Source organism: Quercus lobata, chromosome 3, assembly GCF_001633185.2.
Source record: "Quercus lobata isolate SW786 chromosome 3, ValleyOak3.0 Primary Assembly, whole genome shotgun sequence".
Classification (NCBI taxonomy): Eukaryota; Viridiplantae; Streptophyta; class Magnoliopsida; order Fagales; family Fagaceae; genus Quercus; species Quercus lobata.
In genome coordinates this window covers 29,792,450-29,904,998 of record NC_044906.1, presented here as the reverse complement: position 1 = coordinate 29,904,998, position 112,549 = coordinate 29,792,450, and the positions used below count along the sequence as shown (strand labels likewise).

At 34.1% G+C, this 112,549-nt stretch overlaps 7 protein-coding genes and 1 non-coding gene across 17 annotated transcripts in view; 5 read left to right on the top strand and 3 right to left on the bottom strand.

Moving 5' to 3' along the window:
• Nucleotides 1-6,255, top strand: part of LOC115981311 (serine/threonine protein phosphatase 2A regulatory subunit B''beta-like) — a 22,514-nt gene extending 16,259 nt beyond the window's left edge. Inside the window, exons 7-14 of one of the 2 annotated variants that reach the window (XR_004089354.1) lie at nt 1,326-1,467; nt 1,840-1,987; nt 2,170-2,279; nt 3,481-3,637; nt 4,528-4,653; nt 4,767-4,917; nt 5,606-5,689; nt 5,783-6,255. Coding sequence is in view for 1 of the 2 variants with exons in the window: in XM_031103464.1 (XP_030959324.1) it covers nt 1,326-1,467; nt 1,840-1,987; nt 2,170-2,279; nt 3,481-3,637; nt 4,528-4,653; nt 4,767-4,907 (824 nt within the window). In the remaining variant the exon portion in view is untranslated. The remainder of the gene's footprint in view (nt 1-1,325; nt 1,468-1,839; nt 1,988-2,169; nt 2,280-3,480; nt 3,638-4,527; nt 4,654-4,766; nt 4,918-5,605; nt 5,690-5,782) is intronic. The other variant, XM_031103464.1, reaches the window with a different exon arrangement.
• Nucleotides 6,256-36,745: 30,490 nt separating this feature from the next.
• Nucleotides 36,746-43,865, top strand: LOC115981243. Its single transcript, XM_031103405.1, has 3 exons — nt 36,746-37,196; nt 37,606-39,516; nt 43,064-43,865. The coding sequence occupies exons 2-3, from the start codon at nt 37,945-37,947 to the stop codon at nt 43,448-43,450; spliced, it is 1,959 nt and encodes a 652-aa protein (XP_030959265.1). The 5' UTR covers nt 36,746-37,196; nt 37,606-37,944; the 3' UTR covers nt 43,451-43,865.
• A 778-nt stretch (nt 43,866-44,643) lies between these two features.
• Nucleotides 44,644-51,564, bottom strand: LOC115981507. 4 transcript variants are annotated; one of them, XM_031103699.1, is made up of 9 exons: nt 51,397-51,564; nt 50,158-50,678; nt 49,124-49,518; nt 47,339-47,588; nt 46,170-46,335; nt 45,984-46,086; nt 45,695-45,823; nt 45,218-45,433; nt 44,644-45,123 (listed from the first exon to the last, which is right to left on the bottom strand). In XM_031103699.1, exons 2-9 carry the CDS (start codon nt 50,387-50,389, stop codon nt 44,845-44,847), a joined length of 1,770 nt encoding a protein of 589 aa, XP_030959559.1. In that variant the 5' UTR covers nt 50,390-50,678; nt 51,397-51,564; the 3' UTR covers nt 44,644-44,844. The 4 variants fall into 4 exon arrangements, with proteins under 4 accessions (XP_030959559.1, XP_030959557.1, XP_030959558.1 ...); XM_031103697.1 differs by having other exon boundaries at nt 51,401-51,564; XM_031103698.1 differs by lacking the exon at nt 51,397-51,564 and adding an exon at nt 51,199-51,294.
• Nucleotides 51,565-66,171: 14,607 nt separating this feature from the next.
• On the top strand, nt 66,172-74,424 carry LOC115981687 (phosphoribosylglycinamide formyltransferase, chloroplastic-like). Of its 5 annotated transcripts, none has more exons than XM_031103995.1 (7): nt 66,172-66,507; nt 66,786-66,906; nt 68,462-69,228; nt 71,280-71,391; nt 72,626-72,802; nt 72,958-73,084; nt 73,930-74,424. In XM_031103995.1, exons 3-7 carry the CDS (start codon nt 68,862-68,864, stop codon nt 74,041-74,043), a joined length of 897 nt encoding a protein of 298 aa, XP_030959855.1. In that variant the 5' UTR covers nt 66,172-66,507; nt 66,786-66,906; nt 68,462-68,861; the 3' UTR covers nt 74,044-74,424. The 5 variants fall into 5 exon arrangements, with proteins under 5 accessions (XP_030959855.1, XP_030959854.1, XP_030959856.1 ...); XM_031103994.1 differs by having other exon boundaries at nt 66,172-66,523; XM_031103996.1 differs by lacking the exon at nt 66,786-66,906.
• Nucleotides 74,425-77,664: 3,240 nt separating this feature from the next.
• Nucleotides 77,665-77,771, top strand: LOC115983025. The gene has a single exon (XR_004089840.1). It is a non-coding gene; the product is annotated as a small nucleolar RNA snoR109 (small nucleolar RNA).
• Nucleotides 77,772-84,892: 7,121 nt separating this feature from the next.
• Nucleotides 84,893-86,960, top strand: LOC115979363. 2 transcript variants are annotated; one of them, XM_031101386.1, is made up of 5 exons: nt 84,894-85,206; nt 85,313-85,389; nt 85,558-86,177; nt 86,214-86,635; nt 86,715-86,960. In XM_031101386.1, exons 1-5 carry the CDS (start codon nt 85,123-85,125, stop codon nt 86,793-86,795), a joined length of 1,284 nt encoding a protein of 427 aa, XP_030957246.1. In that variant the 5' UTR covers nt 84,894-85,122; the 3' UTR covers nt 86,796-86,960. The 2 variants fall into 2 exon arrangements, with proteins under 2 accessions (XP_030957245.1, XP_030957246.1); XM_031101385.1 differs by having other exon boundaries at nt 84,893-85,206; nt 85,558-86,635.
• A 904-nt stretch (nt 86,961-87,864) lies between these two features.
• Nucleotides 87,865-94,871, bottom strand: LOC115980702 (G-type lectin S-receptor-like serine/threonine-protein kinase LECRK1). Its single transcript, XM_031102925.1, has 2 exons — nt 94,868-94,871; nt 87,865-90,455 (listed from the first exon to the last, which is right to left on the bottom strand). The coding sequence occupies exons 1-2, from the start codon at nt 94,869-94,871 to the stop codon at nt 88,060-88,062; spliced, it is 2,400 nt and encodes a 799-aa protein (XP_030958785.1). The 3' UTR covers nt 87,865-88,059.
• Nucleotides 94,872-104,261: 9,390 nt separating this feature from the next.
• LOC115980700 (probable polygalacturonase At3g15720) lies at nt 104,262-110,150 on the bottom strand. Its single transcript, XM_031102924.1, has 11 exons — nt 110,146-110,150; nt 109,960-110,044; nt 109,087-109,248; nt 108,800-108,943; nt 108,553-108,711; nt 107,333-107,359; nt 106,813-107,020; nt 105,263-105,344; nt 104,860-104,968; nt 104,625-104,741; nt 104,262-104,510 (listed from the first exon to the last, which is right to left on the bottom strand). Exons 1-11 carry the CDS (start codon nt 110,148-110,150, stop codon nt 104,262-104,264), a joined length of 1,347 nt encoding a protein of 448 aa, XP_030958784.1.
• Nucleotides 110,151-112,549: the final 2,399 nt, after the last annotated feature.

The following is a 112,549-nucleotide window of genomic DNA, read 5'->3' as shown; positions in this document are numbered from 1 at the left end:
TTGACCTTTTTTTTTTTTGGGGGGGGGGGGGGATTGGTTTATGAAACCCTATTAGAGTCACTCATGGCTGTAGTTTATTAGGATGGGATGAGATTGATTTGTGCAACACATTAACTCTGATATTGGCTATGATTTTGGCATGATGGTGGGTGTGGAGATCTGTCTTTAAGGGTGGCTTTTCTTGTTTTGTATGCTAGCTCCACTGATAGAGATTCTTAAGTGGAATCCTCATTGGTGAGATGGGGAGGGGTGTGGGGGACAAAGAAGTTAGGACATAAGATTCAACTGGGACTAATGACTAGGCATTAGAGTTAGTGGATTCATTCCTTCATCTTTTAGATTCTCATACCCCTGTAAAAAGGGTGGTGACCAAGTGAAATGGAGGTTAAAGAGGAGTGAGAGTTTAGTGTTTGTTCATATTAAGGGGATCAAGTGCTGTCCTTTTTCCTTGGAAAGGCATTTGGGGTGTTAAGGCTCCATGGAGGGTATCCTTTTATGTTTGGACAATGGCATGGGGGAAGATTCTTACTTGTGAAAACCTTATCAAGAGGGTATATGATTGTGAGTTGGTGGTGTTTGTGTCGGTGTAGTGGGAAGGTGGTGTATCATCTATTGATACACTGCACGATTACTTTGGAGTTATGGAGCGTTGTTTTTAGGTCATTTGGGATTTAGTGGGTTTATTGGAAGAGGTCATAGATCTATATTCGGTTGGAATAATTGGTTTGGAAAGCATTTGTTGGATATATGGAATATAGTTCCATTATGTCTGATGTGGACTGTATGGAGGGAATGAAATTTGCGAGCTTTTGAAGATATGGAAAGTACAAGGATGCAATTGTTAGCATCTTTCACCGCTTCTTTATATGAGTGGTCTTGCACTTGGGGCTTCACAACTAGCCATTCTATTGTCTTTTATACGAGGAGTCATTATCATTGTATATGTAATTCTTTCGTGATGTAATTTTTTAGGAGTTCTTGTTCATGAAGTAGTCTCTTTTTTATAAAGTTATTCTTACTTATAAAAGAAAGTATGATGCTGATAGAAAAAAAAACAGTTACATAGGCTGAGATAGAATCTTTGCATGAGGCTGACTGTTAGACTAGTCCACTTGAAGTCCTGTGCCTAAATTATTTTTGATAAGAAAATGTATTTATTCCACCTTAAGTTTAATGTCCCAATAGCAAGCTCATGCTGCTAAACTCGGTTCCTAAATTATTTTGGTGTCTAAATTTGAGTTCTATTTGCTCTAGTGCTATTAAAGATGTGATTGTTTCTTACTTGATGCAACTTTTTAACTTAAAATATTATTGCAATGGGCCAGCTGAAACTGTAATATACAGAATATTTTACTACATAAATAGATCGGGGAATGGTCAACTTACACTCAGGGAGCTGAAACGTGGAAACTTAATTGATGCAATGCAACACGCAGATGAGGAAGAAGACATCAATAAAGTTTTGAGGTATACCAATTGAAGGCCTGTCTTAGTTTGTCATCAAATAACTTATGGATAAATACAAATATTAATCATAGGACCAAACTTATGTACAATACTTTAGGTGTTGTTCCTTAGGTTCTCCTCTTATGATTTTGCCACGTAACCACTTAACTAAAAAATACATTTTTATCTCATGAGAAAAAGGCTACATGGCAGAATTTTAGGAGGGAAACTTAAGGAATAGTATCTAAGTACTGTCCCTAAGTTTTTCCCTTAATCATAAATTACATTTCACAAAATTAAGAATATATTTTTGGAATCATTTAGTGCACAATATTAGATAAATTTTTAAACCTTTTTTGCCCTTTTTTTTCTTTCTTATCTCATCCTTTACAGGTACTTCTCGTATGAACATTTTTATGTTATATACTGCAAGTTTTGGGAGCTGGATACGGATCATGATTTTTTGATCGACAAAGAGAACCTTATCAGATATGGTAACCATGCGCTTACCTACCGGATTGTTGATAGAATATTTTCTCAGGTTTGTGTCAATTGGTGTTCTTGCTTTACATCACTTTACCTGCTGTTTATGGGAAGAAAAGTTTTCTTCCATTGAATGCTTCCGGTTTCTCTCTTATTCTCTTTGTTTATTTTTTTCAATTATCTCATTTTGTTGAAGCTCTGACTAGTCTCTTTTGCTTATTTCTTTTAATACCTTCTCAGGTTTCAAGGAAGTTCACTAGTAAGGTTGAGGGGAAGATGGGGTATGAAGATTTTGTGTACTTCATACTGTCAGAGGAGGATAAATCATCTGAACCTAGTCTCGAGTATTGGTAGGTTTGCACTTCTTATTTGCACCAGTCACTAGTTTGCATGCTCAAATTTTATATCTAGGCAAGTGTAATCATGAGTAAGGAAGCAAATATGAAATGGGACATCTATGTGGAGCATATAATGCTGATTTGCATGATTGGCAGCGAAAGGAAAGTTTGGTTGAATTCTTGCAATGTTAAGAAAGTCCTTGAATCAAGTATATCAGTACAAAGTTTGATTTCCCAAGGGCTAAATTTAACTTATGTATGAAAAAGGTTATAAAGAGCTATGACGAAAGTTCATACTATCAGTTTGAAGTTCAATTTTGTAAGCATTTGGTCTTTTCTTCTTAGAGAATGGAAAAAGACAAATTGAGTGTGCAAGATGGGATGGAAAATTAATTACGATACTGTGAACAGCACATTAGTCACTGCTTACCCAGACTATGCGAATGTTATCTAATGCAATTTTGTTTGAACTTTTCTGTTAAAATATATGTTGTAGAGTTCTAGTGGAGATTTTTGTGTTATTTAGCCTAAAATCTTAGCATTTTTTTTTTATTATAAAAAAGAACCTTTATCAGACTTCAGTTTTAAAATGCAGAAATATGAGTTCTGTAAGCTATGATTATTACCCATCTTCCAAAGAATGGGAGAGGCAGCTATAGTGCTTGAATGTTAGAGCAACCTGAGTGGCATCCCTTCTTCCTCTTTTATAGAGTTTCTAGACTTTTTGAATCTTTGTTTGTATTGGGAGTAGCTAAGATGACACATTGTGTATTTGAACTCTCTCCTTTTTTGAATAAAATTATCTCACTTATTGATAAAAAATTTTAATTCCTGGTTCTCATGTTATCCTGAATTTGCATTGTACTTGCCAAAAGCAGTTTGGAAATTATTGCTTTTTGGTGCCATATTTAAGTCAATTTTCTTTTTAAATTTGCTTCTAATAGAAGTTGCTTCAGAACTAATTTTTTATGCAATAAAACCTGTCTTTACATTGTCTTAAAGATATACATTTTCTTCATGTTTGCTCAGAATCACCTATACAATATATATCTTTTTGGAGGGGATAGGTAGAGAAAGAGATCTTTTGATTTCTTTTTGAACCTTCAAAACATTTTCTTTCATGGATGACCACTCTGAAATTTTTTGATATCTTTACAGAGTTTATTATGCTATCTGCTGCGATGTATTTGTGACATTAAATTGTCTTTTACAGGTTCAAATGCATAGACCTGGATGGAAATGGGATTCTGACACGGAATGAGCTGCAATTCTTCTATGAGGAGCAGTTGCATCGAATGGAATGCATGGCCCAAGAGCCTGTGCTCTTTGAGGATATATTGTGCCAAATAATTGACATGATTGGACCTGAGGTTCACTTTTTCCTCTTTTCTTCTTTTACTGATGGTTTTGTTTCCCTTTCTTGAATGTTAGGGTTTGTGTGGGAACATTTTCTAAGAGAAACAACTTCTAATAACCATTAATATTTTATTGCAAACCAATGCCCTGATTTCTAACATCCTTCTTATAGAGTACATGTGATGCTCCACAATGTCCCAGAACTCTCTCTCCTGTCCCTTTATTTGGGCCTGGGGCTTTTGGGAAATTAATGCAATTACAATTTTTGTAAAAATAGTGCAGATTTCTTTTGAAATCATGTCTTGAAGACTTGATTCTTGAGCTTGAAACCGTGTCTTGAAGACATGATTTTAAGGCTGATCTGACTAAGTCGTGTTAAGAAAAAAATAAAATAAAATAAAAGCTCGAACAGTTTTTGTCCTCCCAAACACAAACCTACATGTACCCCTTATCTTCCTCATCATGAGACCCATTCTATTTCTTTCCCAAACACAAATCTACCCCTGCCCACCACTGTTGGATTGCCCCCAGCTAAATGAATTAAGGGGCAAATGAGGTTGCCATTACCATGGGTTCTTCTCGAACTGCTTCACATCGCAGTAGAGAGCAAATTATAAATACAATACTGTACTTGTACCGGCCAGTTATATGGTGCATGTAACCACTTGGAATGTACTGCTTTAAACACTGGTTTGTTTCAGCCACTACTAGCTGTTTCTGTCGATTTCCACTGATGTACAATCATATCTTTCTCTTTTTCTCTTTTTGTTTGTTTTTGGGATATGATAGCTTATAGTGGACTCAGTTTGCCATTAGTAGCCAATGTTCCTTGAATATATCTACAAAGGCATCATTAACTAGAGATTATTTTACTGTGCCTGACATGAAATTCTCATCACTGCAGAATGAGAGCTATATCACACTGCATGACCTGAAAGGTTGTAGACTTTCGGGAAGCGTATTCAATATCCTTTTCAACCTTAATAAATTTATGGCCTTTGAAACTCGTGATCCATTTCTCATTCGTCAGGTACTTGAAATGTTTCTAGTTTTTAATCATTGCTTGATGATACATTAGGATAAAAGTGTGATTCTGTATTGCTTGTCATTTGTTGTGATAGAAAGATGTTGTGATGTGAACAGGAACGAGAAAATCCAACATTGACAGAGTGGGATCGCTTTGCACATAGAGAATACATCAGGCTTTCAATGGAGGAAGATGTTGAAGATGCCTCTAATGGAAGTGCAGAAGTTTGGGATGAATCACTTGAGGCTCCTTTCTGAGTTTAATTAGGTAGGCTATGTCAGTTTCTATGACGATTCCTTTATATATATTTAAAGAGGTGTGCACATGAGATAATTTTAACATTAGTGTTAAGTCAGGTGAATTTTAAATTAAAATTTCTGGCGTGCAGATATACATGTAAACATGCATAAATGCATGCGTGTGATTATTCAAGTTGGCTATTGTATATGTCATGGTTTCTTGCTGGTAGGGTTTAGAATCCTGGTGATGGAAATATGTAATCCACTATATATATGAAATATTATGTACTGCTTATTTCATGCCCTCGTAGCATGGAAAGTAATTTGGGTACCGACACATAGTTGGTTCTCCACAACCAGTGGTAAGACTTTATCATGTTGGATGACTTGACTGGTCTCATTTTCCTCAGTTCTCTCTCTCACTGTAATCTTGAGTTCTGTAGTGTAGATTCGTTGGTGGAATACAAATATTGCTGATTTAAGAACTGACGCTAAAAATATTGCTAATGGTGCTGATTTTTCTGGCCTATACAAATTGTTAAGTAACTGTTATTCTAATGGTGGTGCTTTACTCTGTACACGTGACAACTTGCATAAGGTTTTTTCATTACTGAGATGCTAGTATGGCATGTGTGTAATATTGCTCACCTTAAGTAAATAGGTAATAATAAGGGTAATATAGTAATAATGTCCTCACTATGCGCTCTCCCATGTAGCTATTGCTTTCTTTGCACTTAAAGGTGGACTCAGAAAGTTAAAAGTGGAGTGCAAATTCTGGAGTTGTGTGGCCCTCATAACAAGTTATGCCTTTATTATTACTCTTATTTTTCCCTGTTTTTCCAATTACTTAAATAGAAGTTAACCCTAAATGTATTTGTTCTTGTTAACTACAGGTTCTAACAAGGAAGCTCCGAATTCTTCTTAAACTGGCCATCCATCAAAGAAACTGTTTTACTCAGGATTATTTCTTAAATGGACTATGCAGACACTCGACCTTATCAGATGGACATTCTGGGCTTGGCTGTGTGGAATGAATTTTTGTTGTGCTGGAGTTGAAAATATTCAGATCTTTGTGTGCATTGAACTGACAAACATTGGGGAGAGTTAAAAGGAAAATTCCTTTACATCATACCAAGATGTCTCATGGAGGTGATTATATAATCCCAGGTTGACGTAGTTCAGAACATTAAGTGTATTTGATTATTTTCCTTATTTTAATTATGTTAAGTTGTAAGTTATCATTCATGTCTTTCCTCCCAAGTTAGTGGATGGTTCTTTCAATACTTCATTTGTATGGTAATGTGCTGGTCAGTGTCATAGCAATTTTGGCTTTCACTCTGGTTATTTTTAAATTTGATTCAGTCAATTTCTGTGTGTTTGCTAATCTATGATATGTGTATAAGAAAAAGGAATCACCTAGTAGTTTAATGATCATTTATTAATTAATGGCACAAAAAAAAAAAAAAAAAAGGAGAGAGACTGTCTTCTATGATGGCCATCTCCAAACGAGTTCAAGATCATTTGTACAAGGAGCAGCAGCTTAAGAGCAGCAGTTTGTGTAGATTTTGACTATCATTTGATTGAACAAAATCTCAGGATTTGATTTGACTTGATTGATCGAAAGATGTTTGACTGCCCTTCGACATTGACTCGATCAATTGAGGATCAGGTTGATGTGTTTTAATTTCCAGAAATTGGTTGTACTTGAAATTTTGTACCCTATTTGCGTAAGTATACCGTTTATATTGTTATGCACAACTTCCAAGAGGCTGGTGAGGCTATTTATCGTGAACCTTGGAAAGAAAATCTAAGCCTAATAGTCTCGTGCAAGGCAGTGAGTTCCAGAGTGAAAAATTAAGCGAAAGTTTTTTTAACATGGTGTTTGTTGCCTTAGAGCTTATCAAGCTTGAAATCATAGCACCTAGCGTGTTATTAAACCTCTAGAAGTCAGAGGTTTTGGTCATGGACTTGAATACATCATCTGTGAAGGTGTTCGTGTATAAAAGAAAGGTTTTAGAGTTGTAGAGGGTTTTTGCAGTAAGTTTATCTACATGGTAGAGTCTAGGATTAAAGCTTTTAATTTAGATGGTAAAACTTCTCTTGATATAATGGATTGTTTCATTGGGGTTTGTTACCCTCGTAGTGGTTTTTTCTTTGAAAACATTTTCAACTGTTTACTTTGTCTCCGTATCACTGTTTCTTGATTATTGTTTAGCTTATCTGTTTTACAGTTTTGGTGCCTTGCTGGTTTTGTTCATTAAATTAATATAATTGGAATCACATAACTAAGTTAATTGATTAACTCGCTGCTGCTTAATCGTTTTGGGGTCAAAATTGTTCTTTTCACTTTATGCTATCTCAATATAATTTTGTAGCCTAAAACTTCAAAGGTAAGTTGAAAGCAAGAATCTCAAACAATTTCACCTGCCAGAATGAACTCCCAATTGGAGAAGCTGAACCCTCGTCCTTTATATGCAACAACCAATCCTAGCAATCAACCATATGTTCTTTACCAAAATTTACTGAATCTATAGACTGAAAGAACATAGGGCCTAACTTTACCACAAACATTTTCTTACCTGTTAGTTATCTAACCACATTAAGGGTGTGTTTGTTTGGAGATATTTTAGAGTGGATGGAGAATTTAGGAGAGAAAAGTGGAGAGAGAAGTTTTAATGGGTGTTTGGTTGGAAGGGAGAGTGGGAAAAAATGTGATGGAGCCCAGGTGTTTTCTCCCTGAGCCACCAAAAAGTTCTCTCCAAAATAGGGAGAAAACTAGGGGGAGAAGCTCACTAACATGAGCTAACCAAAATGCCCCTACACGTTCTTCTTTGCTAACATTTTTTGTTTCTTCTTTGTCACTAATCTATGCACATTCATGTTGTTTTGGATTTTTTGTTTTATCTCACTTTTTTTCTGTCTTTCTTTTGTTTTTATTACTTTTCTTCCATAGTTCCTTTCTCCCTTTGTTTTTCTTTCTCTGTTACTAATCTGTACACGTTCATGTTATTTTGGGCTTTTTTTTCATCTCATTTTTTCTTTTTTCTTTCTTTTGTTTTTATCACTTTCTTCTATAGATCCTTGCTTCTTGTTGTTGTGTTGTGTTGTGTTTTTTTTTTTTACCAGTTATTGGATCTAGGCTGTGCCTTTGAAATAATAATTAAAAAAAGAAGAAGTTAAATGTCCATACATAATTTTTTAAATAAATAAATATGTATAAAAAATTGTATTGCCTTTTGTTTTATTTAATAGGGACATAATTGTAAATTTATACCAATTTCATTTTTCATAGTTTTTTATCTCTCATCTTTTCCATCCTCTCAACCAAACACATATGAGAGAAAACTAAATATTTTCTATCCTCTCACTTTTCCAACCCTCCAACCAAACGGACCCTAAATGTCAAAATCACCTTTTTGTGTGTGTGTGTGTGTTGCATTGAACCGATTCAAATGAACTCCAAATGGGATTGAAGAACTCGGTTTGAAAGAACAACTTGCTAGGAGGGTAGCTCAACTTGTTGACACTTCTTGGTGTTCCCAACAAAGACATCCATGGTTCAAATCCTTCATTCCCCATTATAACTATCAATTTATCAAAAGAATTAGGTTCTAAAGTAATACAGATCCAAAGAAGCAAATGTTCCCCAGAAGCACCACCACATCAATCCCAAAATCAGACCCAATTCTTGATTTTTTTTAATATCAAACACAAAATTAGATGTATTTGAGTAGAAACCAATTCTAGGTCAACCTTGGTCCCTTAATTGTGCTTTCATATTACTTAAGGTGAATCTCAAGATGCTTCAACTAATTTGAAGTGATTGCCTAACTTTGCAGACTAGGTTTGTGATCTGGAAATACTTACTTAATAGGACTTTGAGAAATACGCGAGTTAACAATGATCTTTGAAAAATACGCGAGTTAACAATGATAATGAGAAATCCTAAATAATTAAGTTCCTAAATAATTAAGTTATAAGCCTAAATTATCGAGCTTAAGTTATCAGGCCTAAGTTAATAGAAATCATTCAAAGTGCATCAACTTGAAATCAATCATCTCAAAGTAAACTATTCTAGAGGAAATCATCTCCAAATAAAGTAAATTGTAGGAAATGTAAATGGTTTAAATCAAAGTGATAACTCCAACAATATATTGATTCAAAATAAGCAGTAACTCAGAAAACAACTAATGATTGCATCAAACTACTTTAATACTTGATTGAATAATAAAATGAGTACAAAGGAAATACACTTTAATATACACTAGTTTGATTTGCTTACAAACTACTTGATCTCTAATTCAGTGATCTTAGACTTGCTCGGTGTCTTCTATTGTAGAATGAGCCTCCTTTTATAGGCATGGATGATAGTTATTTTTAGCTCACAACTACTCCACAAAATAGATGGGGGGTGGTTATTTGTAGTAATTAATTACCAGATTTTTCATTTATTGACAGGTGTCTTCTAGTTGCTATATCCTTTGACAAGTGTTCCAGTCTTCTCATATGATACACGAGTGTCTTTCCACATGGCATAACTCATAAGCAAGAGAAAGGGTGGTTACTTCTAAATGCTAATAACGTCGTGTAACTCTTTGTGGTTAGGGGAAATATCAATGGGTTTTTATCTCTGATCAAATCCCACAACATTTCTTTTGAGCTTGTTAGTTAATTTGGAACCCCGTGCAACAGATTTGGCTGGGAAATGAGAATGAAAGAGGTTGATAAAGGATAGAGAAGAGTAGAGAGGGGAGCCAAGGAAAAATAAATAAAATTATAGAGGGTAAATTACATTTTTAACCCTATAGTTTTAAGGGTGTAACAGATTAAACCCTTTAATTTCAAAAGCAATAAATTAAACATTAATAGTTTTCAAAAATTAACAAAGTAATTCTTGAAGTTTCCAATGGTAAGAAACTTAACCTCACCCTTTTGAGTGGAATTATATTGTATTTAGAATTTAATATAAGGTTTAATTTGTTACACCAATAAATTAAAGGGTTTAAGATGTAATTTTTCCAAAAAAAAAGAAAAAAAGAAAAAGAAGAAGAAGAAGAAGATAAGTGGCTATGTGTCCAAATGAATTAGCGCATTATATTAAAACTACCTTAGCACCGACAGTCAAGTAAGACATAAATAACGGAAGTTATGCTAACAAATTAAGCTGCTTCCTTTCAAAAATTTGAGGGATTGAAATCAAACATTTTAAATTTTGAGGGACTAATTTCAAACTAAATTCAAATTTTAGGCTCCCAAATTATAATTTACTCTAAAATCAAATTACACTCCATATACTACCATTCATGGGCATCAATTTGAAATCTGATACACCCATACACACACGTCACCATTATGTGTTCTCAAATCAACTAAAATATGCAGCGGTTGCTGCAGCCGTGTGCACAAAGTTGGTACTTTGAATTTTTATTTAAATATAGAATTATTTTAAAATGGTGACTTATGATATTGATAGATTATAACTTAAAAACGAATTTATTTCTTAATGCTAGGGTCATATTTTATATGTATTGGCTCTTCCTTTGACAAAATACACTTTACTTGTAATTGGGTAAATTTAAGTTAGGTTTAATATATCAACAAGTGTGTGGAGTTTACTTTAGAAGTGGTACAATTAAAGACATGAAAATTAATCTAAGAAACAAATGAAGAAAAGTTGTTTCATAAAAGCTAGACACTAGAGGTTGGGGGGGGGGGGGGGGGTGCACAAGCTCAATTTATCAAGACTTATGAATCCAGAATTCTTAAATTTGAATTTTGGCCCATGATGACTTGAATGATTAGGGTTTCTCTCTTTACAACTCTAGTCATATAAAAGACTCATTTTGAAAGTCATCAAGTACGAAACTTGAGACTTAGAACTCATATACTCTATGAAAAGTTACTGTGTTTATGCGCCTTAGTGTTTTGTAATCAAGTACTTCCTAATCTTCAACTTCTTGAAGTGGAAAAATTTGCAACTAACAACAATCAATCAAGTTGCTGGAGTTAGTCACATATTGGGATCCATGCATGAGAAGAAGTCTACTACAAGATCAAGTTCGATTGGGTATTGGAGCAAAAATTCAACTGTAGGTTGGTATTTTGGGATAGGCTAAGGTAGTGGTAAGATTTCTCATACTTGTAACCGCTTGATTGTTGATAATAGATTCTTGAGAGTGGTGACCTAAAATTCACCTGGTGGGGTTTTTGCCTTTTAAGAGGTTTTCCACATTCGTCAACAAATTACCGTGTCAATTTAATTTCCACTACATTTAGTTTATTTGGTTATTTGTTGGTGCCTCCATAATTTGCATGTAATTTAACTTAATTAATCAATTTGGTTAATTGAATTAATTAACCGAGGTCAATCTATAACCAAACAAGTGGTCTAAGAGTGGGCACACTCTAATTAGATTTTAATCTTTGCTGTGTGATCCATTGACCCTCGTTGTCATGGAAACTATTGATTTTTTTGATTTGCATGATCTTGTGTTGAATGATGATGATATTCAAGATGCCTGTTGTAAGCTTTATAAATTTTGTTTGAAATTTCTTAAAAGTTCTACAAAATTAAAAGCTAAATTTAAAAAGGTAAAACTTGAAAAAGATGAGTTGATTGCAAAATTGGATGAAGCCAATAATTTGAATGAGAATTAAAAAAAATCAATTTTCATATCAGGTAGACAAAATTAAGAGTTTGGAAGAGGACCTAGTTGAATCTAAAACTGAGGTTGAAAATTTATATTTTTATATTCCTCCATTTAAAAGGAAATAATGAAGAGTTGAAGGCTAATTCTACTAGGATAGACAAAGGCAAAAAACCTGATGTTGACATTGAAGTTTCTAAACCTGTCTAAAACTTCTCTTAGGTTGAATGAAAAATATGAATTTGTCTCCACTTGTCATATTGTCATATTGTTGGTCATATTAGGCCAAATTGTCCTAAGTTAAGGTCTCTGTCAACCTCCAAGATTAGACCTCCTTCTAGGAAGCCTAGTAGTTCTAAAACCACTCATGTTTGTCACCATTGCGTTGCTTCTGATCACACTAGCCCTAACTGTTTTAAACTATTTCCTCATAAACGAGTCTCTAACAGATCTCATCCTTTGTCTAAAGGCTATATAATTATTCTTGGTGAGTTATTAAAAATTTTGAGCTTTTTAACTCAATTTCAAGAGTGGTCAAACTAGGACATATGTCTTTTTATCTTCACGATCAAAGACTAGTGCTGTATAGGTGATAAAGAATCTTAAGACTTAATTGTCTTTTTGTTTATCCTCTACTTTAATTCTTTCTATCTAAAGTATGACTTTCATGCTTGATTTCTTATATGTTTTTGGAATCATGCTTTCATGTATTGCATTGTTTTTGTATTTATTTATTTTTGCACATGCATTTTTTATTTCTTTTATTGCTTTCAAGAAAAGAAGAATAAAAAAAAATTGAAAAAATACAAAAACAGTGTGTGTTTGTGTATATTGGTACTTGTGTACCTTGAATGGCCAATGAAACTAGGTTTCTTAAACTTTGTATTTTTTGTAGTTTAGATGAGCATCTTCATGTACAACTAAGCAATGTGAGCTTTGTGGCTCGTTGTGATTTGTATGATTTGGTTAATCTTTAATCATTCGTATCTATATCACTCTTTTTTACAGGAATGACAAAAAAAATTCTATGAGAAAAGCATAAATAACCATCTCACCACTAAAACTCATCGTTTATAAAACATATGTGTGCAATTCATAAAAGCCGTGCTCAATAAGGTGTAACACTTGTACAACAAGAAAAAAAATGTTTGGCAAACATAAATGGGTATTTCTTTTTTCTCTCTTATATGCCCAGACATGATATGCCTTTTTATACTTAAAAGAAAAATGTGCAAAGAACATGAAAAAACAAAAAGAATCAAAATGCTTTTATATAAGTTTACAAGCGTGTTTTTAGGAGATGTGAGAGTTATATAATGTACCTTAAAGGTAATGGTCTCCATCTAACAATTATAATCATGTGTTAATTATTCTTGATTCTCTTATATCATTATTTTCATATGATGAAAAACTTGTTCTTTCTTGCAAAAGTTTCACACACAACATGCAACTCTTTACCACTTTTGATACTATTGTACAGGTACAATGTGATTTGGCCATCATAAGGAATACATGTGGTAGTATAAGCTTACTAAACTGTCTTAACTTGTTTTTGAAAATAAAATTGGTTAGACTTGTTTAGTGCTTCGAATCCTAGAATGCTTTGCATCAGTTTTGTTATGTTTGAATGCTTAACATGCTTCTATGATGGTTTGGTATGGTATTTATCTTGTTTGCATTCATATCATGATGTCTTTTCTCCCTTAAAAATTCATGTTTCTGTGCTTCTCAGTACCAGCTCGATAGCAGTCTCAACACCTCTCGATACCTCTCGACACAAGTCTCTTCTATTGATGTTTTCTGGGTTTTTCTCAATACCTCTCGACACATAGCCCGATAAATTGAGCAAACTTCTATGAGAGTGCCTTTTTTCGTGACACTCAGGCCCAAGGATCCCGAGCCTAATAAGTGGTTTGGTGGACCGGGCCTTGATTTACCGCAACTAACAGGCTGTTTAAGAATCAAGGAATGCACAGGGCATGCTTCCTACAATACACGTAAATGACAAGCAAAGATATTTGTATTGAAAGACATGTCAAAACAGCAAAACAAATTACAGAGAATAGAATCAACAAAGAACACAAAACAAATGTTATGAGGATCCTTAAATCAGTGAGACATATTTGATTAGGATTTCCTTTGTTATGGTTACAGTATGCTCACTAAGACATGATACAAGGTTCAAGCAAGCTCAAAAATTACAGTCTTGAATGGTTATTTCAACTTTCAAGACTTGCAAAGTTCGATTCTTTTTGAATCCGAGTATATGCAATAGTGGTTTTCACAGGATACCGGTAAAAAAGTGTTACTAATTTCCCTTAGTTTTCTCTTCTTTTACAATACTTTGTTGATGTTTTTTTTTCTCTTTAAAAATATACCCCCTTTCTTCGTAACCTGCCCCTCCTTTTATAGTGAAATTCTGGTATCCCAGGGGAACCATTGGTTCCCCTGTTTCGTCTTATGGTTAACAAAGCCTGTTCTGTGCCCATCACTCGACAGGTTCTATTTCTTGTTTTTTCATTCTTTTCTTCTCTTCAGCTTTAATTCCTTTAAAAGTCCATGGCTGGTTACCTACTTCGGGATGTGCTGAGGTATGCCCTTCTCGATATCAACGTTTGGCAGTTCTCCCTTTTTGCCTTTTTTCCCATCCAGGCGGAATCCCAGTCTGCCATTTTGAAAGTCGCCTGTTGCCATTCCACTTTTTGTAATTCTCTATTCTGAATCCCCGAGATGCTTCCCACTTGCACCATGAGAGGTCGCTGGTTATTTCCTCTTTCTTTGCTGGGTCTTTTGGCACTGGTGACTTCTGCTCTGTTTCTTATTTTCTTTTCTTGTCCTTTTCTTTCAAACGGTCTTAATCTTCCTTTTGACCATGCTTATGCGCTTGGAAGGATCAGCGCCTCCTGGTAGTTGCGAGGATCCCAGCTATTTTTCTTTAATCTCTCACTGTGGACCTCTTTTCCTTCTTGATGCTTTTTCTTTTGGGCTTTCAAGCCTCTTGGGCTTGCTATTTCTTTTTCTTTCGTGGTCCCTTGCAACTGCTTCCTTGGACTTGGCTTATTTTCTTTTTGCGCTTGGCTCACTTCTTTGGGCTTGGGCACTATGATCTTTTCTAGCGAAAAACACATCTTGGTCCCTACATTTTCAGCCGATTTCCGTTTTAGTCCCTAAGTTTTTTTTTACCGCTTTTAGTCCCTCTCCTGAAAAACGCTTCTATTTTAGTCTCTGCCGTTACATCAGAAACGGATACTACAGACGTGGCAAACAGCAAAGTTAAATAATAATAAACTAATGTCCACGTGGCCTAAATTAATAATAAAAAATATTTTTAATGCCACATCAGCATCTAAATTAAAAAAATTAATTTATTAATTTTAACTAAATAAAAAAATTAAAAACAGAATTAAAAACTAAAAATCTTATGAATTGAGATCTAAGTGTGCCTTGAACAAGAACAACAAGAACACAAACCCAGATCCAAGAACACAAACCCAGAAATTATTTAAAAAAAAAAAAAAACTAATCAAAGCCAGAAATTCAGATCTCAAAGCCAACCCACAACCACCAAAATAAAACCCACAACAACCCAGGCCAAGAAAATCAACCCACAGCCACAAACCCACTAATCACTTTAATAAGCTCACCAAACAAAACAGTAACCCTGGTTAGAGATCAGAGAGACACAACAAATTCTACAAAACAAACAAACAAATGGAAAATAGAAAATAGAAAAAGCACGAAGAAAACGAGAGAGAGATCACGGAGAGATAGACACTTTTTTTAAAAGTTAAAACTGTTGTTCACGCTTCCATTGTAGAGATCGATCGAAGACCACCAAGATGGCGTGTTTAGCGGCAGGGATAGGGGTCGTTGGTTGTTGTCCTCTCACAGTACGAGGAGGAGGCTCGTCGTTGTCGCCGAGATCAGAGGCTTTGTTGTTTTCGAAGGTATCAGTACTGGTACGAATGGGTGAGGCTAAGAAGGGTTTGACGGTGAAGGCGATGGCGGTGGCGTCAAAATTCATAGGGACGCAGAGGAAAGAGCAGCAAAGCCGATCTGAGGCTCAGGTTGGAGAAACAAGATCCTCTCGAGTTCTTTTGCCTGGGTTGTTGTGGGTTGATTTTCTTGGCCTAGGTTGTTGTGGGTTTTATTTTGGTGGTTGTGGGTTGGCTTTGAGATCGGAATTTTTGGCTTTAGCTAGTTTTTTTTTTTTTTTTTTTAAATAATTTCTGGGTTTGTGTTCTTGGATCTGGGTTTGTATTCTTGTTGTTCTTGTTCAAGGCACACTTAGATCTCAATTCATAAGATTTTTAGTTTTTAATTCTGTTTTTAATTTTTTTTATTTAGTTAAAATTAATAAATTAATTTTTTTTAATTTAGATGCTGATGTGGCATTAAAAAATATTTTTTATTATTAATTTAGGCCACGTGGACATTAGTTTATTATTATTTAACTTTGCCGTTTGCCACGTCTGCAATATCCGTTTCTGATGTAACGGCAGGGACTAAAATGGAAGCGTTTTTCAGGAGAGGGACTAAAAGTGGTAAAAAAAAAAACTTAGGGACTAAAACCGAAATCGGCTGAAAATGTAGGGACCAAAATGTGTTTTTCGCCATCTTTTTTTAGACCTCAACAACTTCTAAACTCACTGTCTACTCAACACCTACCTCAATACATCGAATTTTTTAGCCGCCAACACCTTATCGATACCTCTCGATATGTCGAGCTTTTATTCTCAGCAGTTCCTCGATACCTTCTCGATCTATCGAGATGCCTGTTTTTATAAATACTCAAGTGTCAACCCAGTTTTGTTCAAACTCAAACATCTCAACAGTTCTCTCTTCTTTCTCAATCCAAAACCTTATTTCTCTCTAAAATCCTTCTTTCCTTCAAGTTTTCTACCTATTTCAAGCTCAAATCAGTTGGTGTAATATGACCCTTTGGTTCCTTATTTACCAAAATGGAGTAAGTCACTAAATCAATGCATTCCATAATCCAGCCAATCCAAGTAGGATGAAAACCCTTTTTTTCCATAGTTCGTTGGAGAAAAATCCATTCCAAACTGTCATATACCTTTCTTATATCTAGCTTCAGCGCCATATGTCCTATCTTCCCAGTTTTCTTCATCTTCATATGATGAAGAGTCTCAAAGGCCACCAAAATGTTGTCTGAAATAGTTTTATCGGATTGGAAAGCACTTTGATATTCAGAAATAATCTGAGGTAACGCTTTTTTTAATCTGTTAGCTAAAATTTTAGAAACAAGTTTATAGAGAATATTACACAAAGCTATAGGGCAAAACTCAGTAACATATTCTAGACTTTTGACTTTAGGAATAAGAGTGATAAAAGTATGGTTCAAACCTGGCAAAATTGTTTTGGAATTTAGGCAAGAGAGAACTGCCTTAACAATATCATCTCCAATGTTATCCCAATAATGTTGGAAAAAAATAGGAGACATGCCGTCTGGACTAGGAGCCTTTAAAGAGGCCATCTGTTTCAAAGCCAGTTCCACATCGACCTTGGTAAATTTCCCAATCAGATTTGAATTCATATCATCATTCACCTTGATAAATTCCCCATTTGTTTTACATGTGGCATGTATCTTAATAGTACTTTGTTATAATAAAAATTTAATTATTTACTTTTTAGAGTAATAGTTTACTTTAGTTGTTGTTGTTAGTATTATTCTCATTGAGTAATGCTACAGACACAAACTATTTCACAACATTTTTACAAAATATTGATGTGATCAATATCTTATTGGTTTTCATCTAGACCCACCATTAATAACATTTTTTCATTTACTAATAATCATTCACCACATCAAGAGTTAGTAAAAAATTTTGTAAAATAGTTTGTATTTCTAACATTATTCTATTCCTATTATTATACATGAGCAATTCCAATATCATTAACTGTATTTGTATTATACTCCTGTTATTAAGTTATTAAATGAAAGTAACTATAGGATAGGAAGAAAACTTTTTTTTTTAAAAAAAAGAGATGATTCAATTAGGGGTGACAATATTTGATATGGCCCACAAACACTGCATGGAATTAACAGGTTAGTGTTTAATGCTAACGAGTTTCATGTCAAATTTATGTCAATCCAAAACTGATCCAATAAATAAACAGATCCAATTCATGTTTACACACGAAACACACAATAACTCATCGTCTAACCCGAATTGCTAGTGACCAATTTTGCCAATATGCCCTTTCTAACCCTATTATATAATCCTCACTTTCTCCCTCTCTTCTATTTGGCCTTTGGGGGAGAGATGATACATGTCTTAGCAGACTATACTGATTATTTAGTGGACTGGGCCATCAATATTGTACAGAACAAAAACTTGGGATATACTAAGCCACAGTTGGGCCCTGTTAGAAAGGACCCAGCACAAACAGTTTTTTCATAGTAATTTCACTTTCTGTTTTTTTTTTTTCTTTTCCCTGCGGTCTGTGAACATTGAAAATGACTCGCATGTATTCCTTAGTTAATTTTCTTCACACATATGGCAATGGCATATATGTTTCGCATTGACACCCTACAACCCCACCAATGTGACCGCTAAATATCCCATCATTCATAATAAATCCTTGACTCAGGAGAGTGATGTTATTATGAAAATCTTATAAAAGTCACATCCTTTCAATGTCTTTAGGCTTCTAATGCAGTTTATTGCAGTTATATGTAATTTTCATTGCACCGGTGTCATTGAAAGAGATGACTATGTTTTCCTTGCCGACAATAACTACGTATATAAAGATGAATTTTGAATAACTCTTTTTTTTTTTCTTTTTTCTTTTTTTAGTTTATGTTATTTATTTATATATTGTGCGGGGTTTATCTTTTTGTTGAAAACTTATTTGTTTAATTGTTGAAAATTAATAGAATTATTATAGTTCAATTTAGAAGAAGTAAGGTTTTGAAAACTTTTATATGGTCAAATAACTTAGAAAGCTAATAATCCTATATATCAAGATGTTTAGCAAACAAAATATGGGAACCATCTTAATAAAATTTTGGATAACCAATTATTTATTTTCTTTTATTTTTTTGGCCAAAATAATCCTTTTTTTATTTCCTATATTTTCAAAGAAATTGAATCATTTTTTTTTATAAGAAGTAATGGAATCATTTAGTAGCTTAATTCGCTACAGTCTTTCTAATTTTTATTATCTTTTTGTTTTTTTGAGAGTCTATGACATGAACTAAGGGATTTCAACTATTGAAAAATATAGAATCGGTAAATGTACAACTTTTTACTGCTTTATTTATAATAATAATAATAATAATAATAATAAACATGAGAGTAGATTTAACAAAAGGACATCAAATACTTACCATCATATATGATCCACATTAAAAGCTATTTTCAATTGTGTTTTCTTCAATTCTTTTCATAAAAATAATCACTGTGCCCTCTGTAAGAAGAACCTAGATTTAAATCTTCACTATTTGTAAGACAACAGAATATGAAAGAGATAAGTTATTCCAATTGACCCAATAGGAAGTAGCTCTATATTGTTTTGAAGATTTGCAATTACCCATTGTTCCCCACCTACAAGAATTGTCATCACTTCATGTGGATCTCAATCTTATGATAAATGGTGACAGTTCCCATCGTACCTAGCTCCATAGATGTAATTGGTTAGAAATATTTGATAGTGACTTTGTACTGAAAATATATTACAAGAAAAATTTGAACCACCAGTACCACCAAAGATCTTTACGGAGGAGATACAGAGCAAAATGCCATTTTATAAGTGTTGGGGTTTTCACTCTGAGAACGCAAAAACAAAAGGTTGTGACTTTTGTGAGCCACAGCCACATGGGGCGTGGGGACCATTGACTGATCAAGAGTTCAATGCGTGCGTTAGCCACGCAAAAAGGGTCAGCCCACATAGGTATAGTAAGCCAAAAGAGACAGAATATCAGCATATACTGATCACTTCCAATCAAATCATATGGGCCTCAATACTGGTCCACTGACAAAATCCAGTAAACAGGAAAGAATCAAGGAAGAATTTGTAAAATATGGCATTAACCATGTATGTACGTACCGGGACCTACTTTACAATTACATCAATACTTAAAATAAATTGGTACAATCACATACATAGTCCACGTCTGTTCCTAATAATATCTTTTTTTATCAGATTAAGACATCAATCGATTTTTAATATAGACTAAGGATTGAACTTCAAATATTTTATTCAACCATCATAGAAGGAGTTACTATTTTGGTTGCATATGAAATTGAGATAAGATCTGAGAATTTATATTGGATTAGGGCATATGCCATCTCTGTCCCTGCAATTTAAAGTCATCCTGAAGATGTTCCACATATTAAGCTAACAATGTGAAATTTAAAGAAAAAATTAAAGTAATCAAACTCAGAAAATTTTGAAAAGAAAAATAATTAAGATAGGGATAGAGGTAAACCGCAAACTGTAAACCAGTCTTCCCAACAAAATCCTAACCCAAGGCATTCTATAATTAAAACCTCCAGTCTAAATCCATCCTATATAATGGCATGTTTGGTAAGAGTTTTTAAATATAGTTTTTTGTTTTACAAATTATAAAATGGTGAGTCCCACGCTTGAATTAAAAGTACGTTTGGTACAATGTAATGATGATTACAATGTATTAGAAATTAGTATTACAAGGAATACAATAAACTGTAATGGAATGACTATTACTATTCATTTGTTTGGTGATAATACATAAATAAAATCATAAATGAAATTATATTTAAGTCCAATTTACTAAATTACCCTTATTTATAAATTTATATTTATACTTTTTATAGCTCAAGCTTAACAAATTATTATGTAGAAATTGAAAAAAAAAAATAACATATGTCTCCTTTGTTCAAAATTTATAACTCTGTAAATGTTTAAGTAGCATGATGTTCATGATATAATAACAAAGTTTTAGAATATTATTTTTTTTATTCGGCATGGAACTATAATAGTCTTGATTTTATAGAGGGTTTGGCAAATAAGAGTTCTAAAATCTACCAAGAACAATTGCTTATCATATGATGATGGATAGTTTTAAAGCATTTTGGAGACTTGAATTTTGATTGATATATATGGGTTTTGTTCTAGAAATTCATGGATGTTAATCCACTGTGGAGATCTTTGCAAAATGAACATATTTTGTTGGAAATTTTAAGTTGAATAGGAGGAAATCAGCCACATAACTTTACATACCTTTTAATTTCTATATAAAGAGAACCTAATTTAGCAAGAAGCAGCGGAAGTTTTTTGTGTGGGCATTTTAGGAATTTTCTATTAAAAGAGTACTGAATAGGTTAAGGAATAGTTATTACATAGCCTTTGATGAAGACTAGTTATTTTTCATTTTAAAGAATAACTATTGTAAGGGGGTGGGCTGTGCTAGTGGTGTTGGGCTGCCTCTTGCTGCACTAAGCCCAAGTTTTCAAGATAAGAGAGTTAGGACTGGCCCAGTTTCAGCTTAACTTGGTCCGGCTTGTGCTCAAACTAGGCCAAGTCTGCTAGGGACGTGTTCACGACAGGCGAAACTGTTTCAGACAAATCGTGGCAGGCAGACATAATAATAATAAAATAAACAAAAAATATCTAGCCACTTAATGGAGAATTGACCAAATAGCCCCTAAAATCAATTACGACAATAATACTAATTGTTTTCTTTTTTACGGAAGAGAAAAAGCATAACAGAGGACATCAAATGTTAATACACATGGGTTCGTCAGAATATTAAGGAAAATCAATCAAAAATCCAATCTACAAGAGCAGAGCCACAAAGGGAAGAACATTCCTTCTCAATGCGATCAATCTCTCAGGAAAGAGTCCTACCGTGGAGATTACTGCCCTAAGGGAAACAGGTTTGAGTGGTTTTTCTGCATAGATACTCTCGAGGTTTTCACAGAGGGCCAGATTTCATGAGGGAGAAAAGGGACCAATCTACCGGTGCATGCCCACTGTTCTAATTCTCTCTATTCCTTTCTTTCTTCTCACTCGTTTTCTTTGCTATTTCTTTTAAGTTTTCTATTTCTTAGTCAAAGTTTCCGTTGTTCCTCCTCCTTTTCCTGTTCACGGCAAGCCCCTCATTTTATAGTGCTTGTCGTGACCAGATTTTACTATTTTAGCCCTTAACTCCCTTTGTCTGGTCTGGGTGTATTGGTCAACCATCACTGTTCCGTCTGTGTATCATCCTCCCATTGCCAGACAAGGAAGAGTATTTTATTTGCCAGTCTGCCATGGCACCCTTTTCCTGCTACAGTCTGGGTTATTTCTCTCTCCCTATCCCTCATGGCACTCACCTAATGGTTCTAACTCAGCTTGCCTCTTTTGGGTAGTAAGCCATCCCAACAGGACACCTCCCCGAAAGAGCTTGAACCGGAACCTTTGAAATAGATTTTTCCCCTTTCTCCACCACCAAACCACGCCTTTCGAATCTCTGACCCCCCGACCTCACCATGCTCTATATTGACTAAGTACAGGCTGGTGGTGCTCGGGCCTTGCACGTGCCTTCATTCTATATGTGTCCAAAACTTGCTTGCTGCCTGTTCATCTACCATGGCCTGGAGGCTTGCCGTCTGTGTTCTTTAACCTCTTATGTAGGCTGCTTTTTGTTTTTTCCGCTCCCCTCGAGAGTTGGGTTTTATTTGATGATGGGCCTTATATTTCTTTGGACCATTCCTTGGTTTCTCCCATTTCCTGCAATATCGTTCTGTTATTCCTGCTGTAATAATTTAATCTTGTTGGGCCTCTTTTAGGCCAGCCGTTTATTCCTTCTCCCCGTAACTTGGCATGGTCACTGGTTTGCTTTTATTTATGGGCTCTTATGTCCTTTTTGGCTTTCCCTTGGGCATCCTTGGCTTGTTTGCCTTCTTTGGACTTCCTCAGCCTTTTTGCTAACTCTACATTCTCATGGGCTTTTTACTAACTTCATTGAGCTTCCCTGGCCCAATAACCTTATTCTCATCCTTGGGGTTTTTGCCATAAACCCCTTACTTTCTTAGTTTGCATTACTTTGAGCATACGACGGCTATTTCTCGCTTTTCTACCTCATACATTGCCCATGGGATGCTATTTCTCTTTTTTCAGGCTTCTTCAAGTCCACTTGCCTCTTCAAGACCCATTTGTTTATTTCTTGGGCCTGTGATCCATTATTCCTGCCGCTTGAGCCTAATGATTTTGCTATCTGCTTTGCCAATTCTTTGCTACCCTTTTTATTGGGTTTTTTTTTCTTTTCACCTGGATTCTCACAAATGACCCTTAACAACTATTCATTAAGAATGAGTATTCACGGTAATAAAAGCAAAACGAAACAATTTAATAGCTACTCCTTAGGAATAGCTATTACATTACAACATCTATTACAATATACCAAACGTGCCCTTATTATTTGGCTAATATTTTCTAAATATTATATTCAAAAAATTGTATCTTATTTTCTTGGTTTAGAACAAGATTTTGAAACGGCTAAGAGGATGTTTTCAAGATACACAAAATATTTTTAATGACATAATTGTAAATAAATTGAAAATAGTGGATCTCACAAAATTGTATCTTATTATTTGGCTAATATTTTCTAAATATTATATTCAAAAAATTGTATCTTATTTTCTTGGTTTAGAACAAGATTTTGAAACGGCTAAGAGGATGTTTTCAAGATACACAAAATATTTTTAATGACATAATTGTAAATAAATTGAAAATAGTGGATCTCACATATTTATCCAAACTCTTCTTTATCTCTTAAATTAAAGAACTTATCTTTCTCACGAAAAGAATTTTCACACTTCATATTTGAAACTTATAATTAAAAAAAAAAAAAAAAACATAATGAGCTTTATTCCCTTATCATTATCCCAAAAAAAAAAAAAAGTAATTCACAGATTCTACATGTTACTTTTTGTAAATATTTTCTTTTTAAGTCTCAAAAATAAAAATGGTTTCTCAAACAATTATTTTTTTTTAATATTTTAAAAATTGTTCTTAAAAGTGAGAGCCAAACATGTAGTATAATATAAAATTTTATTTGAAAACTATTTTTTAGTTCAATTTTTTGAAAATTGTTTTTATACTGTTTTGAAAATAAAAACAAATCCTCCTACTAATCAAGCCCTAAAATTCCAAATTAATTAATTAAATCCATCTTGTAAAAAAGGGGGTGGGGGGTGGTGGGGTGGGGGGGGGGGGGGAGGAGGAGGGGGGAGAGTGAATGACACTTTTACAATCCTTGATGCTAAGTTGGAAGTACTTTCTCTTCCGGTAGGAAAATGAAGAAAAAAAAACTAGATTTCAAATATTCCTTCCTCACTTGTAAACATAAATAAATAAATAAAATCCAAGTTTAGAACTTAATAATTAATAGATGATATTCAAGTAATTGTGTGATGAGGAAATTATTGATAGAGAAAAAGAATGATATATGTGTGTGTGTGTGTGTGTGTGTAGGGTTAAGGGCCTAAAGTGTATATTGGGTCTTAGGCCTGGTCTGAGGACACGAATGGTCCGGGGTGTAATAAATAGCTACCGATAATTCTAGTCTAAAGCCTCACAAGTAAGGAATAAATAGAAAGTGGTCAGAGGAGGAACATCTCCTCGAATAAACTGGGAACAATTCCAGTATGTATCCTGATAATTAAGGTAACCTTCCAGGAAGCTCCAGCGACAGGGACGTGCATCATAAATGTACCAGGGTGATGGGAACTCAAAATATCTAAGGAAAAACTGTTACCACTACATTAAATGCACTATAGAGAGCTCTACTGGCCTTTCTGGCACTTCACCTTCCTCCTCAAGACAGAATTGCTCGATCTTGGCCTTAAGGGATAAGGGTGTAAAGGCTATCTCCTCTCTTGGAGCGGCTACTTCTTGAGGGGCGCATTGAATGGGCAGCTCAACGGGCAGAAGGTCTCTCCTAGACAAGAACCCCAGCTTAGAGACGTCTATGTGTGCTAGCTTGGGGTCACCAGCCCTTATTACCTGGCCAATGGCCTAAAATATGCGAGACAAGGGCTTGTATTCCAAAATTAAGTGGGCGGCTCGTAATTGTCTATCTTCGTTTATAAATATCTTGGACCTCAGCAATTTATTAAGACCAGGTGTGTTGACGTGACTAAGTCTCGAAGTGACGTAGTTTTTATCTACAAAAACATCTGAGGAGGAAATTGTGGTTAGAAAAATAAAAACTATCATCCGAGAAGGTGAAATGTTAAGGCAGAGTTCAAAAAAAAAAAATGTATATATAAGAAAATTAAAATCCTTGCTAAGGGACCTAATCCTAAGGTACCCCACTTGGTTTTCCTACCCGAATTAAGCAATGAAGACCGTTATGCCACTCCCCGAAGGCAACCAAATAATCGTCCTTCAAGCCCTTGTTGGACTTAGGAAGGCAGGATATCAATCTAACAACATCAGACCGGGACTTGAGGTAATATCCCATACTGGCAAGGGAATGGCACTCGTACATGTGAACGACGTCATGCCATATGAGCCCTAGGTTCATCTGATCGTCCAAGGCATCTACACTTCCTAGGACTCTAAACAAGTTGGGAGTGCACTAATAAGGACACAACTTGTGATTGAGCAGATAGTCTCTGGTTATCCTACCTATGGGAAGTGTCATTCCTCTCTCTATAAAGACGATCATTGGAATGACAACTTCACCCTCTTCTCTATCTATAGGTACTCGGTCTGGGGGACAATATTCTAAAACCACTCCCTGTGAGATATGATATTTGGCCCTAAAACCCTTCATATCGGCTAGAGAGTCCACCAAGTGCTTGAATCTACCCATGACACGAAGGAAGTTTTCTAAAAATGAAGAAGGCCGAGGAGGTTGGCCGAGGAGAGAAAGAAAGTTTAAAGAGAGAGATACTTACGAAAGTGAGTGTATTTAGCCCTAAACCTTTAGAAAAGTCTCTTGGAAATTTTCTTAAGGAAATGAATTAGGGAGACTTAGGAGTGTAGGGAGCTTTAAGAGTTGGAGTGCTTAAGATCTCTGAGAACTTGAAGATTTGTAAAGTAAAGGGAAAATGATTTCCCTCAGGGCTTTATATAGAGGGTGGGAATGAATGAGAGTAATCCTATTCAAAATTCCTAGAAAAATATCAACTGTTGGATCTGCGCCTCACCGTTGGATGTGGGGGACGGATGCCGCCTAGAACAATTAATGATGCTTCGTAGGCTTCAAAATGTCAATAACAATTATGAGGCGAATAAAACGGCATTCTCACACGTGTGAATCAAGGAATCAGTTGGTATTAACCCTTAAAAAATTTAAAACCCATTTTTTCTCCTCGGATGAGAGGGAAAAAATTGAGTTTTGAGGGGCTATTGTAGGGTTAAGGGCCTAAAGTGTATATTGGGCCTTAGGCCTAGACCAAGGACACGAATGGTTCGAGGAGGAATAAATAGCTATGGGTAATTCCAGTCTAAAGTCTCATAAGTAAGGAATGAATGAAAGGTGGTCCAAGGAGGAACATCTCCTCGAATAAACTGGGAACAACTCCAATATGTATCCTGATAATTAAGGTGACTTTCTAGGAAGCTCCAGTGACAGGGACGTGCATCATAAACATATGAGGGTGATGGGAACTCAAAAATATCTAAGGGAAAGCTATTACCATCGCATTAAATACACTACAACTACTCTTCTGGCCGTATTTATGTGGAGAAGACTTATGAACAATGCTGTCTTAGCAATCACAACTCACAAAAAGCCAAAGAAGGTATCTGATGGGACATGTACTCAAGTAAGAGCTCAAAGGATTAATAAGTGTAGGATCAAGATAATCTAAAGGGAGCTATATAATGTAAAAGACCTCATGTGAGGAAGGAATCGGAAAAATCAGGAAAGAAACACTACACCAATCTAGAATCTGACTTGTAACATTACCTAAGAACTTTATATAAGAACTAGTGTCCTTGGACTTCGACGAGGACGTTTTTTCTTCAGTTTACACTTGTGTATTTTCATTCTTTTGTCATCAAATCTACCTAACTTGTTGTTTGGATAACTAAAACCCAATTTTCTAACCTATTCTCTACAAATTCATTGTTTTGGGTTTTTTGGGCTTAAGTGCATTCATACCTTGGGTTGGGATATCAAATCTGGTCCTTACAATATATATATATATATATATAGACATAATTTTACTGACACACAATAATTTTTTTACAATTTTTGCTGTATGTTGACATGGATTGTAATTGGAGAAATATTACTTTCATTAGATTTTGTAATAACACTAATTTTATCAAATACCAATCATATTAGATAATATTAGCGGTTGTGAAAAAAAGTTATAAAAAAAATAATGTATCTCTAAATTTATTGATAAAGTATTGAAAAAAGAAATATCCTAAAAATAGAATGACATTTAAGATTAATTAGCAAACATTTTGTGTGACGAGAAAATTATAAATAGAGGAAAAAAGAATGAGATATATATGAAGTTATAATAACACATACATTTTTTTACAATTTTTGTTGTATGTTGACATGACTTGTAATTGGAGAAATATTAGTTTCATTAGATCATGTACTAACACTACTTTTATCAAATACCAATTATATTAAACAATATCAGCAGTTGTGAAAAAAAAAGTTATAAAAAAAATAATGTATCTCTAAACTTATTGATAAGTATTGAAAAAAGAAATATCCTTTTTTTTAGAATAAAAAAAATCTTATTAGGTTGACATTTAAGCTTAATTAGCAAACATAATGTTTGCAATGAATTAGAAATAGTCTTACCTACACCAGTTTTTTTTTTAAGAAGAAGATGAAGAAAACCTAGTACCTACCCCAGTTTTCAAACTTTTAAATGAATAATGTGTTGTCACCTTTCATTATCTCTCTCAGAGTGGGAAAAAAAAGCATGCCACTATTTACTCATTTTGGGAGATACAATTATTTGCTATGTATAATTCCAAACAATTACTATTTGAGAAAACCATTGCACAGGTGATCGCTTTCTTTTTCTGTGATATGCAAAGTTCTCATACAACATTACAACCCCTTATTGTGAACTCAAACTTTCAGCAAATCACATCACACAGCCAGAAAAATTGACTTTCTAGAGCAAACCTCCATGAACAAAGGATGGCATCTTCTATAGCTAATTCTGGTCAACCAAATAGAAATTTCTACATGAGAAGAGAGACTAACCAGCACAGATTTTGACTGTTGAAAAACAAAATAGATGAGCAGTGATCTCTCTTTGTCATTGACCCTCAAATTGCAATCAAAGAAATTGGAAAACCATGATTGTTGATTGCTTATTGTCATAAGTAGACTATACCACCAACTTCCCTTTTCCTTTTTTTTTTTTTTTTTAAGTAATAAAAAGACATCATCCCTAACTACCCAACTGTAGAAAAAGTGCTGGGCATGTATTAGAAATTTAGAACCAGTCAACCAGACTGGGACACAGCATTATAACAAGAATAAAACAAATACAATGATCCTTTCTTAGAATACAGATATCTAACAAACTACACTTTTAGCAGTAGCTTCAAGCAACAGGCTAATGCTTTCATGGGATAATTAAAAACCAACAAAATCATTGTATAAAGTGCAACCTACTTAATTGTTTAATAATAAACTCTTTTTTTTTCTTTTTTATTTGTTTTGGTTGGGGGGGGGGGGGGGGGGGGGGGACTATGTGAGAATGGGGTAGATTGAAAAATTGGCAAATTACTAAACAAGAAAGTACTGTATTACCATGTTTTGAACCCTGACTAGACTATATACGGCTTAGTTAATTTTAGGGTTCATCTAACAATTAGGTCCAATTATTAATGTGATTAAATAATTAATTTAAGCATGAATAATAGCATGTAAAAACAACTCACACACAGTCAAAACAAAACCATAACAAATGGATTTGTTATCGAAGAGAAAATCCGAGAATTGAGCAAAAAACTTCTCTGCAGCCACACCACTGAAAACGATTCACTAGAATAAATATTTATAGTACACTTTATAACTTTTGTAAATTTTGTTTGAGCCAATGTCCTGTGAGTGTTCCACAAACTTATTGCCTTAACAACTTTTCAAAATGCTATCATGTACCATTTTAGCAAACAATAGCCAATTTAGCTTGACCAAAATACTGACTTGTACAACTTTAATTTTAGCTCTTGAAAGTTGAAATCTCAACGTAATTAAAATTAGACTCATAAAATACAAATTACAAAATAATTGAATGTTTTAATTACAAGGGGAAAAAAAAAAGTCAACACACTAAGATCCTAACATATATGTTTATCTTTCCCCCAAAAAAAAAGCCCTTCTTATTTTGAAGTCGACAACTGAAGCTACACAGTTATAATAAACAAGGAATTGGTTCTGCAAAACCACTTCTTTTCTTTGGAATATAATTAACCCAATGAGTTAACTTTTTCCTTTTTTTTTTTTTCTTTTTTTGGCTGAGATTCAATGACTAACACTTGCAGTGGCGACTCCAAGATGTATTTTTAGGGAGGGTAGTAAGAAGATGTATTTTGGGTAAAAAAAAAAAAAAAATCTTGGAATTGGTTCTACAAAACCACTTCTTTTCTTTGGAATATAATTAACCCCAATAAGTTAACTTTTTCCTTCATTTTTATTTTTTATTTTTTGCTGAGATCCAATGACTAACACTTGCAGTGGCAACTCCAAGATATATTTTTAGGTAGATTAGTAAGAAGATGTATTTTGGATAAATAAAGTAAATCTTGTGGTCTACATGATTTTCTTATTATAAATTTGTCCATAGTAGGTACTAGCAAAAGAATAAAAGATATAAAGTGTTGCGTTCACAAAATTTTCAAATCCTTTTCCAAAAAATCTTAAGTAATAAGTTGTTATTAGTTCTAATTCAAACCTTCTATTGAAATTATTTTTTGTCTATCAATAACAATTTGTCACTTAAGATTTGTTGTGAAAGTAAGATTTGTTGTGAAAGTATTGTGAACATAGTGTTTCTCATATAAGATAAACTATAATGCGGTGTTTGGTACAAGATAATGTTTGAGGATTCCTAGGAATGTTTAAATATTCTCATATTTGGTTGCAAATCAATCTAGGGAATCAGATGCTAGGGGAATATGGATTCCCCATTTAAACTCCTCTCATTAGGAATGTAGATTCCCTTTAAAGCAGATGGATATCTAGATTCTCAAGCTTAAAGGAAATTGTATTTTTTTATAAATTGACAATTTTAACGATTTTTCCTTATTATTTAAGCAATTAAAATAAAATATAAAACAAATCATCAATATCTTTTCTCTTGTCTTATAGACCCAAACGTTGTCAGGTTATTTTGTTATGGATTAAGCTCTTTTTAAAATTATTATTAAGAATTTTGAAAGTTTAAATGGTTGTTTTTGTATTGTACTTGTCATTTTAAAATGTTAGACTACACTATTAATGAATTTGTCATAATTAATAGTTTATATTTTGTTTTTCATTATTTATTTAAAGGAAGTTTTTTTTTTAAAGGACTTAATAGTTCACATTCAAATCTGAGGATAGAATGGGAAAAATAAATAATTCATTTAAAATTCCTAAGAATAAACCAAATATTATCATCTCACATTCCAAAGAATCTTAAAAGATTCCCAATGAAACCAAATATAGGAATAGCTGCATTCCTAGGCATCCAGATTGCAAAGAATCACATTTCTAGGAATCTGGATAGTAGGAGTAATGCGGATTCCCCCATACCAAACGTCACATAAGTTCATTGCATATTGTTTCTTAATAAAATGAACATACTAATTATTATTGCTAAGATTAAATCTTTGAAAGCATCTATTGTTTTTAAATACAATAAACCTTTCAATTATTGTTGTTAAGTGAACTCCAAGCAAGATCTAAATGAGTTTTTTTTTTTTTTTTTTTAAGATTTAAGATGAACAAATTTATATTTTTGTTGCTAGGCTAACTATTTTTTTCCCCATATTTTAGATCAAATTTGTTTGTTATGGGGTTTTTTTGTGTTTAAAAATACCAAGATATTGTCAAGATGATCATATTCAAGTTTATTCAGTTGCGCTTAAAAAAAATTAGGTTCAAGGGTTCAAAATTTTATTTTAAGAAAGTCAAATAAAAAAATTATATATAATTTTTTTTTTTTTTTGGCCAGGGGGTTCATTTGAACCCCTGGACTGTACCTAGAGCCACCCATGAACGCTTGCTAGTGAAAGTCACGACTTAATTCTGTTCTACCCTTCCATCATTATATATGCATTATACACAGATATATACATACATACATACATACATGTATGTTAATTATATACCAATATGTACAATATGTGTGCCACATTAACTGAAATCGTGTGCTCAAGACACGACTTTACCATTTCAAATTTATAACTAAAATCATATTTAAATACATGATTTTCAAGTGTTGTTTGTGCCCTTTACGGTACGGTGCGCAACAACAATTTCATATATATATATATATATATATATATATGAGCCAATGAGATTAAGGCTTGAGATAAGGGAATATTTACATGCCCCAAGGTAGAAGCTTACAAGCCAACCGGATTTCACGTGGGGCTTCGGTGGCTCCTACTGGATGGGTGTAATTGGGTGATGTAAACTACATATCAACTTAGCAAACGTAACTTGGTCCAAAAATACTGTATTAAATAAATAGAAAGATAGCAACTTAGTGAACTGTCGGTGGTGGCCTAGTGCCCCCATTTTAGCAAAACATTTATGAGCAAACAAAGCAAAACCGACCAAAAATAAATAATGATTTGCTATCGAAACATAGGAGGAAAAGATGGGGTAAAGCTTTAAGGAATTCTTCATCTTCTCCTTTTATATACTAGCCTCATAGTGCGTGTGATGAAGTTGTTTTTTGTTTTTTATTTTGAGTTTAGTGTCATAATGTTAAAGTAAAATAGAGATGGTGTCTTAATTTTTAGAATCTTTCTTCAAATGAGTTTTTTTTTTTTTTTTTTGTGCTTTCTAATTAGTTATTTGTACTTGAGTTAATGACTGATATGAATGAAAGAAATTATTTGAAACTAAAACTCTTTATTCTTATTTTCCCAACTCTCATGTAGATGCATTGGAATTCAAATAGGAGAAGTTATCTGTCTAAAAATATATAGTATATAAAATATAAAATGAGTATTTTTTTTATTTATTTAAGAAAGAGTAAGGTAAGTTGGAATAATGTTTAAAAGTGAGATAAAGATAATGTTATAATTTTTAAGATCTTTCTCTACGTAAGAGTTGATAAAAGTTTGAAATTTTGAATTTAAAATAAAAAGTGGTAATTCAAATAAGAGAAGAGAAAAGAAAAAGACTAAAACTTAGAAACTTTTTTAAAAAAATTGTAAATTACTCTTTTAATCGGTTTGTATTTTTAAATTAAAAATTATTTAATTAAAAGATAAGGATATTTTAGAGAATTTAAGAATTTGTGTGGGAATATTTTAGTATGCAAAATAAAGAAACCAAATAAAGAATTCTATTATTAGTAGTATAGATATTTGGGCTTGAAAAAACACCATTCACCACCAGTTTTAAAGATTCCAACAAAAAAATAATCATTTTGATTATAGAAGATTCAAATAAGGGGAAAAAAAATAGAATATTCAAATTTACTGTACTATTCTCCAATCCCATAAAATTGAATTGATGTTATATCATAGAAAGGTTCTAGGACTTCAAACAATTCAACAATTTTTTATTTATTTTTTTGAAAAGAACAATTCCACAAATTTTGATGTGACAAACTATAAGTAGTAGCTTATCACTTACACATGAACCGTCACTTTTTTTCACTACTCACACACTACCACATCGCAGCGTTAGCAAAAAAATTGTGTAATAATTTATAGTACTAAATTTTTTTTTTTCTTTTGTATAAATAATGCCACAAAGTCCAAGAACTTTAAAGATACCAACGATACCATCAATTGATCAGGCTCGTAAAAAAATTGAAGTTTTTTTTTTCATTTTTAGGGGATATTACACATAACCCCTAAACTATACTCCCTTTTACATTTACCCTCATAAACTATCAAAATACATACGTACACCCCTAAATTATACACCTTATACACTTATCTCCAAAACTATGAGAATACACACTTAAACCCCTTAAACTATACCCTTTTTACACTTACCCCTTAAATCCAACATAACATAATTTGGGGCCAAGGTGAAAATTTTATGTGGGGTTTTTTATATATAAATATTAATTAAATAAAATTATTTAATACTAATCAAATCAAAGTTAATTTGATACATTAAATACATCATTTAATTAGTAATTCTAACTAAAACTAAAGTTAAATTCATATCGAGAATTGAATATCATAGTTGAAGCATAAATTTTAACAAAAAGGAAAAAAATATAATTACTTTATTTTGGATATATGACAATACATAGTTAAGTAAATTTGTAATCTAAGTTTTAAGAGAAATAGATAGATATTATTTGGTGTGTGGCTTTGTAGGAGATTAGTTTACAAAAACTAAAGTCTCAAATTATTAGGAGAGATTAATTAATTAATGATCTAACACATTAGCAACTTTTCTTTGAAACATATTAGGGTTTCAATTGGGCTAGTTTCCTATTAGTCTCATATTTTGAAAGCCTTGTTAGAAAGAAAAAAAAAAAATTGCTAAAGATACCACAAAATGTTCACAATATAATGTGACAATAATTGTGATTGATGTACTTCAATAAAGTAAATAATGAAAAATTGAATTTTTTTTTTTTTTTTGGTGATTGGTGATATGTCAATTTGTAAGACTATAGTAAATTTGTGGTATTCTTAGCATCACTAATAAAAAAAAAGCACAACCATTTGAAAAAAAAATCACATTTTTTTATAAAATTTTGGGCCTTTTACAATGGGGGCAGAGCATTTTTCTAGGGGGTAAAAAAATTTTGTGGTGGGAGCCTTAGGCCTAAGCCTTGAGCCGGCTCTACCCCTAAACTATGAGAATACATACGTTAGCCCCTTACACTATACCACTTTTACATTTACCCCCTAAACTATGATAACACATACTTACTTCCCTAAATTATTATTGGTATTATGGGATGCAAAGTGTTACAAACTTACATGGATAATAGTTTAGGGGAAATATATGTAAAAGGGTATAGTTCAGGGATGTAAAATGTAATTTTCCCAAACCGTAATATAAGTAAGGATTGTAAATTTTTAAAATTTTTGTATAATGAATAAACAATTTTTTTTTTTTTTAAAGGATGCTTGAAAAGTGATTGTAGGGGCCTAAATCAGCGGTCCAACCCCAGTTAGATGGGTAGGACCCAATACAATTAATTTGTAGAATAGGTTATCAAGGCCAACCTTTTAAGCCTTGTTGGTTTCGTTAAACGATTTAAAAAGAGATCAAATGTTTAGGTATTAGCTTTGTGAGAGAATAATGATAAGAAAGACAAAGAATTCTGTATTAATTCTTCGTCAAGCCTGTCCGAGGGATCATTAATGCATATCATATTCCCTTCTCGGTTACAAAGTTTTTTATTACACTTTATATTTCTCTCTCTCCCATTTTTTTATCCCCGATTTTGGAGGAATCCATTTTCCTTATATAGCTACCTGAATTGCATCTCAATCCTCTACTTGGATAGCCACTAATCTTCACTTGGATGCTTGTCCCATTAGGGCCTTGTTGGAGGTGGTAGAATATGCTGCAAGCTATGAGGACACTATTCAGGAGTCATTTTGCCATTAATGCGGCCAGCTGAGTTGGCGTAGTACATTAAATGCGGAGGTGATGAGTACTTTATCTGGAAACTTCCCCCTTTCTTCACTTGCACGTCTCTCCTTCCCTCCTCTGCTCCCGGCCTTGTGGACTTGATGGTCAATCTCTAGTCCTCTGAGCTCGGTTTCTCAGACAACCTTATCCAAATTGATCTGGGCCTCTCCAGATGTATAGTTGAGATGTATTGTCTCTTGGGCAGGTTTTATTCTATGATTCTCCTTCTTCGGCTCCTCACTTGCCACTGATAATTTCCATTTCTAATTCTTATTTTTTTTAACAACTATTTCCATTTCTAATTCCTATGAAATGAACGTACACTCTAAGAATTCATAAAAAACAAGAGTGTTTCACCTACACTTTCCTTTCCTGACGCATGTCAACTAAGTGTGTACTTGGTTTAATGAGGTTGTTTTTCCTGACAAACTTGCATTGAAGAACCAAGGTTGGTTTTCCAAAATTTTGTACATTGTTCAAATGGATTAGACAAATCACATAGTCAGTTATCTTAGGTTTCATGGGATCGATTATTGGGTTTGAGATAATTAGTTAAGCACCTATGAGATTCAGGCGTCATTCACCCTAAAAAAGCAAGGGAAAAGTTTTGCTACATCATTGTATACAGTAATTACTGTATATAAGAGTATGTGATAGTAAAAAGAAAGAGACGAATGTCTAAAGTCTACCTAATCATGTGCATTATGTTGTAGTAAAAAGATAGAGACAAATGTCTAAAGTCCACCTGATCATGTGCATTGCACATGACCCTTGAACACATATCCCTTTCTTTTTGCTGCCACATACCTCTATATCCAACAAAACCTTTCCCAAAAAGTAATAAAAATAAAAAGTAAAGTATTTTACAATCTGTACAAACCACATGAATCAAGAACAATCTACACAAAGATTAAGCATCAATTCTATATATTACAAACTCAAGTTATATGGTTAATGATTTTCTAGTTTTTTTTATTATTTTTTTTTCTAAAGAGGGGTAGAGATCTGAGAGAGAAATATAAAATGAGCAATAGAGAAAACGAAATGAACAGTATAAGAAAATATAGCAATTTGAAGCATTTCAAAATTTCATTCTCTCTCACTCTCTGTCTAAAACTATTCATTTTTCTCTTTAGAGAAATTGCTAATACTAGGGTTTTAAAAGAATGTAGAAATATTAGAGATGAATTTGAAATGAGTTGTAGAGAAAATTATGTGAACAATATAAGAATGATTTATTGAATTTCAATTTTTCATTAAACTCTCTTTCTCATTACAATTTACACAACTAACTAGAATGTTCCAATTTTTGTCAAAACAAAGTCTCATGAGTCATTACTCAAAACAAATAAAATAATAATAAATCTAAAACATATATATTTTTAATTTATTAATAGCGTGACATATGTTTGAAAATTGTCCCAGCCCAAATTAGACAAGGTCCGTTATGGATACTTGATAGATTATATTAGGTTAACCATATGAATTCTCTCTCCATTCCTATCTCAAAATCATGCTCTCTATTATCCTCCCTAATTAACATTTCTTTATTTATTTTTAACCTTCTTCTTCCTCTTTTTTGTTCCCTTAACTTAGATCAACTCACTTTTTCTTACCGTTTGAATACTTGCTCTCCTTAGTCGCCTATAAACATGAACAAATTAATAAGATCTACCCAAATAAAGTTTTATTTTTTAAAAAACTTATCAGCCTGCAAAATTCGTTAAGAATTTTATAATTAAATCTCATTGTCAAACCTATCAAGGAATGAAAATATTCCTTTTTCCACACTCATTGTAAGCATTTGCATTCGTCTATGCAAAAAAAAAAAAAAAAAAAAAAAAAAAAAGGTTTAAATGCAAAATTTTGACCAATCAACCTAAAAAAATGACATACATTAATTCATGTAAAGTTATGCATTTTTAAGAGTAAAGATAGAGAGTGAATAGTGGTTGTGAAATAAAATAGATAACCTAAAGTAGATATTTTTGAAAAGTAGTTATATAAAAAAAAAATTTAATTTTTTATATTAATATAGACATGTATTTTTTCACAAATTGGTACAAATGTCAAAATCCTTAAATTTTGGCAAACAAGTAATTTCCAAAAAAGAAGAAAAAAGTAGTAGAAAGTAGAAATTAGAAAGTAGAAAGTAGAAAGTAAAACTAGTGGTAATGTTTACTCCTAGTCCTAGGCCTCTAAAAATTCTATCACTGCACCAGAGAAGTAATAAACAACCGACGACTCACTCAACTCATTGAGAAACATTCAACAATGAACAAACAAAACCAAACCAAAGGAAAAAACACGCAACAACTTCACTTTTTTCTTTTTCACCGAGACAGTAAAAAACATTTTCATTAACTGCAAGCCATGGCATTTTAGGTAATATTCTCCAAAAACGGAGGGTAAATAACTTTTCTCTCTCTATAACAGAAGCAGAGAAAAAGCAAAAGTGACGAGACTCCACCTGAAAGAAAAATTACAGAGACACAGAGAGAGAGAGACAGAGATCTGAGTTGGCTGAGACCGAGTTAATAGAGAGACTGAGTTGGAGAGACCGAGTTGAGAGAAAGCTCTGTGTTGTGGTGTCAGAAATTAATGGTTGCTGTCGTTGTTTTTGAAGAAAGTTCGTACAGTACAACACACAAAAAGGACACGAAGAGCAGAGATGAGAAGAGGAGAGAGTTACGGAGCGATAGAGAGAAGATCCTAACCGTTGGATTAGATCCCAATCTCTGATACTCAACACCAACCGTCCGATTTAGCCCCTCTCTCTCTCTCTAGCTTAGCTCAAATTTTTTGGAGGTGAAGTGGAGAGAGAAAGAAAGCTTCACTGAAAACCGATCGCTCTCAAAATTCAACCTCTCTATATCTATCTAGCTCTCTCTCTCTGAGGTACTTTCTTGCATTCTTGTTCTACTTTTTCAATTTTAATTTAAGGGAAAATAAGGAAGTGAAATTTTTTGTTTGGTTGCTCGGAAAATGAGGAAAAGAAAATAAAGTGATACTTTTTTGGGATCCTTTCTTTTTCTGTGCTTTTATTAATTGAAAAATGAAAAAAATCGGCTATTTTTGGGCTTAGTTGAGTGGTAAAGTTTCCGATTTTGTTTAAACAATCTTTTTAGGTTCTGAATTTCTATTTCTGTCGTTTTCCGCTACTTTCTTAGTAACCAAACAGGGAGAGATTTGGACTTTTTTTGTTGTTGGTGAAAGTAATTTTGTAATCTTTAGTTTAGCTTTTCAAGGTTGATTTGAGCTGATTTTTTTTTGTTTGTTTGAATATATGTTTGTTTTTTTTGTATAGGTTCGAGCTCCGTGACAGCTTTACTGTACTGTGATGGAGCTCAAGATCAAGCTGTGTAAATTGGTTTTTGAGTTTGAGTTACAAAATCGGTGGAGATTTTCGCTATGCTAAAGAAATTTTGGGTAAGATTTGAATTTTCTACTGTTTGTTTAGCCATTTGAGGAATCTCTGCAAATATGAGATAATTTGAAGCTAAAAAGGGGCTAAGATAGTAAAAGAACCCTAGAATTTTAGCTCTGTAGCTTGAGTTTTCAGCAGAAATGGAAAGAACCATATAGTTGAAGAATTATTAAGAGAGGGAGAGAAAGTGTGTCAGAGAGATAGCAAGAAAAAGAATCAATGGAAGACTTTTCGAAATATGCTCATAGTTCAGCTCATTTGGCTGTGGCACGCCGTGACTATGCTGCCTTAAGGAACATTGTTTCTACCCTCCCTCGTGTTGCCAAGGCTGGGGAAGTTAACACTGAAGAGGAGTCTCTGGCTGCTGAGGTCCAGGCTGATGCCATTTCGGCTGTTATTGATCGCCGTGATGTTCCAGGTCGTGAGACTCCTTTGCACCTTGCGGTGCGCCTCCGGGACCCTGTATCAGCAGAGATTTTGATGGCAGCTGGTGCGGATTGGAGTCTCCAAAATGAGAATGGTTGGAGTGCTCTTCAAGAGGCGGTGTGCAATAGAGAGGAGTCAATTGCGATGATTATAGCAAGGCATTACCAGCCTCTTGCTTGGGCAAAATGGTGTCGGAGATTGCCACGTATTGTTGCCTCAGCAACTCGTATTCGTGATTTTTATATGGAGATAACTTTCCATTTTGAGAGCACGGTCATTCCATTTATTGGCCGTATTGCCCCTTCGGATACTTACCGCATTTGGAAGCGTGGTTCCAATCTCCGTGCTGATATGACTCTTGCTGGTTTTGATGGGTTTCGGATTCAAAGATCTGATCAAACATTTTTGTTTCTTGGAGAAGGTTACTCTTCAGAGGATGGTAATGTAAATTTGCAACCAGGTTCTTTGATTGTTCTTGCCCATAAGGAGAAGGAAATCACAAATGCTTTGGAAGGAGCTGGTGCTCAGCCAACAGAAGCTGAAGTTGCCCATGAAGTGGCATTGATGTCTCAGACAAATATGTATAGGCCAGGCATTGATGTTACTCAAGCTGAGCTTATTTCCCATTTGAATTGGAGGCGACAGGAAAGAACTGAGATGGTTGGGAATTGGAAGGCCAAAGTTTATGATATGCTTCATGTGATGGTGAGTGTTAAGTCAAGGCGGGTTCCAGGTGCCATGACTGATGAGGAACTTTTCTCTGTGGATGATGAAGAAAGGACGGCAAATGGTGAAAACAATGATGAGTATGATGATGTATTGACAGCTGAGGAAAGGATGCAACTGGATTCTGCACTTCGGATGGGGAACTCGGATGGTCCTTGTGAGGATGACGAACATGGGGTCGTTGAATGCCAAGAAAATGGTGAAGCCAATGGTGTTAGTAAGGATAAGAAAAGTTGGTTTGGTTGGAACAAGAAAGGTTCAAAGAATGCTGGTGATGACCCTGAGGATTCAAAGATTTTAAAGAAGTTTTCAAAGTTGGCCCCAGAAGGTAGCAATCATAAAGCACTGGATCATCAAAAATCAACATCTGAATTTCCCAAGGAGGATATGGGGGATAGTAAGAGGGGAAAGGATAAAAGCAGTAAAAAGAAAAAGAAGAAAGGGCCCACTAGTGAAACTAAGCATGAAAGCGAGTACAAAAAGGGTTTGAGACCTGTATTGTGGCTGACACCAGACTTCCCTTTGAAAACAGATGAGCTCCTGCCTCTACTTGACATCTTAGCGAACAAGGTCAAGGCTGTTAGGAGACTCAGGGAGCTTTTGACTACTAAGCTTCCTCATGGCACATTTCCTGTCAAGGTAATCCAAGACATCTCCTTTACTCATGTTATTACTGATACACCATCTTTACCAAACATTTTTTTATCAGTAAGGTTGATTTTCCATTATAACCATTGTACATGCTTGAATCACTTTTCTGCTTTTATTATGATTAATCTCCTTAATGCACTTCTTTGCCTGCCTCCATTGGTTTTCCTTTTTATTGGGATTGATTAGAAAAACCATTTTTTTGGTGGGGGGGTGGGGGGGATATCTCTTTTGCAGTTTTAAAAAAGGGTCATTGAGAAACAGTAAGTTGCAGTCCTTTTTGTTTCTAATGCAGTGTTTATGGCGAGAGAGGACTGTCCACACTTTTTGAGGATCATGAATCATTTGTTCGAAATTTGAAGCTATTGTTTTAATGTTCACTTTTGGACTGGATGGCTGCTACTGGTTGCTTTAGTTTTATTCATTATTTGACTTATTATTAGATTTTCGAAATTTTACAGGTTAGGGTTTGTGTGTGCGTGTGCAAGTGTGTGTATTATGGTATTTCTCTCTTATACTTGTGTACTTAAGCCCCATTGTTGACATGTTATAGTCAATTATTTTTTTTGATAAGTAGACATGTCATAGTCAATTATTACCTTATGGAAAAGAAAAATGATGGAAAACATATTATGTCTCAAATGAACTTTGAAACTAGGAATTTCTGGCCTGAGAGTTTTCTTTCCATTAGCTGAACCACCAAATCATAATTTGCTGAAAACATTTTGGAATTTTAGTCCATTTCTCTAGAACTGCAATCCTTACAGGCATCATTAATGATAAATCATGTTGAATTTGATCGTGTTCTCATATGCCACTGGAGTGATCTTAAGTTTGTTAAGGCAAAGTACACGTCAGGGAGAGACTGAACCGAAATAGGAAAAATAGGATGGTCTTGTTGAAATAGTTTTTGACTGCGGCGAAACAGCTTTCATACAAGTCTTTTTTTTTTCTTTTTTTTTTGGGGGGGGGGGGGGGGGGGGGGGGGAGGGTAAGGGGGAAAAAGAGTTGGAGAAAATACAGAATATTGTTGCACTCTCAATGAAGATATAAGGTAGATTTTCAATGTAGTCAATCTATTTGGAAGTGTATCAAGGTGAGTTTCTTGTTTGATCTTTTTCTCAAAATTTGAAATATGTTTTACCCATTTTGTTGAGGATTTATTACTAAAGCATTGACTGAGTGAGGTCACAGCATTAAGATATCAACAAGCTCATTTTCCAATTTTAATCAAAAAGAGAGGGAAAAAAAGGTGTAAGAGGGAAATAATGGACTTAGAGATATGTAATTAAGGAATTCCTTGTGAGTTTGCCTGTGTGGTATGGATGTTATAGTTTCTTCTGAAGGATGGGGCAGTAAAACTGTGAGCATTCATATAACTTAGGTAACCTTTATGGCATACTTAAAGGAATCATATGTAGCTACTTTCGACTGATTACCTTTTTTTTTTGGGGTTTTTTTTTTTTTTTTTTTTTTGGGGGGGGGGTGGGGGGGTTTGATTGTGTAAGTACTAAATAACAACTATTATATTAGAAAAAGAGGAAATCTATACATACAAGCAATGTACAAAAATTGAAAGATAAGAATAGATTTTAGTACTGGTCTCTAAACTTGAAGAACTGTGTTCTGGTTTAGGTTCCATGTCATATGCTATTGTCTATTAATTGTTTACCAGGAGGTTTATGTAGGATGTTTGAAGGACTATATAATTAATGGGTTTGGGTGCTTTTGCTAGCTACAATTTATTGTAGTTTCGTGTGCAGTTTTGGGCTTACTTTTAGGTTGCTTTATGGCATGGCTTGGGAATACACTTAATTGGTGTAGCTTATCCTGGGGCTTCTCTTGCTTGGCCTTATGCTTAGAACTAGTTCTGAAATATCCAAGTTGGATTTGAACCTATAATATATCATAGATGATGTGTGTCCAGTCCTACCTCATGAACACCCTCCCCTCCACCCCTCCACACTGCCCTTCCACATGGAAAAAGAAGAAAGCAGTCAGAAGGAATCCTCAGTTTTTGAATGAGGAACAAGTAACTAATAGGTACCTAGGCTGAACACATGCACCCTTTCATGGAATTTTTGGCACACATATATATACGTTGTGTGTGTAACCAGATTGTGGGATTTGTGTGAATCTATCTTAATTTTACACCTCAAACATGTTCTCTAAAGTTTACTTAACAGTGTTTAGATCACTAAATAATGCCACTCTGGCTTTCAATCTTGGTAACATCTTCTGGTTGTATAGTTCCTATTGTATGTGTGAATATAACACTGATAATTTAGTTGTACTGAGGATTTCAATGCAAGGGGTTTTTTTTTTTTTTTTTCCAGGATAAAAAAAATTGCAGTCTTCAGTTACTGTAATTCAGAAACCTTCCTTATTATGATCCTAATTGCTGTTGCAAATGATACCTTCTAGGAGCAAGTTTGGTAGCCCACTACTAAGCATAAAATTGATGTATAGTATACCCACCCACATAATAAGATAATGATGATGGCTTGGAAATGTATAGAAATTATAGTATGGCTTAATATATAGTATACACTCTCTAATGCCTACCTTTTTTGTTTATTGATTTTTTTGTTGGGGTGGTTGGGGTGGGTGTAGGAGGGTTGGGATGATATGAACAATATATTGTCAAGTCAATCAAGTGATCTAATAACCAATCAGATTTTGTCATCACACAATCAGTTTTAGTTCATCATTGTTCACCATTATTCCTCATCATTTGTTGTAATCCTTGCTTTTTTTCTAAATATTCACTTAGTTGATGCAATTGGGATGATTTGATCAATTTATTTTTGAGCTTAAAATTTAAAAATTAACTTGAAAGGGATAAAATAAGGAAAAGAAAATTTTGAAGGATCACAACTCGAGCAAACACATTCAAAGAGAGAGAGGAGAGAGAGAGAGAGAGAGAGAGAGAGAAGGGGGGGGGGGGGAGATAAAAAGACAAGAAAAGTTATCAAATTCAAAAGTTTTCCTTTTATGGAGTGGGCCTGACAGTGGAATTAAAAATCAATGAAACCCATTTCTGTAAAGACAAGTCATATGGTTTAAGGATTGTGTTTGTCTCTAAGCAATAAATGATTCTTATTGAAGTCTCTACCTCTATTCATGTATGACTTTTACCTTCTCGTGGTGACTCAAGGTTGCCTATTCTATACTTTGGCTTTAACTTTGCTGCATTTTACACAAACTCATTTATTTTATGAGCTACTCTAGATGACATTTTGGGCCAACTCTTTTCAGGTTATAATCCACCCATTCATAACTCATAATCAGTGTAGCAAATGATGACCGAGGTTTCTATGTAGATTTTAGTGAGGATAAATTGCTCTCCATTACTAAGGCTATTGATCTCATTCCTCATAGTTATATCCGAATTATGTTTTTTGCTTTTTATTTGATATTATGTTGATCATTCATTGCTCTAAAACAGAAAATTATATGTAATAACTATGTCTAGACTATTTTGCATTCTAGCTTCTGCTTATGGATATAATTGTAACATGTTATTTCTCTTCCGTAGGTTGCAATACCAATTGTCCCCACTATTAGAGTCCTTGTTACTTTTACAAAATTTGAAGAGCTTCAGCCATCAGAGGAATTTTCAACCCCTCTCTCCAGCCCAGCTCATTTCCAGGATGCCAAGTCCAAGGACTCAGAAGGCTCTGTGTCATGGATTTCATGGATGAGAGGGAGTCGTGGTGGGCAATCTAGTGACAGTGACAGTCACCGGTATAAGGATGAGGTTGACCCTTTCCTCATACCATCAGACTATACTTGGGTTGATGCAAATGAGAAGAAGCGCCGCTTGAAAGCAAAGAAAGCCAAGAGCAAGAAACATAGGAAACAGGCAGCAGCAAGAAACGGGGAAGGGACAACACATCAGGCCAGTGAAGAAGTTGAAGAATAATTATGTTAAAATCTCTCTGGCACTTCCCCACTTTCAGGTCCATTGCGACGGAGAGGGAGGTTTATAACTCCTGTGCGCACCCAGACCTTCAATTTTCCCTCTGGATAATTTGGTTGGTGGATGATTGGTAGGCAATCAATTTGTTTTTCTTTAAGAAGAGCCTTGTCTTCATGATCAGTTATTGTATTGTTATGGGAAGTGAGATTATAGAGAAGCAGGGTCTTCTCGTTTCTCTGATAGTTTGTTTTCATTCTAATTTTTCGTAGACGCCAATCTTGTATCTAAGTCATTAACAGTTTCACATTTTTTTTGTGATTGGTCTTTATCTCTCTCAATTCTAGCTCAAAGTAATAACTATTCGTTCCAGCTCACTTTATTTTTTAAGGAAAATTTAATGGAAATATTTTCACTCTTTAAGGAGTAATTGTATGATTTTGTTACAAGTAGATCACCCTTCACGATATGGTGTCTGTTATTGAGAGTATATTGTATCAGTTGAATGGCAATGGACAAAATCAGAAGGATGCAATCAGAATCTGGTTGTCCTGGCCAATGAATTATAAAGCGTGAATTCCTCCATCCCTAGTAATAATATGTTCATCTAAAATAATATGAATGTGTTCTTTAGGATTGTAGAGTGGGGATAGGGATGTCAAAAAGATCATGTGAAGGCACATCAAAAAGGGCATCAAGCGTAAGTCTTGGGCCTTTATTTATAGGCAACGAGATTCTCTATATTAAAAGTAGAGCTAATGTCATAATTAGGTGAAATGTCTTCGGTAAATCCATGTAAAATCAAAATTTGTTTGTCAGCCAAAGAACCGAAAAGCTCTGAATTACTCGTGTTCTGGTACTGGTAGGAACAATATACTCATCTAAATTATTGGAATGGCATTTTTGGGATTGACTTTCTAAAATTTGGAGAGAGAGGCTTGGGGATGTAATTCTAATTCCATGACAAGAAATAAAAACCTGACATTTTTATCAGAAAAATAATGGCACATGGTTGAGGTGGACTAGATAATATAATGTTGACCATTCAGTTTTGGTTGGAAAGCTCATGAGGCTTCTTTGAACAATTTGTACTGTGACAATTCAATTGCAAAAAGTAGAGAGGAAGCCCACCCTGGTTAATTTGTTAGTGTATTAACGGCACAAAAAATAGTAACAATAATAACAGAAGACTATAACAGTTGAATGTAATATATATGTACTCATTTTATTTAGAACCTTCGTGTACATCAAGAGTATATACAAACTTGTTTCTCAAAAAAAAAAGAGTATATACAAACACATCATCATGCCAAAAAATGACTGCCCATATACAGAACAAAAACTGTTCAACCATTGCCCAAATTTACATACCAATCTAACTGACAGGATTAGCTAAATCTCTACCAAAATCGATCTTTGTTAACACTTAAGTATCCAGCCATTACTTTTCCCCCAGTATTCCTCATTCCATCTATAAGGAAACACCAAGTGGAACCTAAAGCTCCAATGAAAAAGTCAGCTTCCGTTGCCATTAAGAAATTGACGAGGGGATAATTTGTGCTAGTCTCCCTACCAAGGCTCGATTCATAACTGGCCATTGTCATGTTTCCCACTTGCCGTGTCACATTTGTGTAGTAAAAGTTCCAATTAGAATAGCTTTTGGATTTGTCAATGACTTCCTGGATTGAAGTTCGAGTATTAATATATGATTTAGAGCATAAACTCTCAGTGCTAGAGTTAAGATAAAGAAAAGTAGATGCAACAATTGTAAACCTGCATTTCAGTTGAAAGCCAAATGCCGTTGAGGTGTGGGAAGCGCTTCCTAATGCGGTCAGCAAGATGCATGTACTCTTCAAATTCAACTACCTTCATTTCGCATGCTTTGTCTCCCATTCTTACATGCATGCTTAGCAGTGGCCTAGGGATCCATGGTTTATGACTTGACCATACATAATCTTCAATATCAGAATTTGGCTTGTTTGTAAATTCCTGCAACAAGAGTGTTTACATAAGGCTTAAGTGCTTAATTATTTGATTTAAACTTCTATATTTATATGATGGAACTCCACCAGTAAAAAGGTTAAAAAGCTCATTCTACCACCAAGATAAGATAAGAGAGAGAAAGAGAGAGAGAGAGAGAGAGAGCTTTCAAATTCCACTACAATTTGAAATTGGAGAATGATGCCTATATTTCTTCCCTTCTTTTCTCTAAACCGATAAGTAATGCACAAGGGCTTAAGATCAACAAACCTTTGGCCATTCCTTGCCAAGACTTTTCAGAACTAATTTTGCAGCTTCCTTTCCAAATGCAGCATGGTGGGCAACATTTAATAAGCCACACATGTACTCTGATTGAAATCTCATCAAGTAGCGCACTGCCTGCCAACAATGTTGACAGAATTATAGTCAGTAGGTTTCACAATGTTAATTCCTTTTACAACTATAATAAGTCCATGAGTATAGGAGATTCCATGGTTCATCTTGGCAAACCATAAAAACTGAAAATATCAATCCTTTCCAGAAGAAATTTAAGATGTACCTGTGACCTCCACCACCTGCGATCCATCTTGCGATGATAAGCAATCAAGCTCCCATTTATTTCTGTTGTTGGTTGCAAATAAGCCCAAGGATCACCCCATAACCTGCACTAACAATTGACATTAATGAAATGAGACATGGATCTGAGAGCAGGTTAAGTTAAATGCTTAGATATGCAGCAGCTTGCCTAGGAGTCCGTCCAGTCCATATTTCCTTTGAACTGTAATTTTCTTTTGCAGTTATGATTCCTCTTTTCCATGCCTCATCACTCCCCAACAGATCAAATGCACGGTCTCGGCATTCTTGAGATGTTTCTGGAAAGAAATAGCAAGACCAGCTGGCGCGGGAGGAACCTACAGAGAACACTTGGTATGTATTAGTATCAAGGGTTTGTTAAATATTAGCATTGATACACCATGTTGAATATGCTAGTATGGATGCGGAAGCAAAAACATAAAGTATAGAACACAATAACACACGAGAGTTGCGTGGTTCAGCCTAACGGCCTACATCTACGGAGAAAACCCTAAAGGGCTACATCAATAATATATTATAGTATAGTACAAATCCTATATTACAATAAATCATAACATGTGTATATATAGTAGATTAAACCCTAGACTAATAGACTTCTAGTACAAGTAGGAGACTTGGCTTGCACACAAAGTAGAATTAAGCTTGGGCCTATGCTAATGTGCTAATATATCTCTAACAGGGTTAAATGTTACATTATCCACTTGTATTCTCACACTAACTAGACAAAGCTTTGTCTACCAAACTTTCACAAATTACAAAAGCATACTATGACTCTTATTTACAAGAACTTCACACCACCCTACTTTTCTTCTTACTAAAGTGCAATTACCTTTCTTATATAAGAACTATTGCACCTCCTTACTATTTCACTTATTAATGTAGATTCAAAAAACAATGAAAAAACCTCCAAACCTACCACCTCATAGACAAGACCCTACAATGCAAATATCATGTTGATGCATTTCCTAAAACTGGCTAGAATATATGACATAATATAAATGGCAGGATATTGTCATGATTAGATGATTATTATCTCCTTAGTTGAACACTAATTTTAAAAATTTCCCAAAAAATTTAATACTGTAAATCTAATCATCCAAAGCTATAAACACTTAGTTCTTCTAAGAGGAAAACAATTATCATTAGATTTCAACTTTTTATACATAGATCTTCTAAGACAAAAGTAATTACCATAAGATTTTCAACCATCCACCCAAAACATGAACAAAAAAACATAAAATCAACTTGGATATCATTCTTAATAAAGATGGTTGCCAAGAAAGGTATATGATTAATTAAATGAATCACAACTGTTTATACCTTTACATCCATCATGGTCAGCCCGATTATAGAAGTTGGTAACAAGGACCCTTTTCTCATTAATTGCAATAGCAAGAAGACCACACATTCCAGCAAGCTGTGCTCCAATACCAAATCCAGGTAATCTCTCCCAGTCAGCTACAAGAAATTTTACATTTGGATCCCTGCAGTTCAATGGATGCTGATGCAGCCATATGTCCCGTTGCACCTTTCTAGTATAGGGATAGTTTTCTTCATCTGACCCTGTAATCTGCAAATTTAAGTCATAAATTAAAAGGTCATCATTGCCTTTTTGCTTATGGGCCATAAACTGACTGATCAGACATGTTTATTCCATGGTTATATGAGAAGTCTGGAACTAAGAGATGATCAATGGGTGATTAATTTTCATTTTGCAAAGCCCTGAAATGAATGTATTAGTCGAAAATCGGCATTGAGAATATTTACCTAGGGGAAAAGATTTTGATGTGAACTCATTTCAGATTAATAAAATGATTTCACTAATAGTGTTTCCACAACATTCGGTAAATAATATATACGTATACTTTAACAACATCATGTGCTTTATGATTACAATGATGTTATTGGAACTTGTGTATGTGATCAAGAACCCAATTAAAGTTTAATTGATTCTGTCTATTGTGAGGAAGAAACTAAAATGGAACCAAAGGGATCACCTACATCTTCAACTACTAAGAAACAAAAGACACATGATTTTGCATGTTTTATTAAATCAGAAAAGACAAAATGCACATTTTTTATATCCATGTGATAAATGACTTAGAACTGTGTATTAGTTGTGAAAAAGGTGCATGGATTATGAACATTAATCTACAGGTTCAATTTCATAGATATTACCTAATCACTATCCATTTTGGCATGGGACTTTTGTTGTAATCTCAATTATGCAGGCCATGCATATCTAATAATGAGCCTTGTAGAAAATGTATATTGAATATTATACCTCTTTATGCTTACATGTGAGATTCAATGTAAGTACAAATATTACTTCAATCAATATTATTACTTGTTTAGTAGATAAAAATGTGCTTGACTATGATATAAAATTGAAGTCAAACAAGTATTTTGGTCCCTAAACTATCCGTTAGAGTTCAATTTCATTCTTCAACTATCAATTGCATCAATTTAATATCCCAACTCCCAAATTATCAAAACGACTTCACATTACCCTTTCCTCCATTTTCCATCAATTGTTAAAATGGTACAAATGATGACTTCAAAGTCTTTTGTCTCATATTGGTGAGGATTAAAGTTAACTACACGTCAAATTACTCTATTTATTAAGAAATTTTGTAGAAATTACTCTATTTCTAAGAGAATTGAGGACAAGGATAACATTTAACTATTTTCAAAACTTCAAAGACTAAATTGACACAATTAACAATCTAGTTATGAAAATGAACTCTGATGCATAGTTTAGGAACTAAAATTGTAGTTTAACCCAGATTTTATTTATTTATTTTTTTTTAAATAGAAAGAAAAGGATTATCATTTAAATTTAGCATTTTTGCTCAGTAAAAACAGGGTTATTGTTAAAAACAAGAATTGATTGTTTAAATTTCTGGTGCTTGTCATGAATTGCTTGATTACAAAAATAAATCAAATACATATACAACATTCGAAAATTCATAAGTTCACATATATTAGAAAAAATCATATATTACAAATGCATGCTTAAATGTACTAATGTAGAAGATTTCTAGAGGAATATTCAAAGTTAAAACTTTGCTATGAAATTGTTTATCATAGATCATAGAAACATACCCAAGGAGGGTAAGCACCTTCAGATATAACCCGATGCCTAAAGTATGTCATCTGCTCATTAGTTGTAGCTGCTGGGTTCATGTCTAACACTCCCTTCCAACCAGTCCAAGGAGGGAAACTCTCATTCCCAGGACGCCTATCGAGACGCTCATTTACTTGTGTTCTCAACTTGCAGTTTTCCAAATGAGGGGCATTTGGCACATTGGATCTGCTTAGTCTCAGCTGCTTCAAGTATTCACTTTCTTCATCTACTGATTTAGTCAGCTTGGCACTCCAAGCTGAATACAACAGGGAAACTCTCTCATCATCTGTCCTTTCTTTAACACTTCGTGAATCCACCTCTAGTCTCTCTGTTTCCTTTGGTTTAAAATTGCAATCTGTACTCGTAACAATATCTTTAACCCCAAAAATGAAAAAAGAAAAGTTGTAAGTATGACATTAGTGTAAATTATTAGTAATCAAGAATGAGCATTCTTCAAAGCAAATTAATGACCAAACTCATTAAATTAGTTCCATATAGTTTGCTTCTTCATTATTACTTATCTAGAAACCAAAAGTATGGTTTAGATTAAATTATTAACTACTACATCAAAAAGTAGGTACTACTGGCTTCTATTGGAAGTATATAAAGGAAAGTTAGTGGGTGGACTTTATTAAACTAGAGTCTAGACTATGATCTAGCAACTTCAGTCAAAGTCAATTATGGAAGTGAAAACCAAATGTATTTAACAAGCTAATTCTACCTTTAGCTTGCGTCTAATACACCCTTTAATCATTCTCATTCATGAACTTCCACCTGAATACCGACTTTCCTAATTGCCAACTTCTGACTAAACTTTTTGCAAACAGCAAGAATTGAAATTAATTATCAAAATAAATTCAGCCAAATAATAATTTCCTAAATCTTTATTGCTCCTGAAAATTTGTTATTAAAAGAGCAGCCCAAAATAAATTATATATAAATAAATAAATAAATAAAAAAGAACAAGAACAAGAACAAGAATTATCAAAGAAACCAAGAAAATTTCACTTACTGAAAATTTCTGAACCTGAATTCCTTGGTGAGGCACCCGGGGACATGGTTGATAATGAAAACCCACCAAACTCAAAGGAACCAAATGAAGTGAGAGCAGCCAGGAACAAAGAGGTGAGGCAGACTCCACAGAGAAAACCCACCACACAAATTTGGCATGGAAATGAACTCCCCATCTGCAAAGCCTTTTGTGAAAGAACTTTCTCAAGAGACTTCTGGCTTGATATCTCCATACTTTCCTCTAACCTTTTTCCCAAGTAATACTAAATTTGGGAACAGAGAACCCCAAACAGCTTTGGTGATCTTCTAAACTTTTATGGAATGCCAACTAACTCATAACTACACTCACATGAAACCATCCTCAACTTTTTCTGCTTATGCCTATGAGATCATTCATAACCAACAATTCTTGAAAATGGGCTTATCTTCAAATACTCCAAGAACCAACCAAAATCACAGAATTGTCAATCTCAACCATCGACTCATCTTAAACTCTGTGGTCCAACTCTATCTTCCTTACAACTGCAAAATAAATGATAATCCTAATTAGATATCACAATTCACAAGAATATGTTTACTTCAAAACTAAATAAATAAGAAGAAGAGAGAAACCAGCATTAAGGGGGAAAAAAGCAACAAAATTTAAATTTACAGGAGACAAAAAAATAATAAATAAATTTTAAACAAGTCAATTAACTTTCAAGAAAAATAATTTACAGAAAACTCTGCAGAATGAGAAGAAAATAAAAAAGTCAACATACATACACAGACCCATTAAACTTTTATAAACAATTATGCAAAAAAATTTGTTCTTGAATGAATTGAAATAAGCATAAGTACAACCATGTCAAACATAAAATTGGGTTTGCAATAACTTTTAAAGGGGAAAAGGACAAATAAGCTACACATGCACTCTTTTTTTTTTTTCTTTTTTTTTTTTTTTCTCTACTCTGAAAATCATGGAGAGAAAGTGGAGCCAACAACAGATGGACTATTATCAAACATTAAGGATTGCATGAAGAAACTTGCTAAAGAGGACAACCATGCAGTCTAAGAGAAGATAAGAATCCACAAAAGCAATCACCCGAAAGCACTAAAAACAGTAAGGTTGGTTTTGCTTTAATAATATTTAATAGTAACAGTGTAAAAAAAATGGAATTACAACCAAACAAAACCAAGAAACACAGTACAATCACTGTTATAAAGAGAGAGAGAGTGGGCATTGGGAAGGTGACCATACTCACTTTCTCAAGAAACAAGCAGACACATCAACCTCTGAAGATTTACAGTATGTAACATCATTCAATTGGGGTTTGGGTTTTAGATATTTGTGCATGTGGTGCAGTCTCTACTTGTGTTGTGTCAGAGTAGAATTAGGTAAGATGATCATACAATACAAGTTGCTGTGCACAACTACACACTAAAATAGAGAAGTGGAATCACTTGGTGCAGGTAGAATATAGTGCTTTACCATTGGACCCCAGTGTTCTTTATTTTTAGTTACTGGACCCCACCTATCACTACTATTAGAAAGTAATAATTAACCGCTGTCCATTCCAAACTCTTATGTTGATTAATCTCATATTTGAGTTGTGGATAGTCTCGTGACGACAGCCAAAAAAAAATAAAAAAAACAAGCGATTCACAATATTTATTTATCAAATTTTAAATGGTAAGTTATTTGAGATTTATATTTGAATTTAGTACTGAAATTATTTTTTTCCCTATTAGTAATAGCAAGTAACATCTTATCACTTAAAATTATTGTAAAAATATTATAAAAATATTGTAAAGATAACATTTTTCAAAAAAACTAAAAACTCATCGCATATCTTTGTTGAGATGGTCACTCTATAAGTATAAGTGTTTGTAGAGTGTGAGGAGTAAGCGTCGGGTTTAAGTCTCTAAAATGAAGTTTCACACGCACACACACACATATATATATATATATATATATATATATACAAAATGTTTGATTTTGATAGACACAAACGATGATTTTAAATTAATTGATAAATTAGCAACGTCAAGTAAGATCTTATCGGTTAAAATTTGTTGTGAATTTTAAATTAATTGATAGATTACTAATAGCAAGTAACATTTTATCTTTAAAATTTATTATAGAAATATTAAGAAAATAGAGGGAAAATAGCATTTTTCAAAAAGCTAAAAAGAAGGAACAAAATATTTGATTTTGATCGGAACAAATGAGGATTTTAAATGATGAGTTGATAGATTAGTTGATAAGAATAAAAGTGGGGATTAGTTGGGGTATTAACTATTTATGTGTTCAACATAACATTTTGCTTTTGGTGTGCGTCGATGGTCACTCGCTTTCACTGATGACACGTGTAAATGAGACTTCCACATGCAGCAGTGTCTTGCTTTCAGTGGTTGACACGTGTAAATTACGACATTCCACACTCGTTAAGGTAGTAAAGTCCTTTTGGGATTGGAAGGGAGAATAAAATAAGGATAAAAAATATAAATTAGGAAAGGTGGGAAAACGTGGGAAGGATAAATAAATAGATAAGAAAAGATTTTATTATTTATTTTTTTATCACCATTATTGTTTAAGTAAATCTTAGCTTCTGTTTGGATTATTGCTACGTATACAATAAATTTTATATTAAATTATATTTTTTATAATAACTGAGTTTGCAAGTTTTTATTATTTCTTATATAGACTTATTGTTGACTTCATTTTTCTATCAATCAATACACCAACTTGTCATTTAGACAGCTATGAAATTTTCGGTATATCTAGACTTATTGTTTCTCTTTTTAAGATTTATTGTTTCATTTAATATCAAACTTCGTGCATTTTTTTAAGTGTTGCTATATAGATGCATTGATCAATCAAATCAAAAGCTGACTTTAATTGTATCTTACTATCTTAGATTTAATTAATGAATGAATATCATAACAGCTAACGCATTTGAACCTCACTTTTGCACTTTATTTAATGGGAAAAATTATATTTTATCATTCTAATTATACCTCATATTACATTTTACATCTTAAATTATATTCATATTATACTATGTACTATAAACTATGATATTTGTTACACTTTGCACCATGATATCAAGTTTGCTGTTAATTTGGATGAAAATTTAAAATTTATAGTGCAAAGTGTAATAGAAAGTATAAATTAAGGTGGTAAAGTATAATTTCTCATTTGTTTTTAAGGGATTAAGAAGAGAGACAATTGGATCTTTTCATGTGATGTCATACTTTTTCATCCAAGTTAACAGTAATTTTGATATCAGTATGTAAAGTGTAACAAAAGTTATAGTTTAAGGTGCAAAACATGTATTCAAAATGTTAAGATGCAAAGTGTATTCATGAGTAAAGTTTAGGATGACAAAATATAATTTTCCCTTATTTTATCTAATTGGATAAAGAAAAAAAAATGAGAAGAAGAATAAAAAATAATAAATAAAAAACCTTCAACCAATTTTATTATATAAAAAAAAAAATCAATATGATATAATAATAAATGCTATGGGTGAGACATTAATAATGTAATAAATAATGTGGGGTCTAATAATTTGTGGCCCTGGCCCATTTTTACATCGGGGCCCAAGGCCCGAGCCGAGGAAGATAATAGCCGAGGATAGGTAATAAAAGTCCAAATAGTCTTGAGACACAGCCGAGGATGATTTTGTTCTCCGCATATCCAAAGTCCCCCTGGAAGGAAGGGCAAAAACGGTATAGGAACAGTTTGAGAAAAGATCTAAAATATCTATGTCAATAGAGAAGAATACGCTGGATAGTATAACGACCAAGGATAAAGGGAAAGCTGTCATTACTGCCATTCAATACTCTGCACCTGACAGAGCCATACTCTTCAGCTTTTACAACCACCCCCAACCACTCTAGGTATGGGCTGACAGGACAAGTCTTAAGTCCTAAAAAATTGAGCTTATACGTGGACGCTGGTGAGATGATAAATGTCCTGTATAAAAGGATAAGAGGGGCAGTGTGAGAGGGGAGGGGGGGGGGGGGACAACAACCCGTCCTCCCAGCCATGGTGTCCTAAAAACAAGGAGAATAAGAAGAGCATAGAGCTCCCAAGACTCCTCGGACGAGATTCACTGACCGGAGCCAGCCCGAACCACCGTCCGGTGACCAAGACTTAGTCTTTCAAACCCACGCTCTATAAGTGATATTGTTTGGGCCCTCTTTACGTACGAGTCCAATATTATCTTGAGATCATTACGAATTGTGTCCTTACAATTGGCGCCGTCTGTGGGAAAGGCTTGTGTCTTGGCACAGGTGGTGGGTTGAGACAATCCCTCACATCATTTCCAACAGCCGGATGTAGTGTTCTAACGTAAAATTCCACTAGGGGCTACGTTTCTCCATTAGGGGCTACGTTTCTCCACTAGGGACTACGTTTCTTCATTAGGGGCTGCGCTTCGTAGCGTCAGGAGCACGGATGGTTCTGGGGGCTTGGCCGAGGAGCTAATCCCCCTAAACCAAGGTCCCACGCCATAGTCGAAGGGTTAATTCCCCCAACTACTTAAAAAATCAAGTTTTAGACAGAACCAAGGTATTGCATGGTCCTCGGACTCAAACCTATGGGGAAACCAACTACTTAAAAAATCAAGTTTTAGACAGAACCAAGGTATTGCATGGTCCTCGGACTCAAACCTATGGGGAAACCAACTACTTAAAAAATCAAGTTTTGGACAGAACCAAGGTATTGCATGGTCCTCGGACTCAAACCTATGGGGAAACCAACTACTTAAAAAAATCAAGTTTTAGACAGAACCAAGGTATTGCATGGTCCTCGGACTCAAACCTATGGGGAAACCAACTACTTAAAAAATCAAGTTTTGGACAGAACCAAGGTATTGCATGGTCCTCGGACTCAAACCTATGGGAAAACCAACTACTTTAAAAATCAAGTTTTAGACAGAACCAAGGTATTGCATGGTCCTCGGACTCAAAATTACTTAAAAAAATCAAGTTTTGGACAGAATCAAGGTATTGCATGGTCCTCGGACTCAAACCTATGGGGAAACCAACTACTAAAAAAATCAAGTTTTGGACAGAACCAAGGTATTGCATGGTCCTCGGACTCAAACCTATGGAGAAACCAACTACTTAAAAAAATCAAGTTTTGGACAGAACCAAGGTATTGCATGGTCCTCGGTCTCAAACCTATAGGGAAACCAACTTCTTAGAAATCAAGTTTTGGACAGAATCAAGGTATTGCATGGTCCTCGGACTCAAGCCTATGGGGAAACCAACTACTTAAAAATCATGTTTTGGACAGAACCAAGGTATTGCATGGTCCTCGGTCTCAAACCTATGGGGAAACCAACTACTTAAAAATTATGTTTTGAACAGAACCAAGGTATTGCATGGTCCTCGGACTCAAACCTATAGGGAAACCAATTACTTAAAAATCATGTTTTGGACAGAACCAAAGTATTGCATGGTCCTCGGACTCAAACCTATGGGGAAACCAACTACTTAAAAAATCATGTTTTGGACAGAACCAAGGTATTGCATGGTCCTCGGACTCAAACCTATGGGGAAACCAACTACTTAAAAAATCATGTTTTGGACAGAACCAAGGTATTGCATGGTCCTCGGACTCAAACCTATGGGGAAACCAACTACTTAAAAAATCATGTTTTGGACAGAACCAAGGTATTGCATGGTCCTCGGACTCAAACCTACAGGGAAACCAACTACTTAAAAAATCAAGTTTTGGACAGAATCAATATATTGCATGGTCCTCGGACTCAAACCTATGGGGAAACCAACTACTTAAAAAATCAAGTTTTGGACAGAATCAATATATTGCATGGTCCTCGGACTCAAACCTATGGGAAAACCAACTACTTAAGAATAATGCTAAGTCGCTCAGTCCTTGGACTAAATACCAGAAAAGGTGAAGGCTATGAAAGTTATTAGGAAGATGGCGAAACGCCTTATTACTCAGCGACCTGCAGGGGCTGTTCATTTTTGGTTTTATATCCTCGGATGATTACTTCCTACACGGAATTGAGCATTCAGCCATCATCTCGTTCAAGTTTGGGGTATACAACCCATTTTCAGGTCGGTCTTATTGTACACGATACCTCTAATAAGTTCATAATAACATCTTTTTTCTTGGTAAGGGATGTCGGTCCTAGGTATTGTTTTCTCAGGTCGGCGTTATTATGCCAGACAGCTCTAATAAGCTCATCATAATATATTTTTCTTTTATTCTTAGTAAGGATTTCTGCCCTAAATATCATTGGTTCAAATCGGCATTATTATGCCGGATAGTTTCAATAAGCACAGAGCAAGATCTTTTTATTAACTGGGATTTCGGCCGTAAGCATCGTTCAGAGTATAAAAATAAAAAAGAAGTCACAGGGTAGTACGTCTATTCACGGCATAACCATTTCAAAAAGAAGAGATAGAATATACGAAATAAAGCAATGATGACTTTTATTAATATAAAGAGATATTACAGCGTACAATGAAGGGCTTAAACAAGCCTATATAGAAAACGAATTACAAAAACAATAAAAAACAAAACAAACAAACAGCCAGAAGTCTTTTTAAGCTTTGCTCCCAAATCTTTTCAAATTCTGCCCCAGTAGCACCCATATTGAGAGGAGGAACTTCCTTGGTGGAAGAGGAGAAGAAGAGGAAGAAGGAAAAGTACCAGGATGGATCTGGTGATGGGAAAGAAGAAGAAGGGGAGGCAAAAGGAGGCACCAGTGAAGGAAGAGAGGAAGAAGCAGGGATACTTTGTCCATGCGTCAGTCCTGACTCCTAACACGCTGGTGCCATGTTAGCTATGCTCATAAGGGAGCGGCTGGTACTGATAATGGGTGTGCCCAGCTCAGTCGCACCAAAAGTTTGACGCAATGAGCCCTTACTTCGGATTTTGGCTGAAGGGAGGATGAGAGGTATCTTGAGTCTCTGCCATCCCTGTCCTGACCGAGCTATCTTAAGTTTCGGAGGGACAGAACGCTTCTGAGAAAGATATAATCTTTTCATCCCCACTTCTATTTCAAATGTGTCACACTATAAACTGGGGCTATGCTGATAAATAAGACTTAGAACACATCTTGAGGGTTGAGGTTTTAGGAATGTTAAAGAGTCTTTACACGAAGGGAGTACCCTCTCATTTGGCTTCTTATATGGAAGGTGAATTCAGTGGCATTTAATTTGTACATATCTCCAAGAAGATCTGCAAGTAAGGTAGCGTCTGTTCAACTCTCCAAGGTCATCTGTAACTGTCAGATTTGATTGGCCTCGTAAAGGCAATTTATTAAAGACGTGTCTCGTACACTGAAACGACGGGACCGCATCGTGTGTAAATCTAGAAGAATGTCTCGTAACCCGGCGCATTTCTTAAGTAGATGAAGAGACACCAACATTAATGAAGGGCAGAGCTAAATGAGCCGTAATAAAGGCTTGGCATTACCAAAACCCTCCTCTCCGACCAAGAGGTCGGACAACAGGATTTTGAGGGGCTATTGTGGGGTCCAATAATTTGTGGCCCTGGCCCATTTTTACATCGGGGCCCAAGGCCCGAGCCGAGGAAGGGAATAGCCGAGGATAGGTAATAAAAGTCCAAATAGTCTTGAGACACAGCCGATGATGATTCTGTCCTCGGCATATCCGAGGTCCCCCTGGAAGGAATGACAAAAACGATATAGGAACAGTTTGAGAAAAGATCTAAAATATCTATGTCAATAGAGAAGAAGACGTTAGATAGTATGACGACCAAGGACAAAGGGAAAGCTGCCATTACTGTCATTCAATACTCTGCACCTGACAGAGTCATACTCCCCAGCTTTTACAATCACCCCCAACCACTCTAGGTATGGGCTGACAGGACAAGTCTTAAGTCTTTGGAAATTGAACTTATACATGGACGCTGGTGAGAGGATAAATGCCCGTATAAAATGATAAAAGGGGCAGTGTGAGAGGGGGACAGCCTGTCCTCCCAGCCATGGTGTCCCAAAAACAAGGAGAATAAGAAGAGCATAGAGCTCCCAAGACTCCTCAGACGAGATTCACTGACCGGAGTCAGCCCGAACCACCATCCGGTGACCAAGACCTAGCCTTTCAAAACCACGCTCTGTAAGTGATATTGTTTGGGTCCTCTTTACGTACGAGTCCAATATTATCTTGGGGTCGTTATGAATTGTGTCCTTACAAATAAAATTTTAAATTATTTTTTCTATTGTATTTAAAAGTTTACACATTAATTTTAAAGATTTATATAAGAAAATTTATATAAAATTTACTATTTTTTAGTAGCTTAAGATTTTGAGATAATTATTAAATTATCATGGTATCATAATAGGAAATCTTGAGTTTAATCACTGTCTCTACTATACCTCCCATTTAAATTGTTAAAAATTTCATATATTGAGTCTCACTTATTTAAGGGGAGTTTAAGCTCATACGCGAGGAGAGTATTCAAATTATGGTTAAATTCATCATTTCCTAATATTTTTAACCTTATAAAACAATTAGTAACTTATCATAGTAGCTATATTATTATTTGACGATGAAATATCAACTTGAGTTTTAATTAAAATTCTACCCTCGAATAAAAAAAATATTTATTTATTCTGGTTTATTCATCATATATATATCTCTAGTAAGTAAAAACTGATGAATAAGTTTTGCTAAAAATTTATAACAAAAACAATTCGGAAAGCTAAATTTTAAATCCTACTATAATTTAAGGAATGCAACACATGTAACCACATATAAGTATAGAGAATTTTTTATGTGAATTTGGTAAACTTTTTTTTCCCCCCTGAATAACCAAAAAAAAAAAAAAAAAAAACCTCAACAACTAGAGAGAGACACTATCTCCAATTGAAGAGGTCAAAACATAATGCAAGATGTTGGAGATGAGAATCTTTTTTCTTATATAGATTAGAAAAAACAGCCCAACTGGCTATCGCATGAGCAAGGAAATTACCTAATCTCCTAACGTATACGTGTGAGTGTGACCTTTCAGAAAGCAAGAAGAAAAAAAGAATGCAACAAAAATAAAATATCTACTATAATAGTAACTGTAGATGTAGACCAGTTGCGCACCACAATAGAACAAGTAAGAGGTTTAAATTAATAATATTTCAAGCAACCCCTATTAGAATTAGAATAATAGTCATTAAAAAAAAAACCCTTCTTTTACTTCAGACCTCAAAGAATCCGCTGAATATTTCAAAGATTTAGTCCAAACAAAATGCAACTCTAGCTTTTGATCATTAACATAAACAGAAGCTAAAGCTGAAGTAGCCGAACAGCTTGTCACATGTACATCAAAAGTTATCTTAACTAAACCAGAGGAGGACACATGACAGTCCAATTAGTTAACATTAAATATTACATAGGAATTATGTAGGGTCATATCATTTTATATTATAAGCATATAAAAGTAATAAAAGTTTTTAGTATTCTACTATTACTCTTAAAGAAAAGAAAATTATGGTTCGGCAAAATACTTTTCTTGCAATTTCTTACCATTATTGAGTAGTGAGTGTTCAAGTTTAGCTTGATAATAAATGTAAAATTTTTCAAGTTTGGCTTGAGCTTGAACCAAACTTATAAATGATGTTTAAACTTGAACTTGTCGAAAAGTTTAAAAGCTTGAACTCAATTTTATTTATTAGTCAAACCAAGTTCAAGATCAATATCAAGTTTTTGAGTTTGAGATCCAAAATAAGTATATTCTCAAATTCATATCAAGCTTATTATCAACCATATTTTAGTTTGGATGAGTAATCTCAACTTCCAATTAATTAAAGACTTAATAAGACATGAATTTGATTGTCTGACTCATCAAACTTATTACTGAGTCCATAAATTAGTATAGACTCAACTTATTTTGTCTTGAGCCCTACTGTTCATAATCCTATTTATGATTTTTTTTTTTATTTGAACTTGACTCATTTTCTACTAAACAAACCAAAAATTATTAATTATTAATTTATTCATAAACAAAAAAATATAAATAAACTAATAATAAAATTAAGTCTAAACTATTTATAAATAACTTGATTCATTTACCGTTTGGTTGGATGATAGAAGCCCCTTGAGAAAAAGGAAAATTGATGTAAATGTTGACAGGCATGGTTCTCAAAATCTCAATTTGGATCCTACAATCCTACGATTTTACGATCCCACCTGCCAAAAACTATCCGAATCTTTTAAAGATCTTTGCGATCGGTAAGATTGTACGATTATAACGATCCCAAATGACATTTGTTTTTTGTAATCTTCTTTAACTTAACAGAATATTCAATTGGACCTAAATGAAAAATAAAAGCCCCATAGACCATGTTTTTCCACTCTAATGTAGAGAGAGTGTTAGTTGGATCCAAATAAAAAAAAAAATCAATAGAGTGTTACGTTTTGAGGTTTTTAGCCTCTTTAAATGATGTTTACAAATGAATATAGTGATGTATGGTAATTATATCAATGAATATATAATTTGTGTCATTATTTAACATACTAAGGTCTATTTTTTGTTTTTTTTCTTAAATAATATATGATCTTACGATTTACGATCTGATTCTACAATTCACGATCTCACCTATCTCTTATGATCCTATGTAAGATTCCAATTTTGATAACCTTGTTGATAGGTATTAATTAAGAAGATGTGGAATACCCTGGTTTTGTTATAGGAGCAATGTTGAGACCACCAAATTGACATAATTTTGTGTCATAACTTGTTATGTAACGAATTGTAATTGGTAAAAGTATGTCCTTACATGACTCACTATTACATTTTTATCAATTACAACTCATCACGTGGCGAATTATGATACAAAGTTATTCCCAATTCGGTCTGTGATCCTAACATAACTTTTTGTTATATGGTCCGTTTGGATTGAACTTATTGTTGCTGAAACTGAAAACTAAAAACTGAAAACACTGTAGCAAAATAATTTTTAAATATATAAATAGTATTGTGGGATCTATTTTTAATATTTTTTAATATGTGAACAGTGTATGTACAGTATATGAACAGTACATATACTGTTTATAACAGTAAATATTGTCTCCCAAAGTCAACAAATGCGGGCCAAAAAAAAAAAAAAAAAAAAAGAGAGGTAGAAAACGTGAACTGAAAAACGCGGATGCGCAGAGGCAGAGCCCAAACACATACATAGCGCGAGTGGATGTCGATCTTGATGGTGATGGTGAGTGCAATGACAATGTACTAGTTGGTCACAAGAAATGAATAATTGGATGTACTTTCTTGTAAGTTTGCCCAGAAGGCTTTCTTATCTTTAATGCTTTAACTGGCAAGGAGGAAAGCATCATGGGACAGTTTATTTTCTCTCTTTTTTATTTTGGCTAATAAAATAATAAATGAAAGGAAATTAGCTTTGTTAAAAGTTGTGATGAAGGCGTTTAGCAAAAAAAAAAAGTTGTGTGATGAAGCCTTTTTATCTAAAATCAGGAGTCAGGACCTAATAAGAGAGTTTACCAATGAGAATCAAAAGTGATAAGCACAAAATTCGAGGCATAGATCGGATATGGATCGACTCATTCTCCAGCATTTCTCCTATACTTTCTTTAAGGGGGGCTTTTTTTTCTAGGAGGTGGAGTCGGCCGTCAGTTCGGAGTATGGGAAGCAAAAATGTGATAAAATACAATATTGAGTGCACCTACATCGATATACCACCGATTATTTGCTTCACTACATTTTTCCTAAGTTTTTTTTTTTTTTTTTTTGAGAGAATATCCCTAAGTTATTCTGCTAAAAAATAGAGATAAGTTATGTTAAATTCCCGACCCCCTTTTTTGTCCCCAAAAAAAAAAAAAAAAAATCCCAACCCCCTTTCCCTTGGGTGTCTTTAGTTTTGCCATGTGTCTAAATATGGTTGGTCTACTCAGATTTCATTGCTCTCGTCCTGCAGGAACAGTGAGGAAGGCTAGCAATGCGCCTTAGTATGACATAGCACTTAGAGAGAGAGTTTTAATTAAAATCCGCTTTTGATAATAGCTCTTTTATTATTAGATCAAAATACTAATCAGTTTTAGGTGTAAGCGATAATTAAATCTCAAATCTCTTATTCAAATATCAAAAATTTTACTGGTTGAGCTAATTAGAATTTACTAGTATGACATAGCACTTGATAAGCTTATAAGAGAATCGAAAACATTATGGCTATCTTACAAAACTTAGAAAAATCATGATATTAGTCTTAGAATATGTTGGATATATATGTGTGAGTAAAGTCACACATTGAATAAAAATAATAAGAATGAGTTAAGCCAATTTTATATAAAATAATAACATTAAGAATTTTAATTTTGATTATAGTTAAGTGTGTGTTTGGGTCTTGATTATAGGCTAACTTATTACTTTTTTTTTTCCTACTATTTGCGGATCTCACACCACGCGAGTTCCTTACTTATTTTATTTAGTCATTACATTTTATTTATAGTACTTTCAACAAAAAAGTTAATAAATTATTTATAAATGGACACTAAATGTCATGAAATGATCCAACACCAAGAACCAAACAATAGATTGAGTTGATAAAACCATGTAAATATTTATATTCTTTCACTTTAATTCTCTATTTTTTTTTTTTTTAAATTACCTAGACGCCACTGGAAGACCCATCCGTCACCCTAAATACCGACAGAACTACCGTAGGAAATCGGTATAGTTGGGGGGAGGGGTGTGATATAAGACACTTTAAGGATGTTGGATATAGGATACTCAATACACAATGGCACTTCCACTAATAACATTGTGGAAATATGGGCGATAAGACATGGCTTTCATTTGGCTTGGGAATTAGGCTTAAATATATAAATCTAAATATTAATCGTCAACTTGTTATTAATTGGATAACAACATGCTTTGTGATGGAACTAGAAATTGCAATTTTAATATGTTATTGCAGGACCTTGTTCGCTAGAGAATGGACCATCCTTCTACATCACGAATATCATGAAGTGATTGGGGTGACGAATGGGTTCGAAAAGAGGGGAAGAGACTAAGAAAGTAACAATGCAACATTGAAGAATATGACCAATGTCCTCCTTTTGTGTACAGTAACCACGTATAAGACATTTTGATATAAGAACTCCACTAGGGTGCCATACGGACTAAGATGATGTACTAGTGCTTTTTAATATTGATAAATAAATTTCCTTTTTCTACTCCAAAAGAAATCACCAAACTACCAAGCAACTTTTCAAGAAAGCTTTTTTCATTAGTGTTGTAGTAATAAAAATAGCTAAACAAACCAGAAAAGATGATAATGTAATCTTGACTATAGAAAGGATAAGAATCACCAAAACAGCTTATCACAACACACACAAAAAAAAAGTGTTGGCTCTCTCTCTCTCTCTCTCTCTCAAGATGTGGGGTTTCTCTTGATCTTGATAGAAATATAAATAGTTAATTTGTTTCCAAAATCATTTTTTTTTTTTTTGGGTCCGACCATTTCCAAAACCTAATTTGATTTTGAGCAAAGCTAATAGAGGAAAAATAAATTAGAGAATAACCATGTTCATATCACATCTTTTCTTTTCTTTTCTTTTTTTAATTTTGTACTCAAAACATAACTTTATAAAGTTTATAAATCAGATAATAAATAAAATTCGATTAATATGAGAATTTACATACACATTAAGAACAAAGGAAAAATATAATTCAACAATATATTTACTTATTTGGTCTCCACAACAAGCTGACCAAAATTTATTTATTTATTTATTTTGGTCTCTACAACAAGTTGACCAAAATTTATTTATTTATTTATTTTTTTGAGAAAGATTTATTTATTTGGTGTCCGCAACAAGCTGACCAGCCTCTCAACGCAATACTGATCAGTTATAGTACCTAGATAATTTCTGTTCAATGTTTCCTCTCCTGAAAGCTTTATCTTTTTCTCTTTATACTTACCAAAAAGAAAAAAAGAACAAAAAAATTTAAACAAAATAGAGAAAGAAAATTGTGGCCCATGCCAATTAGGAGCTATTCTTTACTTGCTTAGCACTTGTAGGCCCGAGAAGGCCTATTATATCACTACTTGTATTATCACATCATTATCATTACAACTGTCTTTCCCAATATCCTTTTTTTTTTTTTTTCTTTTTTTTTCTTTTTTGGTTTTGTTTTGTTTTGTTTTGAAGCTTCAATGAACTTTCCTTGACTCTAGAATAGGGAAAGAGAAAAAAGTGCAGTGAGTAAAAAGCTTCTTTCGGTAGACTACTAGAATATGTTTAAAAATCAATTGAGGTATAATTGAGAAGCACGATTAGTTGGAATAATTGGCGCGACTTTCTGATGTGGGGTATAATTGTATAATGCAATGCTTTATATTATCACCAAATTTTTTTTAATAGCAAAAATGCAAAATTTATTCTCTAAAAGTTTCACCAGAATTAATTTTATAATATTTTATAAAATAAAATAATTATTTTTATTTATTTCAAAATTAAAAAAAAAACAGGTAATTCCATATCTGTACAAATAGATTTGGTTTCTGTGTGAGGAACAGTCTCATATGGGTTTGTCTCAAGGATTTGTTCATTGAATTTGGTGTCACACACTAAATAGTGACAATCAACGTCAAGGATGCACCCTCATCATCTTCTCCAGCAGTGGCCTTGATGGTGTATGGGCCCTCATGCTCTCTATCCTCCTCATTCACGTCTTTAATCCCATGTTGATTTTCAGACTTCTCTACATCTCCAATCCCATGTTGGGTGCTGTTGTGGTGAGACTTCTCCAAATATGAAGTTGCAAATGCTCCAACCATCAAAGTTCCAATCGTGTAGACATTGTCCCCGTATAACTTAAAAGTTAAAACCTCCTAATAGCATTATGACATGAGATCATTTGTGTACTAATGGCGTTTGCTACCACTTGAACTGATATACCGCAACTCTTGAACTCATAGGTGTGATGGGTCATAAGGATTTCCTACCACTAGATCACATTCTCATCTGGTCGCTTTTTTATTTTGTTTAATACAAAAAAATGAACCAATATTACATATAAATGTTAGTTTGGAAAAAGGATCACTCCAATTCAATCCTCTGATTTACTTCAATTTTTAACTAGATGTAAAACAAGTACCATGCTTTTTGTACGCGACATGTCATTCATTTAAATAAAAATTGAAGAGAATTGAAAATTTCAATTGAAGAGGATCTTATCCTAGTTAGCTTTCCAAAAGGGAAATAATTATTACACAAACTGTTTTACATAGTTTTATACACGCACAAAAAACAACTGAAACGGACTATATAAAATTGTATAATATAATTTGTGTGTAATAAACACAACTCTTTCAAAAAATAGAAATACAAGATGTCTTAAGTTATGAAAATGGTTGTATTCTTAGCCTAGGGGTGTGCACAGTTCGGTTGGCTCGGTTTTTTCTCAAATTTATTACTGAATCGATAGAGATCGGTTTTTTCATAATCGAAACCGATGCACACCGACCATGGTCGGTTTTCCAATCTATAGCGGAGCGATTTTTGTGATCGGTTTAATCAGTTTGATCGGTTTGAATATAAAAAAAAAAAATTGTTTTTTTTTTTTTAAATTAAAAAAATTGGGCTTCAAGCCCAATATCAATACACAACATGTTCAAGACTTCACGCAAAATGTTCAATGGACAAAATTTTCACACATCAACCTGTTCACAGTTCTCACAGAAAAAAAAAACCATGTCCATCCATACAAACTTCTTTTTTAAAACCTTGTTCATAGTTCACACATAAAACTTTTTTTTTTTTAATTAAAAAAATTGGGCTTGAAGCCCAATATCTATACACAACATGTTCAAGACTTCACGCAAAATGTTCAATTGACAAAATTTTCACACATCAACCTATTCACAGTTCACACATTAAAAAAAAAAAAAACACACACACACACACACAAACACATATAAATAGCTCCTGGCCCAAATAACTCAACTTGAAAACAATTGATATATAAACAAATGGGATTGAGATCCCGTGCAATACCCTAGGTATTGCACGGGGTGCAGTAGCACAAATCTCAGCCGTATATTTGATCCAAAACTCATTATTTTGACACGTAATAGATCCATCTTGGCAATCCGTGTGCTTTTCAATTACTCTTTTTCATTTCAGCTACCAAATCAGAATTTCAGTAAAACTCTCTCTCTTCTCTCTTTCTTTCCCGCTTCAACTGGGTTTCTCTTTCTCTCTCCCATAACGCTCCACTCTCTCAAAAAAGTTGATACTTTTGGGTTTGATCTAGGGAGTGAAGTGAGATTGAGAGACAGAGAAAGAGATTTTGTTCAAAGAAGCCACCATCGGAGGTGGTGGTGAGCGGTGGTTTTGATGAGCCATGGTGAGACCACCGACAGGTAGTTTTCCCTTTTATCACTCATTTTTTTTTTCATTAATTTTTTTTTTAATAAACTCTGTTTGGTTGCTGAGTAAATAACGGTGTCACAATTTTGTTGATTGATTTATTGCTGCTGAGTTTAATTCTATTTTCTTTTATTTTTAATGTTTTTGGTTTCTAGCTTAGGAATTGAAATCAAGTCTTATACTGCCTGCATTTTTTTTCAATTGTTTAGAAATGCCTAAATCCTTGTAATTTGTATTCAATGGGCTTATTATTAGGCTCCTAATGATGAAAGCTTGAACCTTGAGCTATTTGACCAAAGCTGACCAAAGCATGAATGTTCATACACTGAAAGGTTTTCACAGAAAAAATTTTGGCAGCATATATTCCCATTTGGAGGTAATTACACAATATTGAATTTAAAGTCTTCTTGTAGACGTGTTGTTAAAATGGCATGCTTATTATTGTGTTGAATGATCCATATTGAGTGTCACTCCTTAGATATAGAAGAAATTAAATGAGTAGCACAAGTGATCAAATTTCGTAATTATACAAAATTTACTTTTTCAGATTTTCAATTGTCATGGCATCCCTAGAAACTGCAACAGATGCATATCAATAGCCATGAAGTTTGTTATTTATAATTTCTATAATGAAATTGGTTCTTTAAATTAGTCTTTTGGGTTTAATTTGTAGTCACTTTGGTTACATATTTTTTTTTTAATAACTTGTAGTACTTCCACAACTCAATTGAAAACCATCACAGCTCAATACTGTGCTTTGGGTATGGTTGAATATGTTGTGATTAAATTTTTTATTTTTGATGGTGAGCTTGTGTGGTTATAGCTTTTATTGGGATTTGAAACTAATGAATGTTGGTTGGATGGGCATTTTTAGATTTAGGTTGATTTCAAAATGGGTTTCTATTTATGTGCTTTATTGTGTAAAAACATGTCATGGTGCACAAGTTGTTGAGTGTGAGTGAAATTTGTGTTTCATGAGTGTGCTTATATTAGTGTAAAAAAAATGCAGTAGGTGAGTACAAATCTAAAAATCTGGATCTATAAAGGGTAAAGTAATGTGTATTAATCTTCTCGTTGTTTTTTCCCCTTTGCTTTGATTTTTGTCATTGCCTTGCTTCTTTGTTGTTGTTGTCGCCTTTGAGTCTTTTGTTACTGCCTTACTAGTACCTCTTTAGCAATTTTAGGAATTTTTTTTTTCTTCAACATTAACTAGAAATTTTGTTGCTTGGTCATGAGGTATCTAAAAATCCTTACTACAATTTTCTCTTTTGTCCTAAGTTTTCTTAAGTACGTGTTATTTCCTAAATTTGGATTTACCATACACTATGCAGCAATGTATTATTCTGGTAGGACAATATGTTTGGCCTGTTGTAGTTCATTTTATACATACAAACTATGGCTCTTGACAAATGAACTTGTGAGGAACTTTTTTGCTGTCTTGAATTGTTACTAATCATACTTTATAAGTTCAGCCCAAATTTTAGGTAATAAATTACATATTTTTATATGTTTGTTAGTGCATGCCCAAAATATTCTGGGTTCTTGGTTCAAAATCATCTTCCAAAATTTAGTGATTTTATTTTTCTTTTAATAAAACTTTAAGTTGCAGAATTGAAAGAGTAAATTAAATTAAACTGAAAGAGAAAAATGGTTTGGTGTTGTTTTTGTGGTGCCAAATTGCAACGAGTTGTAGAACTTGTTTTCTTTTTACTATGATAATGAATTGTTGACAACTTATGTTCTTTTTTCTATGGTAATGAATTTATCAATGATTCATATAATTAAAAAAATAATGTTCTTTACTATTGTGGACCTGTGGTAGATATGTGACCAATAAGTTCAAATTATTGACGTTAATGATTGTAGCCAAAATAAAAAATAAAAATTCTATGGTTAGCGTACTAATTTTAATTTGTTTTTCAACACTGCAGGATGACATAGAAGCCAAGCCTACTCAACCTACCGTAAAGTTGGATTTGTTCATGAATTTTTTTTTTTTTGGAGAAATTGTTCATGTAATTTTAAATATAAAGAACATGACTCATATGTATTTCATATGTATTTTGGTTGGGATCAGAGTAGTTATTGATGCTTAGGAGTTAGGACACTCTTTCTATCTTAAGCAAATGCGAGCCCAGTCCAATAAAAACCAATGTGCCCAGTCCAATAAAAACCACAACTTTACTTTGCATCTCACTGTCTTTGCCGCTTTTGTTCCAAAGTTTGCCTTTTGAGTCTCTTCAATTCACTTTACATGCAATTCTGTTTCTCGGTTTTCTTTATTTTCAATTGGTTAAATCCATTTTAAGCTCTGATTCTCTTGTATTTTCAATGAAAGCTCAAAGCTTGGTTTCTAGGTTTTGCTCAAACCCAACAACCCCATCAATTCCAAACACCAAAAAATCATTCTTTCAGGCACCAACTCCTCCTTCTTCAGCATATTTTTCACAATCCCGCAAATGGGTATCCTTTAAAATCCAACATTCGGCTCCACAAAGGGTGTGGTATAATAAGCAGAATGGTGTAGAAGAAGTAAAGGATGGTACTTCTCATGGGAATGATTTGGAAAATGGGGTCAGAAGGAAAAAGCTTGCGGTTTTCGTCTCAGGTGGAGGGTCGAACTTCAAGTCCATTCATGAAGCTTCTCTTGGAGGATCAGTTCATGGAGATATCGTTGTTTTGGTCACAAATAAACGAGGTTTTCTCTCTATCTTTATGTACCTTTTTTTATTTATTTAATTGTTGTGTCTGCAATTTACTAGGTAAATCATGTTTTGTTTTAGGAGTTAATAATAACTTGTTCATGATTAGTTGACCACTTATCTTTATCTCTATGATTTATGCATTTAATTGAAATCCTAAAGTATCAGAATGAAATCTCATAGTATCATATATATTTGTATGCTATTCATGCATTATGCATATATCTAAGTTTAAAATGTCCTTAAGTTGAGATTCTTTATTTTACTCACTCTCTCTTGAACATGGTCTGTTTGTTAGTTTTGTTTTAGCCCCTTTTTGATTATGGTAGACATGGGGTAGGCTTTTGGTTAGCAGATGATTTCTTGTGCTACCTTGTTATAATTTTCAATGTGGTATCATTGTCAGATAGTATCAAATGTCACAGGTGCAACTGAGCCTTGTGGATTAGATTGTCATACATACTTGTAAACCAAATGAGAAAGTTTTGAATCATTTAACATGGATCTATTGGCTACTCAAGGAGTGAATTCTGTTTTGTTTTTTTTTTTGGAAAGCAAGCGGCTATGTCATTATAATCTGAGACTTTCTACCCATGGTTGTTGTATAATTCCCTCAATAGGTATTTGGGCAAGTTCTTTTAAATATGCTTCCATCAACTTGATTGGCGCTGGTTATGGATTTTATACCATTAAAACTTATGCTTTTAGAGGGAAGATGTGCATTGCCTGGTAATTTATGGTGCTTGTTATGTTTGATTAGAGCAGAAAGTAGCTTAGGCATTGGGTAATTATAATGCAACAGTTGCTTGTGGCTTTTCAGAAAGTTTTCTGTCTTGTACATGATTCTGTTGGCTCCTCAAGGAGTGAATTCTGTTTGATTTTATTTTTCTTTTTGAAAGCAAGCATCTCTGACATTGAAATCTGAGATTTGCTATGAATGGTTGATGTTTAATTGCCTCTATAGGTACTTGGGCAAGTTCTTTTAGATGTACTTCCATCAAATTGATTGCCACTGGCTAGGGATTTTGGACCATTATAACTTATGCTTGTAAAGGGAAGATGTGCATTGCCTGCTAATTTATTGTGCTTATTATGTTTGATGAGAACAGAAAATAGCTCAAGCACTGGAAAACTATCATGCACAAACATTTGCTTGTGTCTTTTTCAGGCCAAAATTGGGAATTACGCACATTTTCCCAACTATATAGTTAGTAGGCACAGTTTCAAAAGTATATTTTTTACTAACATCTCGAGTCTCAAAGACTTGGTTTCCATGATCTGATCACGTCTGATGTGGCATTTTTTCCATGTGGTGTCCATCTGGAAATCAAGTCTCTAAGACTCAATTTATAAACCAAAAAAATTTTAAGTCTCAAGTCTTTCATGTACAAGCCATTCCCAGAAATACCAAAAAAAAAAAAAATTTAAGAAATCCCACAAACATAACAATCCCAGCACAATAAAACACATTCGCTCTTTATTCAACAATGAAACAATTTTTCTGGGTTTTTATATTTTGACTAAAAACTGAACTTGAGAACCCAAATCAGATCAGAGAGAGAAAGAATCCGACGAGACCCAGATTAGATTGAAGAGAAAGACCTAGATTAGATAGGAGAGAGAGCTCACCTCACCTCGTCGGGTTGACGCCTGGGTCACGCGGTGTGGGTCTAACACGGTGGTGCGGTGGTGGTGTGGTCTGGTTGGATTGGGCGGCTGTGGGTTCTTTGGTTTCTGGTCTGATGAGAAGGTGGGGTGGGGTGAATGGTTTGTAGTGTAAGGAGGCTGAATATGCTGGGTTAAAGGGTGGGCTTATAAATTGAGTTTTAGAGACTTGATTTCCAGGTGGTTATCATGTGGAAAAAATGCCACATCAGACGTAATCAGACCATGGAAATCGAGTCTTTGAGACTCATTTACAGGCTCTAAATCGAGTCTTTTAAACTTAAGATGTTAGTAAAAAATATAGTTTGGCAAAAGGTGTTAATTTCCAATTTTGGCCGTCTTTTTCATATCCATTGATATGTGTTCTTTTCCTGAGTGGCAGGCTGTGGAGGTTCAGTGTATGCAAGAGACAATGGCATCCCAGTTGTTTTGTTCCCCAAAACAAAAGATAAACCTGATGGATTAGCTCCAAATGACCTTGTAGCTGAGCTTAGGTTAGGCTTTTCTTCCCAAAAAAAAAGAGGCACATTTATCTGCAATTCTCTCTTTTTATTATTATTATTTTTTATCTTGGAATTTTTGAATGTTGAACTATTTTTTAGTAGATCCACTAGTAAGAATGTTTTTCAATTTTGCTTAGCAAGGAGTTTCTGATGCATATATCCAACTTGGTTTAATTGTTGTCATAACACCTTTGGCATTATTTGGAAATCACAAAATATTAGTATTAGTGGAAAAACTATTCAATAGAGGAAAATACCATCCTAATCGATTTTCATTGAGTTAAAGAAGTGTATTGGACCAATCACTAATGATGACATCCCTTGTTGCCAATCATTGAAAATTGAGATGCACCCTAAGTATGTTGAGCTCTCAATTCCTAGCTGTTCATCTGGGCATCATTTTCTGTGTTGTTGCCACGTACCTTGATCTTCTCTGTCTAAATTGCGTACTCTAGGCGCAGTTGTTTGTGCATGCTTACATACTACTGGTTTTCTCATTTTCTGCCAGTTATATTTTTTGTTTGTTACAGTTGACTTTTCCATTAGATGTCTAAGTTACTTTTTTTGATTATCTTTGGTTTGTTTGATTTCTGTTGTCTCAAGCTCATTAATAATTCACACTAACAGTCTAAATGAAATTATGCTTTCTTGGGGCATGCAGATCTCATGTAGACTCATCCTAGAAGATTTGTAAATTCTGCCTGGTATTAGAATAATGTAATTACTCCAAAGTACTTAATCTAATCCTCTCACATTATATGCAGATTCTAGTTGATATTTAGTGTTGCCCAAATAATTTAGAATGCATCTGTTTGATTCTTGATTGGTGTTTTGGAAGTACAAAAATACTGAAAAGAAAAAAAGTATAAGAAATCTTGTCATGTAAAAACAATCTGTACAAGTTGGTTGTGAATTACCTTCTTCTTCAGTACCTGCATCTGGATGATGCCTGCTTTTGTTAAGTCATTTGTTTGCATTTCAGAGGCCATGGAAATATATCAATGGAGTAGTAATGTAGAGTTTCAGTATTCTTAACCTGGGAAGAACTTTTGAATGATATGCAGTATCTCTGAAAAGCTCTTTCTGCAGTTACTTTATTAATTCATAATTTTTTGAAAGGTGACACAATATCTTTTCCAAAAAAAAAAAAAAAACAAAAGAGGAAACATTGATGATTTCAAATAGTACAAATATTTATTAACATTTCATATTTTATCCCAATCAGGAAATTTGAGGTTGACTTTGTACTTCTAGCGGGATATCTAAAGCTTATACCGGTAGAGTTGATCCGAGCTTATCCAAGATCCATACTAAACATCCATCCATCACTCCTTCCAGCTTTTGGAGGCAAAGGCTATTATGGTATGAAGGTCCATAAGGCAGTCATTGCTTCTGGAGCAAGGTATCTTGCAGCATTTGATGTCTATGTATCTGAACCAATACTGTTTCCTGATTAACCACAGTATATTCAGCCCATTTTAAGCCCATTTTTTTTTTTACCATAGTATATGTGAAGAGAATCCTAATTTTATGTTTTGTTTCTTTGTGCTTGATTAGATTCTCAGGTCCTACTATTCATTTTGTGGATGAGCACTATGACACAGGGCGAATCCTTGCTCAAAGTGTTGTCCCTGTGCTTGCTAAGGACACTGCAGAGGAGCTGGCAGCAAGAGTTCTTCAGGAGGTAATGATATTTTATATCACTCTTTTCCCTCTTCACTGGTTTTTTCTTTTTGGGGGACGGGGGTCTGTTTCATTCTTTTGAATGGTTGAACCACTAGATAGGTATTCTTTGCAATAAAGTTGAGAAGGGAACTGTGGGAGTCATGTGTTAACAACTTTTTATTATTATTTTTATTAAACTCAAATCAAGTACACAGGAGGTATACCTGAAAAGGGAGCTAAAGAAAAGAAAACAAGCCAAGAAAAACAAAAATAATTATCTAGTACATAGGGAATCCATAAACTCGAGGAATCCCTTGATCAAGAAAGATAAGTAATAAGTCGTCCATTTATGGAATAAGTCGTCCATTTATATAGGGTCTTCAGTACAAAAACTTCAACTTCACCATGCTGAGTTATTGGCCTTCAAAACATCTTGCATTTCGTTCTTGCCAAATGCACCACATAAGACACAGGAGCCACTAACCCTCCCATATTTCTCAGACCAGCTCAAAAATAACTCTTACATTTAATCATATGTTCCCTACTACATTTACACATGAATCACCATGCCATACATTTAGTGATATGTTAACAACGTTAATGTAGGGCAACAGGACCACAAAGGTCCAGTAGGAATATACTTACTGAATAACCTCTAAATTTGTCTATTTTGGTACCATATGATACAATAACCTCTAAACCCACAGAACCTTAACTGCTAGGCCTCTATCTTTGAAAGGTGGAGAAGTACAGCTGTTGAATGATTAAACTATAGAATCCTTGTTCTAGCAGTTACTTATCAAAAATGAAAGAGGAAAACAAAAATCCTTGTGACATCCTTTTGCTGAATATATTTTCTTTTAGGAGCATCGGCTTTATGTTGAGGTGACAACAGCACTGTGTGAAGAGCGGATAATTTGGAGGGAAGATGGTGTTCCTCTCATCCAGAGCAAGGAAAACCCCAGTGAGTACAGGTAGCAGAACCAACATCAGCAATTTCTGTTTTTGGTATGGTTCAGGTCTCCAAAATATGACTTTTGAGTTTTGCCCAAGTCTTCTACCCACCCAAAACTAGGCAGCACTCCTACCTAGCTAATTATGGGTGGAAATGAAGGAAAAAGAAAAGAGAGAACAAGAGTGTAGAAGCCATTTTTAACTAGCACAGTTTCTGTTCCATTGTGTAAGGCTGAATCGCCTTGCACTTGATTTTTGTCATGCGGTTAGGCTGTTTTTGTATAAGTGTAACAGGCGGCTTTTATTACAGGCATCTGAGTTTAAATTCGAAACTTAATCATTAAAGATTTTCTGTTTCTCCTCTTTGAAGATGATTATGAAATTATTAGGGTGTTCACAATCTCATGTCCTTGGACTCCTTGCATAAATTTGCCCCAAAAATTGTCATGAATAGAGTGGTTTCCCCCGTGAATTTGGTACTAAATTGGATGTATAATGGAAGCCAAGAGCCTCATGGCTTAGAGAACCTGGGGAAAAAAAGAAAAGAAAAAGAAAGAAAGATAGAGAACCTGTAAAAAAAAGAAAAGAAAGATATATTTGTATTATTGTCATTCATATCCCAACTCTCCATTTAATTGGTTCCGGAGGCAATTTTTTTTTTTTTTTTTAATAGTAAAAACCATACCTATGATACTGTCTTACACAAAAATCTGTATTTGTTTTTAGCAATTAGCTCTAACTTCTTGAGTTGGTTTGTGTGGGTTGATGGGTTGGGTTGAATTGGAGTTGTATTTTAGTTGGTGTTGGGTTGGGTTCTTGTTGGTAGTTTTTTCAACTCATCTAACTCAACCCAATTCATTATATATAAGTTTAATTTATCAGCCTTACTCAAATTATTAGTTGGATTTATTTTGGTATTTTATAAATTTAGGAATTTACAATATATTGGAATTGTAATACGGTGGTTTTTTTTTTTTTTTTTTTAAGCAATCAAATAATTAATAAAAGTCCAATTTTTTAATAAGACATGATACATGAAAGCAAAACCCATCAACCTAACTCAACTCAAGTGGGATTTTAAAGATGTGATGAGTTGGGATAAGTTGAAAATTTATTAACTTAACGGGTTTGGGGATTGAAAAAAAAATTTGTCAACTTGACCAATGCACAATTGTCAATGAATTTGAGGAAAAAGATGATGATGATTATTATTATTATTATTATGGATGAATGGAGTATTATAATCATTTGTTAATGGTTAATTGATCCTATTACATGATGATCCATCACACTTGCCAATGAATTTTGGGCTAATTGAGACATCCAACCTAAATGAAGTATATAAATTGGGATTCAATGGCCTAAGAAGAGTAATATGTTATGAACACAAGATCTTATTTAGAATGTGCCAATTAAGTCACAAAACTCTTGACTACAATTTATTTTCTTAATTATTGGAGTGGTAAATGTTGTAATTAGTGTACAAATAAAATGATTCAAGTGTCAAAAATCTTGTAATTTAGTAGCATTGACCGACCAATCTTCCTTACGAGAATAACCAATATTTAAATCCCCTCGCTTACTTGTTGTAAGGGTTAAAGATAAAAAGTTGATGCCACTAATGAGCAAGGAAGAGGATACCATACTGTACTGGCTGGTATATACCGTATCGATACGTGCACCAGTACCAAAACATCAACGTTTCGTACCGGTTAAATATTGGCCGTACTAGCCGATTTTGGGCGTTTTGTAATTTTTGATTTTTTGTAAGGGCGAAATGGTAAATTCATTTCCTAATTCTAACCTAACCTACCCAGCCCCTTAATTTCATTTCCTAATTTTATTTTTGTATGCAATGAACAATTAAGTTTTTTTTTTTAGTTGATACTATAGTTTAAAACTATGAATAATTTGTTTTAAATTGATTTAATGTTTTATTATAAACTTTTATTTTTATTATATATATATATATTTATAAATATAAAAAAATTGTGCTGAACCTGAAATAGTATATTGGTATTGATCGGTACTGAAATATATTGTTCCACTAGCTAAATCGGTACAGACTCTGGTATGATATTGACTTCTTTACTAATGAGTTCATATAAAAATAATGTTATACCAATTGCAACTTATCATCTTGACAAATTGTTAAACTAATTGGGAAAAAGAAATTAACAGATGGTAAAGTAAATTGATTGAGACACGTAGAGTTCAAATCTAACTAAGGAGACCAAAAAAAAAAAAAAAAAAAAAAAAAAAAACCCTTAAACTTGTCACAACACCTTATTGCCGATTTATGTAGAAAAAATAAACATAGTATTAAAAGAGTTTTAGATATCCCAAGAGTATTGTACCTCAAGTCATAATTCATGATATTTTTACTGAGAAGGCATTCCACATCTTCCTGTGTAAACAAAATATATATATATATATTATTCACAACACCTTATTGCCCATTTATCTTAAAAATATATTAAAAGAGTTTTAGATATCTCAATAGTCTTAGTCTTTAGTCTTGTACCTCAAGTGATAATTATGTTCGTTTATCAAAAATAATAAAATATTGATAATTATGTTCTAATGTGAAGGAATTCCACCTCTTCACCACAAAGTTTTTCATAACTACTCTATAACTGTGACGTGGTAGAGTATGATTGGTGAAGAAAAAATAGTGGACCTATGTGTAAGTGATAGTTAACTACTCACAGTTTGCCACGTTAGAGATGTTGAATAATTTGTGGTCCTAACACTACTCTCCATTGTGTTAAAAAAAAAAAAAAAAAAACCCTTATTTCAGTTCTCTAATTTTGTTTTCGTTCATTTCAATCTTCTAAATTTCATATTTATCCAATTAAAGCCTTTTGATCAACTTTTGTTATATGTTTTTTTGAAAAAAAAAAATGGAAAATACTTTTTAATCGTTAATTTAATTTCTTTTAATTTAAAAAATTTGACGAAATTTTAAAAAATTAGAAGAAAATTTTAAAAATTTGAAAATTAACCACAAAGAGAAAGACTTAGGTAAAGTACTTAGGTGCTGTTTCTTAAGTTCCCCTTTTAAGATTCAGCCATGTGGCTACTTAACTAAAAAATACACTTTCATCCGATGAAAAAAATCCACATGGCAGAATTTTAAGAGGGGAACTTAAGGAACAACACCTAAGGTACTGTACCTAAGTTTTGTCCAACCACAAAATATAACAAAAGTTGATAAAAAATTTTTAATTGAATAAACTTGAAAGTTAGAGGACTGAAATAAATAAAAACAAAGTTAAGGGACTAATGAATTTTAGTGAAACAAAGATGGTAAATTTTGCATTTTAACCTAAAAAAATGTCATCTTAATAGTACCATAGTAGATGAAGATGAACGGCTGAGATCATTCGTGCCCATATATAAAACCAGTAACTAGGGGTTCTATGTGTCGACATCAATGCATCATTTCTATTCTCTCTCAGTTATAACAGCTGGTCTCTTATTTTTCATCAGCTCTTTTGTTCTAACTTATCTAACTCTAGACTCCATTCAATTTTTTTTTTTTTTTTTTTCATGTGTGATATTTGATTTATTGGATGTGGCTACATGTACCAAGAGAAGGGTGAGAAACTTCGATTAATACCCTTGTTCTTGAATTTGCCAAAGTGGCTGTAGCTAAATCAAACTTCTTATAGAAGTTAACTGGCCGGTTGTTGCGAAATCTCTTTGATTTCTCTCTATCAACTAATCTGCTTACCGAACTTCTCACATTCGTTTTATTCTTAAACCAACACCCCCCCCCCCCCTCTAACAAAAAAAAAAATTGTGGGGTTCAAAGAGAAGGGAGAGAAGAACTAAATGACATAGGAATTTTGAGAGACCTTTCTCAAAGATCAACCATTAGAGAGTCACCTTAAAAAAAAAAAAAATGTAGGTAGGTAGTAGAAGCAATGTTATTGTCTTTGGGATTTAGGGATGGGAAAGGTGACTACACTAAGGGTCCGTTTTGTTGGAGGGATGAAAAAGTGGAAGGGTAGAAAAATTTTTATTTTCTCTTCTTTTTGTTTGGACAGGAGTGGAAAAGTGGAGGGATGGAAAAAATGAGTTTGAATAAATTTACTTATATACTCTTGTTAAAGAATAATGTCCAAAAAAAAGAAAAAAGAAGACAAATAACGACACAAAAAAGAGCAATCACCCAAAATTTTTTATAAAAATAAAAAACATGTTCCAAAAAAAAATCAAATCCAGTAAAAATAAAAATAAACTATCGCGCCCAAGCCCTAAAAAATCAAAAGAAAAAAAAAAAAGAAAAAGAGGCAATGTTAATGCCCAAAAAAAAAAGAAAAGAAATGACAATTGGCAATGTGATTCCCCCCCCCACCCCCAAAAAAAAATAAAGCAAAAAAAAAAAAAAGGCAATGTTGCTACCCAGTGAAGAGAGAAGAAAGAAAAAAAATGCGACTTAAATTGAAGGTATTTGTGTAAAGTGCATCTTTCAGTACTTTTTCCTCCTCATTTTCCTCCCAAATTGGCAGGAAAAAAAAGGTGGGCCTGGAGGGAAAATTTTCCTCCTTATTTTCTGTCTCTCTTGTTTTCTCTCCTCAACCAAACAATGGAAAATGCCATTTTCCATCCTATTTTCCTCTCCCTATTTTCCATCCTCCCTGTTTTCATCCCAACCAAACATACCCTAAAGGTCTATTTGGATGGAGGAGTGGAAAAGTAGAAAGATAAAAAATGAGAAGAGAATAGAAAAGTGGAAGGATAGAAGAGATTTTAGTTTTCTCTCATTTGTGTTTGGTTGAGAGGATGGAAAAGTGGAGAGATTGAAAACTTATTTGTTTGGTTGAGAAGAAAAATGAGAGGATGGAAAATGAAGTTGGTATAAATTTACAATTATGTCCCTCATTAAATAAAACAAAAAAGTAACACATTTTATATTAAAAAAAATTGTGTATGGAAATTTTAAATTTTTTTTAATAAAAAAATAGCACAAGCGAAAGGTAGATGAGCAAAAAAAAAAAAAAAAACACTACTAGAAGCATGGTTTTCAAAACCGAACTGGGGGCAAAATTAGATTTGCCTTCGGTTCTCGGTTTTTCCCAGTTTTTGATAAGTTTTTGGCATTTTTCTTGGATCAGATTGGTACCTGGTTCCCAGTTGGACAGGTTAGTTCAGTTTTTAAAACCATGACTAAAAGTACAAGAAAAGAAAAAAAAATGTAGAATGAAAGAAAAAGAAGAAGAAGGAGGAAAAAAAGAAGAAGAAGAAGTAAATGGCAAGAACATGCCCAGCCCAGAAGAAGAAGAATAAAAAGAAAAAAAAGAAAAGAAAGGCTAGAATGTTAATGCAGCACCAAAAATAAAATAAAAATGGTAAGAACAAGTGAATAATGCCCATGTGCACCATGCATGTGGGCATTTTATTCAGCTCAAATTGAGCTTTTCTCCCTTCTAGTTTTCTCCCCATTTTGGGGAGAAAACTTTTTGGTGGGCTCGGGGAGAAAACACCCGGGCCCCACCACTTATTTTCCTTTCCTCCCTCTCAACCAAACAACCACTTAAAATGCTATTTTTCCACTTTTCTCTCATAAATTTTCCATCATTCCTAGAATCTCTCAAAACAAACACACCCTAAGGAAAATAAAGAATATATAAACTAGGGTTGAGTTTAGCATCAGTTTTTAGCTTTTAACTTTTATGTACAAATTTTTGAAACCTCATTTTTTTCCCGCATTTTCTCACTTTTTCAAAAATTTTTAAGGTACAAGTATACTTTAGTACACTTTAATCAAAAAGTTTTTAGCAAAAAATCAAATAAGTTGTCCTAAATGGACACTAGGAAGAGTTTCATTAGATATAGATTTCTTTTAAATAGTACTTTTGAAGGCATGCCCAAGGAGCAAGCATCCATCCAATCTTTGCTTATAGACATCAAATGGCCTTATTTCCAATTGTTAACTACTTATATCGAACAAGTTAGTAGCCTACCTTGGCTGAATGTTGGGAAAAACAAAAACAACTATGCTTATCCTTATAATAAAGAAAAAAACTCTATATTAAACCGATTCACCCACTAATGCTACTATGAGTATAAAAGAAGATCTATTAACATGCATGGCTGCCTATACAACAAGTTGCCTCTGACCTTTGTGCCATGTTCACAAAATAAAAACCAATAAAAACTTTTCAACCTAATTATTATGAAAAATGTTGTGAAATTTTTTTGCATATACAATATCGTTCTCTACAAAATATCTGCAATTTGGTATAAGCACTTGGAAATTAAACAAAATATCCACTTGGCGCAGCCACTAGTCCAACGTGTATTATATGGTGTATGATTTTCAAACAAAACAAATCAATACTTATCTTTTTAGTAAAGAATAAAAAATTCTAATAAGATTTTTTTTTTTTTTTGGTGTGTATTCATCAAAATATAATTTTATAATGTAATCAATTGACTTTTTATATAGAGTCCTTTTAAGTCCAAAACATAGTTATTAAACTTGGATTGGACATTGAGTTAATGTACTTGGATTTTTTTAAAAAAAATTTTTAATTTTGAAATAATTACAATATGTTGCTAATTGTGCAGCTCTCCTTTCCCTTTAGACCGTCAAGCACTTTGTGCATAAGGAGGTGTCAATTTAGTCACAAGGCCCTTGACTATTTTTTTTTTATATTTTTTTTTATTTATTAGAGAAAGAGGCCCTTGACTACTTGAACTAATATTTGAGCATATAATTTTGTGGATTTTAAATTATATGTTTATAAACTTATAAATAAACATATACATAAATAAAAACACACACATATATATATATATATATATATATGTATATATATATGTGTGTGTGTGTGTGTGTGTGTGTGTGTGTGTGTGAATTATTTATTTATCAAAAAATATCCTAACCAAACCGAAATGGCATCCGGTACAAAATTGACTCCCTTCATTAAACATCTAGGGTGGCATATAGCATTTGAAAATGACATGGAATATCCTTTCCATTTAATTAAAATTGATCCATTTCTTGGTTCATATTAGATATAACAAGTTTAATGGTGTATTCAATGTCACATTAGATATAAGAAATAAAATAGATTGGATTCTATTCCAAATAACATATATATGTTATAGTAGGTTGAGTTTGAAGTTTTACTCAATATATATAGAAGCATTGTAACAATATCATTCATGATTATTGTTTTTATATTTATAAGGTAATGGCGGCCAACATTCCTACAAAAATAGTAAAAATTCTTGGTACAAAGTTTGAGTTATCAATGAATCTTGGACCTATCAATTTCAAAATTTTCATATTCAATTTGACCTATAGACGAATTTGTAAGCATGTTTCATGTCAACTATTAAAGCAAGGAGTTGGAGGCATATGCAAGAAACAGATACTATGCCCGTTGACATTTGACATTTTGAATTGATTTGATCAAGTCAAAGTTAACTTATTATAGTACTAGGTTTGTTTTTCAAAACATTTTTATATAAAAATAAAATGCTAAATTACTTTTATTTCTACTCATCCATATATATAAACCAAGTTAATAATTTATTATTATTATTATTATTATTATTTTTTATAAACAAAGAAACCACTACATTTATAATATAACTATATACATAACATAAACATAAATATAAACATAAATAAAATAATAAATAAATACAAACTAACCATTGGCACTACATATTCTCCGTGCCATGGATTTGCTCTCTCTCTTATACAATACATACACTTCAGTTCAATTAAATTGATAATTGTAGATGCTTGGGTAAGAAGGATGCGGTGAAAGATAGAGATGCATGCTAAGCTGTGGATGCTAGGCTTTTCTCGTTTTCCCTTTTTCTAGTTTCCACATTGGAGCTTGGTAATGTGTGATGTGCCAGAGTAGTTATTGATTCTTAGGAGTTAGGACACTCTTTCTATCTCAAGCAAACGTGAGCCCAGTCCAATAAAAACCAACGAGCCCAGTCCAATAAAAACCACAACTTTACTTTGCATCTCACTGTCTTTCTCGCTTTTGTTCCAAAGTTTTCCTTTTGAGTCTCTTCAATTCAATTTACATGCAATTCTGTTTCTCAGTTTTCTTTATTTTCAATTGGTTAAATCCATTTTAAGCTCTGATTCTCTTGTATTTTCAATGAAAGCTCAAAGCTTGGTTTCTGGGTTTTGCTCAAACCCAACAACCCCATCAATTCCAAACACCAAAAAATCATTCTTTCAGGCACCAACTCCTCCTTCTTTAGCATATTTTTCACAATCCCGCAAATGGGTATCCTTTAAAATCCAACATTCGGCTCCACATTAGGCTTTTCTCGTTTTCCCTTTTTCTAGTTTCCACATTGGAGCTCGGTAATGTGTGATGTGCCAGCCTTGTCAAACTTGAAATAGTCACTTCTAATCGGGATAAATCATAGGATGCATTTTTTAGTTTTTTTTTTTAAAATTTTATTATTCTTTCCTCCAAAAATGAAATGTTTCAGCCTATTTTCGGGTTTGCTTTTGAAGTTTGATAATCAATGCTGGGTAGTACTGTAGTAGTCTTTGAGGTATGAAGGTGAGTAATAACCAGGTAATAATAAGTAGGGCTGTCTAGATTGATCCGGTAACCCGATCCACCCGAAGAACCGACCGGACCCGACTCGAATCCGGCTGACCTGACTGCTCCGGCGGGTCGGTGGCGAGTCTTCACCACCAGAAACCGATTCCGGCGGGTCGGTTTCGGTTTTCCTCCTCAAAAACCCGAAAAACCCGAACAGACCGAAAGATTTCCAGATTCCGGCAAAAATTTCCAGATCCCGGCCAAAATTTCCAGAATCCGGCGATAATTTTTCAGAATCCGGCGAAGAAACCTAGATTCCGGCGATATTTCCCTTAGATCCAGTGAGATTTTGATCGGATCTGGAGAAATCTCATCAAATCCGATGAGATTTTTGCCGGATCTAAGGGAAATCTCGCCGGAATCTGGAAAACTATCGCCGGAATCTGCGTTTATTCGCCGGATCTGTGTTTTTTCACCGTTTTCTCGCTGTCTTCTTAGATCTATGACTCCGACCGAACCGCCCGCCACCTGTTGATGGTCTGAACCATCCGACCCGATTACTCCGGCGGGTGCATTTTTTTCTCACCCGATTCCGGCGGGTCGGTTTCGGGTTGGGCACAAACCGTACCCGGACCGACCCGTGGACAACCCTAATAATAAGAAATAAATAATTGTACCTGTCTTTTTTTTTTTTTTTTTTTGAGGAAGTACTTGACTTAATTCTACACGTACAGCCTTAACTGGATAATGACACATAGGAGAGTCATTAAAGTGGTAGGATTGCCTTTAAGTTGAGAGGAAGAAACGCAATCTTTGGATCGGGGCCATTGAATAATTGATTAAATGGCTTTTGGTCAAATTATGAGAGCTTGAATCTAGCAGAAGGTTGGAGATAAGTCTACTCCAGCGTTTACCCTGAATTCGAGGGCATGGGCTTTTACCCCAAGCAACAATTGAGATTGGTGGGAAAAAAAATTAATCCAAAATAATTTAATCTTAAAGTTAGGTAATAGCTAACAGGGTTTTACTTAGAATTATTCTTATAACTAATAAGTCACTTAATAGTTTGGCAATATGGTTTAATTAAATGTAAAATATCTTACTAATTAATAAGTTTTAAATACAATTAACAATAGTATTATAACCACTTGTAACAAAAAGAAGACAGTGACTTTTTTTTTTGAGAAAAAGAAAAGGGACTCGCGTGTGACAGTCGTTGTCCCACGCCCCATAGTACATTTGGATAAGCTCATGGGTACTACTAGCTCGAATTGGAGCTTGGAGACCCCGAACTCACACACACCCCAACCTCTATTGGTTTCTGGGACTTACCAGAAATTGCAATTACAGTCTTTGTAAGAACTCGAACCTGGGATGTGGTGAAGCCTCAACAGTCACCTAAATCCAAGTAGTTAATTAACCGTAGTTAATGAATTTTTTTTTAATATATATTTGGATAGATTTTTTTCCTTTCATTTAATGTGTGAGATTAAGAGAATTATTTATATGTTTCTATTATTTAAACTTTTATGTATATAGATAAATATTTGAAAATGTATACATAAAATTATAGCATCAAACATAAATTGATAAGTTAATGTATACATGTAATTGTCCTACATTACTTAAGAGAGTATGTTGTTCGTATTATAATTTGCCATACCCTTCCTTAAAAATTACCATGATTTTTTAGTAAAGTTTATTATGTGCCTTTGTGTTATAACCACATTTACTCTCCCTTGGACAGAATTGAATTAATATTGTTCTAAAGGCATTATTTTTTTTTAAACAATTAAGAATTTTTTCAACCAATATTCTTTCATACTTGTATAGACTTTTGACTGATTTTTTTAGCCCAATATTATTTCATACTTTGATTTTTTGTTGTTGAAAACTTCATACTTCGATTTAAAATTCTACACAATTCGATAATGGGATTTTATCGATAGTACATCAAGGTTTTAATGAGTATAATAGTAACAACATTTTTGTGAAGTGTAGCAAAGTGCATGTACCACCGATAAAATTCTAACACGATGGCACCCACCCCTCCTTTGTCTTCTATGTCATGGGTTCGATCAAATTGTCCCTCTTAATAATTTTTTGAAATGTGAGATTATCTCAAATTTAGTAAAAACTTGTGTTGTGTAACACTCTCCCTCACCTCGAAAAGAAAGAAAGAGAAAAGAGGTGTACTAATTAGGCCATTTTCTCCCCTACCTTGGTAAGGCCCAATTTGCAATTTTTTGTCAAACCAATTGGGCCGAAGCAAAGTAGCATTCATTTTTTTCTTAAACTCTGAAGCTGGTCAAAGTAAAAACCCACACACTGACCCAACGACAAATCTTGTTGCTTAATAAATGAAGCCAAAAAAACGGTACTTTCTAGTTTTAGTTTTTAAATGAACCAAGTCTCAACGGTCATATTCTCATCCCTCAGAATCTTCAAATATTCATGACCGTTTTTGTCCTTCCTCATCTTTTCTCACAATACCCTCTCTCTCTCTCTCACTTTCCAAACAAAGTCACTTTATGCAAGTCAATAGTATCAGTGGCTAATTATGGTGTGCTTTCTAGCTTGTTTTGGTACTTGTAAGCGTCAAAAGCATCGAAATTTGGCCAGCCTAACTCCCTTTACAGACCAGGTAAGCCCACATCCATGCTTGATCTTTCATGGGAATTTTCAGTTTTTATCAATTTTACTGTTTCTGATACATTTTTTTTGCTTTTACTTCTCTGAAATTTTCTTAGAGTACTCATGGGGTCGCTACTGAACCACCAAAACAAGACGACATTGAAGAACCCATTAGCCTAATCAGTGAATCAAAGTATGTTTCCCATTTGATAGAATCTAGAATCATGAAATTTTGTTTTAGTGGATTTTCTTAGTTCATTTGTAATTCTGGGTTCGTGTTATTTGTTTAACTTAGTTCCATAATTTATTAGTTTATTTATGCATATCTATCTATATTTAATTCATCTATAAATTCAATCAGAGTCCCACTTGAAGAGCCAACAAATTGCGGTGATAGAAAGAAAGTTACCTTTGATCTGAATGTCAAAACCTGTGAGAAGCCATGTATCAAGGAAGTTATCAATACTTTGGTTGAAAGCAATGAGAAGAAAGATGGAGAAACGAAAGAAGAAAAAGCTGCAATATCAAAAAGCAAATCATTTTCGGATTTGATTGCTACAGACATATTGTCCTATCCAACAAACCATAGATACCAAAATTGCCCAGATTGTGAAGATGAAGACTTAGTAGAAAGTGACTTTGCTGATGATGAGGAGGATGAGGGTGGTGATAATCAAACATCTGTGCAAGAAGAGTCCTCTGAGTCATTGTTTTCTTTATCCATTGATTCTAGAAAACATGTCAGTGCAAATGAAACAGGCGAAAAGGAGGTTAATAGTCCGATGCCGGTTCATGCTTCATCAGACAAGGAGCTCAAGACAATTGGGTTGAGCCCAATTGCTCGAGATAGGAGTCAATATGTTCATTCTGTGTTGAACCCAATTGAAAATCTTACTCAATGGAAGGCGGTCCAAGCACAAGCGCTCACTCCTATAAAGAATCAAGAGAAGGAGAACATCAATTTAGAGCCACATTTCAATATAGAGGAGAACATCAATTTAGAGCCGCATTTCAATGGAGAAACTAGTCCAGAGCCTAGTTTCAAGCAGTCAAAGCGCAATTTGAAACCAAAGTTCAAAGACCTGAAGTCTACAGAGCATGAAGTTGCAGTTGACACTAGCCTTTCCAGCTGGTTGGTTGAATCCGAAACCACACCCAAGTCAAGCAATAGCACTAATTCTGTTAGGAATGCACCATCTGAGAAACTGAATTCACCAAGAAGTCATGAAGATAGGCCAATTCTAGGAGCATTAACCATTGAAGAGCTCAGACAGTATTCTGCATCCGCGTCTCCAAGACGGTCAAGAAGCCGTAGTCCTGATGATACACCAATCATAGGTACTGTTGGTAGTTACTGGAGTCATACTGGGCAGACCATGGATTCAGGCTCAGGCTCTTCTGGCAGAGGATTTACAAACACGGGAAGCAAGAAAAGAGAGGTACTTGTGTAGTGAGGCACATAGGTAATGTGTACACTAATCAATTTTAATACTGATGGAATATTTTTTGGTTGTGCAGGATGAGAGAATGAAGTGGAATTCTATTCCATTTGAAGAAAGATTGGAGAGAGTTTTGGAGAGAGGTACTGCTGAAGTGTAGCATGTCTTTTAAAAGATGGTTTGGGAAAAAGGTGCTTCTCTTTGGGTGGTTGGATGATATTCTCTTGAATATGTATGTGGTCCTACTTATTTATATTGTCTTGCAAATGTGTACTTATGTGATGATTAATGAAAGATGCAAAACTCTTTTTATTATTATCATTAATCCTTTTCTTTTCTCCATTTTGACCAGTTCAAAAGTCATACATATGTGGGGAAACAATTAAGTGGAGAGTGCCAGGGACTTGGAGACTAGCTATTTAACAAATTAACACTAGAGACAGATGCATTTTTTTTCACTTACTAATTACACCTTGATGACACACTTCACAGTGAGTCTCTGACTGACTGAAAACTCACACCAAAGCTACACACACATAAGAAATATGCCACTACACACTTGATCCCATCGCACATAAAAAAGTGTCTTTTACACACAACTTGGTTACATGGGGTCGCTTTATGAAAGGGCCAAGGCTTCCGCACATAATATGCTTGTGTCAGTTGTTTTACTGGCTTGGCTGCAATCCGATTAATGCTTTAGCCTCTCTTCAATATTTGTGTTTGCCATTTCCTGGAGGCAAGAACTTCCTACGGATCATTGTTGATTCCAATCAATACCAATGAGGTGCTTCACACAATCTTCATAGGCTTCAAAGAGAGCTTACTGATTTGTTCTCATACCAATTGCCCTTGTCATTGGCTTTTCCCTTTTCCTTCACCTAAGCCATAATAGACATCCCTGATTCTATGCTATGCCATGAGCTTTTCTAGTTTGCTTCCAAGTTTCCCGTTTCCACATTCGAGTGTCAAATAAGATACTTCATACTGTTGCAAAGGAAAGCAAATAGTGCATTATCGATAACGTTCCCCTATTCAATCGCATGGGATACCCACGTCTTATTGGTTTGAGGTATGATGTACACCCGAAGGTCTCATATTCAATCGACCACATTATTGAAATATGGGTTTTTTGGGATGTCTCATGGGCAGGGGAGTAAAATATTTTAGCCAAAGGATGGGACACCCTTTTCTTATATCAAAAGAAAAAAAAAATGTCCTCAGAAAAGATAAAGATTACAACTGTTAGCGGTTTATTGGTCAACTCAGACCATACGTTTTAATTTAATTGGGACGCTTAAGGAACTGTACTAACAAGGGAAACCATATGTTGGCATTATTACAAGACTTATTTATTGCAAATTTCTTCCAAACCCTTACATTTTTCGGTTTAGAGACGGATACTCATACAAGTACAGACCCATTTATAGGGTAGTAACAAAGGAATTTGGACTTGGAGGAATTGGAACATGTATAATTCCTTCTAGCATATGCAGATCATTCTTCATGGAAGGACGAAGAGATGGCTCATAAAGAGTGCACCAGAGTCCCACTTTAACCATTCTTTCCAGTTGTTTTTTGTTAACCTCTTCATCAGTCACTAGTTGATCTAAGTCACCAGCTTCAAAGCAATGGTTTGCCCAATCCTCAAGAATAGCTTTCTCTTCAGGAAGATCCCAGTCCACACATTTTCTACCACAAATCAGCTCAAGCAACACAATCCCAAAGCTGTAGACATCTGCTTTGATGGTCACGGGCTGCCTCCGATGCCACTCTGGTGCAACGTACCCCTTAGTCCCTCGAATGCCAGTAAAGGTTTTGGTTTGGTCTGGCTTTAGAAGCTTTGCCAATCCGAAGTCAGAGATTTTTGCACACCTATATTCATCCATGAGAATGTTATGAGGCTTTATATCACAATGAATGATCTGTGGCTCACACTCTTCATGGAGATAAAGAATTCCTCTTGCTATGTCACGAGCAATTTCCATTCTATCATCCCAACAAGGTTGTTTTTCAGGTGTGAAAAGTATATTTGCAAGTGAACCATTGCTCATGTACTCATATACCAAAAGTCTTTTTTCTCCATCATAGCAATACCCGAGTAGATGGAGAAGGTTTTTGTGGTGTGTTCTCCCTATAACTTTCATCTCAGTTTCAAACTCTCTTTCCCCTTCAGCCAACAATTTCTCTAGTCTTTTGACAGCTACAACCTTCTGACCATTCTGTATTGTTCCTTTGAAAACAGTCCCGAATGCTCCTCTACCCAACTCTTCCTTGAAACCATCAGTCATTGACTCAAGATCTGAATAGGGAAATGATTGTGGAGCAACATCCTCACTAAAGCCAATATATCCATTATTGGAAGTCCTTGTATATGCCCTGCCTCGATTTTTGTAAATAATGTTTCTGTATATTGCAGTTCCAGAAATCACAAACATAAAGATTCCAAAAACAACAAATGAGATGCTTATAATAAGGATGTCCTTTCGAAGCTTTTTTTCGCTTCCCATTTGTGCAATTCTAATCTGGGTGGATATATTGGCTGTAATTATACCCACCTTGACAAATGCTATGTTTGTATCCGTTAGCGACCTTCTTCCATATCTCAATGGCAAATTTTGCTTTCTGCACTCCCCAGCATTGAACATGGCAACTTCACAGTTACAATCCTCCAAACATGCTGCTTTACAGTCCTCTTTGCTTATTGACGACAGATGGGAAAAATAATTTTTGACCCATTCTGTATTAAGAACTTCTTCCATGGTGTATTTTAAACTTCCATCTTTGCTTTTGCAACTTTCTACAGAAAAATTCCTTTCGCAGCCTGAGCTCTGATTCCCCTGGTTGATAGCTGCAAATCCCGGAAGACATTTGCAATTAGCTTGTTGATCATTTATAACACAAAATGCGTTGAGGCCACATAGTCCCTTAGGAAGACACATGTCATTTGTAGACGACCATAAGACTGACAAGTTACCATTCTGATGTAAATTGTATGAGTATAGTCTCAGGCTCCCATCGGCATCAAGTCTCATAAGGTAGACTATATCTTTGGTTGGAGATTCTCCTTGGGTCAGATTGGTAAGGTATGTGCCAGTGGAATTTAGTAGGTAGAGTTGGCCATTGACATCAAGACATAGTGTCACGTTATCTCCATCTCGATATGTCTGAGAACTCCAATAAGCATATTGTTCCACGTCTGTGGTTCCTACTGGATACTGCACAAGGTTTCCATCTTCTTGCATTGCAAGACGGAATAATCCGGTTGACTTGTCATATTCTGAAATGCTAGAAAATAGTTCTTTTCCTGTTGAGAGATGCTGACCCTGTAAGATTGTATCGGTTGGATAATCAAAGGTTTGCCATACTATCTCTTTAGAATTAAAGAGAACAAAGTTTCCAGAATCAAGCATCGATGCTGATGTTGCACCTCCAGGACTAGCAATGCTTGTCTCTTTGCCTTGTGCTGATTGCAGGACAAGCCTACCATCATTAGTGAAATTCAATGTGACATCACCGGGTGCTGGAGGATCATCTCGATTTGCTGTCCACACTGCTGTCTTTTGAGGAATCCCAGCAAGGAAAACTCCTACTGCATAGCCATTGGCTTGTTGGCAGAATCCAAAGGCATATAAACCTGAATGTGACAACCAGGAAGAGTTGGTGGTAGGTGATAAAGAAGAGCCCAAATTTATAGTAGATTGCCTTTGTTGAGCTTCAGCATTGCAAATTGTTAAGAGAAGAAGAAAGAATAAGATTGCAGCCATAAAAAGATGAATTTTTGTCTTTTGTTTTTTGGGACAGTTTGTGTTTAAAATTACTTAGGGTGTCAAGGAAGCACTCTGAACTATATTTAAAGCCCATGAAGCAAAAAATGACTCGAGTGGGAATAGCCTGCCAATTTTTTTACTCAATCTTTCATAGGCTAACCCCTGCATCACGCTCCAATTTGAGTGCGCCCAATAAATATTTCAAATTCGAACTTCACTTTTTTTTTTTTTTTTTTCTTTGGAGAATGAATTCGAACTTCACTTGATTTTTGAAAAAGTTCAGCTCACTTCAAAAGAAAATTATTTTAGGTACGAATTTATTATTTGTGATATAAAAGAAATATCACAATATTCAAATCAATATTATAAACTTGGATGTATTTCACTTTATATTCCATCAATCATAACTTGTCAATTTTTTCCCCCTGTAAAGTAGCCAAAGTTTAGAATGGTAAAAAAAAAAAAAAAAACACATGACATACTACAATTGATGGAGTATAAAGTGGAGTACAAAAAATAGAACAAATAATATTTATTAAAGTCTAATCATTTTAAACTTTTAGAAGCATGTAAGGTATGAGTAAAGTATAGGAAAAAAAAATGTAATTTAACCCCAGTGGATTTTCAAAATTGTATCCATTAAAAAAAAGGGATATAATATTATTTAGAGTTATATTAGGTGGAACTCAAACCCAATAATACACACATACATCACTTGAAATATATTTTGGATTATGACTTAATTTGTTTAGATATTATACCCATAGAGGAATATTCCGTTAGTAAACTATTGGTGTGAGAGGAGATAGACTTATTTATTCATTTACTCGTATAATACATAAAACTAAAAATGCAAAATTTTCAAAAATTTTCCCTATCAAAACATAGCTCCGCCAGTGCATAGCAAGCACCCTTAACTAACAAGCCTAAACTTGCCCTAATCACTTAAAATGGAGAAAGAAAAGTTCATATTTTAGAGTGAAGATTATTTGCTCTCATTCTAAATGATAATTTGTCAATTCTCCCAAAAGGTTAAGCTAGGGCTATCTAAGGGTAAATCGAGGTTAGTTTTGGGGTTAATCTGCCATCTGACTTGATCATGTCGGGTTTGGGGTTGTGCAACCTATTGTTGATAACAAGGCATACAGGTCATCAACTGCTAGTGACTAACTTATCCAGTGATCAACTTAGTTGAAACCGCCTAAAGGTTTTTTGCGTCAGTGTTCATTGGCAAAGTTTAGATATTCGGTGAAGAGTCGCGGATTTGACCGCGGTCTCCTCATATTTGACCTCAATCTCTTTAGATTTGGTGGAGATCTCATTGGATTTGTGAAAAAGCAAATTTGGAGGAGAAGAACGATAACATGAAGTGGAGAACAACGACTTTGAAGGGTGTTTCGATTGAATTGATTAAAGTTGAGTTGTAGAAGAGTATAATTGCCACTCAAAAACTATTGTTGATTGAATTAGTGATTGGATCAGTCGATTCTTGGTTCTATTCACTGCAGGTCAGATAGTTTTTTTGGGTCTAGGTTTGAATGGATAGTACTAGGTTATGCTATTAGGAAATTGTAAATTTAATAATGTAATTAATGTTGTGACACTCCAACTCAAGTATTGATCCAAAATTTCTCTTAATAGATGGAAGTCATGGAACCCAACGGTGAGATTTATAATTACAAGCTCAAGGCCTAATGCTTTGATACCATGATCAAACTAATGTTTATTTTAAAAGTTTAAATCATTAAATTAATACTCTAATGAATCATTATTGAACTATGCAGTCACAGCTGATTTTCTTTTCCAACTAAACACACTCACATTTTGAAAATTTTTTTTTCAACATGTCAATTACGGATGCAAGATGCACTCAAGCTGGTCATTGACTTGCTGTCAATAGTTTTAATATTATGATTAGTCGTCCACTTCAAAAGTTTCCCGGCCTTTCAAGTCCTTTTTCTTTTAACTAACACCCGCACTACGCTGCAATAATATTTGAGAGTGCCTGATAAACATTTTAAATTCGAACATTTGACTTGATTTTGAAAAATTTTTCTCGCACTTTGAAACCATTAAGCTTGTTTTAGGTACAACCATAATCTCCATTACTGGTGATACAAGAGATATCACATATTAATTAATATGTATTTGGGTGCAATGATATCTCTTGTAACAAATAAACGTTTAGTCTCGTGGCCTCCCATTTTCCTTATAATATTTTGTTGTCCTATTTCTTCCTCCTATCAAATCCCTGTAACAATAGAAAATAAGACTGAAAGAGAGACATCTATCACACACTTGATGGATATAACATGCTGTAAAACGAGGATTACTCTATTGGGTTGTCTAGCTATAATCTCATCTTGCATGAAAGAAAAAAAGAAGCTATAATCTTGTTTGATGATAAATTTTAGAGTACAAAATTTAGTTACAAACTTAGTTGGAGCTGTTTCTCAAAAAAAAAAAAAAACTTAGTTGGAGCTTTAGGCTTCAACTCACAATAAGAGATGGCATGTGTTCCTATCATGTGTGTTGCACGTGACTTATTTAGCTACACTTACATGACTGTATACAATTATTTTAAGTGAGTTATGTGTAACACATGATAGGGGGACATCTTCCTATTGTGGGTTGAAACCTAAGAGGCTAAGACTATAACAAAGTTTGTAGCCAAACTTTATTCAATTCTAGATGATCATCAAGTTATTTCATTCTTAGTGGGCCATTTTGAATTACTTGACTATGTAGGATTAATTAGTGTAACAAAGATACTTTTGCCCCTTTGTCTGTGTGTGCATTTGGCTTAAGATTAAAAAGTCAACTTATTTTACTATTCAGTTTATTTTTGTTATTATTCATGGGTCACACTGCACATTTTGATACTATTTATAGGTTTCACTGTACTATTTCAGCTAACTTTTACTTTTATCTACAATACTTTCAGTAAAAAGTGTTCAGTTTCAGCAAAATAAACAGATTCTAAACAAACCCTGTGTTCATGTCTAAGAAAAAAGACTAATATGTTGGGATTCTTGACGTTATTCAGAACTTAAGTAAGGCTTTCTTAAGCCATCGTAAACGTAGAAGAGAGAGGAGATATTGTTGCATTGTTGTATGCCAAGGGTTTAGTACCAAATAAGAACTCAAACACATTTGAAGATCCATATATAGTGTTTCTGTGGAACTTGCTACATTGACTCAATTGTCAAGTTGCTATTATGGTGTAAGTCACAAATAGGATATTCATGTGTTGAATATATCCATGATAGCGGAGTTCAACATACTGTGTTGAAGTTGAATGTGGTCACTTTACTAAGTTTTACTACAGGTAGCAATACTAAGATCATATATTTTATATTGTAAACTTCTATCTTATTGGTGGATTCTATCATTGGAGGGTCAGTGATAAACCCCCCAAAGAGTTTTTCTCATCAAGGTTTCCTTTTACTACCATATTGCATGTCTACTTTATTTTATGCGCTACTTATTTACTTGCAATATTGGTTATTTTTATTGTTGATAATCAAACATCAGTCGAATGCATAATTAACTTGTATATTCAACTTGGATTAATTTGATTAAAAGCAACCAATATAGATCTAAAACTTCTAAAAATTTCATTTGTTAAAATTATGCTATCTATGAACTTGGATTGAGATCTAGTACAATACCTAGAGTATTGGATTTTGCATCAAGTGCAATACCATCCAAGGGCAGAGACTTAAAAAAAAAGTTAAATTTGAAACTTAGCCATTGGATTTTAGAAAAGTTTCCCCATTGGAGGAGGGAAATAGATTTATGTTATGTTATTTTATTATAATTTTCTTTCTTTCTTGTGCATGCATCGGTGATCATCATAAGGGAAAAAAATGACTTAAATTTAAGTTTTGTAAGGTTGAATTTAATTAACCATTTTGTTGGCTTTATTCCGTGCCAAATTTGCTTGTAATTCAACATTTAGAAACCCTGTATTTAGGTGGGAATCATGTAAGGGTAGTGTGTGAGAGAGTGTGAAGAAAAGTTCAAGAGTGTGCACTCAAGTAGGGCCTCGTGACTAGATCTCGCAACTGGCTCGCGACTGGCGAGTCATCAAAAGAGGCACACGTGTGAAGCATGTAGGGGAGTTGAAGAGTCACACCAGCTGGAGCACTACAAGACAAAACTTTCAGTCTGGCTAGCCAGTTAGCTCGCGACTCATTCCAATTGTGAGCCCGAGTCGCCAGATAGTTCTGTTTGTTACAAACTTGACCTTTCGCATTCCAAACACACATCAGTATAAATACACTTATACCCATGTATTGTAGAGAACTTTCATAGAGAATTTTGAGAGAGAAACCCTAGAGAAAAATAAGATTGACTCATCCACAATTTTTATACTTTGATTCTCCAAATTCCTCTACTTTCACCCCTCCATTGTTACATCCTTGAGAGGTACATTAGTCAAATCTTTATCCCACCATACCCATATCTGTGATGAGGTTATTTGGTGCTTGGGAAGCAATTCGGAAGGGACAAATTGATATTGGCTAATTGCAGGATTCGGTAAGTTAGAAAAGACAAGGTTCGGCGAAACCTTGTTGGAGCAAGAAGCTTGGAGGGCTTAGAGGCATTGGGTAGATTAGGCTTGGAGGGTCTTCTGCTATTCATGTATCTCAACTATATTCTCTAGTGGATTATTGACCGCTTGAAGGGCGGCGGAGAGGTTTTACGCCAAGGACTTCGGTTTCCTCTTCGATAACACATCGCTGTGTTGTCTTTGTGTTTGCATCTCTTTTTCCTTAATCTTTGCCATTTAATTACTGCTGTGGTTGTGATTAATTTTGATTTAGATTGTTTTATCAATTCTGTGTTAGCTTGTTTTCATTTTCTGCACATACATTGTTTGATAATAAGCTTGAATTGATAATTTGTAAATTGGGGGTCTAAACGTTCATAGGTGATTTACACACTATTTGAACATTCAATTGGTATCAGAGCGGGTGCACTTGCTATGGTTTAATTACCTATGTGCGATCCTAGACCCCTTAGCTATGGATGAAGCTATGGAAAAGGCTATATTGAATTGTGGTTTAAATGTTTGTGATAATGACTCTATGAGTATGTTTGAAGGATGTCCTAACAATGAACTTCTAGAGTTATTGAAAACAAAGAAACATGCTAGAATGTTTGTTCACATGCTGAAATATTTTGAAAATGAGAATCACATTCTACACAATAATCTATGTGAGTCTAATTCTTTGATTAAGAAGTATAAATGAAGAAATAGAATATTGTGTGATAAGGTTGATAATCTGAAAAGGAAAGATGGGAAGGATTCACAATCCCCTCAAGGAATGACATGCTATGAATGCAATGGTCATGGACATCTCAAGGAATGTCCCAATGATTTGAGAAGGAAAGGTAAAGTGTATGCCGCTACTCTTAGTGACTCAGATTCCTCTAATTCAGACTTAGAAGAAAGCTGTAACGGAGAAGGAAACTACTCCACATTTATGACCATTGCTTCTGTACAAGCTTCAGATGATTTGAGTTTGTTAGTGGAAGAGCTTGGTAAGCACATTGACGTGGAGTTGATGGGGATTGCAGAGGAATCTGATGTTTGAGGAATATGAAAGAACAGTGGGATTGCAAGAAACCTGCAATTCCCTCCTTGAGAAGACTAGTGAATATGTAAGAGTGGCTAAAGCAGCCATTAAGAAAATGAAGAGAGCAGAGCAAGATTATAAGAGTCTTCTGGTGCGATACAAGGAAACTAGGTGTAAAGTTGAGATGCTGAACGGAGAGTTAATCGAAGCCTATTCAAAGATCAAATTCCTTGAGCTTGAGGTGATTCAGGCTAATGCTAAAATAGAGCGGGTTTCCTCCAAAAAGCTTGATGAAGTGCTTGCACAATAAAAGCCCTTTTTTGACAAGAGCGGTTTAGGATACACTAGAGAGGCTAGTTTAAGCAACATTGTGTCTAAGGAGATGAAGTTTGTAAAAGCAAAAGAACTAGTGGCAATAACTTCAGCTGTTGAGAAAGTGAAGGTTGAGAAGAAGCCAAAAGTGATTGCTCTACGGGTTTTAATAAAGCCTCCAAACCCAGCAGTGGCTATACACAAGACGAAAGGGAAATCTCTTCCGAAGTCACAAAGAGGACCAAAAACCATTGTGGAATCCAAGGTCACACTAGACCTAATTGCTTCAAGCTTTGGGCATTAAAGAATGACAGCTATTAAAGGCCAAGTGGACAAAGAAATGCTAAAGGGAACTTCAAGCAATCGAAAGGGGGAGAAGCTAATTCCAACATTGGGGATGTAATGAAGATGATAGACACCATCACCTCCTGTTTGGCAAACTTCACCTTCAGGTTTGAGAATCGTAAGCCAAGTACCTAATCTTATAAGGATATCACTCCAAACGCACGTGCCGTGTGGGTGAAGAAGGGTACACATGCATAAGCATTACAACATGTCCATGCATTAATACTTCCTATGATTTTGTGACTTTGATTGGTTGTGTGCTTTTTGTTATATTTCTAGCATGTTTTAACAAATTTATGTTTGTTATCTTTTCTTGCTTTGAATGTTTTTACATTGTTTTTGATCAATCTTTTCTTGCTTTTGTGTCAAAAATCCAAAAACACATAAAAGTAGGAAATCCAAAAAGTTTGATCAGCATTGTTGTGTTTTGTCACAAACATGTTTTGCCTTGTACCTTCGTACAAATGGCCTTGTGCATTTATAAGCGTAGCTTGTTCTTTTGCATTTATAAGCGTAGCTTGTTCCCTGTGCACTTATATCAGTGTGGGAGAAATCTTGTATCTATATGATTGTTGTAAATAGATCTTCAAACTTGTCATGAATGATTAGCCAATGGTTTTTTTGATCTTGAGACATGCATAGACTTGTGCCTATATATCTTCCCACACTTTTATTTTTTTTGCTTAAAGAACTCAACAAATGTAAATCTCAAAATGAAAAGAGATAATGAGCTGCAAAAGCCGTCGCACATACTAGTATTTGACTAGGAAAAAGGGAAAGCGACCTTTATGAAAATATATGATGTCCAAAAAGCCAAAGGCTTGCTCATCAAATTGAAATATCAAAAATTTCAGACATCGATCTCAAAATGTGATGTATTGATTCAAAAAGATCAAATGTTATGATGTGAATGGAGCCAAATGAAAAGCTTCAAAATTATGTAATCAAGTTTATGTGAGAGGTCATATATGCATATTTCTATAATTGAGATTGATCATTTTCTTCGTGCTAATTGTGTATGACATTATTGAATTGATCATTAAAGTTTCACATTAAACTAAAGACTATATCATCATTGGTACCCATACACATCACACATGTCTATGTTCAATAAATGCCTTATTCATTTGTGTGATTGTACTTGATTAAATATGTTGCACATGCTCAATTATATGTTGATCAAACACAAAAAGATTTTTTAGTGTTTTAGTTGTTTTTGGAAAATGTTTTTTATTTTGAAAAATTTCAAAAACTGTGCAACCCTGTGTTGGCAACTCTGCCTCGCGGGTCAAGCAAGTCACGAGCTTACTCAGAAGCTCCTGGTGACTCTCTGGCAGGTCAAGGCCCCATTCGCGAAAAACACTTAGAAAAATTTCAAAAATTAGAAAAATTTCAAAAATTTGGGTGTTTGGCATTTTCGTGACTTAGTTTGGTGACTTGTTCGCAAGTGGAAGCTTTAGTCGCGAGGGTTACTTAGAAGGTTTCGCAGCTCCCTACTCGACTAACTCGCGGGTGGAACTTCTAGTCGTAAAAAATACTTAGACAAATTTTTCCAAATTTTGTCACAGGGATTTTTGGCGGCTTGTTTTGGCGACTTGTTTGCAACTCAATTTAGTCGCGAAAAATGCGTGTTTTGCACTTTAAAGGTCTTTTTCAGGACAATTTAAAAAAAAAAAAACTTTTCATTTTTCCCTCATGCATCATTATCATTGTTCGTACCTTCATCTCTTGCCCTCGTTTCTTCTTAACCCTTTGTCTATTTGTGACGAAAAGGGGGAGAGTATACTCTAAAGAGTATATTGGAGAGTTTTTGTCATTTCTATATGACTCTTGTGCACATTCTTAGGAGGAGATATTCTATTTCTCGTGTACGTTTGTAGAGGGAGAGATATTCCATAGGGGAGATGTATATACCATGGGGGAGAAGACATTGTGTTAATAAGAAAACTTTGTTTTGTTTGTATTTCTTTATGTTTGTTTTCTTGTTTGCTTTTTGGTGCCTTGAGTTATGTTTAGTATCTATACTTTGTTGTTTTCATTACATTGTGTTTGTTGGTCATACATTCATCCTTATGCTATTGTGTTTCATTGAATGCATGTTCGGATGATCATTTGCTTTGCTATATGATCATTGTAGTCATTTCTATATGACTGTCATGTGTTGGATCAAGTTGCTCATATGTCTCACAGCATGTTTACTTGATTGCTTTTTATTTGTTACATTATACTTGTCCTTTTATTACTTGCTTTACCTTGAGGGTCTAATGTGGTTTGTGCAAGTGTTTCAGGTTACAGGTATATATGTTCCAAGTTCATCATAACTCCTATGATTCATGATAGGGAAGTGATATGATAGGGGGAGAAAGAGAGAAAGAGCTTTGTGTTATATTAACTATATTTTATTTCGTACCAATGCTTTGTAGCTTAGTACTTGTTGTTAATGTTATGCATTTCTTTAAGTACATCACTCTTGTACCTTTGTTGGATTTTATATCCTTGATGCAATTACCTTGTGTTGTTGTATCGGTTGAGTGTTGGACATGCAAATGATACTTTGCATTGAGCTTATTAGCTTGCATGTCCGGATGTTCATTCCTTGTGTGAATGATCATTGTGGTCACTATTTTATAGTGATTGTTCATTTTTGGTCAAGCCATGCTTTATTGCTTTAAACTCTTTTGCTTGATTGCATTGTGCTTGCTCTATATGCATTTCAAGTCTTCTGCTTACAATGATCGTATTGTGTTGTTGTTTTCATGAAATACTTGTACGTATGGTTCAAGAGCTTCACAGATTTTAGAGTTAGGTGTGAGTGAGTTTTGTTCAACTGTTTCCAACTCATATGTTAAGTCTAGAGTTTGTTTTAGAGTTTTGTCACGGAATAGCCAAAGGGGAAGATTGTAAGGTTGAATTTAATCAACCATTTTGTTGGCTTTATTCCATACCAAATTTGATTGTAATTCAGCATTTAAAAACCCTGTATTTAGGTGGGAATCATGTAAGGGTAGTGTGTGAGAGAGTGTGAAGAAAAACTCAAGAGTGTGCACTCAAGTAGGGCCTCGTAACTGGATCTCGCGACTGGCGAGTCGCCAAAAGAGGCACACGTGTGAAGCATGCAGGGGAGCTGAAGAGTCACGCCAGCTGGAGAACTATAGGACAAAACTTCCAGTCTGGTCAAGCAGTTAGCTCGCGACTCATTCCAGTTGCGAGCTCGAGTTGCCAGATAGCTCTGTTTGTTACAAACTTGACCTTTTGCATTCCAAACACAGATCAATATAAATACCCTTATACCCACGTATTGTAGAAAGTTTCCAAAGAGAATTTTGAGAGAGAAACCCTAGAAAAAAACAAGATTGACTCATCCACAATCTTTATTCTTTGATTCTCCAAATTCCTCTACTCTTACCCTTCCATTGTTACATCCTTGAGAGGTACATTAGCCAAATCCTTATCTCACCATACCCACATCTGTGAGGAGTTTATTTGGTGCTTGGGAAGCAATTTGGAAGGGACCAATTGATACTGGCTAATTGTGGGATCTGCTAAACTAGAAAAGACAAGGTTCAACGAAATCCTGTTGGAGTAAGAAGCTTAGAGGGCTTAGATGCACTGGGTAGATTAGGCTTGGAAGGTCTTCTGCTATTCATGTATCCTAACTATATTCTTTAATGGATTATTGACCGCTTGGAGGGCGGCGGAGAGGTTTTACGCCGAGGACTTCGGTTTCCTTTTTGATAACACATCGCTGTGTTGTCTTTGTGTTTGCATCTCTCTTCCCTTAATTTTTGCCATTTAATTACTGCTGTGGTTGTGATTGATTTTGGTTTAGATTATTTTATCAATTCTGTGTTAGCTTGTTTTCATTTTCTGCACATACATTGTTTGATAATAAGCTTGAATTGGTAATTTGTAAATTGGGGGTCTAAACGTTCATAGGTGATTTACACACTATTTGAACATTCAAGTTTCTTAGTTACCCCTTGAAAAACATTCTTGGAGCCGTTTGTTAGGATCCCTTACATGCATAGAGAAAACAATTGTTGCAATGTTGCATTTAGTAAGTTAGTTGGTTGGTTATTTACAATTCCAAGCATGTTCATCACTTGTAAAATAAGTTGGAATTATTAATTCACATGAGAATAATAAAACCAATAGGATAAGGTCATGTAGGCCAATAAAATAATTTATGATTCTATAAATATATAATTGTAATCACATTCGTTTCATTCAATAATATTACAAATTTTTTCCTTGGTGTATTTTCTCTCTCTTTCTTAATCTTTCTAATGGAGGGTGACTACCTCAAATCTAGACATAATCTTATACAATTACCACTCATTTCAACATATACACTCCTCATCCATTCCCTTTGAAACTAGTTAGTTGGTTCCTAACACTGCCATTGCACGAGATGAAATTTTCCCAAAAACAAAGAACATACAAATGCTCATAAAGGAAAAACAATACTTAAGCACACTCTATCATATAAGTGCATAGTTTAAATTCTACACTGTATTCTCAATCACATTACTACATATTGTCTCATCAACTATTCAAATAATAAAATTACCATTTCCTCATGAGGATATACAGCCTCTAATCAAGCTCAAACTTGTGCAATGATATGGATCTCCCTCGACATCATTTGTAGCTCATGACACGAAACATTTTCCCCCTTGAAATCAAAAGCATAATCCAATATAAATACATGCTAAAATAGATTACAAGAAAGCTTTCTACATAACTTCATCATCCAAGTAAAACTTTAACCGTTTGTATTTTCCAAAAATACCATAGTCAAGAAGGAGTGTCACTGCCAAAGGTTCCCAATCAGCAACAAAATAACAAATTTAATTTTCATCTTTATCTTGCCGCCACTTTCCACAAGTGCATGCATGAATTTCCCTCCATCTTATGTGATTATCAACAACGACATGCAATATAGTTGCTACAAGGCACCTTATTTTGGCTACAAGTATCCTTGACACACAAGGTCGTCACTAAGAGGTCCCTATCTTGATGACAATGGTTGTCGCTAATGGAAATCTTATTTTAGCGACGAATATAATGTACTGTCACTAATATCTTCCTGCTACTTCTCACAGGTGAAAAAAATTCACTCCCTCGTATTAACAACAACTTATTATCGACGACATTATTAATAAAAATATTTTTTTGGGGCCTTTAGCAAGGATCATGAATTTTTTGTCATTTATGCATACTTGGTCACAAGCGACTCAAATATTTTGGTCACAAACGGCCAAAATTTTTGACTGTAGTTTTACGCAAAATGCAGTTATTGTAGTTTATAAAGGAAATGTGCCAAAATACTAGATGGCAATTGATTTAAGGTCAAATTGATACTAAATTGTCTTCTCAAAAAAATTGATACTAATTCGAACCATGCATTAAAATATATTACTTTTTGCACATCTTTTTAGTTTCCACACTGAAGAAAATTGAGTCAGCTTCTTCCCTCCCAAACTCTAATTTGGAAAACAACGATGCGTGACACCCAGATAAACATGCCCTCGACCAAATGGATCTGGGCTTCCCAAAGAAAAATCTCAAGCCATAGAAAAATCTTCGAAGCTTGTTACATCAAGTCAAAGGACTTCTGAGGGTGGGACCAAACATAGAACTTAGATCTCATTCTCGTATGTGTCATCTAAAATTGTGACATCAAAGCTAGACTTGGTTTCATGTGGGCACATTTTAATTGGATCATACAGAGAAATTATAGGTTTAGTTGTCATTTACGCTGTGTTTGGTTCGCGTAAAATCATTTCCGGAAAATATGCTATTTTCCGGAAATGCTATTTTCCGGAAAGGAAAACGTTTTCATGTGTTTGGCTGTCACAAAATTCATTTTACGGAAAATTAATTTTGGTGTTTGGTTCGTTTAATCAGTTTACCAGAAAATACATCAAATCCGGCGAAACGCTCGTCCGACAAGCGGCGCTCGTCGATCGACGATCGCGATCGATCGACGAGCGCGATCGACGAACGCGCTCGTCGATCGCGCTCGTCGATTGACGAGAGACGAGCGCGCTCGTCTGTGCTCGTCGATCGCGATCGTCGATCGACGAGAGACGAGCGCGCTCGTCTGTGCTCGTCGATTGCGATCGTCGATCGCGTCGCTCGATCGACGATCGCGATCTTGCACCGCGCCGCTCGTCGGCGCTGTGCGATCGTCGGACGAGCGGCGCGATCGTCGATCGCGCCGCTCGTCGGCGCGATCGTCCCTCTCTCTCTCTGATCTGGGCTCTCTCTTCTCTCTCTCTCTCTCTTTTTCCGGAAGTCAATTGAAGTGAAAATGAAGACAGAAATCATTTTCCGTGGTCAAGGCTTCAAATTTCGGTCAACAGGAAATCCATTTCCGGAAAATAATATTTTCCGTCACAGCCAAACGCTCCATTTTCCGGAAATTGATTTCCGAAATTCGTTTGAAGTCGATTCAAACGCACCCTTAGTGATTTAACAGCCACATCACTTAAGGGAATTAACGAAATTGTGACATATTAAAAACTGCTATGTCAAACGATGAGGACTAAAATAAGAAAATTGATTGACATATCTTTTGGACCTGGATTTAAGTTAATTGGGAGAGTCACTTCCCATTCAACATTAGAGATGATGATGGCCATCTTCAAATCCCAAACTCTACTATTGTAAGGAAATTATACATGATTCGTCCAAGCAATATAGAAAGGTATTGTTGAAATTCAACGATCCATTACAAGGCTGTCCCTTTCTTTAGTAATTGAAAAAATAATACTTTTCTAGTTTCTAGGCCAGGGATGAATCTTTGTATGTGTGAGATCCTGCCCAATGCATTTCATTTTAATTTTTTTCTTTTGTTGAACTAAATTACTAATTAATGGCTCAAGTGGATTAAATAGAGCTACCAAACTAGTCTACGTACGAAAGAGAAAAAAATGGAAATTTACTACAACCATATGAAAGAATTCAACATTTGGTGAATCTCATCTGTTAAAAAAGAGAATTGCTACATCCACAATATTTTCAAAATAAAATTATAAGTGGTAAATAATTACTCGTTATTGGTAACAGATGAATTGCTAGTTTGCTACATCTACAATACTTTTAGAATAAAATTATAAGTGATAAATTGTTACTCGTTGTTATTGGTAACAAATAAATTGCTACATCCACAATACTTTCAAAATAAAATTATAGGTGACAAATTGTTACTCATTGTTATTGGTGAAGAAAAAATAAGTAATTTCAGTAATGAGTTTGAATTAGATATCCTCATTTTAATAGGTGAGTCGGGATTTGACTCATGATCTCTTACTCTAATACCATGTTAAATTACCAATTATCCTAAAAAGTTAAGCCGTTAGGAAATAGTAAATTTAATAATTTAACCATATAATTCTAACATTAATTCACCATCGGAGGAGGGAAATAGGCTTATGCTATTATTATTATTTTTTTCTTTCGTATTCATCAACAATGATCATAAGGGAAAAAAAATAACATAACGATTCTGATCTAGGATTTTAGAACAACATGAGTAAGTATGAGAGACAAGGCAGACATGTAGCATATCTTCATCTTCGATGGAGATCATTGCTAGAGGCAATCACCTTACTTTTGATTATCACATTCATCAATGGTTAGGCAGGGCACTTTCGGTATGGTGCATTCGCTATTTCCCTTGGCGTTTTCGCAACTGGCGACAACTGATTTTTCAGGGTCAGATGATGTTATGTTGATGTGCTTCATTGTAATGTTAGTGCACATTATTTCATCACAGTTGAAAGTAATCGCATCCAAACCAACACAAGTTCCTTCAATACCTATATATGTCACATTGCTCACTTGTACTGACGATGTCTACCTCATCATTGCAAAATAAAATTGAATGACTGGTAAAATTGTTTGATTGAATAAAATTTTGAGACATAAGTTGTATCTTCTAATAGGACTTTTAAGAAAAAATTCAATTACCTCATTTTTGCAATTGTGTTTACCGTTGCAGTAAAACTGATCAATAATGATTGGGTTTTTGACATCCACGAGTGTGATTTGCTCAAAGAAAATATTTCTTGCATAACCCGAACCCCCCTAAGAAAATATAGAGATTATTTAAAGGGGGAAAAATGAAAAAGAAAGCCATTGAAATATTGAATAGGTTAATTTTAATTGAAAGCCTTTTATTCTTAATAATGTCTAAGCACTTTACCTGCCATGTCTTGATCCTTGCTCCATTCAAAGTTCCATTAAAGCTACAATTTTTCACATATACCTCTTCTACTGTGGCAGATGCTCTATTTGCTCCCAAGCTTCCCACGCTATATGAGCCATGAGGTTTACATTAGTATTAATTAGTAGTATATCTTCAATGGTAAAAAATGTTTGAGTTGATCTCCTAAGTGTTTTCCTTTTCTTCTGTGGCATGGATATATAGTTATAATATTTTTCATTGGATATTTTCATAAGATGAATTTCAATTGTTTTAATTGTAGATTCTTTTTTTTTCTTTTTTTTTTTCTTTTGTTATTGTAAATTCTCTAGTATTTTTTGGTATTGCACCATAATGTGCCCAAGTAAATGAATTGTGCTACAAAATGTGGATTTCAACAAACCTTATACCATGGCCAGGTCCACAAACAATTCGAGTGATGTTGATACCAGTCGTTTTATCATTGACAGCAATACAATCATCTCCTATTAGCATTGCAAAGCAAATGCATGAAAGGCATGAAAAACAATAAGCAGGAGTATATGAATTTTTCATTTTACTTGAGGTTTTAGAAAATGTAGTAAGAATTCAATACAAAAACCAAAAAGAAATTCATTCGTATTCGAATAAGAGTTTCATAACTAAAATCATGGTTATACATATTAAAAAAAAAAAAAAAAATCATGGTTCTACATATTTAAAAAAAAAAAAATTCATGGTTATACATGCTAGATTATATGTTTTACTCAATTTCGATTTAATAACAAATAAACTTATGTAATCTTACTATAATTTCGTATGATATTTTCAAATATAAAATAATACTAATTCAGTACTTTTCTATGCAATTTCATGTAAAGCAACAAATTGAAACTTATATTTTTTTTATGTTTAATATGATCAACAAAACTTGGAATTAAAAACTATTTTTTGAATGAATAATAATGAAATTATTTTTACGTGCATTATATTAATTCTTAAATATAAAAAACATTTATTTTGTAAATGATTTGATTTATGAATGGTAACTGTGGGGCCCAATTGTCTAGAAAGTACTGTTAAAACTGTATGAATTAGGCCAATGGCCCAATCTGAGGACATTAACCAATCCGAAAACGGTTAGACAAGGTCATAATAGGAATAGTATGAGAAAAAGATATAACGATTGTCTATGATAGTCCAAAACACGCCCAAGGAGAAAGTCCATCTCGGAAACGTAGGTCCGAGGTTAGTAAAACTGTCTTTTCAACCTGGACATTCCTCAAGGTTACACCATAACTAGGAAACGGACATGGGACAAGGGATGAGCAAAGGGAGACAACAAATATCTTTAAAGGCTGTTACCTCCACATTAATGCGACCAGTAGTCGCATTAATGTGGAGGTGATACCTGAACAGTAGTCAAGCAGCCTTACAACTACTAGTTGAAGGTTCTGGGAGGTGTTGGATGGGACAGAAAAGAGTTCCCTGAATCTAACCTACACATGTATAGTAGAGATGATATCCAGATCATGGTATATAACATGGAAAGGTGGCCTAAAGACGGGGATCAGAAAAAACACTAGAAAAACTTTTATAACAAACCACTGAACACTTGTAATCTTGTTCGTCAATAAGATGTTACCATGAAGCTACTCAGGCCATGCCGAGGATAGTTTTTTAATCTTGTGTTTAATGCTCTTAAATCAGCAACTATTATTGTCTCTTTCCCGGAATAGGACTAGTTTTTTTTTTACCCACGCTCTATAAATTTATTATTTGGGCTTGTTTGGCTAAAACCCAATCCTATACTGAGTCCAACCCAAATTGAGTCCATACATTAACAATTAAGATAGGTAAATATGGTAGATACAAAAAAAAATGTATATATGTAAGGTAGAATTCTCCCAATATAATAATGATTATGAAGATAATGTGAAAAGGTATATTAATGACCAAAAAAAAAAAAATTACCAGTTCCAATATAACTATCGTGGATGCTAACATTGGTTGAAGAAGAAATATCAACTCCATCAGTGTTAGGACTAGATTCGGGAGCAGAGATGTTTAGATAAGAGAGAGTTGCATTATCACAAAATTTTATACTAATATGGTTTCTTGGACTATCAAGATGAGTAAGTCCACTGTGCTGAAGATTACTGCAATTATAAAAATGTAGTGCCTGCAATTTTATAACTCAATTAGTTAGATAATTAAAGAAATTAATAGTTGAACAGCATCAGTAACTTTTTTTTTTCTTAATTTTCAAATGTTATATATATATATATATATATATATATATGCATGCTTTTCTCAGCCAAAAAAAACAATTCCTCCAATTTTATCATAATCATTAATTAAGAGACACACACGTCCTAGTACATTATTTCCCACCATAATCAACATTTTGTACACATTACTTTCCCCAATATTTTGTTTATGAAAATAATCACAATTTCTTCGAGTTGAGAAGTTTTCAATGTCGGAGTCTTACCGTGGGTTTATAGCACCTTGCATTCCCCTGTCAAAAAAGAGTTTAATTTCTAATTTATTTTTTGAGCTTTCAAGAAAATCCTTTTTTTTTTAAAAAAAAAAGTAAATAATATGTCTGCACAAACTGATACTTCTCAGTATACATAATAGGTCAAAAGAGGTTCTTTAATATTCCATTATTTTTCATACCAAGAAAAGTATAAAAAGATAAAAAACGAAATCAATATCTCCCAATCTCAAAGACCTAAGAATTCCCTTTTCCATCCACTTTAATCCCTTCATTGGCTAGTAAATGGAAATTATTGTGGATCTAGGAGGAAGAACGTTTAATTCTCATACATATATGTGTTAAACAATAATAATTTTTTTTTTTTTGTTGAGAAACAATAAAAATTATACGAATATCTTATAGATTAGTTACATTACTTAATTTTTCCAATAAAGAGAACTAAGGTCAATTCATAGTCCCATCCCCCCTTATTGTGAGGAAAAAACATAATCAGAAAATTTTGGGCCATTGTTTGATGAATGATCTTCAAGGCGTCAATTGAAAATGATATTGAGACGAAAGGTCACCAATATCCTGAATTAATTAATTAATTAATATTATATATATATATATATATAGTTATTAAACCTAGACCGATCTGACCGGTCAGATCGAAAATTTGGTGACCCGACACCTAGACTAGTTTGGGTGTTTAAATAGATTGTTTCTGCATATGACCTAGTCAAACTTAGCGGGTTTGTGGCAACTCGGGCATAATAGGTTTATATAAACTGGTTGGATTTGTGAAATTTGTAAAATTACATCTATAGATCAACTTTGTTGACTTCTTTACTGTTTAATGTGCTATAATTTGGTAATTTAAAGAAGAAAAAACCTAAATAATTTTTTAAAAAATGCAATTTTTTGTTTGTCTACCTACCTCCAAGACTCTCATTATATCAAAAGACTACTATTTTATCATGAAACCTTGATTTTAAAATATAATTTTCAGTTTAATTTAGGCATATGTCTATTTTTTTTTTAATTTACATATTTATGTTATTATTTTTCAAAATTATTTTTATATTTTTTATTTTTATTTTTTTTTTATTTGACCCTACGGTTTAACCTGTAATGTCGGGGTTGGGTTTAATATATATATATATATATATATGTGTGTGTGTGTGTGTGTGTGTGTGTGTGTGTGTGTTAACGGAGAAAGAATTCCATACTTGAACACTGAAATTTTTCCACCAAATTGAACCACTGCCGTTGATCTCTCCTGAACCATTGACAATGAGATTACTCACATTCCAGAAGCCTAACCAGGTATTTGCATAACAGTTCGTCCATCCTTCTGTGGAATTGGGTGCTAAAATTGTCCCCAAAACCTGTCCTCCACAAAAAGTAATTAATTAGAAGTGTATTAATCACGTAGACAATGAAATCAAAGCAAAATTGTTTGTCTCACAACTGTACCTGAACTTGGACACTGTCGGACTTGCATGGACCTTCGAAAGTCACCGGCTTTAATAGGAATATCTTCTCCATTGGTACTATAAGCATTGGAATGTCAGAAGCTGCTTCAACTTCACATAAAGCTTTCCAAGCTTTTAAAAAGGCCTTCAGATTCACATAATTATTAGTCCATAACAATCAAATATGATATACCCTCATCCTATTAATTTTATTCTTTAAAGGCGCAAGAAAAAAAAATATATAAACAAAAACAAATAAATGAAATGTTGAGATATTAATTTATATACTTCGGAGTCATCAGTTTCTCCATCTCCTATAGCACCATAACAAGTCACATCTCCAACTGCATCTTTACAAGTCTCGTTAAAACCCTCTGATGCTTCATTCACAAGGCCATGGCCTAGTCCAGTTGGAAAAATTGAAAGTACCAAAACAATGCTAAGTAGTTCCTGCATAAACATACATATAACAAAACAACTTTTAGAATACAGACTAATCCATTAGCAACCTCACAGAAAGTGCAAGAATCGAGCTACATTGTCGTCTAAAATAGAGTGTAGTAGTTAAGGGTAGCTATTTGTGGTATAGAATCATGCATGAATTACCATTTTGAACATATGCTGCAGTACTATAGGAAAGACATAGAGGAAAACACTTTTATCATTCACGTCCTATTTCCCATTTTCTTTATATAATAGATATTCTGAGAAATGCACCTTCCTCAATCACTTTCTTGCCAAATATATCATCCAAACAAATTTCTGTTATGTATTGGTCAAATAATGGAATCTTAAATAATTTGTTCTTCTTGTTGACTTTATAGAACGAGAGTGTAATGAATGCCAAATACAATAAATATTTTACATTGATTGATAGGGATTTGAACTTTAAATATCTCTATTGAAATCATCAAAATGTATTAATTGATTAGACTCTGTTATGTATGTGTCAAATAATGGAATCTTAAATAATTTGTTCTTCTTGTTGACTTTATAGAACGAGAGTGTAATGAATGCCAAATACAATAAATATTTTACATTGATTAATAGGGATTTGAATTTTAGATATCTCTATTAAAATCATCAAAATGTACTAATTGATCAGACATAAGGCTCTTAACCAAGGAAATACTCTTACCGAACTATCGAATCACTAAAAACCAAGGAAATACGGTACTTCATTTGGGGTGTTGTACCAGTGTTGGACATTTGACACTCCTTGGACACTTTTGCGTACATGTCCCAGCTGTGTCATTTTTTAAACATTAAAAAAAATGTTAGACACAGCTAGGACATAAAAACCTCAGCCCTTGCCCCCCTTGAACCCCAGCTCTTGCTCCCCTGTACCCCATAAACACTTATACTTATGAAGTGACTATATATTGTACCAAGAGTGTGTGGTGGTAATAAATATCTTTATTCTTTATTTGTATTCTAATTTATGAACATCCTTTAATAGTAATGAATTTGTTTTATTATCCATTATTACTCTTAATTTGATAAAAAAATGATTAATAATATATAGAAATAAAATATTCATTATTTCTCTTAAATTGATATAGGATAAATAAATGCTTAACCACATATAGAATAAATAAATGCTTAACCATAAATAAAAATATATTCAATAATTAATTAATATACATATACCCGCCGTACCTATGTCCTACTTTTTCAAAAATTATTGTGTCGCCATGTTGTATCCATACCCGTAGCCGTGTCTGCATCCATCCAGGTGCTTCCTAGCACTTATCTAATCGGTTATGATTTTATTGGCACTTGTGGATGAATTTTGGATCAACAATAACTAAACCAGATCAATTATGGAATTCATGCATGCATTTGTTGGAGCGGTTTTTTGTTGCCAATAAAATATTTGGGAAACCATGATCAAGACTCAACATTGGGCTTAGAATATGGCCCAAATGCTATCGATGAAATGTGAAATGCACATTTTTAGTTCAAGGTCCGGATTGCACCCAACAAGAACTATAATAAGGCCTTAAGAATATCTCTTGCAAAGATAAGCTAACATAAAAGATGACCCACTACAACAACTGCTTAAATAATAGTCCAGCAATGAAACAAGAGAAACATCTAGCGGTTTGTTATCTGATAGAGTAATAAATGTGTTTACATTAGAAAAATCATGTATTTCATTTATTATTATTAAGTCAACATGAGGTAAGAACTCCATAGATAGTAACAAATGCATTATAGCCTTCAATGAAAAAGTAATAAACTATGATTAAAGGCTCCATAATTACAAGTAAAATAATAAAATTTTGGATGGAATAAAGGGAGAAAAGGAGTACCCAACTAGTGTAGCAAATGCTTAAACAAGATCTCTATGTTCCATGTCATGCCCATAATGACGAATATATGTTCTTTTTTCTTGAGGAGAATGAATATATGTATATACTAAATGGTGGAAGTGGTTTTATGGAAAGGTATGTGTGAATATATGGAAGTATGGAAGAGAGGTGGAGTATATTTAGCCACTTTTAGTTATAGTGTAGAAGGAGCTATTTATGGTGTTTGGATTTTATGAGTAAATGAAAGGGAGCATTTGTGGGTAGATGTACATGGACATTTATGAACTAAAAGCTAATTTATGAACTAAAAGGTTGACTTATGAGCTGAAAATGGCAAGATAGGTGAGGAATTTTATGAGAAGATGGTGGCTTGAAGAGTTGGTGGAGGGTTCCTTTTATAATGAACTTTAAGGTAGTAATTAGCAAAATCAAAGAGGATTAGTTTTGATTAGCAAGGGAATCTCATAATATCTATCCTAGCATTTGAACAAAAATAGTGTGATTTGCTTTTGAAGTTTTTTGCTTCTTTGGGTAATGACAGCTAGCCCTATCTTAGCACTAAATACTGGGGCTTAGGAGATTATTCTTAGCAAATGGGATAAGGACATGGGTTAAGGCTAGAAATCTTGTTAGCTATAACTAGGATTAGAGCTCCAAGGTCTAGTTATGTTACCCCAAGCCAGATATCAACCATTGAGACCGTTACAAGAAACTCTATTGGACAGCTCCTTATGCTCTCCAAACTAAATTTCGCTAAATTTCCCCTTCTTAGATTCATGGGCTTTGTTCATGAATTAATTACAATACATTTTTAGTAGGAAATAAGTAGATTAGTTGAAGCTCAAGTGGTATGGTGTGAGGACTGGGAGTACTAAGGAACGGTTTGAGTTCCAAGTGGTACATCTCTCTTCGAAGCCATGCCATCCTCACCCTCGTGTTTCCTAGAGGCCACCCCCGAATGGTTTGTTTAAAATCAACATTGATGAAGTCATCTTCACATAGGTGAATAAATTCGGGATTGGGGTGGTTATTAGAGATAACCAAGGTTTGGTGATTACATCTCTCTCTAAACAACTCTTACAAGCTTACTATCTCGAGAAAATTGAAGCCTTAGCTGCTGCCAAGGCACTCCAATTTGCTTCAGTAATAGGGATCAATCAAGTTGTCTAGCAGGGTGACTCTTAGGTGATAATGAGAGCTTTAATAATAATATTATTGTTGTTGTTGTTGTTATTATTTCAAATGGTTTTAGTTTTATTTATTTGAAATCTGATATATATACACACACACATATTATATATAACAATAAGATCTAATTATTCAAATTATAGAAATATTCAAAAATTGCAAGATTATAATAAACATATAAATAGTAAAAAATAGAGCTAAAAATATTGGTTTTGATGTTTTCAATAAAAGTATTAAATTCTATCAAG

Excerpts from the sequence above, each read along its gene's own strand:
- LOC115981243 (XM_031103405.1), top strand. The coding sequence starts at position 37,945 with ATGGAAGACTTTTCGAAATATGCTCATAGTTCAGCTCATTTGGCTGTG. Across the intron at positions 39,517-43,063 it reads ATGGCACATTTCCTGTCAAG|GTTGCAATACCAATTGTCCC; the intron begins GTAATCCAAGAC and ends TCTCTTCCGTAG.
- LOC115980700 (XM_031102924.1), bottom strand. Across the intron at positions 107,021-107,332 it reads CAAGGTGCTATAAACCCACG|GCACTACATTTTTATAATTG; the intron begins GTAAGACTCCGA and ends ATAAAATTGCAG. Across the intron at positions 104,969-105,262 it reads GGACCTGGCCATGGTATAAG|CGTGGGAAGCTTGGGAGCAA; the intron begins GTTTGTTGAAAT and ends TGGCTCATATAG.
- LOC115981687 (XM_031103992.1), top strand. Across the intron at positions 72,803-72,957 it reads GTCATTGCTTCTGGAGCAAG|ATTCTCAGGTCCTACTATTC; the intron begins GTATCTTGCAGC and ends GTGCTTGATTAG. Across the intron at positions 73,085-73,929 it reads CAGCAAGAGTTCTTCAGGAG|GAGCATCGGCTTTATGTTGA; the intron begins GTAATGATATTT and ends ATTTTCTTTTAG.
- LOC115981507 (XM_031103699.1), bottom strand. The coding sequence starts at position 50,389 with ATGGAGATATCAAGCCAGAAGTCTCTTGAGAAAGTTCTTTCACAAAAG. Across the intron at positions 49,519-50,157 it reads TTCAGGTTCAGAAATTTTCA|ATATTGTTACGAGTACAGAT; the intron begins GTAAGTGAAATT and ends TTGGGGTTAAAG. Across the intron at positions 45,824-45,983 it reads GCAGGTGGTGGAGGTCACAG|GCAGTGCGCTACTTGATGAG; the intron begins GTACATCTTAAA and ends CATTGTTGGCAG.
- LOC115979363 (XM_031101385.1), top strand. The coding sequence starts at position 85,123 with ATGGTGTGCTTTCTAGCTTGTTTTGGTACTTGTAAGCGTCAAAAGCAT. Across the intron at positions 85,207-85,312 it reads TAACTCCCTTTACAGACCAG|AGTACTCATGGGGTCGCTAC; the intron begins GTAAGCCCACAT and ends AAATTTTCTTAG. Across the intron at positions 86,636-86,714 it reads CGGGAAGCAAGAAAAGAGAG|GATGAGAGAATGAAGTGGAA; the intron begins GTACTTGTGTAG and ends TTGGTTGTGCAG.